Source organism: Dendronephthya gigantea, unplaced genomic scaffold (assembly GCF_004324835.1).
Source record: "Dendronephthya gigantea isolate DGI-Jeju-01 unplaced genomic scaffold, DenGig_1.0 000014F, whole genome shotgun sequence".
Taxonomy (NCBI): domain Eukaryota; kingdom Metazoa; phylum Cnidaria; class Anthozoa; order Malacalcyonacea; family Nephtheidae; genus Dendronephthya; species Dendronephthya gigantea.
The window spans coordinates 1,523,996-1,640,784 of NW_021163024.1; the positions used below are offsets into that span (position 1 = coordinate 1,523,996).

Below are 116,789 nucleotides of genomic sequence, written 5' to 3' on the forward strand. Positions count from 1 at the left end.
GCGGCTGGCTTCGGTGTTGGAATAGTTGTGTAGTGCGGCTTTGAATTCAGTCAGTGTTTTTACTTTGTCTAACTGTGTGTGTACCACAACAAATGACGTGTATGCTTCGGGTAAACCTTTCAAAAGCATGGCGATAATAAGATTGTCACTAATTGTCTCACCTGCTGATTTTAATCCTGTAGCTGCTTTTTCAGCTCTGATAATGTAATCAGTGATGTCTTCATGTACAGACATACGGAGTGTTGTCAACTCTTCATATAGCGTGAGTACTCGTGGTTTTCGGCGCTGGCGTAGTGGCTGCGTAGGATTTTCAACGCTTCTCGTCCATTATTAGTAGCATCGTGCATTATTAGTTGTAGCGAACGTTCATCCAGTGTTTGTACCAACTCGGCATAGGCTCGTCTATTCTTTTCGTCGAAATCTCGGTCGTTTTCTTCCTCCTCAACTTGGGGTAAAATGGCTTTGTGTACGCCTTTGTCTAGTGTATATAAATAGTTGATGAATCGTGTCTCCCAAATTGTATAGTTGTTTGGATCTCCATTAAAGTAAAGCCTCCTGGGCCCATAACCTGTTGAGTGTATTGAAGGAGAGACATCGTTTCTCTTTTCACATTTATTACACCAAGAATAATATCAATATATTGGTAACAACAACGAGTAAAAAAAAATATGTATCTGTGTAAAAACGTTCAACATGCGTTTATGACGTAATAGTTCAAGTATCTTATGATTCGCTAATTTAATGAAAGGTCATATCCGGTATTAAAGTTCACCGGATGTTATATGATTGTTCTCTCAACACTTAAAATAGCCCAGCAAGAGGCTTGGCATGGCACTGAGAACTCTGCGTGACAATTATGAATCTCAACAAGATACCACCAATCTGGCATTCTCCGCAAAAACTGACCTCTATATGATCAAGAATAATTGTTTTCGGTGAGCAATTTTAGGTGCCTTTTCTCTTTTTAAGTCAAAATGATTTTTTGTTCGTTTAATCCCGCAACCATTACGAAAAATCTAAATATAAATTACGGTTCATACATATATTTTGTCAACTCGTCAATACAACATTGAGATGTCCAGTTTAATTTTAGATCAGTGTTAGGAATACAGCGTATGATTCAGTTGAAAGCATTTTTTTGCCAGCAGGGGTAAATAACTTTCAAAACATTTTTACTAACAAACCTGTATGCTTCGTGCTGGTTATTAAAATCTCACTACATACAATATAATCAAGAAGAAGTGCTTTTCTTTGACGTTTAAGAAGCATTTTATCTTTGGTAAGTGTTAAGCGTTTTTTGTTTCAATTTTGGTGACGTAAATATATCACTAAATGATAATATGTGTATGGCTAGAAAAATACGGAAGTCAGATTCAGAATCCTAACTATGATTCGCTTGGGCGAAATGAAGTAGGAAATTTCGCTTTATTCGTCGATATTTTCGAAAAATAAAACACAATTCAATGTTGTACAATATCTAGTAGAAAATGGTATTACTCCGGGTATTTTCAAGTATATACGTATACCGTAAGAAACACGCATAGTCATAGGATTCGCGATCCCGCTCGCTTTTTGAAACAGAATAAGAAAAGGCCTCCGAAATACTTAACTGAAATTTAGACGATAGCACTTTACCCCACAAATGTGAACAGGAAAGAAACTAAAGCTCTAGGATGTTTCTCGTTCGAATATTTTCTTCAATAACAAGCTTTCAATTGCTAGGTACTCGCAGCGCTCTCAGCAGCATGATGCCATGTTTTGTGCCTAGCCTTGCATATGTAGCTATTATTAAAAAATTGTTAAATAATAGTTCGTAGGGTTCTCTACTTTAATTATATACTGTGGGAATATACTGTATAGGAACATTTATCAATTGTATTTTAGCCTTAAACAGGTTGAGTGAAATAATTTTCTTCTGGGGGGATTAAAAGCAGAAAAGGCCAGATGGTAGTTCTTATACAAACTTGCGGTTCTGTTTTGCAATTTAAAAACATTTCGCGAGGTATTTCGATCCTGTGTCGTTGGAAGTTGGTACACTTGCAGTGTTGAATAGTCACTTTGTTCGGTACTTGGGTAAGCGATACAAAATCATACAAAATCATTAAGGTCGAAACGTCGAATATTATGTAATTTCTTTTCGAATATTAATGAAGTGATAGCTGTAAAAGCTTTGAAGTTTTCTTTGTTCACGGATTAGACTCACATTAAAAAGCTCTCTTTTGAAGTTTAATCGATGTTTATTTTGTAGTTTATTCGATATTTAATTTCTAATAGCCTTTATAATAATCATAGCAAAACAACTTACCGAGCTTATATGTAATACTTTGAATTCACACCAAATGGCAATTACCACTTTATTATATATTATAACCACATCAATTATTTTCATTTGTGCTTTACACGTTTACATTATTGCGTTTTAACACGTAAATTTTGTATTTTGAGAAATTTTAGATTCGTTTTAAAAAAAACAATTTTTGTGTCTATTCACTGTTAAATTTGACTGGCTGATTGAGTGGTATACCTTAATCAGATTGGTTGTTCTTGATTGATTTGAACTTTCGCGCCAGCAATTTTGAAAATCTACCTCATATGCGGTTGATTTAGGCTGAAATCACTCTGCTAAGATCCAATAAGATTGCAGGAGGTGCCATTGATTTCAAAATGAGTATTAGAAATAAATAAACAAATAAACTACATATTTACAGCAAATACGGAATTAACAAAAAGACAGCTGCCCTTTAAATGATGACCCGTTCCTCTTTCACCGCTAGGCATTATATGTTCAAAAACAGGATTATATCGCTAATACTAAAATAATATCGTCGGGCAAAGAAATACATTTGCAACGCAATAGAATGAAACCTATTCTTAAGCACGGTACAAAAGCATCTAAACCGATTTCTTGATATCTAAGCATATCTCATCCCTTCACTATAATATATGCTTGTAGTTAGTTACACGTTCCATATGTTATTTCATGATCATTCTTCTCCTGATGTTCACTATAGCTTAGTCGAAACAGAAAATTATATTAAGTTTTCAAAATGTTTACCTTTCGTGAAGTTCTATTTTTTTAGTACTAGAAATGCATGCATGCAGCAACCCTCGCCATTTGAATTTGAAATGCATTTCGATTTGAATTACAACCGCAAAGCCAGCCAGACATGATCTTATATTTTGAAATGACTCAAATGAGTCTAAAAAACGCCGAATGTTGTTCTTCGAATATTTAATATTTATGCAGTGATCATCGAGTCTAAAAGTTTGAAGTGATATTTGCTTTATCAAAATTCAAAATTACTTAATAATTTATTCAAAAACTCTTTTTGAAGTTAAAGCGATAAAAATAAACAATTAGTGGACGAGGTTTTTGGATATGCAGAGTTATCAAGTTCGAAGTAAGCGTTATCGAGACCCTGACAACTCTGCATATCACAAAAACCGAATTCAATAATTGTTTTATTATACATTTGAAGAATAGTAAACATACTAGTATTAACGAATGAAAAACCTTATTTAATAGCAACATCCAAAAAACATTAATCATTAATTTATAAATACATTCAAATGAATACCGCTTGTAAACCACCGCAGGCTCACTTGCAGATAACTGAATTTTGCGCACTGAGCTTATTGTAATTCCTGGGACTTGTTCCTGTCCAAAAAGTGAAGCAAAAAACATGGCGGATTTTTTCGTGCTGACGCCAGATATGTTCCGAAGAGGTCGTGGCAATTACCACTGACAACCGCAATACAATGCTTCAGGCGAACTCCTTCGCCCTCCGGCTGTTTTCCAATTTTTTTTTACTTTTCTTGTGATTTTTTCGTATTTTTTCAACCGAATTTTGATAGTTTTCCACTACTTTTTTGACGTGAAGGAACAACTGCCTCTTTTCAGTTTGGGGATGCTGTAAGTCGCTAAATTAAAAGGGGGAATATTGACTCTGACTCGCACTTGTAAGACTTACATTTGTTTTTGAATATACTTTGGTGGCATTTCTATTTTTTACTACTACATGCACAGAAGATGTACATAAACATCAGAGTTTATTTACACCAATTTTTTCTAATACGCAATTTATAAGTGCAGTTGTTTCGAAATCGTTTTAATTTTTGTGCCAAAACGATATATTTCAACATCTAGTTGCAAAATCCTGGCACGTGCCAGGCATTTGCACCATTTCATTGAACCCTTTATCTTTCAGTATGTATGTGTAATGTGTATCAAGCTGAAATTTTTAGCTGAGGTTTAATAATTTTGGCAAAGGCCATAACAAAGTGATATGAACTAGTATACTGCATATAGGATTGTTTTGACTTGTTCAATAGTTCTGTTTTGGCTAAGATCAGACATTTTATTTTCACTTTTCAATGGAAGTATGGCTACATGGTTTATACAATGTCATTTGTGGGAAATAGAAACCAGAAATAGCGGACTTTGCCCATGCACTTTTCCCATTTGTGGTGAAACTATACACAATGCAAACTAACTTTGATCTGGTATCGTACAGTGAACATAATAAACAGTATTGATAAATAATTCAAATTTGGTGCAAACCTTACTGTAAATGCTAACAGATTAGGTAATAAAAGCAAATTTTATACCATAATAATACAAAGCCATATTAATACATCTAGGTCTGCCATACTTGAAAAACAGAAACAGTTAGTCGCAAGAATTCTCCACTGCTCCACAACCAGACAATTTAATAGAACAGAAACAAAATCTAAGTGACTAAATAATCTTGCAAACCCAGGACTCAAGGTATTAAAACACACATGATTCTAGTGATCCTTGTCCTTTGGTGGGCTAGTGTCCAACATTGACTCTGGTCAATTTTAATACAGTGATAATGTCAAATTAAATGGGCTATTTTATCTATTGGTAAAATAAAATATTTGAATGAACAGGGTAATTGTGCAAGTAAAAACCGAGCAAATTTCCTAAACAATAAGTACTATGGAATTATAAAGTTTGGTTCTTTAATTTGCTTTTACGTTTTTGTAAATACATAGTTCAAAATTGTTAAAGTTAAAATTTATGTTTTCATATTCTCAAAGAATTGGCAGTTTTCACTTATTAATCAAAGGTGGATTTCATGTTTGCTAGACTGGCAAGTTAAGAACTGGCAAAAGGCCAAAATAAATAAAAAAGATAATGGGTTACATTACATACTTCTGTTCTTCAATCACACAATCTTGAGTTCACATTTCAGTTAATTCTTCAAGTGAAAATAGATTATTCAGGATAACCTTTTTATTGAATGACACTCATACTGATATTTTTGTACAGATATAGCATAGCAAAGTCCAACTCTTAATTATACTCATATCATAAAGAGTTACTATGTAGTACTAACAAAAGCATACCCGATCCTAAATAATTCTCCGTTCAAATTACTTCGGCTTCGCGATTTTGATTTCACCAATGATTTCAAATGTTATCCTGAATTAAATACCGAAATTTTTGCGGTTTTATTAAACGTTTGTCATATTTAAAGCACAAGAACTACGTGTCAGTCGTACAGGTTTTAAAATGAAATCAACAAATGGTAGTAAAATGTCGTCAAAAATTGAAAATACCTCCAAAGGTAAAGGTTTTTTTAAAAAAAAATTATAAGCAGGGGGGAGTGAATGTTAGAGTGGGCTCAATATTGAGCCGTGTCAGTGGTAATTGCCATGACCTCTTCGGACCATATCTGGCGTCAGCACGAAAATCCACCATGTTTCTTGCTTCACTTTTTAGTCCAAAACATTACGAGCAAGTCCTCCAGGAATTATAATATAGCTCAGTGATTTAGCGTGATTGCGCGATTTATCTGTCAACTATTAGCCAATCAAATTGCTTTTAATACTACAATGTATAATAATAATAGCCTTTAATAATAGGTTAAGACTTAGAAAAACGACATACCAATCTCATCAACATCCAAACAAGAAATACAAATAAACAACATCCAAACAAGAAATACGGAACAAACCAAATATACACCTACCTGTTTAAACACTTCAAAGCTTGTAATTGATGATTCGTTCCTATTATCTTTTTTCACATTTTATTTCGTGATTAAAGTTTACAAAACATTTTTACAAAATAATTCGCAAAATGTCGTTAAATAGTTGACGTTAATGAAAATACAAACTTTTTATCTTAGCCAATCAGAATGTTTCTGATTACCAGTCTTTACTCGTTCAAAATTTCGCGCATGTGCATAACTGACAAAACCACTCAACGTCGACCGTCCATGATATGGAATTTGGGCAACTTTGGATTCCGCACATCAGTGATTCCGCCATGTCACAATACCGGGTGAATCCACCAGCAGAATTAGTACCCTCGCACGGCGCCGGCTCGGGGATAAATTTCGAGGTAACTATTGATTTTTCTGCATTCTGATTGGTCAAAATTCACCGTCTCTGATATTCAGGATCGATTACGGAAACATTTATGTTTGCAACCCCTGGAAATTTTACCTTAAGGTGGTCTTATACAATTTTTTTATTTTGAAAAATATAAAAATCTTTTCATGTCATTTTGCAAGCCAAGTTGCTCTGAGTGAAAAAGACTTTTAAGAGTCTTCAATCACTATAGTTACCCATGCCCCGATACACCCAATGGTGGAAAATTGACGATTTTTGTAAAAACGATAAGAAACTAGGTTTTAAGGCGGGGCATGGCGGAATCCAAATTTCCCGAAATGTCATGGAACTTGGACGTTCAAAGCTCATGGTATTTGTACGCTCGCGCGAGATTTGAACGACTAAAGAACGTTAACCCACAGCTTGCTGATTGGCTTAAACAAATAGTTTGTATTTCAATGAGAACGTCGGCATTTTAATTTTGTACACTTTCATTTTGCAAACTATGTTCTTTAATATAAATAAAATATGGAATGAAATGAAATTTATAAACACTGGGAAATTGTTAAAAGATTATCAGAACACATGGTGAAACAGTTGGTGAAATAGGAACGACTAGTGGCGAAATAGGAACAACTCGCAGTTTATAATCCTTGAAATGGTAGGTGTCTATTTGGTTTATTTCGTGTTTGCTGTAATAATGCATTTTATTTTCGTAAGTATGAGTTTGGTATGTCGTTTTGCGAGGAACTACCCAACTACTTAAGGCTTTACATCATCGCTAAAACTTTAAAAAGAGTCCTTGAAAGTGTAATTCGGAGTTTTAAAAAAAATCACTTTAAAGTTTCTTATAGAGTCTACTGCAATCATTGCAAAAATTCAATAATCCAAAAACAACATTCGACGTTTAGTGCTTGGGGATTTAATTTATGCTGTTTTGATGTTTCGAAGATTTAGTTATAGTTAAGTATTAACTCTCACATAAACTGTGACTAAATGCAGCAGGAAACTGGTGATTTTACTTCACCTTTAAGATTGTGTTTGTTTCCGAAAAGTTTGCTATCATAGGCTATCATAGGCTTATATTTAAGTCATTTATAATAATTATAAACTTATAGAGGGTTAGGTTTGCATGGCTAGCTCAGGAAATAATATGCTTCGTTTAAAATGGCGAGGGGATGCTGCATGCATGTATATTTTCTACTATTCGTATAACCCTTTCCAATCTCTTCACTGTAGCCTTTTAAGCTAAAGTTCTCATTTGAACCAGGTAACAATATAGATTTCGTCCATCTTCGTACAACGATAAATATACTTCTTCAGGCTGGTAAAGATTGCTGTTAAATTCTGCCATTTGGTTTATGCTTCTTTCAATAAAGGCCAGTAATGAGATTGTTATGAAACTCTAAGAGGAAGTCGTTGCTCCTTCTCAATCCACTGCATACAACCAATATTACATCACAAGCGTCACTTCCGGTGAAATGAAGCTCAGTGATTGTACCGGCGTTACCAGCGATCCATTACGAGATGAAAAACAGAGAACTTCTGAATAAATAATTCAATATTTTGTTTTTGTTCTTATCAAATGCGTACCAGGCTACTGATACGAATTCACTGATGCATTTCTTGTTTGTTTCAAATGCAAATACATGCCTTATGCCATATAATAAACTTTTTATTAACCTCGCTTGCTGTGTCTTTACCGAGAAATATTGGATCTCGACCTTTTTGTGCGAGCCTCGCTCTTCGAGCTCGGTCTGTTCAAAAATACCTCGGTCCGATATTTATCGCGGTGAAGACCGCGCGCTCGCTTAATAAAAAAGTATTACTAAGTAATCACGACATCTTTCTCCTCTCTTTTTTTAGCGGTTGAAGTTTCATCTTTAGTGACACGCTTTTTCCATTCCTTGCCTTTCAATTTTCGAAATTCTTTAAAAGATTTAATGCCACTCCTACTTTTTGCATTTTTTATCTCTAAACCAGAAAATCATAAAAAGGTCTCAAGACAGCTCATAGGAATCTCAAACAAAAATATCCTGCTCATAATTCAACCTAAGCTAACACAAAAGCAAATAAAACTTAACTGAGACAAATACACGGCAAATACATGCTGATGCATACTAAATAAGGTGCCATATATTTCATATTTTTAATCCTAAAATAAAATACAAGCGTAATTTGATTAATCAAACAATGGACGACTTGCGCTTCAGACTAATTTCTTATCTCAGCGGTAAAAAGAGAATTTTCTTAAAGAGCTTACTAAAATCAGTAAAACTGCCAAGTTTGGCTGCGAATTGGTGAAATTACGGAAAATATAATATAGCTATGCGAAGTTATCAATTTTTGTATACTTTCGTATTACGACCAGAAGTTTGTAACTAAATTAGTTACACATTTCCGCGCGTAATACAAAAGTATACAAAATATGCCAACTTCGCATGGCTATATTTTCCGTATTTTACCAAATTTCGCAGCCAAACTTTGCCTTTGCACTAATTTAAGTACGCTCTTTCTAGCTGTGGTGATTTTTTTCCTATTATTACTTCGATCAAAAGTTAGTCTATAGCGCAAGTCGTCCATTAACTCACCAATTCCACAGTTCGAAAAAAATTTATCACCTTGCGAAATCGCCTTTCCGCAGCAAGAACAAAACCTTAAACATCGTTACTTTCTATTGCAACCAGCAGCAACGTTACGAACCCTAGCTGACCGGCCTAACGTGAGTTCATTTTATTTTGCTGCGAGTTAATTTTTATTTTGCCGTTCAGTTAATTTCATATTGCCGCGAGTTTTATTTTTGCCGTGACACTTTTTGGCCTCAGTAGAAATACGTTATTTTAACGAAAATACCGCACCATAAAGCACAAAAGAAGTGAAATATAAAAAATCAGACCTAATATTTTTTAGGTATAAAACAATTTTGTAGAACGCTTTTCCCCTTATTTTGCGAAAACACTGTTTTATACTTTATTCGCCGTAAAACTGTCAATATATTGGTTTACGTTTGTAAAACATGTATTTTCTTCAACAGGTTCGTTTTTTCAAAAAGTTACCTTTGTAATCATACTATCTCTGTTTTGATTAAGCGATATTCACCTCGCCTTCGCCCAATAATTGTTAAATAAAATTATGTTCGCTTCTATTCAATAACAAAGGATCCTAGGCCTGGAAATAATTTTTTTATATACCCTATATACGGTCATTTTGTTCCCTTAAAAAATAAATTGTTTATGTTCTATAGAATTCGAGGGATCAGAATGGATCAGGAGAGCAATGAAGGAAAAGATCACACAGGAAAGAAAACTGGTCTTTGGGATTTGTTCAAAAGTTGGTCGAGTGTCGATTTGGATCTTGTAAAGAAGTTGGTAGAAAATGGAGCTGATGTAAACTGTACTAATGGATTCGGGGAAACTGTGCTCTTCGTTGCCGTAAGATATGGTCTTCTGGAAGTCACAAAATATTTAGTTGATCACGGCGCTGATGTTAATTGGAAAAGTGATTTTAGCTCAACCCCTCTCAGCCATACTCAGCAATCCCATTCACTGGGAATTGTCAAGCTCAGGGAAGATTACATTGACAAGACACCTCTCTACTATGCTGTAAAATCTCGCTCATTAGACATTGTCAAATATTTAGTGGAACATGGTGCTGATGTCAATTGGAAAGATAAAAATGACCAGCCACTTCTCTACTATGCTGTAAAATCTCGCTCATTAGACATTGTCAAATATTTAGTAGAACGTGGTGCTGATGTCAGTTGGAAAGATAAAAATGATAAGCCACTTCTCTATTATGCTGTACAATCTCAGTCATTAGACATTGTCAAATATTTAGTACAACGTGGTGCTGATGTCAGTTGGAAAGATAAAAATGACAAGCCACTTCTCTACTATGCTGTACAATCTCAGTCATTAGACATTGTCAAATATTTAGTACAACGTGGTGCTGATGTCAGTTGGAAAGATAAAAATGACAAGCCACTTCTGTATTATGCTGTACAATCTCGCTCATCTGACATTGTCAAATATTTAGTGGAACATGGTGCTGATGCCAATTGGAAAGATCACTTTGAGAAGCCACTTCTCTACTGGGCTGTACAGTATAATGGCTCATCAGACATTGTCAAATACTTAGTGGAGCATAGTGCTGATGTCAATTGGAAAGATAAAAAAGACCAGCCACTTCTCTACTATGCTGTAGAAAATTGCTCATTAGGCATTGTCAAACATTTAGTAAAAGGTGGTGCTGATGTCAAATGGAAAGATAAAAATGACAAGCCACTTCTTTACCATGCCGTACGGCATCGCTCATTAGACATTGTCAAATATTTAGTGGAAAAAGGTGCTGATGTCAGGTGGAAAGAAAAAAATGACAAGCCACTTCTCTACTATGCTGTAGAATATCGCTCATTAGACATTGTCAAATATTTAGTTGAGAAAGGTGCTGATGTCAGTTGGAAAGATAAAAATGACAAGCCACATCTCTACTATGCTGTACAATCCCGCTCATCTGACATTGTCAAATATTTAGTTAACCAAGGTGCTGATGTTAATTGGAAAGATAACATGAATCGGCCTCTTCTCTACTATGCTGTACGATATGGCTCATCAGACATTATCAAATCTTTAGTGGAACATGGTGCTGATGTCAATTGGACAGATGAAATTAACCGGCCACTTCTCTACTATGCTGTACAAGATCACTCATTAGACATTGTCGAATATTTAGTAGCACAAGGTGCTAATGTCAATTGGAAAGATGAAAATGACCAGCCACTTCTCTACTGGGCTGCACAATCTGGCTCATCAGACATTGTCAAATATTTACTGGAACGTGGTGCTGCTAAAGACCTTTCCCTATCCGCCAAATTGAAATATTTGAATGCAATTCGAAAATCCGAAAAGGGTAATTTCTTCGGTTCTGTGCAAAACTATTTCATAAAGAATGATAGGGAGACCAAGGCCGTCGCTAGAAGATTAATTGAGGGGGGGGGAGGATATTGGGATATAAGCTTGTAGCGACGGCCCTGGAGACGAGACAATATGAGATTATCACGAACAGCACTATCTTCCCTCTTATTACATACGGTCAATCGGGATTTTCAGCAGTAAGCAAATGAATCAATCATTTGCCGATAACGAAGGCAAATGCAAATAATTTATTAAGAGACATGATCATCTATGTATTTACACAACCTATCTGCCCACAAACATATAAAGTATTACCCTAAATTCTTGGAAAATTTAGCTGCTTCCATATCTATATTCATATCTGTTTTGAATTTGAAATCAAGTTCTTTTTTTTCAGTAAAATCTGGTGCGCAACATAATTTGTCGGTGGACTCATTTCCCTCGAAGCAGCAACTTCATGAACAACGCTCAGGGATACGAAAAGAACCGACAACAAACAGAACAGGTAATTACTGTAATCTTATAATTATTTGAATATTAACTTTTAGAACTTTTTTGAGACCATCAAAATGACTACCGTTTATTCCTGCTTCCTTGCACACGAGAACAGTTGGGATATAAGACAAAATATTTAGATACATTTTACTAGAGTATCCAGAGGTATACCTCATCAAAGATCTTGAAACTATTCATAAGATGGTTTTAATTAGAACAAACTGAAATTTAATGTTAATAATCTGTCGCATAAAAACATCACCTCCTTATTTCGTTGTTACAATAAAATTTGTAGCAATCACACGCTCGTGAGCACTTATTTCAAATGATAATACCATTCTATCTTTTCAGAATCTTCGAAACGAACTTTGCCCATTTCAGTTTCTACTATTTATCTATTTCAGATTTTTATCATGCGTTTGCACATGTTCCTCATGTATTTTCATTTGTTAACACTCTTCTATCTTTTTAGTTTTTTCGATACGGGATTTGCCTTTTTCAGGTATTAATATTTTTATAAAATGACCTCCACAAAAATGTATTGCCGCTTTGTGACTTTGTTTGCATTCGATTTTGTGGGTGGTGTGGAGCCATATAGCTTATTAAACAAGCGTTCTGTTTATATTTTTAACTAGATTCCAGGGAAACCCGAACATGAAAAACTTAAGCAACTTTTCAAATAACTTTTTATCACAAGCCGATGTGCAGACCCGACAGGACATTAGCTAATTTAATTCTTGTCTATTCTTTTAGGTTCTGTTATTAAGTTATTTCCGGTATTATTATAAAACAAAATATTTTTAGCCATCACATGTTCTTGACCTATTTCAACTGCTTTTTTCAGGTTATAACATTACTCCGCCCAGGGCAACAGGAAGCTCCTTACAAGGTAACTGAACCTGTTCGAACTTACAAAGGGTCAATCGTGGGGAGAGATGACGGGATGCGCCTCCCATTTGTTAGTTAAGTGGGGACGACGAATAAAATTATCTCATTTTATATATGTTAGAGGGGATTTGTTGAACAGAATGAATGGAATCTAATTTTCCAGTAACAACCAGGCTCCTAACTTGTATACCATATAACCTCAACACCTCACAAACGACTAGATAAATTGGCGAATTCTTTGAACATTGCGAAAAACTCGTTGTTTAGAAATAATTTGACCAAAGGCTTAGTTAAAGTTTTATTGTTAGACTACTTGCAGTCCATAAAATAATAAGCGCTAATGATAACATAATAAGCGAAGGATAATAGATGGACTGCGAGCAGTCAATTTTATTATTTTTACAAAGCTTCGGAGATCACCTCCATCTTCAGGTGTTAGAAACAGAGTAAGTGAAAGATACACAGCTGGAACTAGGTGGCGTATAGTAATTAAGTACGGTGTTTTTTTGTACCCGTTTTTTTAGTGCGCCCTTTTTAGTCCCTGAGATTTGAAGTATAAACCATTTTTTGCAATTACCCATTTCCCAATCGAGCAGGGTACTTGGTCTAGTCGCGAACCGCAAAGCATATATGGACTGCTTGGAGGGACAAATGAGTCAGATTTATATTCCCTGTCCCTCCAAATAATAGATGCTCATCCTGTCCCAGGGCCTATGTGTTGAGAGCAACGGAGCTAGGCCCTCGGGACGAGGATGATAGATGCCGTTTGCGGTTCACGACTAGACCCAGTACGCCGCTTGATTGGGAAATGGCTAATTTATCTTAAGTGCGTAAAATGCTATATCATGCAATATTGTAAAGCTTCAAGCATCGAATATGTGTGTACATATAATGAAGAAAAAGGATATACTTGCTCCAAATATAAAGTGCGTAAGCGTTGCTTGCTATACCGGCACTTTATATAACAAAATTAGTATTTTTTTATTCGTGAGTATTAATGATGTTTGTGTTACCTTTTAAAAAAAAATAGAAAGTAAAATTGCAATATCGGTTTTCTAGAAGCTGAAAAGCGAAAAGACGAAATTGAAAATCGTGAGAAGAGAAAAAACTTCGAAGAAACTTTCCTTGATTCTGAATACAAGATTAAAAAAGACGTTAGTGAAAAGCTTCAAAGGATATAATGTATATTATAATTCTTAAAACAGATATTTTTATGCACGTTGTTTTTTGTCAATGGGTGACTCTATTGTCAGTCCTTAATGTTACATATTTTTCGAAAATTATACTCGTATGTGCAGTATCTCAGTGAGGTGTATGTTGCGATTTCATTTAATCCGAGATTATGTGCTGGTAATTTATTCCGAGAAATCATGTGCTAGTATTGAAAGATGTTTCTTTCCTTCCACAACTGAATCATTCATTGCCTGTATGTAATATGCGCTCACATATTACTTGTTTATTTAATTCAACAGATTTTCGTGTTACAAGGAGCGTATGGTGTAATTGGCCCTAACAAGAGATTTCCGCATCCTCGTCTTTATTTAACAGTGAAGAGAGGAAAAAAGAAGTCTGAAGTTTTGAACGAAATAAACCATGAGTTTGAATGTGACCTGAAGAAATACGTTAAACTTTATCGCGACCTGAAGAAAAACCGAAGTTAAATATGTATCAAAACCAACAACTGGTGGTGTAGTATTGTTGCTGTCGATAAATTGAAAACAAAAATCCACTACGACTACGAGTAGAACGTAAAGATGAAGACGAAATTGAAACCGCAATCCAAGAATCAGAGACAAGAAAAGCCTCAGGAACCTTAACTATGTTTGTGCCAAGAGTGGTGGCAAACATTACGCGCTTACCTGTTTTCATGTCTGTTTTCTTACAGATCAACATAGTCTTAACGAAACCTTTAATTTGGAGAAGTTTCTAGAACTTCACCGCAATTTTAAGACGAATAAGAATATGCCAAGAAACAACTTAAGTTCTTTTATAGGAGAAAAAGTAGTTCATTCTTCGGATGAAAATGAAAACGCTGTTGAACCTGAGGACTATATCAAGCTTGGAAAGATGTCCGAATGTAAATTTCAAAGTGACTCGGATATTATGTCTATAGAAGTAGGTAAGGTGTTGAGGTTGACTGCCAAATGGTGGATATAGGATATCCAAATTGGAAGAGAATTTGGCGAGAGCTTAACAGGAGAGCAATGTATGACACAGTCAGAGTGGAGAAAGTTGGCTCGGAACAGAGTGAGAACAAAGGCTGTATCTATCAATGCAATTTTTGCTACAGATACCAAAACAGTAATTTTCGAGGATGCATTGTTGTCCGTGGAGATTCTGGCACATTTCTGAAGGATGGTGATTCGGGGGCGCTTGTATGTTTTGTGGATGAGGAAAACAAGAGCAAGCGTTCGCTTATGGTGTTGCGAGGTAGATCAAACTAAATGTGGAAGAAATGAGCTCTGATGAAGAAAGCGATGATTGCAATGAGCCAAGCACTCATAAAGGGCATGCGAGCGAGGTGGATGAAAGCGATTCCGATGGTGACTTTGTCATATTTAGTGAAAATGGACCATTCTCCATTTGTTTAAAACTTAATACAGCTTTAGAAAACCTAGGCCTTTTAGACGTTGCATGTTATGAGGAATGTGGTGCTCCAAATTAGTGATATACATAATTTATGTAAATAATCAGTACTCGGTAATTATGGAGCAGGGCCTGTTGTTCGGAAGAAATCATATTTTCCATAGATCGTGTTGTCAGGTCAAAGGTTATTTAAACTGTCGGTAAAATAGACAAACGATTTTGAAACGCTCGAAAACGACGCTCATGGGCACATAGCCTAATTGTAGTTCTTTGATGTTTGAGTTAAACGTCTGCTGTCGAGCAGTAAAATGATTCACTGAAAACCAATGACTCAATATAATTAACTAGCTAGGTCACTTTATATAATTATACTTTCATTTTGTTACAGCATGAAAGGAATCGCCTATAATAACGAGTTTATAACTCATGTAATAATTAACGAATTTATAACTCATGTAGTAACGAATTTATAACTCATGTAATAATGAATTTATAACTCATGTAATAACGAATTTATAATTCATGTAATAACGAATTTATAACTCATGTAATACGAATTTACAACTCATGTAATAACGAATTTATAACTCATGTAATAACGAATTTATAATTCATGTAATAACGAATTTATAACTCATGTAATAACGAATTTATAACTCATGTAATAACGAATTTATAACTCTACAAATAATAAAACGCAACAAGCACTAAGTGTTTTTGCGCGCCCGCGATACCATAATGTTTTAAATACTTTATGCAATTATGTAATAAAAACATGGAAGTTCTGCCTACGAAACTTTTTTCATGTAAAATTTTATACTGTCATACAGTGATTGGGCAGTTCTTGTCCTCCCCCAGCTTGTTTCAATACTTAGCAATCTTCGGATAAGACAAGCATATTCGGATGAAATAAAATACTTTAATCAGTTTAATAAGAAGTTCGGTTTTTTGTCGGCCAACTATTCGCAGTTTTAATTTTCCATTCATGCTCGTAGGCAAATGAACGACAATCATGGAAATTAATTCGTAGACTTCTCTACTACATAATAAAATACCCCCCTTCCCCCTTGAACAATGTTGGTAGGTGCGTGATATCACATTGGGATGTCTTTTCAATCAACATTGTGTGTTAGGGGGAAGGGGGGAACAGCTATTGACTGTTAAATCAACATCTTTAACAATTACTGTGGTCATGTAGCGTGTCCAACGCAAAGTCTACCTATATTATTTCCATAATTGTACCGACAGAATATAGGACTTAGTAAAATTTTCGCTTTAAAGGGATGTTGCCATTTGCTATGCCTTACTCCATTCTCGACTTGTTATGTATTTTACTTGTTTGCTGGTAAAACATTGCATGTTTTAGATCATTTCACGTGGGGGGGGGGGGTGTAAATTTTTGAACAGGGGGGTGGTGATATGAGAGACAAATCAGTGTGTAATTACTATACATTCCAGTCTTAGGCAAGCACAAGTTTTAAAATATTCAGATTGTTTTATGTTAAAATGTCACTATAAAGCATCATGCAGAGTATAGTTTGATGGCTTATGAATCTAAATTTCAGGCAAATCTCTTATTTATTGTGCTTTTTCATTGATAATTTTACCTGGCAATATGAGTGCCTTGGTTGAGCAGACTGATTTACTATTTTTTAAGATGGCGAATAGAATTTCCCATGAGCATTCTGCACAGATCAGAGCTGCATATCAGCTATCGAATATCCGAGGAAAGTTGTTGTTGCATATGTTCCCACAATACTCAAAGGCGGCAATATATAAGCATGCAAAAAAGCCACTTAATGGTGAACCTGTTTTTGATAAGAGAAAAATGAACAAAGGTAGACCAAAGAAATTATCTACTCAAGATGAGAGAAGCATTATCCGAACCATTCCAAAACTGCGAGAAGAATTAGGAAATTTTACCTCAAAACGTGTACAATTAGAAAGTGGTGTCAGTCATGTTAGCAATAGGACGATTAGAAACGTTTTGAGTAAAGCAGGTTACCACTATCTCAGATCAAGGAAAAAGGGTTTGCTGCATGCAGGGGATTTAAAATCCAGAAAAAAGTTCTGCCAAAAAGTTAGACGGAAAAAATTAAGCCAGGAGTTCTGGAATAAGGGTATCTCTTTATATTTGGATGGCAAGGGGTTTGAGTATAAGAGTAATCCCCATGATCATGCAAGCTCGTGCACCAGGCGCTCGACAGTGGAGAAAACGCGGGGAGGGATTAACGTTCAGATGTACAGCAAAAGGGAAAAAGGAAGGCTCTACGAATGTTAACTTTATGGTAGCGATAGCTTATGGCAAGGGAGTGGTTCTTTGTGAGCAGTGGGAAGGCACAATCACAGGCGCAAAATTTGCAGCAATTGTGAAGCGTTCTTTCAAGCGAGCTTTTCGAAACTCGGCAAATCCAAAGGGCAAGCTTTTCTTAATGGACGGATGTCCGCGGCAAAACTTGAAGATAGCAATGCGCGCGATAAAGAAAGTGGGTGCAAAAGTGTTCAGGATACCTGCTCGAAGCCCAGATCTCAACCCCATCGAGAATTTTTTCACCTAGTCTGTAAAAATTGAACAATGAAGCGATAGAGAAAAAAAATTACGAAGGAGAGTATTGAAGAGTTTTCTTTGCCATTTAGCGAAACTATGCAGAACTTTAGTTCGGATGAGATAGACAAAATAATCGACAGTATGGACAAACGAATAACTACGGTTGCTCAAGGTCATGGTCAAAGAATCAAATACTAAAATCAGCATGCAGATATATATATATATATATATATATATATATATATATATATATATATATATATATATATATATATATAAAATTAATTTTTAGATAAACACCACGGAATAATGTGTTATGTAGTTTGAACACGGTCCAAATGCGATATATATAATCAAATATAGAACTTAAAATAACGGACGATAGAACAGGAACGTATTACTTGCTTATTGCACAAGTTACCACATGTTACTGCACATGTGACCGTACATGTTACCGTAAATGTAGTATATTTTACTTCATTTATCAACATGTTACTACATGTTACTGCTAATTTTAATAAAGTCATACGTATTTATTTTTAGAAAAGTAGCAGTAACATGTAGTAACATGTTGGAATTTATAGTAAATCATACTAAATTTACAGTAACATGTGCAGTAACATGTGCAGTAACATGAGGTAACTTTTTCTGGAATTGAAAACCATTAGATAATAATTATGATACACAACTCTAATAATTTATCCAGTTCGAGGTCTTAAAATTACCATTCTGTCTGGGTATTATATTTTCAGTTCAGTTCGTGTAAATTTGCTCAATTGATTTCTCCCTGAAGAACAAGCTTAGCAAAACAATGGGGGCACGGAATGATTTTCTTTTGTTCGCTTTCTGGGATACTGCGTGTGAAACGAAAGACTTTCCATCGTGATGCCATCATATCATCTTCACTCTTATCTTCGGCATTGTGCGAGCCTCGGTATTTGATAACATCTTTGGACGTTGCAAATATCGGGACGTCACTATCGACGCAGACATCTGTCGCAAAGTGATTCTTAGGGGCAGGTAGATTTACACGATCTCCTTCCAGCAATAGAAGCAAGCTCTTCCACTCTATCAGTTCTCTCGTCCAGCGAAAGTCGTTCAGCCAAATGATCTCTGCTTTCTCTGCTCCAACCCAAGCATATTTGTCCGCGGCAGGGTTGGAAAAGGTGTTGAATATCAGCTCGAGAGGTCTGAACAAGAATGTTTTACCACAGTCTGTCGCGCCGATGATCATCACATTGCGGTATTTTCCTCTACCGAGCGTTAGCAAATCTCGTATAGCAGCTGCGAACAAGATTGGATGCACCTTGTTGTTAACCAAGACTTCTTCAGCACACCTTAGCCACAACCCATCACATTTATCGACACAATTACCAGAAGCTGCCTCGCGTATCAACTGCATCCGGGACGCTTTCCGGCGAGTCAAAACAGCAGTTGCCTCTTGCATTCTCCAGGTTTGTTTGATCAACTCGTCGAGGTTTTTGGAAGAACGCGATAAAACAAAACATGCCAAATCTTTCTTGCCATCCTTTCTCTGGTCATTTGCAATTGCGAGTAAAGATGTTTGATCACGAATATCATGTTTCTGGATGAATTCAGACACGTCTATATTCGAGAGTTTTCTCTTTTTTTGCTTAGGTTGGTCACTTAGATGCTCTTTGTCGCTTTCACTCGTCGTGGCTACTTGTCTGTCCGTGCGCTTTTTACGATACGCACTCAGGCAGTTCTTCGTCTTGGGTGATCCGACCTCGTCTAGGTTGGGATGATTTGGGCTGTGGTAAACATTCGCATCATTCTTGCGAATATATTTGTACGCGGTATAGTACCCATCGTGATCCGAAAAGTTCACTACCACTCCATTCTTCCTTTGCAGCGATCGCTTGCACTCAAGCCATTTCTTCGGACCTGTAAGCTTTAATGCCAGGTGATAATGAAAACCGTTATCTGAATGTTGCTCCAGACAACATGCCCAGTATTCTGGTTTAACTTTACTTCGCTCTGAGGTGAAAGCACTCACAACAGCGAGCGCAAATGATTCACTCGTCGGAAATTTAAGCAAATCCGCTTGGCTGTAAGTTATAAGGTAGCTTCTTCTTGGCTTAACGCAATTTATTTGATCTTTACTAGTAGGTAACCCCCCCCCCATACAATAACGGAAGTAATTAGTATTCAAAGTATAGAAAGGGTAATTAGTATTCAAAGGGTAGAACTGAAGGGTAATTAGTATTCAGAGGCTGATTTTCCCGAAGTTATGCGTGGTCTCCACGCAGGGTGAGAGTGTGACGTTATTAAACCGTAATTAAGTACACAGTAAGGATTTGCGAGAAAAATATTTTATTTGTCAGGTTATACACATTTAGTATGTCAACATTGTAATAGTATGTTTCTTTCCATAGCATTAGGACTGTTTATTTTACTACGTGATATTATGAGAATGTTTCTTTCAATCCTACTAGGACTGTTCGTTCATTTTAAGAGTTCATTTCTTAAATAATCTGAAGGGAACAGGTTTTTTATTTTGCTTGTGATTACATTTGTCTCTCCAGCCATAATCCGTACGCTTCTACTTCAACTTTAGGACAATGTTGATATGCGTCGCTGCCAAATGCTTTCCGCAGGTCTCCAGCCATACTAGATTTTTTATCAGTATTTGCGCTTTCGGGCATCCAAAACACACCAAATTGATGGAGGGAATGTTCAGGTTTGCGAGGAGATCCTTCTCGTATCAAAAATATTGTTTACAAAAGGTACTTTGTGAGCGCTACGGTGTGCGCTACTCACACTCCAAATTGATGGAGGGAATGTTCAGGTTTGCGAGGAGATCCTTCTCGTATCAAACATATTGTTTACAAAAGGTAATTTGTGAGCGCTACGGTGTGCGCTACTCCCACGCGTAGTTATGAGTCAGTTGATGACTTTGTCCAAACGCGTTTATGCATACATTACTGGTAATAGGTTTTAATGACAGGACGAACCTGAACATGTTCGCCTCCAAACAAAGAGTAGCTTGCACATAAATATCGCATATCGAACAGAAATTGCCCGAGAAAACACAGCAATGGAGTGCTTACATGGAGTGCCTGCGACCGCAATCTCTACCAAGAGAGGAAAGTTTTGGGTTTGTAACAAGAACAACCCTAAATGTTGCGAATTCTTTTGCCCTGAACAAGTTCATTCGCTATTTGATACGGCTATGATGATGCGGAGGGCGAATGGCGCGATTCATCCGCTGTGTGACACACACCAAAGACCGACCAAGATGAAAGTCGTGAAGGATTTAAGTTAAAGTAAGTGTCAGCACGGGGTAAACTGCTGTGTGGGGGTTGAACGCCGGAAATAGTTGTATTAAAACAGATATAGATTTGCGTTTTTAACATTTATTCATCTAACGATTAATTACAGCAATAAATTGTAATACATCAAAATCTAATTTCGTATCCCTTTTTGTTCGTTTGCCATGGATTCTTCAACAAACGCTCTATTAGTAAACCTTTTAAATCGCTTTCTTTATTTTACTTTTCATCTTCAAACTTGTATTCGTTCAAAAGTCTTTTGATAAGAAACTTTCTCTTATCAATAGCAGCTTCTATTGCTTCTTCTGGATCAAAATCATCGTTTTCAACAAATGCATCTTTTGTGTTCATTATTTTCTTATGTATCGGGTCTTTCTTTAGTTGTCTCATCCACAAAAGGCGCTCCATATAAATATTTTCTAATTCTTTCTGAAGGTTAGGCATGATGTTCGAGAAAGCTTTCCCTTTGGCAGAGTGCTCATCAAAACCACTGTTTACAAGGCTTTCTTGCATTTCTTCGAAAGCTCTATTACTTCTTTGCATTGCTTCTTCTATAAGCGGCATCCATGGGTCCATTTTTTCTTCAGATTCTGAGTCAGTCGTCGTCGCCGAACTTTCAGACTGCTGACTGGAAGTGGTCGAGACATCCTCTTGGAAATCTCCACCTTCGCTGTCATAGTCTGTTTGAGACATGTTTCTTTCTTGCTCTCGTAGTGGACAATACTCCTGTTCGTGTCTGCGCTGATTGTAACTGCGGCTGAAGTATCTTCCGCAAAATTGGCAGCTCATCCCCTTAGCACTAGCAGTGTGGAAATGCCTTGTTATCGAGCAGCAATGCAGTTTTATGAACAGATGAGCAACTGCTCATGAGCAGTTATGAGCATGTGCTCATAGGCCCGTTTGGGCCCTATATGGCCTTATATGGCACTATTAGGCCCGATGGCCCGATTGCTGACTGGGCGTCCCAACCCGCGAATATGGACAAATATTCCATTAAACATCTACGCGGTACTTTAATTTCGTAGTCCAGTGCATGCACACAAACTAAAATGTTAACCATCCCTTATGTACTTTCTTCGTTTCCCCCGAGGTAGAGGTTCTTCGTTTACGACTAGGCTGCACATGCTTTAATTTTGCAGTGCTTAAGTAAACATTAAAGTTTCTCTCCATCTCTTCTTGGCGCTCTAATAAATTTTCCAGACACTCCTCCATATTGAATTCCTTTGGTTCTTTACTCTGTCGAGGTACACATATTCCTATCTTACTCCACTTTAACCATTTCTTGCGTTCCTCTGTGTCCATACCGTGTACTTGGTCGAGATGATTTGCTAACCTTGCTAAATTTGTACTACCACAGCCAAACACAGGGCAGTTCCTACGCGTGCGACCCATATTTAGATGATTGCTCAACAAATTCCTAATAATAATTGGCTCATTTTTTCGTGGGTCAGGTATTTTATTAGACCCGTTTGGGCCATATATGGCCTTATATGGCACTATTAGGCCCGATGGCCCGATTGCTGCATGACTGGGCGTCCTAACCCGGACAAGTCCGGGCTTATCAACGCAACTCTTACTTACGGAAACAAATTCAAACGATCTAAATAAGAAAACAGTGTAGTGCCCGGACAATATGTTTAGAATATTTGTAAAATTGTTCTACCTAATTATTTTGTTACAAGCGTTAATCCGTGTCTTAATTTATGCTCCAAGCAACGCGTTGTCCATAACACCAATATATATCTAAAAATGTATACATTTTCGCATTCACCATACCCCCTTTTGTTCTTCCAAATTATCCCCAGCCTGGTAGATTGTGCCGTAGTCTAACTTGACAACAATTTTCCCTTGCCCATAATGCTTGTAGGGGACCATTTCCTCTCGTGTTAGTATTGGTAGAGCTTGCGAAGACGTTGGGAATTTTGTCATGTTGGCTTGTTCTTCCTGCATTTCCTGTTTTACTTGCTCCCGTAGATGTTTAATGTAACATTTGTCCATATTCGCGGGTTGGGACGCCCAGTCATGCAGCAATCGGGCCATCGGGCCTAATAGTGCCATATAAGGCCATATATGGCCCAAACGGGTCTAATAAAATACCTGACCCACGAAAAAATGAGCCAATTATTATTAGGAATTTGTTGAGCAATCATCTAAATATGGGTCGCACGCGTAGGAACTGCCTGTGTTTGGCTGTGGTAGTACAAATTTAGCAAGGTTAGCAAATCATCTCGACCAAGTACACGGTATGGACACAGAGGAACGCAAGAAATGGTTAAAGTGGAGTAAGATAGGAATATGTGTACCTCGACAGAGTAAAGAACCAAAGGAATTCAATATGGAGGAGTGTCTGGAAAATTTATTAGAGCGCCAAGAAGAGATGGAGAGAAACTTTAATGTTTACTTAAGCACTGCAAAATTAAAGCATGTGCAGCCTAGTCGTAAACGAAAGAACCTCTACCTCGGGGGAAACGAAGAAAGTACATAAGGGATGGTTAACATTTTAGTTTGTGTGCATGCACTGGACTAAATTAAAGTACCGCGTAGATGTTTAATGGAATATTTGTCCATATTCGCGGGTTGGGACGCCCAGTCAGCAATCGGGCCATCGGGCCTAATAGTGCCATATAAGGCCATATAGGGCCCAAACGGGCCTATGAGCACATGCTCATAACTGCTCATGAGCAGTTGCTCATCTGTTCATAAAACTGCTGCTCGATAACAAGGCATTTCCACACTGCTAGTGCTAAGGGGATGAGCTGCCAATTTTGCGGAAGATACTTCAGCCGCAGTTACAATCAGCGCAGACACGAACAGGAGTATTGTCCACTACGAGAGCAAGAAAGAAACATGTCTCAAACAGACTATGACAGCGAAGGTGGAGATTTCCAAGAGGATGTCTCGACCACTTCCAGTCAGCAGTCTGAAAGTTCGGCGACGACGACTGACTCAGAATCTGAAGAAAAAATGGACCCATGGATGCCGCTTATAGAAGAAGCAATGCAAAGAAGTAATAGAGCTTTAAATGAAAGCCTTGTAAACAGTGGTTTTGATGAGCACTCTGCCAAAGGGAAAGCTTTCTCGAACATCATGCCTAACCTTCAGAAAGAATTAGAAAATATTTATATGGAGCGCCTTTTGTGGATGAGACAACTAAAGAAAGACCCGATACATAAGAAAATAATGAACACAAAAGATGCATTTGTTGAAAACGATGATTTTGATCCAGAAGAAGCAATAGAAGCTGCTATTGATAAGAGAAAGTTTCTTATCAAAAGACTTTTGAACGAATACAAGTTTGAAGATGAAAGTAAAATAAAGAAAGCGATTTAAAAGGTTTACTAATAGAGCGTTTGTTGAAGAATCCATGGCAAACGAACAAAAAGGGATACGAAATTAGATTTTGATGTATTACAATTTATTGCTGTAATTAATCGTTAGATGAATAAATGTTAAAAACGCAAATCTATATCTGTTTTAATACAACTATTTCCGGCGTTCAACCCCCACACAGCAGTTTACCCCGTGCTGACACTTACTTTAACTTAAATCCTTCACGACTTTCATCTTGGTCGGTCTTTGGTGTGTGTCACACAGCGGATGAATCGCGCCATTCGCCCTCCGCATCATCATAGCCGTATCAAATAGCGAATGAACTTGTTCAGGGCAAAAGAATTCGCAACATTTAGGGTTGTTCTTGTTACAAACCCAAAACTTCCTCTCTTGGTAGAGATTGCGGTCGCAGGCACTCCATGTAAGCACTCCATTGCTGTGTTTTCTCGGGCAATTTCTGTTCGATATGCGATATTTATGTGCAAGCTACTCTTTGTTTGGAGGCGAACATGTTCAGGTTCGTCCTGTCATTAAAACCTATTACCAGTAATGTATGCATAAACGCGTTTGGACAAAGTCATCAACTGACTCATAACTACGCGTGGGAGTAGCGCACACCGTAGCGCTCACAAATTACCTTTTGTAAACAATATGTTTGATACGAGAAGGATCTCCTCGCAAACCTGAACATTCCCTCCATCAATTTGGAGTGTGAGTAGCGCACACCGTAGCGCTCACAAAGTACCTTTTGTAAACAATATTTTTGATACGAGAAGGATCTCCTCGCAAACCTGAACATTCCCTCCATCAATTTGGTGTGTTTTGGATGCCCGAAAGCGCAAATACTGATAAAAAATCTAGTATGGCTGGAGACCTGCGGAAAGCATTTGGCAGCGACGCATATCAACATTGTCCTAAAGTTGAAGTAGAAGCGTACGGATTATGGCTGGAGAGACAAATGTAATCACAAGCAAAATAAAAAACCTGTTCCCTTCAGATTATTTAAGAAATGAACTCTTAAAATGAACGAACAGTCCTAGTAGGATTGAAAGAAACATTCTCATAATATCATGTAATAAAATAAACAGTCCTAATGCTATGGAAAGAAACATACTATTACAATGTTGACATACTAAATGTGTATAACCTGACAAATAAAATATTTTTCTCGCAAATCCTTACTGTGTACTTAATTACGGTTTAATAACGTCACACTCTCACCCTGCGTGGAGACCACGCATAACTTCGGGAAAATCAGCCTCTGAATACTAATTACCCTTCAGTTCTACCCTTTGAATACTAATTACCCTTTCTATACTTTGAATACTAATTACTTCCGTTATTGTATGGGGGGGGGTTACCTACTTTTACTCTCAGCCATCATGTGCAATGGTCTTTTATAACGGTAAGAAATTTAAAATTTCCTCGGAATCCCTCCCTCCAATTAATGTATTGTTCTGTTAAATATTAACTCCTAAACTTGTCGCAAGTGCATATTTACGTACAAGTCGCGTTATTGTAAACAAGCAAAAGGAAAGGCAGAATACCAAATCGCTAACTACATAAACGCTTTTACTGTAGAAACTCTTCCTGTGAAGAAACGTCCGCACCCGAATACGATGTAAGTTTTTTTAGTAAATTATTCGATATATACTGTATATTGCCTGAAATTTACCATATAACAACCGTAAGGCTTATATTCATGAACAGCGCTCATGCTACTATACTAAATATTTGGGTTTATTCACTCAAACAATAATAAAGAGGGCCAACATCCCTGCTCAATTTTTTTACGAAATTTAGACAATCATGGAAATTAATTCGTAGACTTCTCTACTACATAATAAAATACCCCCCTTCCCCCTTGAACAATGTTGGTAGGTGCGTGATATCACATTGGGATGTCTTTTCAATCAACATTGTGTGTTAGGGGGGAGGGGGGAACAGCTATTGACTGTTAAATCAACATCTTTAACAATTACTGTGGTCATGTAGCGTGTCCAACGCAAAGTCTACCTAAATTATTTCCATGATTGGACCTTTATGTTTACTTTACAATTTATTCGTATCTCTGAATTACTCATTTTACCTGTGCATTTAGTCCGGTTGCAAAACGTCTTCAACCTTATGCCTAATTGTAATTAATTGCTGCCGAGCCTCAGCAAGGCAGCACACTATCCTTGACGTTACATGACGTTTTCACTTTCTCGTGCCCAGTCCCCGGGCGGGTTATGTATTGTCGACATAAATTTCGATCTGCTTTCTGCTTTGGGAGATGTCTGTCCATTTCAAGGGAGCTCATTAAGAATTCAAGTTTGTAAAATGAGGGGGGCGTTCAGACTTTCTATTGCAGCCTGGGAAGCAGTCTTTAACAACCATATCGCTAAGTATTCAACAGCAATACAAAGGCATATTCAACAGACATACGAAGGCAGATTAAACAACCGTGTGAAGGCATATAAATAAATTCATTTGTTTGGTGATGTTACGCAAAATATTCAGCAGCCGTATCCCTAAGTATTCAAGTAATTCAAAAGCCATTAACCATACGAAGGCATATTCAACAGCCTTAAGGCCAAATATTCAAGACTGCGTAACTAACTTCAAAATTCTGCGATTCAACTTGTCAAACCTTTGAGAAGAAATAGGTAAAATTAAAATAGTTAAGCCATGCTTCGCCGCAGTTCCCGTTGTTGCTTTCCAGTGCCTTGAGGCTAGACACTATTTAGGCTATAAAAATATGTCCTTACCTAACCTTTACTATGTCTATGGTGATTAGCTTGCCGTACCTATTCTTGCCTGATCCTTCTGCAAGGTCAAGAAGAAGTTCCAGCAAATAGCTCAAAGCTTTCGGCTTACGCCATCCAGCGTACCTCAGATTCGCTTGATCACAATCACATGAATCAAATTTTCCAACAACGTTATTTTCTGGCTCGCCTTTGATTGAACTTTGGATTAAATGTAGGATTTATTCCTACGTATGTTTAGTTCATTCTGGTCGCCAAAATAACATCTGATGGACAGATTGAACTTAGGATTGACACAGATTGACCAGTGTTGCCAGATCACCGGCAATGGACCTTTTGCATTATAGACATTTTTTTTATCTATGCAAGATAATCCAATAAAATCACCACAGCTGAAAAGAGCGTACTGAAATTAGTAGAAATGCAAAGTTTGGTTGCGAAATGTCATGAGATGCCGAAAATATCGCTTTGCAAAGTTTGCAAATTTGTATACTTTAGTTTAACGCACGGAAATTGCTACCACATTCGGGCCAAAAATGGTAGCAATTTCCGTGCGTTAGACTAAAGTATACAAATTTGCAAACTTTGCAAGACTATATTTCCCGTATTTTACGACATTTCGCAACCAAACTTTGCATTTTTACTAATTTTGGTACGCTCTTTTCAGCTATGGTGATTTTATTGGATTATCTCGCGAAGATCAAAAAGTTGCCTATAATGCAAAAGGTCCATTACCTAGGGACTAGCTAGGTTAAACGTCGCATTTTGGTCGCGTCGAATGCAATTTAAACAATAGATAATGAGATGATAGTGAAGCTTAATGAGATTTATCATCTCATTATCGACCAAAATGCGACGTATAACCTAGGACTAAGACAGTGGCATGGCTTTATGAAATCAGACACACGACGAACGTCTATCAAATTTTTAAAATAACAAGACACCTGTTCTGGCGTTAACTCCGGAGCTTCTGAAAATAAACAATACAGTTCATATTCATTTAGATACCTTGCGAACCTAAATGTTGTTCGATCGCAAAATTCAGAAGCACATCGTACTTAAAAAGTATAGAAGTTCAATTGTTCGAAAATGCAAATAAACCGCATGATACATTCGCTTTGTCTTGCACTTTGCCTTTGCATGAATTCGTGTTTATAATAATTTATAGTTATGTTAAATTTTCAAATTGTTGTGTAACATGTATGGTTTTGCTCCTAATAATATAACAAAGCAGTTGATGTACACCCCTCGAAGCTTCGTCTCGGGAAACATTCAGACTCTTGGGAAAACAAAACTCACTATTTCCCTCGGAAGCATACATTAAGTGTATATTATTTTCAGAATTTTCTAAATTTTTGCACACGTGATGCGTGATCCAGTTTAGTTTTTTAGATCAGTGTTTGGAATGCAGCGGATGATACAGTTGAAAGCCTATTTTCACAGCAGGAGGTGAATAACTTTCAAAACGTTTTTAATGATGCCTAACATGTTTGCTTCGTGCTGGTTATATAAATCTCATTACAAACATCATAATCAAGAAGAAGTGATTTTTCTTTGACATTTAAGAAGCATTTTACCTTTGGTAAGTATTATGCGTTTGTTTGAATTTTGGTGACGTAAATATATCACTAAACGATGATATGATCATAGCTAAAAAAATACCGAAGTCAGATTCAGAATCCTAAGTATGATTCGCCTGGGCAAATGCAGTAGGAATTTTCGCTTTATTGGTCAATATTTTTGACGAATAAAACACAATTCAATGTTGTACAATAAAGTTAGCCAAAAATAGTGTTAGTCGGGGCATTTTCAGTTATGTACGTACGCCGTAAGACACACACATAATCATACGATTATGCATACGTGTGTATACTAATATCACCGCTCTGTTTTTGAAATAGGATTAGGAAAGGCCTTAGAAATACTTAACTGAATTTCACACGATAGAACTTTGCCCTACAAATGTAAACAAGAAAGAAACTAAAGCTCTAGGATGTTTTTCGTTAGAATATTTTCTTCAATAACTAGCTTTCTCAAGAGAGCTACGTACTCTCAGCACTCAGCCGTATGATGATGCCATGTTTTGTGCCTAGCCATGCATATGAAGCTATTATTAAAATATTTGCTAAATAACAGTTCGTATCTCTACATACTTTAATTAATCATGGGAATATACATATACTTATATATATATAGGATCATAATATCAATCGTATTTTAGCCTTAAACAGGTTGAGTGAAATGATTTTCTCCTTGGGGGTTTTCAAAAAAGAAAGGGCCAAATGTTTCCTTTTACAAACTTGCGCTTCTGTGTTGCAATTTAAAAACTTTTCGCGAGTTATTTCGAGCCAGTGATGGTGGAAGTTCGTTATACTTGTAGTGTTGAATAAATGTCTTTTGAACGAAGTGAACTTATTAGTTGAAATGTTGAGAAGTGCATGCTCTTGTATAGTTTTATTTGACGAGATTATTTGTTTTATTTAAGTTATTTGTTTTGATCCTCACCGCCGCTATAATATTACAAAACATATATTAACATTGAACATCGTAAACATCCTTGAAACTTAAAGTTTCGACTCTATTATCTATAAGAGATGGAATTGGTAGCTGGCAACCATCCAAAGACCTCTTCCAAATATAGCTCCAACCAGCATGTGGGAGGTGTTTGAGAGGCGTACCATTGGTAACTATTGCCCAAAACCAGACCAACCCCTCACAATCCAGCCGCCACAAGAGCGAGAGTGATGACATGCACAAACATGACGGAAACAACAAATGAAATTGGATTCAATGATAAAGCACATAATTGTATACAAAAGATCAAATGCAAAAATCACCAGTCACTTGCTAATTCGATTATGAAAACTCTAGATCTACCTGACCTAGTTTTTTGTATCTCAGCGATAGTTACCCGACTGGATGAGAAATCTCTGACAACGAAAGCCAGGCAAGTTAATGCCCTCCGTGTGTTCAAAAAAATTGCTACTTCATTGGAAATGAAAATATTACTGAAAATGAAATTAAGTCAAGAAAGATTCACCTCAATAAAAGAAGAACAATTATGCTAGCCAGAAACCTCTCAACTTCTCAATGACCTATCTAATATTAGTCATTGTAATGAAAACAAAATACCACACCACCGTCGTATGGTTTTGGCTTCATTAACATAAATAGTTTAACAGCCTTGGTATAAAGAGGTTTATCAGCGATGAGTTAAAATTAGACGGAACTTGGGAGCAAACCGGAATTGATAAGAAAACTTTCAAGACGTATAGCATTTCGATTTCGTGGTGAAAGATCAAAAATCTGCTGCATTTTGAAGGTTCTGAAGCAGGTACAATTATCCAACAACTGCTTGTCAGTATTCCCACACAATAACTCTGTATTGATGAATGGAGATTTTGAAATTGGCAGTTCGAGTATTATTAAGAAAATCAGAGTATTAATAACGAAGCTGTTTTAGCACTATCAAATTCAATCAACCTTATTGCTGATACTATAAAACAATTTCGAGAAGACTTTTTTAAAAGTGGAGAAAGAAATCGCTCCATAGTTATACAAAACTCGGCTGCGGTACAAACGATAGTAGCTAATAGTGAAAATTGTGATGAAGCAAATGACTTTGACGCCCTCGAAGTCAGTGTTATCGAAATTCCTAATTGAAATAACCAAAGCAATATTGACTTTATGATGAATTTCGATAATGCTGCAATTAGCAATGCTCCTGACTCTAAAGTTGTAGGCGAGAATGAATCACTAAATCGAAATAATAATGTAAATCTCCTACCAATCATCGAGGAAATAAACCATCCAACTGATGATCAAGTAAACGTTGATTAACTATAAGCTGGGGATAAGATTGATAGCCAACTGCAAGATCACCGCAATAAAAAAACTACATATCTATTTTACAATTGTGAAAGTACGACGTCTAGTCATACACCTAGAGCCCCAAATACGACGTTATGGAAAACCAATTAAAGACCCAGAATCAACCCAGACCGAATAGCCATTCTAAGCAACTTCGTAAACCACCTTACAGATCGCACCAAAGCCTGAACCGAAAATTGAAACCTAATCACGGACATAACCAAGCTAGCAGCCTTAATCCATTTTCAAAACCCCCTTTCAGACGAAACGAAGTGCACCTAAGACACCATCAAAAAATTTTTCGGAAGAAAGCATTGTCAGAACGGAAATGAACTTGGATAAAACATCTAAACTTTGTTTCAACCCAAATCGGACGCTCAACTCCCCATGGTCAAAATAATAACATTAGTGTAGCTTGCAAAAGCCCTCTAACCTACCCTACCCAGGAAACGATACCTGTTGGAATATCTCAACCGTTAAGACAGCGCAGTTATCGAAATTTTAATAGCCATTACAGTACCTTACCAACGTATAGTATTCCTGTGCGCATTACAAATCGTCGCCATCATTCTTGTTCCCCAACACGTGTTCTGCAACAACCTAGTCGTAATTTTTGACATCATCGAAACCAACGTAGACTTCGGAAAATAGATACAACCAGCCACGTCCCTAATTCCTCTCTGCCCTCCCTCTTCGTATCGAACTTGAGGTCTTTGAATGACAAAATTGATGAACTGTCTGGGACAGTTTCCAATTTTCCTACAGATAATAAAGTTATCAAGGAAACTTGGCTTTCCTCTAATGTTAGCGATTGAGTTATCAATCTTAATGGCTACACGACATTCAGGCGTGACCGTCTCGATGGTAGAAGAGGTGGTGACGCTTGTGGCTACATTAACAACAGCCTTCCGGTAATCCACCTCAAGGCCTTGTCAAGTTCAAATTGGTCACCCTTATATGGCTTAGATACTTGTAGTGACAAGTTCCGCTAACTATACCTCAATCCTCAATAACATTGTTAATCAGTATCTTCCACTGAAACTCATAAAATCCGACAACAGCGACAAGCCTTAGGTCACACCTGAGATCAAAAAGCTAATATCCAAGCGCCAAGCAGCTTGGAACAATGGAAACAATACCTTGTTTCGCTATTACAGAAACAAGGTAAACACAGTTTGTAAGAGTGCTTGTTCAAGATTTTACAAAAGCAATGTTGATGACTGCTTCGAATCCAACCCGCATAAGTGGTGGTCAAAAAATAAAAAAATTAGCTGGTCTTGGAAAAACGAAAAACGTCTCCACAATCTTATTCAACGGCCAAACTTACTGCCCTTGCAAATTTATTTAACGACAAGTTCGTCTCTGTTGGAAACTCACTTCCTTCGTTTTCATGGTCACCTATTACTGTCGACAACGTCCCTTCGGATGTTTACATCTCTGTTGAAGAAGTTGAAAGAGCAGTAATATCATTAAAACCACACTCACCTGCTGGCCCTGATGATATTCCTTCTTGGTTCCTGCGTGAGAATTATTCCTCCCTATCCAGGCCATTGGCATCCATCTTCAATGCTTCCATTCGCGAGGAACGTATCCCACTGTTGTGAAAATCCGCCAACGTGACCCCAGTGCCTAAATCGCCACCCGCTTACGACATTGATTCCGACTTTAAACCGATCTCACTCACACCCTTTGTAAGTAAAGTCCTGGAGTCATTCCCTTATAACTGGCTCAGTTTACGGTCAGTTAGTGGTCTAATTGATGAGCTTCAATTTGGTCGGCTCAAAGGATCCAACTCCACGATAGCGTTAGTATATATGCTTCACAAGTGGCACGAAGCCATGGATACACCTCCATTAATAGGCCTCCAGCTGGAATTGTTAGATCCATTTTTGGTGTGTTTTCTTCTCTCTTTAAGGAAGTTGTCGATCCAGTTAATATGGACGGGATGAATGTCCATATTTCGTAACTTTTGTAAAAGGATGTTGAAATCAATACGATCGAATGCTTTTGAAAAGTCTAATGTGCAAATACGAAGGCAAGTGCCAGGTGTCCCACAGGGAACCAAGCTTGGCCGTTTGCTCTTCTTAATTATGGTGAACGATCTGAAAGTCTCATCATACTGTCAAATTCGTTGACGAGGGACAAACAACCTGCCTCCACGTTACCTTCACGAATTAAAGAATGTTGCGGATAGGTGACTAAGAATAATATGAAATTAAATCCACTAAAACCAAGGAAGTTCGCATATGCTTTTCATCAAACGATCCTCCAACCGTCACTCCGATTACTATTGATGGTTGCCATATCTCCATTGTTCCACAGGACTGGTCAAATTACTCGAAGTGAGCTTCTCATGTCAACTACATCTATAAGAAGACTGCAAAACGTTTGTATACCCTGCGTTTATTAAAAAGATCTAAAATTCCGTGGAACAAGTTGGTGCAAGTATTTAACTCGTGCATTAGACCGATATTGGAGTATTCGTGCGAAGTATGGCATTATAGTTTGCCCCAATGCCAAAACGACTAAACTGAAAATATCCATCGTCGAGCGTTCCGAATAATCTTCCCAGATTGCCCCTATGATAAAACAATGGCTCCCATACTATACAATTGACAAAAATAGTCCCGCTTAAAATAAAATGATTAATAAAGCATCTGATTACAGAGATTGATATCAAGTTTTGCTCTCACAAGCTATGTGGAAAGATGCAAAGCATCGTTATTAAACACATGCATGAAAAATATGTTTTTTCATTTTGACCAGTAAATGCGGAAATAAGCTCGAAAATTATACTAATGTTTCTAGTATAAATTTCGAGGTATTAAGTTTCCTGCATTCTAATTGGTCAAAATTCACTCTGTCTGAAGCTATAGTCACTGGTCAGTTACCATAGCTTTTTGATGCTTTTTCTTAAATAAGAAAATTGAAGTAATAATAATTTTTATGAGATTGGGTTGATTCTTATTTGTAAACACCTCGAAATTTATACTAAATCAATTAATCGCCTCAGGCTCCGTGATTACAAGGTTATAAAGGCTTGTATGATCACCTCGCCTCGACTAAATATTAAATATTCTTGAAGATTAAATTTCTTCATATCGATTATACTAATATTTATTCTAAGGACATAAATGACCATTATAGTTTAGTCAAAACGTGGCAAGTGAATTTCCAACATGTTTGCATTTCACCTTTTCTATCTTAAATATACAATCATTTCCTTAATTTCTGTAATTTACATTACATTAATTCATATTGCGCCATTTTTTCTCACACAAATTTCTATTGTTTATGTTTTATAGAGTTGAAGAGATCAGAATGAATCAAGAGAGCAAAAAAAGAAAATATGACCCAGGAAAGAAAACTGGTCTTTGGGATGTGTTCAAAAGTTCGTCGAGTGTCGACTTAAATGTTGTACGGAAGTTGGTAGAATATGGAGCTGATGTAAACTGTACTGATAAATCAGGTGAAACTGTGCTCTTTGTTGCTGTAAGATCTAGTCTTGTGGAAGTCACAAAATATTTAATTGATCACGGCGCTGATGTTAATTGGAAAAGTGATTTTGGCTCAATACCTCTCAGCGATGCTGTACAATCCAATTCATTGGACATTGTCAAATATTTAGTGGAACATGGTGCTGATGTCAATTGGAAAGATAAAAATGACCGGTCACTTCTCTACTATGCTGTACAATATCGCTCACCAGACATTGTCAAATATTTAGTGGAACATGGTGCTGATGTCAATTGGAAAGAAAAAAATGACCGGTCACTTCTCTACTATGCTGTACAATATCGCTCACCAGACATTGTCAAATATTTAGTGGAACATGGTGCTGATGTTAATTGGAAAGAAAAAAATGACCATTCACTTCTCTACTATGCTGTACAATATCGCTCACAAGACATTGTCAAATATTTAGTGGAACATGGTGCTGATGTCAATTGGAAAAAAAAAAATACCCATTCACTTCTCTACTATGCTGTACAAAATCGCTCACCAGACATTGTCAAATCTTTAGTGGAACATGGTGCTGATGTCAATTGGAAAGATCAAAATGACCATTCACTTCTCTACTATGCTGTACAATATCGCTCATTAGACATTGTCAAATCTTTAGTGGAACATGGTGTTGATGTCAATTGGAAAGATCAAAATGACCATTCACTTCTCTACTATGCTGTACAACATCGCTCATTAGACATTGTCAAATCTTTAGTGGAACGTGGTGCTGATGTTAATTGGAAAGATGAAAATGACCGGTCACTTCTCTCCTATTCTGTGCAATATCGCTCATTAGCCATTATCGAATATTTAGTGGAACGTGGTGCTGCTAAGGACCTTACCGAAACCGCAAAATTTAACTGTTTTCACGCTATTCGAAAACTTAAAGATGATGGTAAATTCTTTTTTTCTTGTTAAGCTATTTATAGAAAGAGATAAAGAGATGATACGATATGCGATGATTTACCCTGATCAACGCTTTTTAAAAAAATTCTAAATAGTATAATTAACTCCAATATTAATCATCGCAAATGGTCAATCGTGATTTTTCTTGTGGCGAGCAAATCAATCATTTGTCGATGCCGAAGGCAAATAGAAATAATTATATTTCAATTGCGAGACATTGTTATCTATCTAGTATTCATTTACAAAACCGAGAGAAATGTTATGTTACTGTATGTTGAGCTTCTCTAACATTTCACATGCATTTTACTCCGCTAGTCCACTACAGGTTCGGGTGTTGCCGTCCTTTTATAGAAACGGTTGAAGGAAACTTGTGCACGTCATCAACCAGAGTGGGCTGATCCTTATCCAACCAATCAGCGTTGTAAGTTAGAAATGTGGGCTGGCATTAGAAGCTCGTTCCAGCTCTCATATCTTGTTTGTTTTAGGCGTTGTCGCACTAGTCGAGTTGGTCTTCTGCTCAATCGATCAATACTTAAAAATGTTCAGAACTTAAAATATTTATCATCAATAACTAGTAAAATTTCCAAATAATACCTTATTTTATAACGTAACTATTTATTCTTCTATTTTAATCGAATTAGGCTTTCTCCGACATACTGCTTAAAATGCTCGACCGTGCATTATAAAAAACACACTTGATTGACATAAGAGCTTTGCAGCTGCCTAAAGCATGCATATTTTTAAATTTGACAGTTAAACTTGGCAACGACATACGACTGTTGATCCAGATGCGCACGTTCTGACAGGATGATTGATATTTTCACCTTACTACTTTTCGATCCCACGAAATGTCATGCACAATAGCGTAGCCAGAGCGATAATTGGGGGGGGGGGCATATTCATATATTCGTGCTACGCAGGTTTAATTTCTTTTCAAATCAATTGTCTTTACAGTCTGTTAACATGAATATATGAATATGTGCCCCCCAAATTATCGATGCTGGCTACGCCACAGGTCATGCTTAAAAGGAAACGTGATTAAATTAATGCGAATGGGCAAGAAATTATATTTACTCAGGCGTCTTGTGGCAAAACTTAATCACTAATCCCTGTCATGCAACTGATATTCCTATTTTTTACAGCTATTTTTATATGCATATATATCTAAACACAATAAAGCCGTGCGTAACAGAAAGAACTGCCCTTAAACCTATCTAAGCTCACTCTAAAATCTTGGAAAAATCAAACGTTTCATATTTATCTTTTATACGTAGGAATTCGTATTTTTTGAATTTGAAATCAAGTTTCGTTTTTTAGTAAAATCTCAGCAGCTGCAACCTCTTGGACAACGTCCAGGGTTACTGAAAAAAAAGACAACAAACAGAAGAGGTAATTACTGTCATCTTAATTTCATGAATATTAACTTTTAGAACTTACTTTATTTCAGGGGCCGGTTGTATCAAGCCCGTTTAGCAAATAAATGACTAGGTAATGAGAATAAGGCGGGAAGCTGAGAACAACATAGACACGCATGTGAATAACGTAAGACGATATTTAGTATTAAAGATACAACTTTACATTGGCGACGAGGATAAAATAACTTACTCTGATGGCTACTTTTTGAACTTTTTTTATCCGGTCTCGGACGCTTTCGGATCAATATAAGCCAGACGGCGCACGCGCGGATTATCTTTCGCTCCGATCCGATCTGTTGCTCGTTTTTTCGGAGTGGAAATTAGCCTTAACTCTGACGAAGCAAAAGACTACAAGAATACTTTGAAACTTAATTCTCAGTGACCATTTTTCGCCGAAGAAAAATACGACATTTGAAATACACAAATCTCGTCAAGCTCAACAACTCGATGACGAAAGCGTTGATCAGTTCTATACTCGTCTCCGACTATTAGCATCTATACCTGTGAATTTAACGACCGATTGACAGTGAAATTCGGGCTTAGAACATTCAACGATGTCAATCGAAAAAACTTCGAGAGGCTGCATTACGAGATGACACAATAACACTCGCGAAACTTCTTCAACACGCGCGTGCTCTTGAAAATTCAATGAAACAAGCTGTAGACATGGAAAAAACCCTGGCAAATGCAACATCAGAATTAGCTGCTCTTAGTATGGTGGCCCATCGTTATCATTCCCATTTTTGGGTTTATTTGATTGTTTATTCATTATGATTTTAATGAGAATATAAAAAAAGTTTAAATATTATTTCATAAATAAATTTTGTTTATATTGAAAGTGTATTTAGACCTAATATCGCAAAAATTATTTTATTTCAACTGTGTTTTTAGTTCAAAAGTTTAAAAAAAAAAAAAATGATGTTGTTGCTCAGCTAAACTGTCCAAAAAAATGCGAATAATTTTTTTTTTTTACCTCTGAACGGCCCAACGTTATCATTGTATAAGTCCAGTTTATATACTTAGTCCAGTGGCTGTACATTTCCATTTCCCGCGAATGCTGTCGTGACGGGCCGACGGCCATTGTAAATACGCGGAAGAAAACTTCACCATTCTATATCGTGCATATGACATCATGATGAAAAGAAGAAAAGTAAAGGAGAGCTGGGAAGACTTTGAAAAACGAGTCGGATTAAAACGAAGCGGGCAAGATCGAGAATTGTCATCTAAGAAGAGGGATCTTGGCAAGGTTCCGAATGATATTTTGGTTCAGAAGATGTCAACTAATCCTAGTGGAAGATTGAAAAAGTTTGAACCATTGGATACGAGAGATTTTGTACCATTCGGAGAAGAATACGACGAATTGTCCGTTGAGAATATCAAAGAAGCATTTGAACAGTTTTATAACGCGCCATCAGGATCATGTGATATTCTAGCCTCGGACAGGGGGCCGTCATGTATTAAAATGGAGCAGATAAAGGGGAAAAAAGTATATTTTATCCGATTTCTTCCACCCAGCGAGTGCAAATCGACCAAGAAAAAACCTGAAGTCAGCCGAGCAAGTTTAACGTCATCAGTCCCAATTTCGCCTTCAAAGATTGAAAAAGTCGATGGTACCAATACTGCAGCCCCTAAAACTAAATCCTAAGTTAGTGTCAATAGGCGATCTCCTTCGTGCTGGCAAGCTTGTTCGACCACCACAAATGACATCCCTGGGTTTAGAGATGTTTGATGTAGAAAACTGCAAATGGGTTAAATCTTCAGTTTGTCGGTTGAAGTAGAAAAAACCAAGTTCAGAGATGCATTTCGAGCCAAGTGTGCTGACAAATCATCTAGCCTTTCAGGAGAGTGGGTGATAAAGAAGTATAGGAATGAAGCTATAAATACCATACAACAACAGTTTCAAATTACAGTAGAAGACCATTCAAGAAAGCAGTTACAAATGCATGGGTTGAAGCTATATGACCCAGAAATTGTCACTACAGATTTAATGGGGGAAGGTGAAGTATACTTTGGTGCAGGGAACCTTTCAACTATAGGTATTACAAACTTTGCTGAGAACCATAAGTGTAACAAGTTTTGCAAGATGATGGCACTTAAAGAGCTTGCATGATTTGAAACATTCTAAATGTTCAAAATTTAGCAAATCCTGTATATTGATAATTGATAACTTTATTGCTATTAACTTTTGTTATAGTTTGTTTTATTGATTATAACAATTACTGTTTAACTTAAGATAACTTTTGTAACATTTGTAACAATATATTTGTTTAAAATGGATATGAAGTTCAAACCATTCTAAGCATTTAACATGGAATGTTCTGCTTTACAAATCTGTCTGCCTCAATTGCATTTTTTGCTTCAATCTTTTCAGGATTAGGTATTAATTCTGCACATTGTTGCCTGGCATGCTCTTCAATGTATGTGTAAGAGCATTGAGCATTCATCACTCCTGAAACCTCAGCTACTTCACGAATGTCCTCTTCGGACAAATGAATCCCTTCATTTGTAGCTCCATAATTCTCAGGAAAAGAAAATATGTGGTTAGGGATACCAATAGGAATTTCCAAGTTACCAGAATACCAATTTAGGTTTTTCTTGGGCACGTATTCGATGAGAGTTCCAGTAATGAATGAACTTATTACACTCCCTTTGAACTATGGGTACATAAACATATGCAATCAATTGTCGATCATGATTAAAGTTTGGATCATACTCGTGTTTCTGTAACAACTCCCTTAATTGTGCTTTGAAGTACCTTTCAAGACGTTCATGCAAATCACGCCACCACCGCTCTATTTTATTGCTAGTTGAAGGGCCATAAATAATTGAGTCAGTGGCATCATCCATAATTTCAAATTTGTTTACCAGGTATGCGTGAATGGTGGCCATTTTTCCAGTTTCTGTTCCACGATCAATTCTTAGATACCTTGATAAAAGCTTAGTTTGAAGAAGATGCTCAATATACATTTTTCCCACACGGTAAAAGGTTGGAGTTAGAGACACAAACAAATAGGAATAAAATCTTTCGAGAAAACGTGTCAATGCAGCCATAAATACCAAGAGGAAATGTCCAGTTCTGGTAGCCATAAAGTTTATCATGACCATCTAGTGCGACTACCCATAAGGGCCCTTCAGAAGTAAAATGCCCCTTTGTTTTTTTCCTCTTTTTTTGAAGATTCCCAGCTTCAAGGCCATTTGGATCCAAAAAACGTTGTAAGTAAGATGTCTAGGAACCTTCACATCAAGTTCTGTCCTTAACTTCTGATTCATGGCCCTATAGCCCAAAAGTCTACCTGGCCCATCCAACTCTTTATGCACCGCATTTTTCACAACCTCGATAGGAGTCTCGTAATTAATGTATCGAATATTAAAAAGACGTAAACGTCGATCTAGAGTGGAAAGGCTCCAAGCATATTGTGGATAATCACGTCGCATGAAATCCAGTACTTCACGCCTGCGTAAATTTTGAGCAACATTTATTGCGTGAGTTTACAAACATAATTGCTTATATCACGTTCGAGGTCGGCGTTGTCTTCCCAGTTATCTGCCATAGAATGAACACTTTCTTCGTTGATTCACGGGAAATGGAAATGTACAGCCACTGGACTAAGTATATAAACTGGACTTATACAATGATAACGTTGGGCCGTTCAGAGGTAAAAAAAAAATTATTCGCATTTTTTTGCACAGTTTAGCTGAGCAACAATATCATTTTATTTCTTTTTAACTTTTGAACTAAAAATACAGTTGAAATAAAATAATTTTTGGGATATTAAGTCTAAATACGCTTTCAATATAAACAAAATTTATTTATGAAATAATATTTAAACTTCTTTATATGCTCATTAAAATCATAATGGATAAACAATCAAATAAACCCAAAAATGGGAATGATAACGATGGGCCACCATAGTATAACCGAAAATGAAACAACCCCACACCGTGGCCGAAATGAATCACATTCGTACAACACAGCATGTCGCCATGCACGCCCTTCGAATTCTTTGCCTGACATGCAATATTAAACCGTCTGACAATTCGCGTGCATTTCAACAACAAAATAACCCTGATCGTCGATCTAACACAAAACGAGCAACGTCGAAGTGCTATAACTGTGGCAACTCGTGGCCTCATCTAGATACTCCATGTCCAGCAAAAGGAAAACAATTGTCGTCGTCTTGGACACTTTGCTAAGGTTTGCCGCTCGACGAGAGTCCCGTCACATCCCCGTCGTCGTATAGTAGCGGAAAACACATTCGAAACATTGATTATCGCCGTAGCCTGTCAGCGTCAATTGGAAAGATAAGAATGACCAACCACTTCTCTATTGGGCTGTACAATCTCGCTCATTAGACATTGTCAAATATTTAGTGGAACATGGCGCTGATGTCAGTTGGAGAGATAACATTCACCGGCCACTTCTCTACTACGCTGTACAATATCGCTCATCAGACATCGTCAAATATTTAGTCGAAGGTGCTGCTGCGAAGGACCTTCCCGAATCCGAAAAATGTATTTATTTGGACGCTATTCGAAAACTAAAAGATGGTAATTTTTTGTGTCTTTCAAAACAATTTACAGAAAGATTTATAGTCCCAGGCTTGGAATTCAGATATGTCAAATATTATATTTGTCTGATTGTTTTTAATGTTTTTATTAAAATCTGAATTGAACATTGGAAGATATGGCATTGAGAATTGCGTGTAGATTACTTAGCCTTCTTTACGATTTTATTGCAGGAAAGTAAACAAAAGCTGCATTTTCCTTATATTGTTATTATTCTGTGGCATTAAAAATTCTATAAGTTAAATTTGTGTTCTAGACAATTTTCGAAATATGCCTTGGGCATGTCGCCCGAGTAAGTGTTTATAAAATATTGCTCAAGTCTAGAAATCTTGTGATTCCTTTACAAGAGGAATATTTGGATTGTACTCATCTTGATATTCACTTTTAAAAATCGGTTGGCTGCAAAACAATTATGAGAAATTTAGCTTACAGCTTATACAGTTATGCTTAAAAACGAACACAATTTTTTTTATTTAATGCCACAGAATCATATTATAAGAAGAATGCAGTTTTTGTTTACTTTCGGCAGTGAAATCGTAGCTAGAGGCTAGATTTAACTCGTAAAAATACGCGATGTTCGATCCCTGTATCTTCCAATAATCAATTCAGATTTTATTAAAAACGTTAAAAAGTAATCAGATAAATATAATCTTTGACATACCTGAATTCTAAGCCTGGGGCTAGCGGACAACATACGCAATTCCTGCAATAAAAAAGTCACCAATGAACAAGTTATTATTCAAAATAATATTATTTTCTTTATAATACAACTTCATGTCTCAAACTAGCCTGCAAGCGCAAACAAGCGTTCAAACAATAAAATAGTTAGGGCCGCTTTCCACTGTTGCATTTAGGAAAGCAGCCCTAAGTAATTTGACAGAACATTGTTTGATGTGGCCTCTTTGTTTACCAACATCCCTGTTGATGAAACTATTAGTATAATTTGCAATAACCTTTTCTCCCAGTACCAGTTCTTTCAAGGCCTTGACCGTGCTTAATTTGAAAAACTCTTGTCCCTATCTGTTAAGAACTGCCATTTAATATTCAATGGTCGTCTATACCAACAAGTGGATGGCGTGGCAATGGGCAGCCCCTTAGGTCCACTTTTCGCGAACATTTTCATGTCTTTTCATGAGCAAATGTGGCTCCAAAACTGTCCTTCCTTATTTAAACCAGTACTCTATCGACGCTATGTAGATGATTGCTTCCTTCTCTTCCGATCTCTGGATCACGTACTTCTCTTCCTTGATTATCTCAACCGACAACATCCCAATATATCCTTCACATTTGACAAGGAAGACAATGGCAAGCTCCCTTTTCTTGATGTTGAGACATTACGCTCTAACGGGAAGTTTACAACTTCGGTGTATCGTAAACCTACGTTTACTGGTCTCTTCACGAATTTCCATAGCTTTATACCACTCAGTTATAAACGCTGCTTAATATCATGTTTACTCCATGGCATTTTCAATCTCTGCTCGAGTTATGAAAACTTTCACGTCCAACTCAAAATTGTTAGGAAGTTATACCAAGTCAACGGGTTTCCTTCGCATTTATTCGACCGTCTGGTCCGAAAATTTTTCGATAATACGTTCGTTCCAAAACCGCCTATCCTAACAGCACCTAAGAAAATCATCTATTTTTGACTCCCTTTTACTGGGTTACACTCTATTCAGATTCGCACCCAAATCAACCGACTTTGTAGCGCCGCTTTTCCGCATTTGGATGTTAGATTTGTCTTCCGTTCCACTAGAAGGCTTTCTTCACTTTTTCCGTTCAAAGATAAAGTCCCTAAGTACCTGAGATCTGGTGTAGTTTATTTATTTAAGTGTCAATGCTGTTCCGCGTCGTACGTGGGTCAAACCACGCGTCATTTACCAGAATATCAGAGCACTTGGGAATATCACCCATCACTGGTAAACAGACCTCAAGCCCTGTTATGTCCAGTATACATTCGCACCTAAAGGCTTGCGGACACCCGGCTAGCTTTGACGAATTTAGAATCCTCTCTTCCTCATCTGACTCTTATGAGCTAATGATACATGAGAGTCTCCTCATCACCAAACTTAAGCCTTCTCCCAATGTTCAAGGCAACTCTATCCCTCTCAATTTATTTTAGTCCTTACTTCGTATTGTCATCGTGTCGTGACGTCTCTGTCCCTTGTCCTCTCATGTACCGCTTGTCCTTACGTTGTCCTTGTTATCACTTTTTGTAAATTGATACCTTGTAAATATATTACTAGTCTACATATATTCAAATTGATACTAGACGAGGTCGAGGTTAAGGCTGTGTTTACAACTTTTCGATAAATTCAGCTCGTATTACTTGGCTTAGCGCGCCGGGTGATATTAAACATAATGTATAGGACTTCGACAATAATATGTAAAACAGAAAACACAACATTGTTTGCTCGCTTTTTTGTAGTGGTGAGTTAGGCATTGCTTTGGTAGGGGATGTCTGCCTTACCAGCGTGTAAATCAATCTTTGCCGCACAAATTAACACGTAAAAGAATACAATTTATGAAGCAAATAAACGTTCTGTCCCATACAATACTGAATTTTTTTTATTATATAAACAATGAGTTTTGTATAGAGTTTTACGCTACCGTGGAAAATCGTGTTTAAATACACGTAGAAATACGATATTTTTTCGTGTAAAAATATCATTTTCGCAAGCCAATCAAAAACCGCGTAGGAAATATGTTTGACCAGTCAAAAAATGTGTTGTAAAACGTTCCAGTTTTTTCAGTACTCGTTCGCTGCGATCACTCGATCGTGAGCAATATTCACGTCAACACTCGAAGTAAATTCAATATTTCCGCGCAACCATATATACTAATTAAAGAATTTGGGTTAAAATTTGACATCACACTGACCTTCTTTGATAATTATCTCACCCTATATTTATTTCAAAAGATGGACCTCGTAAGAAATTTAACTTATCCTAAAATTGTGTGCTAATTAGATGATTGAGTAATGACGGCTAATAATTCCAGTTAGTTATAAGAGGTACGCAGTAGCGTAGCCAGCGTGACGATTTGTCCCGCTATGCCAATATTTTGGTGTTCATTGACTGTGAAAACAATGACTTTCTAAAGAAATAAATAATTATAAAAACTTGAAATTTACATAGCGGGAAAAAAATAATCGTCAGGCTGGCTACGCCACTAGAATTACATTAATCTGTGCTTACAAATACATTGCATTCAGGAAAATACTATAATAATTTACTACCTCTACTATTTACGTTCCTGCTTATTTTGCTCTTCCCACTATTTACTTATATATTTACTTATTTATTTACTATTTATTTATTTATTTTTTGGTCTTCCTACTAGGCTTCGTGGCGTCTTCACGAGTCAGTCGAGTGTCAACTTGGAAATGGTGAAAGACAATACACAAGATTTAGCTCATAATCTAGGTATAGAAAAAGTTAATAATACTGCATGGTCAGTGGTAACAATAAACTCATGGCTTCATTTAAAATTCATGAAAAGCAATATACGGTTGATATAATGAAGAAAAAGGATATACCATCACGGATATAAATGCGTAAGCACTGTTTGCTACCGGCAACTATTCATGTACGTAAGCGTTGCTCACCATTTCACAAGATTAGTACTTTTTTATTCGTGAATATTATTGATGTTTGGCGGGTTAATTTTTAAAAAAAAACTAGAAAGTATAATTGCAGCTATTGGTTTTTCTAGAAGATGAAGAGCGAAAAGACGAAACTGAAAATCGTGAGCCGGAGAAAAAATTCTTCGAAGAAACTTTCCTTGATTCTGAATACAAGATTAAAAAACACGTTCATGAAAAGCTTCAAAGGTATACTATGTATTATAATTCTTTAAAACAGGTATTTTTATGTACGTTGTTTTTTTGTAAATGGGTAACTCTTTTGTCAATCCTTGTTTCATATTTTTGAAAAAATTGTACTCCTATGTGCAGTGTCTAGTGAGGTGTATTGTTACGATTTTATCTAATCCGAAAATATGTGCTAGTAATTTAATCCGAGAATATGCATGTGCTAGTATCGAAAGATTTTCTATCTTGCCACAACTGAGTCATTCATTGCACTATATGTATATATGCGCTCACATATTTATTTGTTTAATTAATTCAACAGATTTTCGTGGCTACAAGGAGCGTATGGTGTAATTGGCCCTAACAAGAGATTTCCGCATCCTCGTCTTTATTTAACAGTGAAAAGAGGAAAAAAGAAGTCCGAAGTTTTGAACGAAATAAACAATGAGTTTGAATGTGACCTGAAGAAATACGTTAAACTTTATCGCGAACCTGAAGCAAAACCAAAGTTTAAATATGTATCAAAACCCACATCTGGTGGAAGCATTGTTGCTGTCAATAAATCCGAAACAAAAAATCCACTACGAGTAGACGATATTGTATCCGAAACCCAAGAAGCAGAAGCAAGAAAAGCCTCGGGAACCTTGACTATGTTTTGTGCCAAGAGTAGTGACAAACATTACGCGCTTACCTGTTTTCATGTCTGTTTTCTTACAGATCAACATAGTCTTAACGAAACCTTTAATTTGGAGAAGTTTCTAGAACTTCGCCGCAATTTTAAGACGAATAAGAAATATGCAAAGAAACAACTCGAGTTCTTTTATAAGGAGAAAAAAGTAGTTCATTCTTCAGATGAAAATGAAAACGCTGTTGAACCTGAGGACTATATCAAGCTTGGAAAGTTGTCCGAATGTAAATTTCAAAGTGACTCTGATATTATGTCTATAGAAGTAAGTAAAGGTGTTGAGGTTGACTGCCAAATGGTGGATATAGGAAATCCAAATTGGAATAGAATTTGCCGAGAACTTAACAGGAGAGCAATTTCTGACAAAATCAGAGTGGAGAAAGTTGGCTGCAAACAGAGTGAGAACAAAGGCTGTATCTATCAATGCAATTTTTGCTACAGATACCAAGACAGTAATTTTTTCCAGGATGCAGTTGTTGTCCGTGGAGATTCTGGCACATTTCTGAAGGATGGTGATTCAGGAGCGCTTGTATGTTTTGTGGATGGGGAAAACAAGAAACAAGCGTTCGCTTATGGTGTTTGCGAGGTAGATCAACTAAATGTTGAAGAAATGAGCTCTGATGAAGAAAGCGATGATTGCAATGAGCCAAGCACTCTTAAAGGGCATGCGAGCGAGATGTATGAAAGCGATTCCGATGTTGACGTCGTCGAATTTAGCGAAAATGGACCATTCTCCATTTGTTTAAAACTGAATACAGCTTTGGAAAACCTAGGCCTTTTAGATGTTGGATGTTATGATAAATGCGGTGCTCCAAATTAGTATGTACATATGTAAATAAACAGTACTCGGTAATTGTGGACCTGGGTCTGTTGTTCGAAAGAAATCATATTTAGCATATCTTTCTTTAGATCGCGTGGACAGGCCACAGGGCGTCTAAACAATAAAATAGACAAACGATTTTAGAAACGCTCGAAAACGACGCTCGTGTGCACATAGCCTAATTGTAGTTCTTTGATTTTTGATGTTTGAGTCAAACGTCCGCTGTCGAGCAATAAAATAATTCACTGAAAACCAGTGACTCTATATAATTAACTAGGTTTCTTGATATAATTATACTTAATCGCCTGTAATAACGAATTTATAACTCATGTAATAACGAATTTATAACTCATGTAATAACGAATTTACAACTCATGTAGTAACGAATTTATAACTCTACGATTAATACAACAAGCTAGCACTAAGAGTTTTTGCGCGCCCGCGATACCATAATAATTAGTATATACTTCATGCAATTATGTAATAAAAACATAGAAGTTCTGAACATCGCCTACGAAACTTTTTTCTGTAAAATTTCATACCGTCATATTGAGGTTGGGCAGTCCTCGTCCTCCCCCAGCTTGTTTCAATATTTAACAATCTTCGGATAAGGCGAGCATGTTCGAATGAAATAAAATACTTTAATTAGATTAAAAAGAAGTTCGGTTTTTTGTCGGCCAACTATTCGGAGTTTAATTTGCCATTTATCCTCGTAGGCAAATGAACGGCTTTTATGTTTACTTTACAATTTATTCGTATCTATGAATTACTCATTTCACCTGTGTATTTAGTCCGGTTGCAAAACGTTTTCAACCTTATTCCTAATCGTAATTATTATTATTTCTATTTATTTATTCATTTCGTAAGCAAATTATTTACCAACATACGCTAAATTTAACTATTTGTGACAATATGATTCCTATCAAATTTCAGTCAAATTTACCACCATTTCATCATAGGTAAAGGTGTGTTCACACGATCCAATTTTTGTTGGATCCAATTCTATTTTGACGTATGGAATATAGTCGGTTATTGATAAAGCCGAAATGCATTGGCTTCAGTGGATTCGCTGCTTATAAAATTATGCAATACAAGACAACTGACTATACAAAACATCCATCAGAAGTGAATCGGATCCAACAAAATTGGATCGTGTGAACATGCGGACCTTAAGATAGCATGACGTAACTGCAGTGACCGGACTGCCTATGATGGCATTACCGCATTAGCATAATATGTTCTTCCTGTGCGTCGTGTGCGATCTAACCAATCACAATACAACAGGCAACTCAGGCAACCGGATATTAATCTAGAATGCATGAATAATGATTTAAACTATTTTGATGCGTCATTGCGTGGGAAGATAATAACAACATTTCTGTTCAGAAGTGGGGTTTAGATATATAATATCGAACGGTAAAATGTTTGCTTCGTGCTGGTTATTCGCGACTCTACACATGCCGTATGCTGAAGTTATGTAACAATTTAGATGAATTTTACCGCTGGTAAGTTGTGAACGCTTTACATTAACCCATTGCATTACAAAGATATACACACTAGCTATATATGATATATTTTGACTCAGTGAAGGCTAAGTTTAAATTTAAGTCTAAATTACTATCCATATTTAATCTCAACGATTATCTGTTGTGGCAGAATGGAGCTCGAAACGTCGTGAAACCCGCGACATTCTTTGACAAAAAGATCCAACTTTATATTGCTGCTGCTCAGCCATTCAGCCTTTAGATCGGGATTCATTCTGTAGACGTTTTGACGGTATTCAGTGGGCGACAGGCTTACATCATGCGATCGATACACAAAATAATATATCAGGCAAAGAAAAATGAATTTTCTGCTTTATGTTTGCTGCAGAAATCAACATATACCGGGGTCTAATATAAACATGCTAGAGAAGGCGACACTAAAATATCTACTGTATTGAATTTCTCACTGCATTCCATGGGTGAAAATCGGAGAGAAACCGATCATTTTGAATGCTTTCTAGTTTGAAATATTTACGACATCTCGACTGCTATTCTATGTAGTCAACTTTCCTGACGGAAATTGTCGACAGTGGTTGTTTTTATAGCTCTATATAGTCACAATTATCGGCACGGCACGGCGAAACTGGGCTAAACTCCATGGGTTCCCGCGCCCGGCATATTGGTAGCCTGAGCACTAATAAGTAATAATTAAAGATTATTAGTAAGATAATGGAAATAAGTAAGATAATGGAAAGAATAATGTATGATCAGATATACCAATATCTTACTGATAACTCTCTATACTCTCTGAACACCAGTTTGGATTTCGAAAATATCACTCTACTGCCTCGACATAACTAGATAGTAGGAACAGTTGGTATGTCAATATGGACCGCAAAATGTTCAACTTGGTTGTTTTGATAGATCTTAAGGAGGCATTCGATACTATTGATCACGGTATTCTATTGAGAAAGTTAGAACTTTACGGTGTAACGGGAAGTGCCTTGGCTATGATACGTTCATACTTATCTGACCGTAACCAAAAGTGTCAGTTGGGTGACGTGATGTCAACTGCAAGGCGCGTTACATGTGGTATTCCCCAAGGGTCAATTTTGGGGCCCTTCTTTTTCTTTATATGTATAAATGATCTCCCCAAATGTTTAAACCATGCTACTCCCCGGCTGTTTGCCGACGATACAAACCTTACAATAGCCGGTGAGCATATCCAGGAAATTGAGTCAAGAATGAACAGTGATCTCATATGTATAAATGAATGGCTACTAGCCAATAAACTGAGCCTTAATGTCACAAAAACAGAATTTATACTTATTGGCTCAGCTCTCAAACTAAATAGTATTATTACACAGCCGGATCTCAAAATAAATCAAGCAAAAATTAAACAAGTCTATAAAGCTACCGTACTTGGGGTAGAGCTTGATGATAAATTATCTTGGAATGAACATATTGACAAAGTGGCTAACAAAGTTACTTCGGGAATAGGAGCTATTACGAAAATTCGTGATTTTGTAACCGAGACACTTTAATTTCAATTTATAATGCCTTAATCAATCCCCATTTTGACTATTGTAGCGAGGTGTGGGATACCATGGGTATCGGTCTTTCAAACAGGTTGCAAAAACTTCAGAATAGAGCTGCAAGGGTGATCATGAACTTTAGTAACGATATTTCTGGACCAGAAGCAATAAAAGCACTAGGATGGGAAAATCTGGAGACTCGTCGAGCCAAGTCTAAAGCTAAAACAATGTATAAGGTTCTAAATAATTTGGCTCCGAGCTCGCTTACGAAACTGTTTGAACATAAGAGAAACATTACCAGATACAACCTCAGAGGTTCCTCCACCTTGCTGCAATTGCCTCAGCCAAAGACTGAGAAACTAAAGAAAAGTTTTTCATACGATGGCGCTAAAGTCTGGAACTCTCTACCTATATGGATATGCGTAGTTCGGATACATTGACAATGTTTAAAGAAAGAATTCGTACTCATACAAATTAAACACTTCTAGGCATAAATTTTAACTTCCTTATTTTTCTTTATAACTCTCCATATTCCATACTTTTATTAATACATGTAAGTTGTTTACGTAGTGTATTGTAGCGTGGCGTGTTGTATGTAGTGGTTAATTGTCTTGTATAATAGTATTTAGTTAATTGTGTATATGTTTTTAAATGTAAATCACACGCCCCTCGTGGATATCAGCTTAAAGTTGACGGGGCTAGCGTGTGACTTTTAAATAAAGTTTACTACTTACTACTACTATTATTAGATTAGTATATTACGCAGGAAAAAGGTACGCGCGAAGTATCAGGCGTAATATAGGAACTTTTATTATTACACCAGTATATAGATTTGCAGTTATTACGCGCGAAAATTAAAAAAAACACTTTTAGGAAGAGTTTACATTTGTACATTACATTTAAAGAGTTTCTAAGCGGTGGAGGTGCATGTGACATCATAATTTCACTGTTCAATATTTATTTTCTATTCTGGAACTTTCATGACTTTTTGGCGATCTTAAAAATATTAGAACACTAAATATTCCGATTTTTTTCCCTAGATGTCGAAAAAGAAAAAGAGGAGAAAAATGATGAGAGAGATTTCTTTGAAAAAACTTTCCTCGACTTTGAATACAACATCCGAAAAGATGTTCATGAAAAACTTCAAAGGTACATTTATATGTATACAGAACCTTAAAGACGGGCGCAATTTAAATTATAACAAACATTATGATCATGGGCATGTAAATAATTTAGGTATTCTAAAGAGGACTCGAAGTACCGAGTCAAAAGCTTAATAAGGAGAAAATCGCTACGCAGAACTTTACTTAGACTGAATGAGCTTACGTATCTATATTTGTGTAATTTTTAACAGCTTTTCTTGGCTGCGAGGAGCGTATGGTGTAATGGGCCCAAATAAGAAATTTCCACATCCTCGTATTTATCTAACAGTCGCAAGAGGAATAAAGAAGTCGAAAGTGTTGGAGAAAATCAAACAGGAGTTTAATTGTGATCCAAAGAAATACTTTGGACTTTTTCGCGAGCCTGAGGCAAAACCAAAGTTTAAATATGTATCAAAACAAACATCTGGAGGTGGCAAAACTCTTTACGGGCGGAACATGATGACGGAGACGAAAACGAAGGCGGATTTTTAGGAATCAGAAGCAAGAAACGCCTCATGCAGGAACTTTGATCATCTTCCGTGCCAAGACTCATGACAGCCATTACGCGCCCACCAGTTTCCATGCTGTTTGTGTCACAGGTCAACATTTATTTCATAAAACCTTTAACCTAGAAGGGTTTTGGTCTCTTCCCAATTTATCAGAAAGCAGTTATAATTTTGAAACGACTTAAAAATCATCGGATTAAGAAGACGGAGGAGGGCAAGTTTATGCAGCCTGGATGGGGAGATGACTATATCAATTTTATTATAGTATCTGACTATCTGTTACGAGTTCTAGTACTCTAGACAAATCAATACTGAAATAACAGACAAATCGTATCACTGCTATGCTTTTCCAAGAGTGCATCGCAATAGAATGAAACCAAAATGAGCCTACTCTTATAATTATATATACTTGCACATGTAGCTACTATTTTATCATAGACATAGTTTATCTGATAGTAACAATAGTTCAAAGTGAAAACGTAACATTTCTTATTTTCCGGAGTTTCTATTGTTATAAATTTTATCAAAACGTAACTCCATATTCCAAGAAAACGTCGTTCAGTTAGACACGCCATGCTGAAGGGAATTCAACTGAAGTATTTTGATTAATATATTAACTATAAATTACTTACTATTACTTACGCATAAATTACTATGAACGAGAAGAAAAACAAGCAACATTATATTGCGTAACTAAGTTCAATATTACGTCCCTTACGAAAAAAACACATGCAAACCACATGTGTTTCACATGTGCTTCACATGTGATCACATGTGTTTCACATGTGATCACATGTGCTTCACATGTGATCACATGTGATTATATGTGGTTCACATGTGGTTTTATGGAGGGTACATGTGAACCACATGTGCTTCACATGTGATCACATGTGTTTCACATGTGATCACATGTGCTTCACATGTGATCACATGTGATCACATGTGATTATATGTAGTTCACATGTGGTTATATGGAGGGTACATGTGAACCACATGTGATGCACATGTGGTTATATTGGATACACATGAGGTTCACATGTGAAAACATGTGGTTCTATGGAGGGCACATGTGAACCACATGTGATGCAGATGTGGTTATGTGAGATACACATGTGGTTCACATGAGAAATGTCTCTACAAACAAGTGGTTCATATGTGATCACATGTGGTTTATATGCGATCACACAAGGCTTACATGTGAAAATGTATAAACCTATGTGAACGAAATGTGGTTGACATGAAAATGTATTTCAAACTTATAATGAATCAGCAAACTTCTGTAATGTGAATGGATACATATACCACATACCTATTCCCCAAATACACGTGCATAATCGTCTAAATAATAGTTACTGAAAAAAAAACAAATCGCAGAAAAAGGGTTTAATCTCAGCAGATCATAGCAACAAGGCTACTCTCTACTGCCTACGTTACCCTGTTCTTTATTTAAACACTGTATATTTAAGTTGTCTTCTTATTTACAATTTATCTCTATCTAACATATTTGGTAATCTACATATAAAGTTATTTACATCAAAACACTGCTGATTAAGACAATCCTGAAGATGTCTTGTGGATATTCATTGGATTGTCTATATATGCCGGGTTATTTACATTATATAAAAATTCTGCTGCTTATTAAATGCTATAGTTTACAATAAAACAATAAGATAACTCAGCCTCGTTGGCTATGAGCGAATAGTAAACTCAGCCTCGTTGTAATAATACATTCGTCCTAATATTTATAAATCTGAGGCCAATCTCCGACCGGTGTAATAACCCAACGACCGCAAGTATGACGCCACATTAGGCGAAAACCCTGGGAACGAGGTTGCGCATTCGTTTCAAAATTCAAATTTTTTACAACGACATTCTTGGCTGTTCTACGAGGAGATTGCAATTTTATTTGATAAAAGACATAAAAGGATAATCTTTGTCACTCTCCTAATACGATTGGAAATGAAATAGGTGCTGGTTCACTGGATTGAGTCAAATAAGACAGGCATCTTAAAGAAAGAATATATTATTTAAAGACAAAAGTGTGCATGCTAAAACATCCCGAGAAGGATCGCATGGTTTTGTTTGGATACTCAAAGATGAATTCCCCAAAGACGGCATGGAAATCGTATTTTGAAACGTTTTGGCAGAAAGTGGTAAGCATCTCAGTGACACTTAAATAATAATATAAATAATAATTTAAGCTCGGTCCGCATCGAATTGTATTATTGTAATCAGAAGATTGTTTATTCAACTTTATCAATCATCATTCATCTTCGTATAAATACTTCGCTCATACACACTAGTGATAGCCGGGAAATATCCTCAATAGCGGTGTAATAATGTTTTAGCAAAGAAAGAAGCAGAACATAGTGACATTATATGCGCTAGAAATATATTGTTTATAGTTTTTTCTAGATCAACATGTCCTTCCAACTGAGACTGGGATATATAGTCATGTGGAATGTTGTCTTCCAAACATGTGCACATCTCGCTCGCTCATACTTAGTTGTGTATAGCAATAAAATATTTGTGTATATATAAATTTTCTAAAGCGAGTATTTGTGTTTTTTCACAGATAGCAAGAATGAGTTACTAATGAAAACTTAGCTTGAATTGAGCAGTTGGAGGATAACAGTGATAATAACAGTGATGATAATATAAAAGCCAAGAAGAGGCGATTAGATGTGACCAGTGCTGACAATAAGAAACCAAAGAAGAATATAAAGGTTTGAAACATATTACCATTTGATATATACCGGTATATAATATGGTCTAAATTAGGGAATACCCCTTGCACCTTAACTTAATTCAATAACCTTTGGATTCTTATAAACAGTAGCAATATTCTGTATACAGTATAGCAGTATTTTGTTTTTCTAAACACCTAATTTAGAAGAAATTAATGTATTTTTACATATGATATTTCAAATATTTTGTATTTTGGCTGGGTCTAAAAGCCTCACAGTATCAGATTGGTACTACCAACTGAGCAACATGGCCAGATGGATTTAAGACTTTAGAGAGGCAGTTTTAGCAGCAGCACTTGCTGCAACCAAGAAAAATGTACACCATCAAAGTTCCACCATCTTTTCCTAAGATTCAAGCCCCTTCCTTGCCTCAGCCATTCCTTCCCTTAGCCATTCCCTAGGTCTGCACAACCTTATTTCACTGTTGACCATGAACAACAGCAGTTTCTCAGAAGAATGGATTGTTATTTTGTTAATGTTTTTGTGTACAGTAGATAACATTCTCACTTTCCATTTAATGTTTTATTTTGTAGGCATTGAAATTATATTTGACTTTAAATTATTTATTGCGATGAACTGCAATTGCTATTAATTAACAATCCTGTTTATATTTTTTCCAGCTTTTGTCATCATGAAATTTCCTCAAGCAAATTATACAATTTTAAAAGCTGTTATGACACAAGAGTGCAAAGAATTTAGGCTGTCAATGGAAAACCGAAGAAAGAATCAGGAAGATCTTAGCAACAATTAAGGACAGTAAGATGACTAAATAAATTATAGTATTATAATTCATTTTATTTTATATTTACAGATGTATCTTTTATTCTTTAACATAGTCAAATGTTTCACTTCATTTTGTAATATGGTTTTTAATATATGTGCATTAATTTACTTCACCTTGTAATACTGTGTCTAAGTGATTTAATGATAATTAAAGGTGTCATGCAGTAGTTTGTGTGGATCACATGTGAACCACATGTGAACGTCAAAACAGACTAACATGTGAACCACATGTGGTTGTTCCAGATCCACATGTACTGAACCACATGTGACTCACATGTGAACCACATGTGATACCACCACATGTGAACCACATGTGATATAATGGTTCCAATTTCACATGTGAGTCACATGTGATTCCACATGTGGTTTTCGCATGTGTTTTTTTCGTAAGGGGTGATTCAGCTTCTCAAACGTCCGAGAGGAAATAGGTTGAATTAAAATAGAAGAAGAAAGGGTGTTAAGGCATGCATCGCTGCCGTTCCTGTCGTTGTATTCCAGTGCCTGGAGGCTGGACAGTGTTTAGTCCGTAGAAATATGTCCTTATACCTAACCTTTACTATGTCTATGGTGCTTAGCTTGCCGTACCTTATATTCTCGTCAGATCCTTCTACAAGGTCAAGGAGAAGTTCCAGCAAATAGCTCAAAGCTTTTAAACCATCCGGCGTACCTCAGGTTCACTTGATCACAATCACACGAATCAAATTTCCCAAGAACGTTATTTTCTGGCTCGCCTTTGATTGAGCTTTGGATTGAAGGTAGTATTTATTCCTGCGTATGCTTAGTTCATTCTTGTCGCCAAAATAACGCCCGATGGCCAGATTGAACTAAGGATGGACACAGATTAAACTACAGATTTAAATTCGTGAACAACTCTGTTTACTTCGCCATTTTAGTCATCCTCTTCCCGCCCACACAGTACACAGTGTGACCAGATCAGCGGCCATTACCAAAGACAATGTCGTAGGTGTTCATAGGCGCTATATACGATGCTATATTTTTTTCTGGAAAGGTGAATCTGCTCAGAGGGACAAGGGAGGGGCATGTTATCGTTATAAATATATAGTTGTAACTGAAAATACGTTCTCTTGCGGATCTGTGAGAAATCTGTGTGTATTAACTGAGCTTCCTCTCCGTGGGGTGGTCTGTGGAAACATGAATTTACCTCTTTCTACATAAAACACGTCGCACTTTAGTGCAAACCGAATACAATTCAAACAATAGTTAATGCGGTGGTACCTTGTTTGATATGCATTCGACTACCAAAATGCGACGTATAAACCAGGCCTAATGGAGCTGCTGCCCCAGTTCCCCCTGGTTCTGGCGTCCCTGTATCAAGCTACAATAAATTAAGATATGTAAGGGAAAATTTAAATAATTACAACGTGTTTGGCCCTCATGCAAAAATTGTTTTGAAATGATTACTTTTAAACCACGAAGAATAATCAACAAAGTGATTATATGGAACATATTATTAACATACTGCAGAAATACAATGAATACGTTATGCTGTTTACAATCAATTGTTCCATAATTTTTACAGAACCAAAATAAATTAAAACATTTGGTTAGTTCATATGTTCATGTTGCGTAGAAGATGTTGATCATATTGTTTCCAGCATCGACCACCTCAGACAGAAAATTACTCTTCCGTGTCTTCAATATCCCTGTAATATTGTGAGCTGAGACCTTGCAAATAAGCTCGTAGTCCATTTTCATCAAGACGCGAGTTCTTTGCAGCTTGAGTAAGTTTGTTTCCTAGACGAAAGATTGCCCTTTCTTTCCTCGCTTCGATTGAAGAATCTGACTGAGACTAAAGTATATGATAATGAAAAATACAATTATGTGGTTGCTTACGAGAACAAAGGATAAGAATAGCATAAAACTGTGTTTTTACTATAAATAACATTTACAAAATTTATTTTCTTGGCCGGTTGAATCGCGTATTAAAATTTTTACAGTGTACAAATTATTACAATTATTAATTTTCTCAAAAATTGGAAACCTTGCCCTAAAAACTTGATCATTAACCTTTGTTTTGACAGGATTCTCACCTTCTTTTGTTCTGTAAGAGTTTTTGATAATTCTTCAGCTTCGTGCAACAAATCGCCAGGCAGTGCGGAGAGTTTGGCTAGTTCTAATCCTGGAGGAATATTCGACAAGCTATTACGCTCAGCTTAATGTTATGCAAGGCATTATGTAAGTTAGGAGTCACAAAGCTTTGGTTTTAACTTAATTTAGTAAATCTCGTCACCGTATATTCAAAAAACAAAGTCATCGCCAGGAATTTGCGATGTGAGATGGGAGGTTTACATAATTGTTTTCAACTTTTACCCATAAAATACAAAGAGTAAAAAGTCCTTTGCCGTTGTCCCGAGCCTTCCCCAATAATCAAGAGGTCAAAAAACAGCGCCCAAAGTCCACAGTCTCGACGATTTCACGATACTTATTTTCCTTCAATGTATTTTATGGTAAAACTCGAAGTGACAGCCATGCATTTTGTCACTAATTTCTACATTAATGATTCCTATTTTGACCAGTGATGTGATTCAACATAAAGGCCAGTGTATATACCATAATGTTTTTCACTTGTACTTCCTTTGCTCAGCGTGTGAGTATACGATATCTTTTCACCCTGTGCATCCTCGTTGAAAACTCTCTAAGAAGGAAAAAAATAGATAGTTCTAATATAAAAAATATTGGTGATACGAAATGCAAGGATTTATTACCTTCCTACTTTATGTACCTCAAAAGCCCGTATTCTAATTAAAAGCTCACTCACACTCAAATTCATTGAGTGGGATATCTCAATCTTCTTATAACTTTTCCATGGCTGTATTTTCAGTCAAAAATGGGTTGATTTACCTTAAATCTTTTCATTAACAAAAAAAGAACGTTCTCATTGATCAGTAATAACAACATTTCTATTTCACACTCAAATAGTGTGAGAGAGCTTTTTGAATACAGGCGTAAGAGTTTGTCCTCAATTATTGTTTATTCTTTTATTTCATATTTCTATTTTTGACCCACGCGTTTCACGGTTTTGGCAAAAACTTTATTTCTTGTCGGTTACTCTAATGTAAAATTTTATGTTTGATCAAAGCAATTCTTGATATCCGTACCGTGATTCCATTAGCGTATATTACCATACCTTAATTTTTTTAAATTCAGCCCTCACGAAACATGTTTTGTAGCCCCAGAACGAAAGTTAACCTATGGTATGTGTAATGTTCTCATATTTTATTCATGAGATATTTTAATGTACAAACTACAGTTCCTTGCAACAACGAGTCTAGATATACAGCCATCTTAATAGACCCCGCTTGTTGTCCTCGTGTCGCTCTATATATGGTCATAATGTCCAAATTGGTAAAGTATCTAAATAACCTATACTACATAAAGTACTAAGTCACTATAGTATGCATCAATGTCTGCACATATATAATTCACCAAAACATATTATAACACTTTACCTGAATTTCCATGTGATAGCTGAAAGAAAGTGTTGCGTCAAATTATTTGGGAATTGCAATAAAGAATGTACTACTTTAGTCAAGTAAATCACCCAGACTTTAAAATTATATTTTTACTTTTCAATATTCGGGTACAAGCCATCCATTGTAGTCAGCTGCAGAAAATGCGTTGCAAAGAAAGTGAATGCCTAGAAAATAAAGCATCTAGAAAATAGCTCTATGAAAAACTGTAACATCTTGAAAATTGTTTTTCTTTGGATTAAGCAACGCTACGAAATTTCACAATATGTAAATCTGGAAGAACCCTAGGAAATAATTATGCTAACTACATTATGAATAGGTAAATCCTAGTTAACCATCGTTAACCATTCTAATCCCCGAACAAGGAATATGATTAAAAATAATCTCTTCATGTCAATGCCCCAAGGAAAGATATCCATCCTTTTAAAATCAAAATGCGTATAATTTAAAATAGTCTTTTCGCTTATAGTTTTGGATTTCCTTACTCTGGTTTAGCTCAGAAAACTGGTTACCAAAATCAGAAAACTACCATTTTGTTGCCATGCTGCCTTAATTCAGTACAACGTTTCTACCTTATTCGCAAGCAAGTGCTCGCATATTGAGTAGCAAATAGCAAGTCCCTCTTCGCTGCTGGTTCCTATAACAATTGACAAATATAATCAGTTTTACTAAGACAATCTGAATTTTACAGCAGATCAGTTCCAAAGAAAACTTTAAATCCAGAAGGGAAGAGCTTGTTAATATTGAGTCGTTCAGACGGACAGACTCAGTTCAAATGAAAATATGTAAAAGGCCGACTACAATGCCTGATGAAAAAAATAAGCGCTGAGATGTGTTTTATTGAATATATGCTTAGTTCGTAGTTAGGGAATTGCTAATTGATGATATTTCAGATTTTGAGGCTCAGAAATGATGGTGAAGGTTATTTCCTTTCTTGGTGATGCATGAATCTTGGAAAAAGGAACACCCCTTATGTTTTGTATGTATTCGTGGAGTGCTTCAAATTCCATACCTCTTCCTAGTTCATCGATGATAATCAGAGAATCGTTGGTGACATTCTGTAAGAAAATATTCCGCAAAGTCCTCATGGAATTTTTTAATATAAATAGAATACGAAACATGCACATGCGTGACAAACGTCCTCTTCCAAATACTTTGTTGAAACAGGCGCCACTATTGACTACCACTAAACAGGTGTGACTAGAGGTGCCAGTCAAGTTGACCTGAATTGACAACAGCAAGTAAATGGTATTAGACTGGTACAGCTTACTAACTGTTTTGAATTATTTTTATACCTGTAGGATGTAGTTTATTTCCTTCATCTAAAATGTAAACCGAACGAAACTGATATAGTGGTACAGATATAGTAGTGCTACGAATGTAGCAGTAAAGTTTAAAAAGTAGTAAAATTGTAGCAATGAAGTTTAAAAAGTTGTATAATTGTAGGAAGAAAGTTTAAAAGGCAGTTTATAATGTTTAGCAGCACGAACTTATCGAGTGAAAAATTTTGTAAAATATATAAAGCTATGAACAGACCTCTAACATGAAAGTAGATGAATTGGTTTCAATATCATCGTCACTACCAATTCTAGTGAAGAGTTGTCGCGCTATTCTAAAGGATGCATATTCTGCTGGAACAAATGATCCAATCTGAGCCATGATTTGAAGTAAAGCTATCTGCTTCAGATATGTAGATTTTCCACTCTATAAAAAGATCAAAACGTTTTCTCCACGGAATGAGGAAGCACTGGGGCCGGGTGCCCCCTCCCCTACTTTTCTAAAACAGATCAGGATATGCCACTATATTCAGCTGAGATGCCCTTCATTGAATCATTACATGTTCCCTTCTTAGAAAAAGTAATTCATTGTGCCTAATAATCATTTTAAACCGAAAAAATACGAAAGAGGAGTACATAATATCATCAAAGATTTGCAAGTAATAAAATAAGTACCTAAATAAAACTACTTTCCTGTCACTGTCTTCACGTGTGTATGGTAGTATTACTATACGAGACAGTGCCCTGTTTATTAGTACCTTCCTCCCTCCTACCCCCGTTCTAGATGGCTCCTCGGCCCTTGCTTATACTTTGTATGGTTTGGGGTGGTTTAGTGCACTGTGTTGTAAGACTCTGTGTTGGGTGTAATGTATGTAGGATTTGGGTAGATGAAAAATCAATTTAGTTCATTTCGTTATATTTACCATATTTGGTCCTGTGATGATCACAAAATTGCTTCCATCAGCTGCGTACTATTTAATTTAAATAACATGAAGTGTTTAAGTTTCTGCAGGTTTGTTACCTTTTGAGATGGAAAGACGGGGGTTTTCAATTTAGTTGATAGAGAGTCTTATTATTGCTCTGCCAGGAGATGGTAAAAGTTCTTACCGTATTGTTAGGAACAGGTGGTTCTGATAAAATTTTATCTAAGATTGGATGTCTTCCTTGTTGAATAGCCAATGTATCAGTGAACTCTGGCCGAACTGAAGGAAGAAAAAGTGCATTAAAATTTCCTCACACGTAATCAATATCACTTCTCATATAAATTAGAGCACTTTAGGCTACCCTAGTTTAGAAAAAAAAACAACTAAAGCCCATTTTTCATTCGGCTCGACTTGCTTTGACAATGACATATTGTAAGATATGCATTAGAGAAGAATTATATAACTATTATATACAAGCATACGACTAGAAGTCAGAGTATTCAACTATTTTTTGGCTTGTCGTTGGGGCAAAAAGCATTGTCCTAATGAAAACGAGACCGTTTTCGTTTAAATAGTGGCTGTGATCAAGGTATTTTTGATAGATTGATGCTTCTAAGAAACCTGAAAGAATTGAAAGAATAACGTTTGTTTGATTAAATTTCTAATAATAATTCGTATATCCTCACCGTATTCAGCCAGAGTACATGAATGAGCGAACGAAACTAGGAGATCCAACGTGGCCACACAATCACTTAATTTGTAAAGGCAGCCTATTTGATCACGTATTCCTGCCAACAGTTCCGATACAACACTATAGTGAACGAAAGTTCGTTAGTTCGTTATACATGCATCAATTGGACACAACGGGTTTCGTACAAGCGGCCCCTGAACCGTATAATAAATTTATACACATACAGTACAAGTTTCGTCCAATTAGTTTATCTCTTCTGGCCATGGGTAAACACGAAAGAATTATCGTGAAATATGCATCAAAATCAAACTGTTTCGCCGCTTTATCATGTCAAAAGCGTCGGACCAGCAAAAATAACGGGAAAATGCGATCAGAACAGAGGATATTGCGCTGTTAGAGGTCGAGATTAAAACTTGGGAAGGAGGTTTAATCAGGCTGCAAGCCCGTTGGGGTTTCGAACGGCAACGAGGTGTCTTGTTCTGTGTCCAACTAATTTCGTTTAAAAAACTATTGTTTTGACGGCAAGTAAGCAAGTTAGTGCGTCTAGTTTCGGTCCTGCTCTCCCCCACCACGCCCTTGCCTCTAATTAGAATATTATGGAATCTTCAATATTTAGGAAGCTTTATACAATTATAATGTAGTACACAATTAGAGATCGAGTTAAAGACGTTCAAATATAAAATTGGATGAAAAAATGTACATACATGTTCGTCATCAGATAGATTTCATTCATTGATTCCCGTATGCGATCTGCAAATCGTTCAACAAATTTTCAGTGATATTTGCTTTAAGTAACAATAACTGACAGTTAGGACCGATAGTTTTTAGTATTCAATAAATCATTTAATAGCTACTTATCTTAAATCCATGAAGGTCACTAACCATTTAGTTTGATCTAAAAATCAATAACTCATTTTACTGAACTGCAGGAAAAATACAGTAAGATTTAGGACGACTGAACAAATTTAAACCGTTACATGTTATGTGATAAGCTTCGTAACTCGACAGTTTTTTATCCTCAATACTAAGGTTGTTTTCAGTAAAGGCAATTGCTCGGTCAGCCGGATCGGAAAAGATCATTACTTTGTGTTTAAAGGCTGTTTTCCACTGCCGCGTTTTTTTCACGTACGTACACGCACGTAAAAGTTTAAAACCTTCTAAGTTGTTGCATAATTAATTCTATGCCAGAAAAAAGCAACACCAAATCATCAACAGAATCCTATGCATCTATTCAATCGTTGATTTCATCATTTAGAGTATCATTTATTATTATTATTATTATTGTCGACTTTATTAGGATCACTCATTAATACATACGGTAGAATACAAAATTAATACTAAACAGATAATGATCCTAAATGGCAAAGTATAAACGGAACTAGTGCAAGAACCATGCAAGATACCCGCCAAGAATTAAACATTAAAAACAATATCACAAACATAATAGAAATGATACAGTAAGTCACTATTTAGGATTTATGACACGAGCAACTACGAACAAGAGACCACGAACAGGGACTATCGACATCATATGTGTCCATTAATAAAGAGTACTTTCTTTTCAGAAAAGTTTTAAAAGAGTTAGGATCTGTGATGAGATCAAAGTTAATGTCCTTACAAAGGCAGTTCCAGGTTTTGATAATACGGTTATAAAAGGATGATTGAAAAGTACTGGTTTTGCACGATTGAGATTGGAGTATGTATGGGGATTTACGGCTTAACCGGGTGCGACCATGGTTGACAAACGTAACGTAGTTTTCAGTATCTACGTTTAGATTATTTTAAACTTTAACGTGCGTATACGTACGTAAAAAAAACGTGACAGTAGAAAACAGCCATAAATCAATTAATGTTGTTGTGAATCAATTAATGTGGTATTTTCAGGTTGATCCATCCAGATCCGCCGCGTGTTATGTTTTATTTAAATTGCGATTGCGTGATTCTTAGTTCCGTCGCTTCGCGCGTGTTCTTCCGCGCGAGACACGAATTACGCAATTATATCAAAGCAAAAACACGCGCTGGAGACGAGGCTGCATAATAATATGTCCGGTGTTGTGAAACGAAGCCGTAAAGCGCTTGCTAACAGACCTACCAAATCAGCTGTGGTAAATGCCACCACATTTTTCGTTTTGACAACTTTAATAAACTGGCTGGGTAATTCTTCAATTGATATATTATTGTTAAGGTTCATTTGTGCGTGAAAACCTCTGGTGGTATTGTAAGCAGATTTTATAGGTAAATCATGTCGTTCACCAAGCTGCTTCACAAGAGCTATACATAAGGTAACAAGATGTTTGGTGAGAAATGTACTTTTGGAGGATGGCAAATAATATATCCTACTATTATGACGTTTCATGTCATGAATTAGGCATTAAAGTAAAACCATGATGCTTTGTCAGAATATTGGCTAAATAAACAGTGGATAACCATTACAAAGTAATCTGTTCTTAGTACTTACATAGATTTTTTTAAATTACCGAAAAAACTTACCTAAAGAATCGTCAACAATCTCTGTGTATGTTCTTCTTGCAACATCCAGTAAACCTAAACATTACGAATACTTTAAACTGGTATTGCTAGGAACTGCAGAAATGTTTTTAAATCCCATGCATGAGTTAAATGCCTTAGGGAGGCTTCAATTTTGTAGTAATCGGAGATACAAGGAGATAAAAAAAACTACACACACGTTTCTCCCAGATAAAAAGATGAGATGATATAAATCATATAACAGCGTAATCGCTGTCGCTAAAGATAAACTATTGAAGATGTAATTCTTGTATGATGGAACTTTCACGTCATTCTGGTTTCATAGACTTTTGTTTTCTTAATTCTCTGGCTCTGACACTATCCAAACAGCAATACTAAACTCGAAGTGGCTGGCACGAACGGCAGAAACGCTGCTGTAGTTTGAAAAAACATTGTTGACTGGAACACATACCGTTAATGTGTGGCTGAAAAATAAAATGATGGTAGATACTCTTAGTATCATTAGCATCCGCGCCCGGCCAGAGCACTAATGAAATTGGGCACTGGTACCAATTTAACCGTGCTGTGCAAATAAATTAAGTGCAGTGTAAACGGGGCTATAGTCAATACAATTTATTAGAAAGGAATTCAATATAAAAATATTGGCAAATTGTGCCTAGTGCAACATGGTACGAAGATGATGAAATAGAATTATCTGTAGATAAATCGGTTTATGAAACACGTACACACAAGAGTATAATATTGTTTTCTTACGTAGTCAGGTGAAGTAGTCGGGACAATTATAACGAAGGAATTGAATTGCCTAAATAAACAACTTAATAGCAACAATAATTCCCCCTTTTGTATACGATTATAGGAATTTTTTCCTAGCTTCACTGTCGAGTTAGGTCATGTGTTTTATTCACTCACTTTAATTGCAAAGCATTTCTGTGTCCTCATATTCATAGTTCCCTTTTGATAGCGCGTATCATCATGAATCACTTTCTGTATTTCTGCCATAATTTTCTTAAATCTAGGCTCACTCAAAGTCTATAAAGGAAGTAAAACAACGAGAGGTAAAGGGTGTCCCAAAAAACTCGCAATATTTGCAGTTCAAACTTTGGGTTTTGAAGTAGCTCTCAACAAGGAACAGTTAACAGCAGCATGACTGCATGCATGATGTTATATACTGTATATGATTGAAGTTTATCCAAACAGTTTGGTGGTATTAAGGACAAACATGAATTTGTAGTAGGTTTTTGAATACTCATGGGACATAAAAATTATAAAATATTCTTTTACGGTGCATTTAGCAATTATACCGATGAAAGATGAGCAGGCTTTAAAATAAGGTATAATTATCCATTAATTTCATCACGTTTTTATAAAAATTTTAGGAATTAGGCTTGAAAGGCTAATTGCGTTTTTTGGGACATCCTGAGGCCGGTTGTATAAAACCCTTTAACTACATTTTGCATAGTTAAATCCTAATTAACTCAGAAATACACAATTCTGATTCGCCAATTCAATCCTTAACTACAGTTAAAAGGCAACTATATCTTTTATACAACTGGCCTCTGTACTTATATTTTTGTTGAAATATTGACAGCCAACCAGGCAGTTTGGGCAGAATTAGTTATTCATCGGGAAAATTGTATTTGAGAGTATGGCAATATTCATGGTGAACCGCGGTGCTCAGATCCACGCGTGGCAGTATTGCGGAACATGCGGAACTGATATTTTAATGCCTCAAATCGTAAGTTCAATTATTTGCTGACATCGCAGAACTCTTATTTGCCAGATCATGTTAAAGCAATCATGCTATAATACTTTTGGAGGGACTAGGGAGTATCCTGGGGAACACTGTAATTGGGAGGGGGTATATATTCATATTCATATATTTATGTTGTGCGTCACCAATATATTACGACCATTATATTAGTGATGTTTACCTGGTAATATGCAGTGAAGAGTGTATTCTCGAAATTCTTGAGCGCTTCTCGTAGAGGATCAACAAGTTCCAAAGTGTGTTTGAGGTAAATTACGTTGGTTATTTTTGATTCAGCAGTTTTTACTGTTTCCGTCTTTGGAACTTGTATGCACATTGTTGTAATGTGGTCCACGTCTAAAAATCTTGCAAGAACTGCAGAGAAGCAAAAAAACATGCGTAGGCTATTTGATGTGCATTGTTGAAGGTAATCCCGACAATTTTTTATGGAACACGAGATTTAAAGAAATCTACATTGATGGTTTAAGATCTAGTTACTATAATTTAGTTTAATTTAGATTCTAGTTACTAAGTGAAATAGTGTACTTTAGACAAAGTGCGAAAGGATGCAAAGTCAAGACTATAGAAACTTTACGTTAACACAGCGTTGAATGTGAGCTCCTCAAAAATATCGAGTTGGTGAAAAAATATACCCTATACGAGCAGATTTACTTAAAGCACACATAGGCCTGTATTCAAAAAGCTCATTCACACTCACACTCATTGAGTGTGACATAAATTTAATGCTGGGCAATGAGAAAGTTCTTTCTGAAGAGGTGGAAAGATTTAAGGTTAAACACTGAAAATCAAGCCCCTATTTGGCTGGAGATATCGCCATTGAAACGTTATGAGAAGATTAAGAGCTCCCACTCAATGAGTTTAAGTGTGAGTGAGCTTTTAGAATACAGGCGTTAGTTCTAGAAATTTTTTATTTCTATCACAAGTAATTGTCATCCTCCCTTTTCCTACACTCCTCTTAACAACTTTTCTCTCCCTCCCTTTCCTAAAAGCCATACATGGATTTACGATGTTATGTATTCTTACATGACATGTCTATGGACAAACCACAGATATACCTGATTGCAGCGTGTAAAACTCTTCCTATTATCAAAAAGAATAAAATCGAATGATTAGCTTTTGGAGAGCTGTACTGCATAACCGCAGTGTAGTATTATCATAATGTGAATGTGCACAGTCAAATAAGGTATTTTACCTCTTTTTCAAGAAGTTCAGTAACGCAGTCAAGTCTCGTGTTTATTGTTCCAACATCTATCAAAATGACATTTTAAATATAATTTTATACATGTGCGATCTTTTGTCCATATTCTTTCATTCTAGTATCCTGCTTGCTATGCATGGAGAAATAATTTTTCAAGCCACTCCCCGGCTTCATTAGGACGAAACACTCCTGTACTAAAATGATATTCGAAACACTACTTATACTCAAGTGATATATTTTAACCTCAGTCATATTATTTATTATTTCTCCCCCCCCGGCTAAATCATCCCTGTATGATATATTGCTGGATGAATTTGTACAAGAGAACAGTAAGGAAAGGCCCGGAGCTTTAGGAAATAATTAAGTAGACCTGGGTCAATGCAATCATGAAATGCAATCAATTCAAAATAAACGCGAGTTAGAAGGTACGTACACCTACCTGATGGTGGTTGCAGTATATTAGATCTCAACATACGAGCTGAAAATCAATGATGTGATTGATTTACCACGTATATAAACATTGCTAAAACTTGGGATGGACCGGCCTGGCGATATCGGGAAACGTCTCTGTGTGCTGCCATTTGGAAAAATTTATACTATGCGATGTGAAAGCAATATTTATAGTCAGTCAATGCGTCAAGTTTCCGGTATATTTTGCAGCAAGTTTATCTGACATGCAGAGCACAATTTTTTTGAAGGAACCACTAACGCGAACAAAATCATGTGTATTGGTAAAACAGCGTATTCATCATTGATATTGACATCCCGTAATCCCGTGAATAAGTTTTGCAGTCACTGTAGTACGGCGAGAGTGAGCAAAATAACTGTTAAATATCGTACCTCCAGCAGCAGTCTTTGTATGGTTCATTACACCGTAAAGACAATGATCACTTCCTAAATTTCGAGCATTCAGTACCAGCTCTAAATTTCTTGCTGTTGATGCATCTATAGTAAAATGTCAAAACTTTATGTCGTAAAGCGTAATGTTAAGCCTGTTCTTAGCAATTCCCTGAAACTGTAGTGAGCCGTCTTAATTGAGCTAGGTTATCAGAAAGTCAAGCATATCTCTTTCATCTGCATGGTGTAATTGTATGTCCGCGACTAGCCTCGTTTCGGTCTGCAAAGTGTTTACTATAATAGTTATACCTCCCCACCCAGGCTCAAAAACTCGCAACGTCAGCATTTTTTATGGTTTGCGTGGGGTCCACGCGTTGGGGATTTGTTTTGTTTCGGAATGGTTCAGAAAATTTTTCGGGCAAACATTGGCAAGTAGAAAAACATGTAAACAAAGTTAAATTTAAAAAAAGATATTTTTGCGATCGTTAGGATTTTTTAAAAATAATATATTATAACAATGTGAATGCAAAGATTTTTTGAACACGATGAAAAGAGTGACTATATGAAATATGAAAGTGTTCATAAAAGATATTGAAGTAAGCAAAACGTTTGTAAATCATTTTTAATGTGTTTGTAACCACATGCCATATGCTTCTGTTTCAACTTTAGGGCAATGTTTAGAATGTCTTTGGATGCCAAATGATTCCCACAAGTAATTCCATGAACGAGTACGTACACAAAGTACGATGCGTACGTACGCAAAGTAAAGATGGAGAGTAAAGAGATTTTGGTGGATAATATTTTGGTACATTTAAAAAGAATAATTTTAAAACGAGAGGAAGAAAAGAAAGCGGCAAAAGAGTTGCTGTGTATGAGATATTTAGCAATGAGACGATTACAATTTCGATGTGTCGGAAACGCAAAGTTCAGTGAAAGAGATAAAAGGGAACAATAATATTATTTACATTTTTTAACAAGTTTATAAATATTACAAAAGTCGTTATTAAAGTTGAACATTATTATTTAACAATTTCAATACATTATATTTTTACATGTTAAAAAAGGAAAAAATACATTTTAAATTCAATTTTGTCTATGTTTTAAATATCAATGTCTTTGCATGAGAACCTCTTGAATTAGGCTAAAGTCCTCAATTCAGCGCGGAAGGAAGGACCCGTCCGTCTTGGCTCATCTTAAAATAAGGGATCGTCGAGCAAACGGCCGACCATGACACCCACTATTAAGTACGCGGTTAAAACGACACAGGAACAGTTCACAAATCATGTGTTTACAAAAAAAAACATTAAAATGATTTACAAAAAAAATTTAAAATAATTTAGCTTACTTTAATATCTTTTATGAACACTTAAATATTTCATATAGTCACTCATTATTTCGTTTAGTGATTCACTTTTCTTAATCGTGTTCAAAAAATATTTGTATTCACGCTGTTATAATAGCCTATATTTTTTCAAAGAAAAATCCCTCAACAACTCGTAATGGTTCCTTTTACATTTGTGATCAAAAACCGAGCTGCAACTTCATCTGCTCGTTGAGGCAAACTAACAGACATTTATACGGTCTTGAACATACGTTTTTTAATTGCTACTTACTATAACTACTTGCTATAGTCCAAACTACTTACTACAATCCAAACTTTGGTACAACGGACGTCGGATGTAAAAATATACAATTGAGGGAACACTTTCTCCTTTTAGCATTAGCCATCTTCCCAATCGAACAGGGTATTGGGTCTAGTCGCGAACCGCAAAATATCTATGGACTGCTTAGAGGCAGGACAAATGATTACAAATGATTATTTCCTGTCCCCTCCAAACAGTCCATAGATGCTTTGCAGTTCGCGACTAGACCCAGTACCCAGCTCGATTGGGAAATGGCTAATTCCAGTGGTTTCTGATTTTTGAAATCTACCAACAGCATGCAATACAAAATTTTTCAACTCGTACCAATCATAGTCGTTTGTTCGCTTCCTTTGAACACAATCCTCAATGATCCAGGTGCGTAAACAAGGTTTTGAATGAATTCAACATACTTGAGAAGTGCCTGAAACGATTGTACGCGATAATCTTAACGATTTTCACTAAAAGTAGTATTACGCACTCTATTTCATTTAGCTAGGCCAAATATGTATGGTACGGTGGCCGGTTGTACGAAAGCTGGATAGTGGTCTTGTCAATTCGTTCTAGGGTTTACTCCTAAGCTAGTATAGTAAGTTTTGTATTTTCCTTTTAATATCACTTTTCAAGTGTTTCTATAATGATTGAAAAAAACTGGTTGATAGCGTTATCCAGCCTTCGTAGAATCGGCGCCTGGTGCAAAATAATTGGTCACACTTACTGATGCAGTTGCAAGACAGTAGTATCTATGAAAAGCATTAAAAAAAACATTAAAAATTAACATCATAATGCAATTAAGAGAGAAAATAAATCGAAGACACTCACTTGGAGGAAACCTCCATTTCTACGGCATTGAATTCGGGGACACACAGTTGCTTTATATACTGTAAACCTAGAAATCATCATCACTCGTATGCATTTACTTAAACAGAAAATATTACCTCTGATCCTGATAAGGTTTTATGGTGAAAAGATGCCGTTAACAACAATAATTCCCCAATATCGGACAAAATATTACATCTGTTAACTTACTGACTGAGTTTCCCCATTAAAATTTAAGGTGTGAATTACTATTTATTATTTTTTTCTTGCGGTCCGAATTCATATTTTAGCGTTTCCTGCAATCTGATTGGATACGCGAGCGGTCCGTATGAGGCCGTAGAGAGGTCCGTATGAGATTTTTATGAATTTTATCTATCTATTATTTATTCTATTATTTACCAGTTTAGTCGGTTCGTATAGAGAAATATTTCCCTCGGGCCGTTTTTGAGACGTCGGGAAATATTTCCCTATACGGACCTCCAATCTGGTAAATAACATATATTTACTTCCAGACTTGTTGGTTCAGGACGCTACTCAAACCATATTCAATTTTTATTTAGCCTTATTTAAAGCAACTATCGCAGACCCTTCCTCTCTCACGCCATAATATGATATGTGGTAAGTCATACGAAACTTTCAGATAGATAATATATTTGAAACAAGATATGTTGCATGACTTCACCTTGGGATTCGTTAAAATATTTTCGTTGCACAGTTGAGAGACTGACGTTGGAAAACTGATCTGTGATGATTTCACAAAGCTTTGTCATCTTACCAGCTTCACAAGCCGTGTTTGGTATGATAACCTACAACAGAGAACCGCTCCACAGTATATTCTAGAGACGAACATTGATTTAGTGATTTATTCGTTATAATATTGAGTTTGAGCTTTGCGTTTTCGGGTAAAATTTCTGTTCAACTTCTTTCAACTTCTTCGTTTCATTTTTTATTTCTTGTGTGAGAATTCCGAATATCTCCAGAGTCTTCGAGAAAATCAATTCCATTTCTATTTATTAATTTTTAACAAGTAAAACTTCGTTCTTACAAAAAATTTTTTCTTCTTTATTTCTTTAACCAAACAATCAACTGAAGATGACAATGACATAGAACTAATAGGAGCGCTTTTTTATTCATAAGGGATACTCACCTCGAGAGGCTGCAAAACTTGAAGTTTTGTTAGCACTTTCACATACGTTTGGCTGTCTGAAAACTTAAGTTTAGTACATAGAGAATGAGACATGTAACACGACACGACGCGATGCGACAAAACATGACACGACATAATAATTTTCATTTCATCAAAGCACACCTGCGATAAAAGAAGTTCTGGTCTTTTCAAGTCGAGGCTTGCCATGCCAATTTCACCTTTTGCCAATCCCCGACCTTCAACAAGTGCTGTAAGTGAAAAATTTAGGCGATATGATCGATTTCATACACTGTTTGCATCATAATTAGGGAACAGCATAAGATTTTTTGTAAGCTCTATATAGGATAAGGCCTACAAGAACTCTTAATGTAAAAGTGAATTGACTAAATTTTGAACAAGGACACTTCATCGAAGGAACTGGAAATTGAGTGGACAAGCTTGAAGGTTTAACTGCAAAATATTATCAAATGCAACGTAATAGTTGTCAATTTTGTATAAAAATTTTGTAGTTCACGTGAAGACAGCTCATAAAAAATTCAACAACTTGACATGGCCCTGTTACATGGTGCAATTTTTTTGCAACTTGCAATGCAATCCTACTTTTAAGAGATCTATGTAAATTGGTGCAGAGTTTTCAAAATGTAAGTGTTTGAAACGTACGTGGAGTGTAATAAACATAAAAGTTTTGTAGTTGCCAAATTTACATCTGTCAAAAGTGCAGAATTGCATCGCTAGTTGGAAAACGAATTGGACCGTGTAACAGGGCCTTTAGGCTTAGCTATTTTTTTACATTTCAGGACAACATATTCCGCAAATAGCGCAGTAGAGATTACTTTTACTAGTTTAGTTTACCAGTAGAAATCATGTATTACAAGGTTGCCTTACCAACAAGGACTGAAGGTCCCGAGGCTGCTGATGTTACACTGCTGGAATGATGAGGATTCTTACGAGATCCAGGAGGATTGATTGGTGTTCGTGTGAAGGCTTTGTAAGGAGTAGAGCCCCGTAATGAAGTACCTGGTGTTACACTTGAGCTGGAGGAGCTAAAAAAATGATGATCACAAGATGATAAGCTATTGCCAGATCTTAGTTACAGGTCTAATCCCAAGTCAACTGACAGAAAAGTTGCATATTTCACATATTTCGCCATCAGAAATCATTGTAATTCCTTTAAAAATGCCATAAAATTGTCAGTATATGTAATTTTTGAAAGTTCAGTATGAAATACCGGAATTTTTTAAGGGACTGTGGCCAGTGCCCTGGCCTTCATTAGAAAATCCCGGCTTTATATTTATTTTCCAGGAAAATAGGCGCAAATAAAGGGGGTTGGAATAGGCTTTTATTCGGGTGATTTAAAATCAGCAGAGAACAAATTCTTGCTGTTCCATGCAGGAAACGTATAGGGGTATACAACCCTCATGTTTCTTATTCCTCCACATTATGTAAAGAAAACATGGCTACACATAATTCACTCCAAATGCCCCGAGAACTTGGCATTTTAGAATTCAGAACCACAGCGTCACCCAGAAATGAAATATTGTCTGTTGAGTCGTTAATTTACATCAAATTTTAGTTCTAGGAAAGACGCTATATACCTCAGTTTAATACTTACCTTAGTTTACCGAAGAATTGCGAGGCAGAACTAGATGATTTTTGTTTCCATGAAGGTAGATTTGATTTTCCCATGCTAAGAAATGAACTTGTTGTACTTGTGTATGGATCAACGTTTGTTGGAGTCTTGAAATCAAACTCTATTATAAAATTAATTTTATACAATCAGTAAAATTAGTTTTTTTTATTTGTTAGAAAAGGCCTAAAAGGGATAGTTTGAAAGCATATTAATACAGCTATTATTTGGATGAGAGTAGGTCTATACTGTATACCAAGAATACAATAGTAAACTAAGTAAAGTAGTACACGTATAACATGTTGCATCTATTACAACAGATTTAATAGGTTTAGTCGACGTTTATGAATAGTTTTTGAGTACGTTTTATGCCGTACGCGTTTTACTCCTCCAAGCAACTCTTTAAAAGCGTGTAACAACCGTATTTGGGGCCTTCTACACTTACTGTATCGAGGTTGCCTTTGACCTGCCATTTTCGTTTTTGTCAAGAATGTTTTGGTTTCTGCTGAAACACTTCCAGCGACGCTTAAGCTACTATTTGACAATTCTCACTTATATATTTCCATTCAATATAAGTCTTTTGCTTTATTCAGAGCTCAAATTCTTTTAAATATAACAATATTTAAAACAAACAAACTTGTATTTTTAATAAAAAAAAAACAATCATTTTGGCGGGAAAACACAAACTCGGCCCAGGTCTCTTGAACAATAACAAAGCGACAGCCTAGTCCCAGGCGCTGTTAGTTGGAAGAAAAGTCGATTTATAAAATGGCTTTGTTATCTTAAAGATCTATGTTTCTAAATGTAACTTTGCGAACGGAAGCCTGCAGGAATGTATGATAGAAATACTTTTTAATGCCTTGCTTAATTTTAGATTTACTCCCTTTACAGTCGCACCAAATATCAATTTTATGTTGAAATGTCGCTGATCAATTTCGCTGATCTAAATTGGTCTAAATGACTAAAAATTTCAAAGCCCTTCAAACCAAAATGTGTCAGCACAAAACGCAATTAATTAGTTATCATGTTTTCAAAGTCTTAATGACATAAACTAGATGAGATACAACAATGTTTATACCTAATTGATGAATTATAGTTACGTTTTGTACACAAACGAAAATGATTAAATTCACGGCAGAAATAATGAGAGAAAGGAACGCTTAGTTTTATAACACAGCAGCCATACTTTACCATGATGGTTCAGAGAGTGTACGAGAAATCTAGTTTCCACTTAGTGGTTAGGCATTTACTCAGTGTCATTATGATTTTCAAATGAACACCTATACCGTTGCCGGCATGCCCAGAATACCGCCCTTCGGGGTCCACTAGCCTAGGATATACATATCCACCATTTGCACCATGACTTTAGTCGAGACAACAGGGATGAAATGAAAGCTATGATAAAAATGCGCAATGTTATGTAAAGTTATTATATTGAGAAACAAAGTTAGGTTCATATCTAAGAAGCAGTCTCAGTTTCCATCGAATCAACTGGAGTTGGTTCTTGCGATGTCGTTGTTTCTTCGCTGAACATGAATTCTTGTTGATATTCTTTAAGAAACTGGGATGAACGACATTCATCAAGGAATAACGAATACACACGTTTAATATCGTCAATCTCCACTTCTGTACCCTGGAATAATACAGCAAATATTGATGTGATTAATGACGGGTTATTTGAAACTTGACTAACCAAACAGTTATGTTGGAATGAAGTCTGGAACGAGTACTAGGTTATTGTACCGTTCCGTGCTAAAAGCTAGTGTGTTTTAAAATACAGGTGTAATACGACACTCCTCTTGAATGGCGATGCTGAGTGGTCATAGTGGAGGGCAAAGTTGTGAATGGCGGTGGAAGTGGTGCATGGTGGAGAGGGAGTGGTGTAGATAGGGAAAAGCCAATTGGTCAAAATGAAGGATAGGAGTGATAAAATGATATAAAAGGGTCTACCTTTCTTTTTCTACAGACCAAACTAGCAGCGGTAATTAGTTGTATAGCATATCTCAAAGATGTTTCCTGTCCAATCTTAGTTAAGACTCCCATGGCTTCTTCTCCAATCTCAACATCCTCTTCTTCACATCTTCAGAATGAAATTATGAAATCGTTAATGAAATCTTTCTAAGGTTTCTAACGTTGTCGTTGTTACGTGTTTTTCGTATTAAAAAACACGCGTGAATTAGTTCAATAGAGTAATGTTATAATTTATATAGATATTGGGTTACCTTATGGCTAAGATCTGTTTCAATTCGTTCGCTTCATAAGGTGTGGTTGTTATAATAAGTAGACGATCAAGAAGATCAAGTGGAATGCCGTGAGGACTGGTGTAGTTTGTACCTCGGATTCTGAAGAGGAATAAGAATGGTATTCATGCGAGAGTTAATAGCTAGTAGCTGGCGCAGAAACCAACCACACATGCAGCTAAAAATGCTTAGGTTGATGAAAACTGAAGAACAATGTTGTACTGCAACCCACGAATACCGTTGTTTTTAAGTCGCAGCGACCAGTTCTGCTACGCATAACATGCACTTTGCTGCAAATTGATAATAACCATGCATGCTCTTGAGATGCTGCACAGCATTGCTTATAGTCTTAACTTATGATTTTATTTGTGAAAGGTACACAGTAGTATAAATAGTTTTGCAAGAGCTTTCGGTCCGTAAGCCCGTCCGGGAACCACTAATGATTTTAAGTCTTAAATTACTACCATTATTGCCACGCAAAATTAAAAAAACTTATTCCTTAGTCTTTATCAACCAGGAACAACTTTTTTAGTCGCGTATAGCGTGGCCTGTGTGTAAATTGATAAGCGAAATGAAATCACTATCATGGTACTTGACGTTAGTGTAATAAAATTATAGTGAAATATATGTTTATCATTACTTTGTTATTCCTCTGTTAGTGGCCATTATAAGAATAGGAGACATATCACTTTCCAAAGCACGGTTTAGAAATGAAAAACATTCTATATCCAACATATGCACTTCGTCAACGAATAAAACCTAGTGAAATATAGTAAAAACAATCAATAAACTCCAAGCAACAACGCCTGGGGCCGGTTGTTCAAAAGCAGGTTAAATTTAACCCTGGGTTAGTGCTAAACCTGGGTTAAAATCCTTAACCCTAGGTTAGCTAAACCTGGGTTAAAACTGTGTTGTTCAAAGCAGGGTTAGCGGTAAGGTTAGTTAACCCAGGGTTAAAATATTTAACCTAAGATTAAATGTATTTTAAGGACTAAATTGGATATAAGAACGTTTTCGATTGGTCAATAAACGAGCGTCAAAACTTTACCCGACGAGGATATATTGTTAGTCGAAAGATTATATGCCGTGAGGGCAGGGTCGAAGGGACGTTGTTTTGAACAGCAATTTCCGTGCATGGAATTTTGGAAAGATTCGAAATGAAAGGCCATTTTGTATGATAAACAATGTCGCGACTCGCGATGTGAAACAAAATTAAGCAATGCATATTATAAACAATCTATTTTAAAATTTCAGGCATTCTTTGATTATTCAAAATTCAGGAACAAGCGTAGCCTTACCACTTGCTGCTAATCAAAAGAATCGAATTTTGGCATCCAAAACAAATATTTCGATTACGATTTTTCAATTTGTACGGTTGTATTTATTTATCGTGTATTGCATTGAAGCGAAGATAAATAAATCAATACATCAGCTGAAATCGAACGAAGTCAAACTTAAATAATTCTTTGCTGTCGAAATTATTCGTTAAACCTCTCAAAATTGTTTAATTCATGACGAATTATACGTGTTTACGTGTTTCAGCTCCTTATTCATCCATTTTGAATCGAAGTTAACCCAGGATTAAAAAGTTAACCCTCCTCGCTAGCAGGGTTAATTTTTTTATCAATTTTAACCCAAGGTTAATGCTAACCGAGCTTTGTGCAACGCAAATCAACCAAGGTTTAAAATTTAACCCTGGGTTAGGCATTTTTAACCCTGGGTTAGCGTTAACTGGCTTTTGAACAACCGGCCCCTGGTTTTCACCTTCTGATCCTGTGAAGCACCCTGGTTTCAAGATTGCAGTCCGGACACGACAATTGATCGGCAATCTGGTTGACAATTTCCAAAAAAAAGGCCCGAGTATGATACAATAAATAAAGAAACCTACCCCAGGAACTATCTCAGCTTTTCCTTCTTCTCTCCATTCAGCGACCTTCGCATTGATTTGTTCTCGAACTTCACCTTTTATCTCACCAGTGTCACCTTAATACACGGAAAGAAACTTATTAATGGTTGTGCTATCCGCAGATCAGTGATTTCTTTAACCCGTTGTCAAATTGATACAGCTACAAAAATTGTAACTCTAAAATGCCAGTAATCTGTCTGTACCGAAATACAAAAGCTCCCTAGGACCGCTTTAACAATACAGTATAATTGCGAGGAAGAGTTTAATTTACACCACTGTCCCGTTAGTGACGATTATCCAGCTAAAATGCTTTTTACCAAACACAGTGATGTGCCATTAATAGTCTCATGCGCGGAGCATTTAGTTGTCTAGAATATTAATTATAAAATTGGTAGAATAGTGGGCTGTAATTTGCACAACAATCCTCAAGTCACGGCTGTTTGTCCCAACTCCATTGAATATCTCAAACGCCGTGCATTTGAATGTTCTGGATTATTTTATTCCTCATTACACGATACCTGAAAAGAGCGCTAGAAATCCCTGGGTCCTACTATTGATGACATCAATCTCATGAAGTGTCACGGTGTGGACAACCTCTTTTCTCTTTTGTAGTTCACCTTCAGGACACTGAATAAACTTTGTCTGAAATATTATTGAAAGAAAATATAAATCTCCAGCGTAATTTTTAACAGAAAGATGGACGATATATACCGATTTTATGTTTATGGTGTGGGTTTTCATATACCCATAAGCCGAAATTTTTGGGAATAGAATTTGAATTGCATTGAATAATTATTGTAAAATTTAGGGCAACGCAGGGCAAGGCTACCTCGAAATTCCTTGGAAATCTATTTTGTTCACAAAAGCTGATAAACCGCATTAGATAACAAGAAATTATCACCAAGCAATGTTATTACACTATTCTTGTCAAGAATAGTGTAATAACATTGCTTGGTGATATCACAAGATAAGTAAATCAGCTTGTAGGTACACCACGTAAGTGTTTAATACTGTAAAGCTTTCGGTCCGTTAACCCGGGCCTTCATCAGTGTAATATATAAAGTTGCACTGATGAAGGCCCGGGTTAACGGACCGAAAGCTTTGCAGTACTAAATACTCACGCCGTGTACAAGCTGAATTACTTATATTAAGAATGTAGTAGCTACTTATAATAATAGGAATACCTCAGCTCCCATGGCATCGTAATCTCGCGCTCTTGTGAAAGATCTTCCTAGTTTTGAAATCTTTCCTGTTGCTTTATCAATTGTGATGACGTCTCTATAAATGCGACATGAGTATTTTAGTTAGTAAATTGCGAGCCAAGTGATAGCATCACGCTCTCCACTTGTAGAGAAATATTTCCGCAAGCGAAACATTCGCATGTTTTCATGGAATTCTTACCCAGCTTGTACTTTCTCCTTCGTAATCGACTCAATCATTTTTGTTCCCAGATCATAAATAGTCTCCATTTCTGTTGTTTTTAAAGTTAGTTTGCCCAGTTTTGAACCCTGCAAGAAATGAAATAGCAATGTAGAGCAATGGTTGTGAAACGGTTTATAGTATGAAGATGCTTTTATAATTGAGATATTTTTAAAAAAAGGTTTCATATACCAGGCAGGTCACTATAAACCAAATGAACTATATTATAAAAGGTTTTCTGGTGTTCCTTACCGTTCCAGTGGCTGGTCTGTCAATTTGTATCTCAACAACTTCACCTTCGATTATTTCTGTTTCTTCCCTGGTACGTCAAACAAAACATGAAATGATGAGGTTGTGTGTTAAAATCATTGCATTAATGCAATAAAAAACATTTTTCATGTACCCACAGGGGTCTTGCATGCATAAACACGCAATTAAACTATAATAAAACTACAACATGAGATAGAACAGAACGTCCATGTCAAGCTCATTACACACGATTCAATCAAGTCATGCAGAAATGTAAATGAGTAAAAATGTTCTTCACTTAGGTACATGTATATCTATGTATTAGTCGAATAATGTACATGTTTCTGTATTGCAAAATTTGGAAAAGTAGCTAATTCCAAAAAGTAATTCGGATCGAAGGGAAGGATTAGTTAAAATGTACACCGTCCCACCGGGCAATGCTACAAATAATTGTTTCTGCGGATACGGAGGAAAAGAAAATCATGTTTACAAAATGCATGTTCTGGTAAGATCTGCGTTCAACATACTTGATTCTAACACCAATTGAACGTCTAAAAGCTTGAGTGAGGGCTTCAGTTTTACTCATCTCCAAAGAAAAGATCTCACTACCAGCGATACTGGTGAATGGTGTGTCTGGACCCAACGACTGAGCCATACCTAAAAAATACAGGCGTTAATCTCCGGTACGAGATCCGACTTGGTAAGACCGATGTAACTATGTCTCTAATCAGGGGCTTAGGAAGCATTCAGAGATTGGGGGGCACCAGATTCCAGGGGCACTTTTGGTTAAGAAAAAGGGCAGCTGAAAATATGTATAGGGACGGTTGATTGCCAAAGCTGCAAAGACACCACTATTGTGGCTTATACGCGTGCTCTGCAAAAAGATTTAGGCACGTGTAAGTGGGCATATGTAGGAAACAAAAAGAGCAACTAAAATTTTAAAATTCCTTTACAGCCCTGTCTCTAATCATTTTCACCCTCTGATATACTGAATGACTAGGGAGAGGAGCCAAACGTGAAGAAACAATTCATTATTCTTAGGGACATACTGCATACAGGTAATTTTCAAATTTAGAAATACAAGTATGTAGCTACTCACCCATTGCCAGCGCCGTCTTTCCAGTGCCTGGTTGTCCAGCGATGAGAACTGCTCTTCCTGCAATTTTTCCTTCCTAAAACAACACCAGATTGCTTTTATAAGAAGTGAAAATCTTAAATATCTGCTTTGATTGTAAAGTAATTTGTTCTGTTATGAAGTAGAGAGCAGAAATTTGGAGTCGTTGGTTGACGCAAATCAAAAGAAGAACCACGGAGAACCTACAGTAGTAGGGAGATTTAGCACGAGGACGTGAACGTCAAAGACGACGTTAAATTGCGAATAAATGGTGTGGCATGTCCATAGACGCAGCACGCCATTTTTTTTGCCATTTTCACGTCGTTTTTGACGTTCACGTCTTCATGCTAAAACGGGCTCTAAACAGTAGTTTTTCAGGTACGCTCTAAAATTTCCCCTATTTTCAGTGCAACTTAGATTCAACGTAAATGCGCTGTTACACTATGGAACCTTTCTTGCAACTTGCAATTCTATATACTCCTGAGACATCCAAAGTTGTAAAATACGAACATTAATTTCTTACGAACTGCTCACGTTTTCTCAGTATTTCGAACACTTCGTTAATTCAAGCATTTTTTTCAATAGTCTACAGATAGCACATGTAACTGCCCGCTAAAGTTTAAACAAGGATGCCGATGCCTGTGTGGGGCTTTTCTCCACTCAAGCACTAACCTTAATCATTTCTAGGATAATCCCAGCTGCTCTTCTGGCTGATATTTGACCAACCATTCCTTGAGAAACCTTTGAACAACAAAACTATCCTTAGAGGATGCCATGCATCCATGGAAGTTCACTAAATACTATCTATTAAGGTGGCTCCATCAAATATACAATTTTTAAAAGTATTTAAATTGCAGTTTACTTTAATGTATACAATTTTGATTGGGCAATTTGGTTGTTAACTTAGGCTATGTGCCCAGGGTAACCTTGTTGAATGTTTCACATTCGTTTTTGTGCCAAAATGGTTTCAAAAACAGTCAATTTACAATAGAAGTTTAAGCTAATTTAACAATAATATATTAAGCATATTTTTGTTGGATCGTGTGGAGAGGGCATCTAAACAATAAAACAAGTAAAAGGTTTTTGAAAACGCTCGAAAACGATGCTCTTGTGCACATACTGTAACCTTAGTCAAAAGACAACTATGTTATATATACTATACTCTTTCCCATATTTCTATAATGGCATACAGCAATATTTATGAATACAGTGTCTTTTTATTGCATAATTACCTGTCTTGCCTCCAAAGCATCATCTAATCCCAGACCTCTGATGTGTGAATGAGCACCTAAATAATAAATAATCCATATTGGTGGTAATCTTTGGTTCCAGTTTCCAGGTTCGGTTCGGTTTTCAAAAATTTTTTAAATTGAACTGCCTATAAACCTTCAACCATCAGGTAATTTACTTTAATTTGAATGAATTAAAGAATCATCCTACCAATTCTTTCAATTCTTGTGATGTCTCTAACTTCTTGGACTTTTGCTGCTGCTGCCTAAACAACCAGATAAATTGATGTTATTGTCAGGAATTCTTATAGTATCATGGAAAATCTGCCTGTATGAAAACAATACTACTAGAATTTTATGCCATCACATGGAGAGATTGATTTCATAAAAAGACTACAATTTTATAAATTTGGCATTAAAATTGAAGTCATGTCTAATTTAATTACTTGAAATAATATAGCTTGAGAAATTTATACGTATTGTACATGTAAGCATGGTATGTTTGCAAAGTCTTTCTAAATAACACATATCACACAACTTATCCATATGGGGCAAGAAAGCAGGATATCGCATAATTACAAGAACACTTGATGAAAATTAACTGGCAGAATTGATGTACATGTATCTACGATCTATCTTTAATTCTTTATAGTTTCAAAGACAGATAGCACCATACCCTTATGAGCATGGTTCACATTATACGACTATTACATATTACATGATATGACTCATAATCTCGCGTTTTACTTCCATTTCGTTTGAACTGTTCGTATCAAATGTCAACAATTTATACAAAGTACATGCAGTTGCCAAGCAGAATGCTATATAATATTTGCCAATTTTTGGAATATTAAAAGAATGAAAACAACCCCTAATGCAATTCGACACACTTGACTACAAAACTGCTATAAAAACACGCAGATTGTGTGAAAACTAAGCTATATAATAACTACAAAAAGCACATGGTTTAAAATTCACTTACCGCCGCCATTTTAAAATATTCCCGGGAACGCTAGTCCACCCGACTCGCACTACGCGTAAAAAACGTCGTTTTCAGAAGCGGAAGAGGCCGAAGACACAGACGAAGACCAATCATTGAGAAAGTCTTGGTAAGAGATGGTGGTTCTGGGTCAGCTGAATTTCCCTCCTTTAAATGTTCTTTTAAAGGTGAGTTGATGAAAATCACATTTTATTTATTAAAAAGAGGAAACCTTAGTAAAAATAAAGCTAAATTATGAAAGTATCATTATACTATTTTCTGTGACTATAACAATTAAGGTGGCTCAGGCAGGAAGCAAGTTTAACATGTTCTGACAGGAGCCTGCATGGTCGTTCTCTGATGCAGAATGGGGGTATTTTAGGCAAATTCTATATTGTATAGTGAAAAGTCAATTTCATCAATGACTGCAATCATTCGGCTGTCATTTTAAATACCATGTTCTGAAAATTTTCTAAAAGTGTATGATTACAATACCTCAATCTGTCAAGTCAATGGTCAAGTCAAGTAAACCCATTCTGTGTATACTGCACCAAAGATATTTGGCATGAGCTTACTTTGTATGTTGGCATGTGCAACCATTAACATTTTATCTCCTTAGCAGCAAATTAAGTAGAGAATTAAGTTCAGCTGCTTCAGCATATGGTTTCTTAGAACACATTTAGACATGCAGCCATTGATCGGATGTTATATCTTTGTCATTTGCATGGCCCTTAATACACTAATGAGTGGTCTGTGCCCAATGCTCTTACGTTTTACTTGAACATTTCTATCTATTTTGTAATTCTTTTATATAATTATTTTGGTATTCTTGATTTTCTAAAAGTATAGACCCTTAAGGATGGTGAAAACCTCCATAAAAACTCTAATTCGTTAATGAGTGTCAGCCATGCTTGCAGCTTGTTTATATATGTTATTATAATAAAATGTACAAAAATCATCATGAACACATGAACTGGTACCAATTCATATACAATGTGATTATTCAAACAATGTAAAGTAAAATCATATATCGGTATAAGTACTGTTAAAATTTGAAATTTTGTTTCATAATTGAATGGGGCTGAAAAAGAGTCAATTCTTATGATAAGAATTAATACATTGCGTTTATTCTCTGGGGGTAGCAATTGAATGAATGCTGTTTTTAACTTTGAACATGTAACACTTCAGGCTAAATCCAAGGATGTTGTTGGAAAGTTAATCAATGATGCCTACAAATATAGGAATGAAGAAGGTATAATTATGGCATCAATTGTTAGTTTTACTGGTTAGGTGCTTGCTGAAGATAGTATTTGAATATACATAAATTATCTAACTTAGGGCCAGTTCATAGCTAGGAGACGGGCCAGCCAGTTTTAGCCAGGCTACATAGTTAGGCTACATTTATTGAAAGGCCTTCTTTCATGTACAGATAAATGAGTACATCTGAATATGGCTTTTTTCAATGTGCTGTATGTTGGGTGATTTGTCATGTTAATTTGTGAAGATTTATCATGTTCAAATTATCACTGGCCAAATTTGGGCTCCCTATGGGTTTCTCTGCATACCCTTGGCCCAATTAAGACCTGAATTTTACTTCTTTCATTACTTGTAGCTCCTGCAGTAGTCTATGGTTCAATCACTGAGAATTTGGGTTGTGAAAAGACAGAGGCTGTACAACTATTTTGCAGTTTACAGCAATTGGTAAAACATTGCTTGTACGAAGGCTTAATTGACAGACCGTCTATTACCACATCATTTCCAGGTATCATGTAGCTCCACTTGTTGCCATTTTTTCATTGAAGCATAAGAATGAGGACCTAGTCTGGCTAGTCACTTCATAATTTGGGAAATATCATGAATGTGCTAAATTCAACATCTACCAAATCTTTTGCATTCCTATAAAATTTATTTATCCCAAACTGCCGGCCATGAAGGCACCTTTATAATGTCTGGAGTGCCCCCCTATAAACTGCTTCAGCATTGTTCCCCTTATCTTAAAGGAGTCAAGAGCTTTCGCCTTTCAGTGCTTTTGTTTTAAGGTCTTTTCACATGATCCAATTTTGTTGGATCCAATTGACTTCTGATGGATGTTTTACTGTCTGTTGTCTTGCAATGTGTGTATGATAGGCCAAGAGCAACTAAAACCAATGCAATACTGCTTTGTTGGTAACCGCGACTTTACTCCCTAGGTCAGAAGTGAGTTGGATCCGACAAAATTAGACCTTGTAAACACCAACTTGTAGACCATCAAATTTTCTTTGGCAAATGCATTTCATTTTATGCAGCGTTATTGTGCTGTGTTTGAAAACACTCAATCACATGCTGCAGGATAGGAAATCGTTAAAACAAAATTTGATCGTGTAAAAGCGCTTCATTGGCATATTGCGTACATTTAATATTTCCCAGCCGAAGTATATGCTTGCTGCCGCTACTAAGAAAATCCCCGACGTTGGGGGGTTATAAATTTCAAAATCAGCATTAGGATGATTAAATTGAAATAGCTATCACTAAACTTTTCTCAGACAAGAAAGTTTTGACCTATATTTTAGTTTCAAGATGTTAATTTTCGGATTATATGCTTGCTGCAGTTAAACATAACATGTATGTTCTCCCAAACGTGTCATGAAACTGATTCTAACCATCATTCTGTATCTGTTTTTTTCAGGGGATTTTCATAAAAACTTGAAAGATTTGCTTGCGAAGATTATTGCAGAAAACATGTAAGTTTGTTGTCGTATTTTTTTAGTATTTAAAACGTAACTAAAGTTTATTTCAAGAGATATTAGCTATGTTGTTCAACTGAGAACGTAGCTAGTACTGATTTGCCAAGGTTTTGATGTCAAATCTACAGGAACACTGCGCCTTCCAAACTTCTTTTATAGTACATAGTGGTAGTGCATATGACTCAGGTGTATTGATATTGTTATGGTGCTACATGAGTTACCAACAGGGCTAGCTGAAAATGAGCTTGACCACCGTAGCTCAGTTGCATCAAAGGTCGCGGGTTCGATTCCCACCGTCATCAAGTTAACTTTTTAGCTCGCCCGCCTAGCAACTGAGAGTAGCATCATCACATTAATTTGGTTGTGTCGATATTTTCATTGCTGTTTCAATTCTACATAATGTAATATAATTAGCAAAGACTGAGGATAAGGAATTAGTCACAAACAGACACAGTATCAATCCAATGAATTTTGTAGTTTTGCGAACTATAACTAATTTAACTACGTATTTCTTTCTCTAGGCCAGAATGGAGGTCACTATCCATGGCTAACCAAGGTAAATAGTCAACCGTATATTTCTTGGTATAACTCCGTAAATTGAGAAGTTCTGAAGATAGAATGTTACAATGTACATATTGCAAAAAACTAAAAGTATCATACGGTTTCGGTGAACAACTTTTGACTTTTTTGTAGTTTCTTTGCCAAAACTGGTGGATTTTGACTGGAGAGTCGATGTTAAGACATCATCTGACGCCATTCAAAGGATGTCCATGCCAACATGTCTAATCCAACTTAAGGTAAGAATTATAATCATATCTGGCGATTACTCTAATCATAGCCACAATTATTAGACCAACTCTGGAATTAGGAGCTTAAGATTTACGACGGAGACGCGACGACGACGGCTAAAATTAACTCCAAATTAATCGAAAAGAAAACCTGTCCTAATCTGCATATATTAGGAACCTTAAGATGCACCAAATCTACGATGCGGACGTGACATGAAAACAGCCACTAGTAGCTATTAGGAACCCAGTTTTAATCTGTTTTACACGCTGCTTTCAATACGCCTCTGACTTTGTCTATAATTTTTACTCCTGTTGTGAAACTATGGAAGTAACAAAAGTAGTACTTCACGTCCGCGTCGTAGATTTGGTGCATTTTAAGGTCCCTTTCATCAATCCTATCATTCCTATGAAGTCAGTACAATATTAAAAGTCATGCAAGGACACCGTAGGGCGGGACACGTTTATAGTAAAACGGACTTGAATAGGGGCAAAAACCCTGCTATAGGGCCAGGTATGCTACTCGGAAGATGCTCGAGTGATACTTTGGCTAAAAAGTTATACCGTCCCCCTTTTTTGATCGCTCTGTGTTGAACTGTGGTATTTACAAGGTTTGAGAAACTGTTAAAAGACCCTCGCGATATGTACGAGACGCGACAGAAAAAAAATGCTAGACGCGCCATACTCATTGCCGAAATTTCTCCTCAGTCCTTGGGTTGGTCTCACTGGCCTTGGCTATTTGTTGAATCATATTCTTGTATATTTCTTGCAGATCCAGGAGAATCCTTGTGACGAGAACAGGTTACCCGAATTGAAAAGTTTAAATGTAGAACTAAGTAAAAAGACATTAGATACAATGCTAGATGGTTTGGGGAAGATACGAGATCAACTCTCGTCTGTTGCACAAAGTTCATCATCGTGAGAGCAGTAAACCGTTATTTTATATTCATAAACAATTTACATACCTCCGAGAGAGGATCAGTCGATCAGGTTTTCTATGTCAAGTATTTTTAGGTCCATATTTTCCTCGCGACGATTTATCTCGCCTAGCCGGGATAACTCGCTCCATGTCAACAGGAAGGAAGGCATAATCTTCCCAGAACATCGCCAGTTAAACTTCTTCCACCGTTTGAAATATCTGTTAGATAATTTCGGTATCTGAAGTTTCACTGACGGCTGTGCTATTTTGAAGCTTGTTGCCTGCATTTCTAGTGTTTTCTGAGGCGTATTTTTTAAAGTGTAGTCCGTTAAATTGAAAGAACATCTTTTTCCTACCAGCACCTGACTACCTTTCTCCCCAAGTTCTGGTGTCCTGGTTTTTGAATTTAGCCAGCTTAATGTGGCTTGGGTCATTCGTCGTCATTTGTGATTGATAATAACACACAACAAATCGTTAAGAATAGATTTTAGAATGGTTTTTTTTCGTGAGTGCGTTGAGATAATAATTGAATTGGTTCGTTTTGGTGTGAAAGAAAAAATTGTTCTGATTGTGCTGATTTAAAAATGCAGAAGATTATGAACTTTTTCTTGTCGCATTTCTCTGGTAGTTTTTAATAACAATGTCAATGCCTCAATGGGTTGCAATATACTAAGAATTTTGTTACATGTATCTTGCCCACCGGTAGAAGAACCTTTATACACGAAGGCCAGTTTGATTTCACTAAAAAGATATATAAATATATCATATTTCGTATTTTCGTGCAGCAAAAAAAAAACGATAAAAAGATGACGTCAACGAAGATCGCGGAGGAAGGGGAAAATGCGTGTATATTAGTTCTTTCCTGCGTCAGGTTTGTTTAGCAATTTGCTGGCATTTAAAAAAGTTGCTACAAAGTTGCCATTTACATGCAGTATGATAATTTACAACGTCCATCCTAATGGAATAATTTGTACAGGTGTTGTGTTAGAAACCTTTTAGCAACAATTATAGCAACTTGAAAGTATCCTGGGGAGAAATCGTTTTTCCGTTCTCCCTCAGTACCAGTTTTTCACAAGTTCGTCTCATTTTAAAACAAGGAATCCAGCAGCGAGACTGGCTTCGGTCGGTGGTCGAATAATTAATGTGAACATCCGGCGGTTGGTTTGTACGAAGGCCGGATAGCGTTATCCATCGGATAGTGACTTTTTCAACCTTTCTAAAAATGTTAGAAAATTGATAAGATTTCACTTAGGAGATTTCACTTTAACCAACGAGATTTTTAATACTAGGATTTAATAAACTTTTAGCCAAAAGCGATTAAGAGCGATTGCAAAAATCATCGGTGCCTGTGGATACTGGATAGCGCTATCCGGCTTTCATACAAGCTTCCCGGATAAGTTGTAAAAGCTAGCCTTGTTTTTGACCATTTTGTACGACTGCGTTTCTCCCCTGACCTCTATACAAACAAGTGATTATTTACAAATGGATAAGTGCCTTATTTTGTACGTCCGGGTGGTATATTCACTCGACCACAACTAAGAAGCAATTTGCACCTGAAATTGCAAGGATAGACTCATTGAACTGGCATAGGCGAGGTAATTCTCAGCCTGTTATTTTTCCACCCAGAGCTTATTCTATTATATATTCTGTTACGATAGATGATTCGAGATGTCTTCCTGCAACTTATCTTCACAATAATTAGGAACAGACGTATTAATTAATTATATTTGATTTCATTATTAATGAGATTATCTGCAAGCTACTCACTAAAATCCTTTCCAGCAAACAATTTGATAAAATTTAAAATGGATCATAACTTTGAAAAGTGTTGCAAAATCAAGCCTTTAAGTAACACAACGCGGTTCTAATGTTAATTTCGAATTCTCACTGAATGCTAGCTAACGCAATATTACGTTCGCTTTTCTAAATTTAGGTAATTCTTTGGCAATTAATTATTTAAATGCGTGTTTATATCTTTCAAGTTGGAAAAAGGGAAAGTTTTAACGCTATAGTTTTGAGGCATTAAGCATTTTTTCCAGATTTGAAGGCGTTTTTTTTTTAACCATTGGTTGGTTTTCGCTTTTACTATAGCTATATGCAGGAAATGTAAAAAAGGTATATTCATTATGACGGTTTATAGTTTGGAGCTGTATGATAAATTAATTTCTCAGAGGGTGTTAATATAACTAAACGAATTTGAAATTTAAGATTTCAATAAATCGATCGAAATCTCTAAATCCATAATGTCTAGGGATTTCTTATCTGACAAGATATATTTATGATAACTTGCCCTTGAGACAAATTTTAATTTGGCTTTTTTGAGTTAAGAGGTTTATGTCTGGTGTTGTATTAAATTGCTGTAAACGATTCAGTGAAGCAATTTTCCTAATTCTGGCCGCAAATGTTCATTTCTTAACAATTCCCATAGAAATTTCGGTAATTTGCATTTGTAATCAAAAGTTGTGTAATGTTAATTATGCATGCACAAGGCTGATTCGCGTGAAATTTGAGAATTTGGTTATGAACGTACATAGCTGAATTTTTTATGTGAATTGTGAAATGAAATAAAAATATCATGACTGTTGAGTATTATACGAGGTCTAGGTCTGTGTTCAGCAATGGAACGCGTAATAGTCATGCACACAGCACACATATACTATTTCAGGGACTGCAGTGTACCCCCCCCCTTACATATTCTTATACAAATTTATTTTTAAGAATAGTTCTCACCCGCAACTTGCGAATTTAATTGCCTTTTCGGCGCTCTAACGAACTTAAGAATCCAAAATCGTCTTTTAAAAACTACAATCCTTTATAGCTCCACTTACCCCCCCCCCCTTAAATATAAATATTAAAGCCTCCCTTGTACGCCTGTTCCTGCCATTTGTGAAAGTTCCATATGTGTGTACATAACAATATCCTTCAATTTTATCATAATTAGATGTCCATGAATGATAGAACGCAGGATTTAAGGAGCAACGTTGTAGTAAATATAAAGACCTAAAGTGCAAAACCACCACTAGGTGATAGGAATATAGAAAACCAGGAATCAAATATAAGTGGCGCCATCTAGAAAATCTGTCAAACGTGAAAATACACTACATTCAATGACATCAAACTGAAATAATTGCAGACGCCAGCCGTAAATTCAAGGTGAGAGGAAGAAATATTATTTTCACAATAGCGTCTTTTAAGACTATCAACATAAATACACATATTAATTCCTGTACAGTACAGCTTCGTCATACCGTACCCTCCCCTATTTTCAACGGATTTATGATAAATCTCAAAAGTAGTTTTGCGGATAACTGGAGGACATATTCACGTTCTCTGGCCCTGGCGGTTTGGCAACGCCTGACAAAAAAAAACTTCTGTTACAAGCGTGAACCTAAACGAACTTTTGAAAAAGTTATATAAGTGCGAAGAAACCGCAACAATTCCTAAGTTTTTTAGCTTAAATCAAATCGAAACTACGCCATTGAAGTTTTTTAACTGTTTTTAGTCCTCATCATGACGGATGAGGACATATTTTTCATGTTTGATTTTATAAAGCGATTTGTCATCACACTTTGTGCAACAATTTTTGCAGAATTTGTTTGATATGGCAGCAATTTTTGCACAATTTGGTTGATATGGCAACAATAAAGGTAATACTACCTGAATGCATTTCGACGTGTCATATTTGTCATAATGAAACTAAATTCCTTGTATTAGTATCAAATTAAAACCACTTTAGGTTTAGGCGGGGTCGCAGAGAGCAGTGTCCGTATCCCCAAAATAGAGTTAATTGTTTCCTTAACCAGCTTACATAAAGACTCTGAAAGGCCGTTTCCGACGAATATAGGCTTCAAATATCAAAAATGTTCTCACTCGGCGGCGTCGGCGCCAACCATGTCGGCACTCGTGGGAATGCATGACTTACTTTCTGTTACTTCTGCTAAACTCTAGTCCTGCAGTCAAGTCATTTCAAAGTGTAGTTTGTAGAGGAAAACACATCAATTTGAAGACGGAAATACATTGCGACGGCTTCCAACTGCCACCCCAGCAGATACAAAGCAGATACATGTCTTTTATACATTTTGCACTGTGATTTTTGAAAGAATCATTGTAAACAAGTCAAGAAACGTTAAAGTGACAATCAAAATGACAAATTATAATCCGTAACCCCCCTGTAGAGCGCAAGGACGCAGACAACATACATAAATTTAGAAGTCTGTTATTGTTACCTTTCAAGTTTCAATAACGTTAAATTGTTGTTTCTTTTCATTGATAAGCTAGAAAACGTTTAATTGCGAAGAGAAGGGGCTAAATTTCAACGAAGCGATGCCGTTTTGTCGAACGACAAGTACATGGGCGACAAATATAGCAACTGAAGACGAAGGTCGCAGACAGTATGTGGTTCAACTGAAACGCGACGTTAACTGTTGCGAGGACAAATACAAACTATTTGTTGACAATGAAGAAAAGGAAAACGACTTAACAGATAATCCCTGTAGTCCACTTTGTTGTAAAGGCGGTAGTTACCAGTGGCAGGATCATGGGCACGAATTCAATTTAGTCTACAATGCTCTGTCCCTGACTGGAGTTGTTGGCAAACACCGTCTGTTCATTGATGATGTTGATTGCAACACGGGCCGTGAATTTGGAGAGTTTTTCCGCCGTCGTGGATATCAGTTCATTGTATTTGGTTTCCTCATTTTACTTGCTGGTGTTATTTGGGCTTCAATATTTCGCTTTATTATTCACTCGTCTTCAGTCTCGGTAGTTGGTTACGCTTTCATTATAGCGGGTTTAATTTGGATGATAACTGGTATTATTCCTGTACTACGATACAGAAATTCTCGGCCTGCTTACTCACGACCAGTTCATTTCGATGCAGAAGGGCCAAAAGATGAAGGCGTACTTGATCTGTAATTTGTGGATAAACGACATTGATATATACACACATGTAGTAGCAAGGCAAATAGGTAATGGACCACCTTTGAGATAATAAATTCTGAGTATTAAACTGTTGAGTTTACATTTGTTAGCATCGACTGTGCGGTAGCCTGCATGTATTTTGAATACCATATAAAGTATTGGATTTTAAAATGACATGATTTTAAAATGATTTATTTACATTTAATTAATATAACCTATATAGTATTAGTATTAAATTTTCTCAACTATCTGTTCATGTCAAGTCACATGCAAACTCTACAGTACTTTATTCTCTATATATCTAAATTCGCTGAATTATAACACAAGGGTATGTCTGTTTCTGTAAAATAATTGCCTTTTCTTCAGCAAATTTAAAATAGCATAGGCCAATGATCCACGGATAGGATCCAGGGTAGGTCAGAATAAATTATAACAGCTCCAACTTAGTCACAATGGTACATTATGTAAAATTATCTTTTGGAAGCAAATCACCAATGGTGTTTTTTTTATCAAAGTATCTTGAATTGAAATTAGGCTGTGTAATTTATTATGACTTACCCTGAATCTGCCACTGGTGTAGCCACTAAACACACCAAACTTGTTCTGGTTGTAAATGTCCAATCCAGTAGATTAATACATATTGAGATCATGAACATATTAGTCTTAACAAAACCAGAAATTGTGTTACATAAAACTATGTAATTGACAGTAGGCATATTTATGCCCAACAATACTTTTGGATTAATGGCATTCAGTAGACAGTTCTGCATTTCCACCTTTTGGCATCTCCTTTTCAAGGGTGTTAAATTAATTCTGGGTGGTTGGGATTTGTCCATCCAAGAGGATCATTATGTAATTGTGTCATTTCTCCCAATTGTGTATTTGGACAAATGAGAATCTGGATGTAGTTATAGGAATTTTTAGGAAATTAACAATAAACTATATTAACATGACAAACTATCCAATAAACAATTTCTTGTATCTGGTTTACTGGTTTTTTAAAACTTCCATCTGAGAACATACCGGGATGCAGTTTGCATACCTTAGCAGTAAAAAAGACTGCATAAAATAATTTCCTTTTAACAACAGACCCTGCTTGCCCATCATTATACACTTTCTTGATGGTCTCATCTACATGAAAGTATGTATAGAGGGCTCTAAAAACCGTTATGTTCCCCTACCAGATTTGGTAGATATGCAAACATTTATGGCCAAATTATCATTAGTGCTGTCAAGAAAACAAAACGCCAACTCGCCAAGGCAAAGAACTAGTGTGATGTTGTTTGGCCTCACATATGCAGCTATCTACCAACTCTGTCCCCAACCTCTCAAATAAGATTCTGTACACTGGGGGGGTAGGGGGTAGGTTAGACTGTAGAGGTGCGGTGGAAGTGCGTGAAAATGGTAAAGGTTAAAGGATCTTTATTGCCTATAAGTAAGCCAAGCATAACTGCATAAGCTCACAACTCCCCCAAAATTCGCCACAATTTCAAAACAGAACGAGCACGTCCTCCATGAATTATATTATGCGAGGATCTACTAATGAGCAGGTTTTTTTTTCTGCCTGTACATGGCGTTGAAAAGCGGTCCCGAACACTTCACTGGTTCCGAACGTTTTTGAAGGCTCAAAATGGTGGTAAAAAAGAGTAACTTTATTCTCAGCGGTTTGTTCAAAGCAAGATTTCGAGCAGATGAATAAACATTCTATTCCCTAAACGAAGAATAAAAACAGCCATTCTTAACAAAACATTGTTTCAGATGGTGTGACTCAGCTGACAAGAAACGCATTTCAAATGCCAATTTTAAATCTGCTGAGAAAACAAAGACCAGGACTACAGAGAAGGGTTGGCATGGCGATCAAGAACGACAACGAGGAGAAGGGAGATCGAAGAAAAGACATATGCCAGTGGTGAATACTGAAGCAATGTAACATTTCTCAGACCAAACTTTGCGATGTGAAAGCGCTTCTCTGGCGAAAATTGCGTCCAGCGTAATGCGTCACTTGCTCCAGTCCTGCTAATATACGGCAGCACTTCACTTGCGATAGTAACGTCTAGTATGTCTTAAAATGAGCTAGATTTATATTAAACGGTCCAAATTATTTGCTAATACATAACGTAGAAGAAGTGTATCAAAGAGAGGAGAGAAGCATACTGATTACTGAAGCCAATCGAATTTACTGATACACGTGTAGCTACCTCCTCCGCAGTCCCTTTTCGGGCAAATATGGCAGGCGGTGATATTTTGCAGGTAGCAGCCAGCAGGTGTAGCAAAATGTTGCAAAATTTTCATATTTAGCAGCATCACAGTTATTTTTTGCAACTACTAAAGACGGAAGTATTCTCATCCTGCCCAGGCCTCTACGGGTTGGATTCAATATGGCGCAACCAGCAACAATCCGGGACAATCATAATGAACCATCCGTCATACATTCTACTGTACATTCTGCTGTCCAATATGTAGGGAATTAAAGGATAAAGAAATGGAGCAAAATGAAACAGCAGACAATGAGAGAAAGTCAAATGATACACTTGCAAAGAAAGCGCATGAAGGTTATTATATCAATTTTGTTGAACATTAATTAACCGTGTACATACCCAACCTTGGCAACCCACCCACCTGCGTCCTGCGACACTTGCAAACTGCACAAGCAATCTGCACGTTTTATAATCTGCACGCCTATACAGTTGTTTGTCAACTCGTGTTTAACGTCTCTAAATAAATAAATCCTGTTGTTTGAGTGAGCATTAAAAAGGTCTTGATAAAAGGCCAAGGGACCATCTTTGGTGAAGTAACTACGAAAGCTATATAATTATGGTGGACAACACCTAGGATTATATTTTATATCCTGCTCCTGAATATATCCTTATCCCTGTTCATTGCTTACTATCTCACAAGCGTTATAGAACTTTATATTTTTCGGTTTTGGCTCAGGTCTTGGCCCACTTACCATCCTAATAGCTGGAGACGAAAAAGTTTTTTTGGCTGATATATAAACCATTTGACGTCCTAGCTTGCAAGACATTACAATTTTGCCTGATATTTTTCAGAGAAATCTATACATTTGTTATTATGTCTGTGTTCACAACATTAATTGTGAACAAATGACATATATCAGATTAAATTATTGAAGCAAGTTAATATGGCCCTATCAAATCCCTTCAAAATTTAGAAAGGGAAGCAATTATATAATACCTTGCCAACCCAACTCGTATTTTATGTAGCCTTCACAAACTCTGTGTTTTAGTTATTAATTAAACTTTGTTAATTCAGTTCAACATAGATGAGAATGGAACACAAAACCATTCTATTAATTTGGTAACAGATCCATTAATATCTACCAACTTGTGATTTCTGCAAGATGACATCCACATACTTTGATATTACACTAGTACCTAATGCACAAATTTATTAGCTGCAGCAGACAAAACAAAAACAAGAAGAGGGGCTGAATCGATCTTCAATCAAATATATCAAAATATTATTTCTGAAAATGAAACATTATGCAATAAGTTCAATTTATCAAGCAGTGCCATCAGCAACAACATGGCTGGTTCAATGACCCTTATTAGTCCCTTCAATTCACACAAGTTTTACATTCAAGACAAATGCAATTCCAATTTATTTAAATATTTGCATTATCCGTGCTTTTCAAATATTCCTAATCTCACTCAAGGAATCAGAGAATCAGTCAGAAAATTTCAGTTTGATCATGGGGGATCCAAATATTTGGCTCCCCAGAAAAGCTAAGACATAATTTACATTTTTTCAATTCGTACGTTATGAGGTTTGTGGTATTTTGAAATGATATTATGCCAGAGCATTGGATACAGATAATTCAGAGGCTACAATTTTTTTATTTGTCCTTGTTTGGCAGCCCAATCTAATATGGAAAAAGCATCCCTCTAATATAAAGAACACCTCTTGTCAAATATAGCTGCAGTCACTTCCAAGGAATTCATATATGATTGAGAATGATTTGAAACACCCCACGTGTGTCCTCTGAGATGAATATTCCGCGTACATTCGTCTGTTGTTAAAAACTGAACGGGCATTGTGCAAAATATCGCCCCTGTAATTGCCAAGACGATTCTGGGGACGGGGTTGCCCCATTGAACTGTATAGGTAAACGGGTTGCCCTGACGCTTCTGATTCCACGCGTACCAAGTTTAAAATGTCAAAACAAAACCCTGATCTAAACTATAAAGAGAAACAAATTCCGAGGAATAAAAATTGAAATTCGAGATGATTAAATGAAAACAAGAAAGGCAAATTAAAGTGTAAATTTTCGACTTTCAAAACATCGTAATCAAAACATGGTAAACTTCAATAAAAGCATGCAGTCTTTACAAATTATTCGCTATATTTATTGCTTTTGTTTGCCTAGCGGAGTCAAAGAGGTAAAGTGCATTTTTCCACCTTTCTGAAATTTAACAAGCTCGCATTTTTCAATTTTTTCTCCAAGTAATGTTCAACATTTCTCAACCAAACTTTGCTTTTTCACTTATTTTCTAATTCACTTTCTACCTGCGTTGTTGTATTTCAGTCTTCTCGTCTACATAACGATGATCTAGAAACAGTTGTTTAAAGTTGCGAAACTTCAGCATGTCACTACGGTAGTTTATCGAGCTGTTACATATGTGGCCTTGAAGCCTTATTGAGTGTGGAGGGTTGGTGCATACTCATATTATACTCGACTGACTTGCATATGTCGCACTGATCGCACCGACTGCCATATGAACATACTGTAGCTAAATCTATGATCACATCCTCCAAATATACACACCCTCCAAATATACACATGGATCCTCCAAGATCTTTACATTAGCGTTCAGTTACAGCCGTGTAAATAAAGCTGTCTCGTGTATGATGAAAGCAAATAAATTCTAATTCTATTGGTCTTTCCAAATGACTGCATACTAGAGTCACATTGAATGATTTATCAAAATTTTGTACGTTCTTGCAGATAATCATGACGGGCTTGCACGCATATAATAAACAATTATTGCATGAGGGTGAGCATGATATCAAGAATTATTCTGACCAAGAATTATTCTGTTCATTAATGCTTTTATTTTATTAATGTTTATTTTATTTTCGCGCTCTTTTGGATTCAAGTCGCTGGCGCGCCCAGGTCTGGGCATGAGAGAGTTTAATAATTGTTTTTTGGATGCAAGTTCGATCCAAAAAAATAATTATTGGACGCTGAGCACGTCAGCAGCTGAATATATGTATTAAATACAGAATATTGAGAATTAGCCATTGCTTCCTGACCAATCAGGAACGACAATACACAAAAAATGTATAATAACATGATTTCTTGTGATATAAATTAGTTACTGCGATTTTTTCTGAAGGTTATTCAGATTTGGAGAAAGAAGTATCATCATTGAAAGAAGAACTGGAGACTTTGAAAAAGAAGTTTGAAAGAACGGAGAAACTTCTTGAGAAAACTGAGTTTGAAAGAGAAAGCTCATCAAAATATGTCGAGTCATTTCGTGAGCAAGTTAGTCAACTTCATGAGAAACTTGCTGCTGAAAAGAAAAAGAATGAACATCTTGAAGCACTTTTGAAACAGAAAGAAGAAAATAACAAAGAAGGTTCGTTTTATAAAATGATCAGCTTTAATTTTTTCACTTGCTGTCACAACCACTTTAAGGTTGATTTTCGTCCTAATTCGTCGTAATTCACATATCGTAGTTTGTTCTTTGAGAGTTTGCGTGGCGTTAATAGTAATTTTGAGCGTTTGTTCCTGGAAACACCGCGTGAATTTAGTTTTGCAGAGCTTTTGGTCCGCATAAGCCTGCACCATTATATCAGTGCATATCTACGTATTTGAATTTGAATTATTGAAATAGCTTGCACTGATGATGGCACGGTTTATTTATGGATTGAATGTTAAATTCACGTGGTGTTTCCACAGACAAGCTCCAAAGTTAATATCGTAATTTGTTGTAATTCTGTTTTCATATGTCAGATATCGGATAAACAACGAATTATACGACTACACGCGTGAATTACGACGAATTATGACGAATTAGGTTAATGAAAACCAGCCTTATGGAAATTGCACAGTCACTAAAAAAATATCAGTTGTATGAGTTACTGTCGTTGCGATGGTTAAAAAGGCCGTTATATGTTTGACTCAGGTAAGTGAGACTATGTTTATATCAGAGCATTTTTCTAATCCATATTACTGCTAATTTTAGGAGGGAATTCAGCAGCAGCACATGGAAATCCCGAAACTGGAAAGGTAAGTTTTTGCCAGTGACTTTTTCTAATATTTGACGGCTCAACTTGAATTGATAATTGGTGATGCTATAGAACTTTTGATATATGGAAAAAATGAAACTGATATAATAATATATTGAATTATATATAGCCAGCCCTATTTTAATTCAAGTACGATTGCAGTTTATAGTATAAACGAAGTGAACGCTTTGAGAGTGTTGTATCTTCTCCTAACGTTATAACTTTTGTTGTCTATTTTTCAGGATATTGCGTCTTCAATAAGGGAAGCAGCGAAGGTAAGAATAAAAGAAACAAACTGATAATGCATGGTCTTTCAATACGTCCACATGAAGTCCACCTTTTTCATTTTGCAGTTTTAAGCCCAACAATAGCAGTGTCTTACTAAGTTTGCTCTTTCATCAGCGTAATTAATGTGGATAGGCCTATATTTTGGTTGTTACTTAGCAAGTCGTACATCGTACAAAACTTATGATGTACTTTTTTTGTATATCGCAAGAAAATTCCGGGGTATTCCGGGAATATTTTTTCATATTCACCGTTGTTTGCCTCTCTGCGTGCGCATGAATTTCAAGTGCATGATCTGAAATAGCAGGCGGAAAAGAACTCGTAGGACTTCGCTAGTGGTCAAATAGAAATCTTTTTCGTTTGACATAACTTTATCTCTTGCAATATTCTTTATTTCGGTTTCAAATTTATGTCAGAACTATAGTTCTTATAACTAAATATAATCACACAATCTCGACTAGTTTCGGCCATTATAAGTCATGCAGAATGGATTTGAATTTCGACAAACTTTGAGCGTTGATTGGTTAAAATCTGTATGAGCGTGGGTTCACCTGGTTGTAAGGGGTTGTAAGGGGTTGTAAGGGGTTGTAAGGGGTTGTAAGGGGTTGTAAGGGGTTGTAAGGGGTTGTAAGGGGTTGTAAGGGTCTACGTACAGCCTTCTGGCGATGTTTATCGCATAACAAAAAAATTTCCAGGGAAGACGTCAACTTTTTACCAATTCATTTAGCGCTAAGCATGCTCCTGTTTTGCTGAAGATGGATAAAAATTTGCTTCATGATAGATGTAGTCAGTGATAATCAAAATAGTTTGAAGTACGTCATAGTTTCAACGTGATCTGAATTGTACGTATATATCAAAAACTATTTTACGCTGTGCTTTGTTTTTCAAATACAAGAGAATAAATCTTTCTCTTTGCTAGGAGATTGCCTCCTCAGTGAGACAAGAGATTTCATCGTCTATAAATCAAGCGTCTAAAGTAAGATCTTTGTTGATTGTAAATTTAGACCCTATTTAAATTACGTACCATAACTAAAGCAAAAGTTCTAGAAGTGCACAATTTGTTGTATACAAAGAAATCTTTTGTTGTCTCAATTAGCGTGTCTTAGAACACGCTAATTTTGTAAACAAGAAACACGCTTTAAAATATAGAAATATTGCAGCAATACAGTGGGAAATCTTGTTGTATATAAACATTTTGGTTCGTTTTTCGCTAAAACGACGTTGTCAAGTTTTTCGTCGTTCAAGTGTTCTCCAATGTACGTCACTTCCGGTGAAAAAGGGCAACTAGTTCCCACTCACAGCACCTCACGGTCAAACACGAAATAAAATATTATAGTAATATTATAGTAATGTTGAACACGACAAGATCTATTTTAACGCGTTAATGCAATACTACTTCAACATTGTAAAGTGATCTTACTACAACTTTTAATAACTTAATATTTCCCATGTTAGCGTTAGAAAATTTGAAACTAGGGACCTATTGAAGAGCTTCACACTTTTATCAACCATTTTAAGTAGCTTTGGGTTCGGTTTTAAATGTTTGATCATATTTCGACACCTATGCTGCACAGGAGTAAAAAACTGATATGATATTGCACATATTTGCTGAAAGAAATAAGCCCAACTCGTGCAGAGAGTGACTTACTCACAGAAATCACTGTGACTCGATTTCAAACTCAAAAGTCCTGTAAACTATATGAGGTAATATTAAATCAACGAATTTGGGTTTGTTAGGAGTTAAAAGAAAACCACTAAAAAACATTGTGTTAAAAATATTAAACGACGGTAAATTTTCTTGGCTTGTCTGTAAAAGCAACTTTAACAATCGTGATGGCCGATCAAAAATTGTTTCAATCGGCAAAAAGAGACTAACTTATGATGTGAAAACTTGTTGCAGGACATCGCGACGTCAATACGAGAAGCTGCACAACAGGCGACTACAAGTCATGGATTTGTATTTGACGAGAAGACAGGATTGTATTATGACTATAATACTGGATATTATTACAACCCTGTAAGTCTAAAATTGATTTTAGAATATATTGACGAGACTAACAGCTAGATCAGGTTAGAACAGGAAGGGCCAATTGTCAACACAATAACCAGCGGTATTACTCATCAACATGGAGCAAAAGTCAAAATTGACCGTTTTTCAAACCAATTTTCGCTCTTCGTAAATTCATTTGATCTTGTCGTCATGCGGTCGTATAACCTCGTAAAATTGTTTGTTTAAATATCATCATAACGTCCCTTTCGACAAGTCTGATAATGTGCATACTCACCTTATAATTAAGGTGTTTATCTTAATCCCTGGTCAAACGAGAATGAGAATTGATGATAGTTGTTGAAAAGCGAGAGTTTGCACGAGAGTTTCCCAAGCTCAATATATAGTATGTTTTATAATAAGAAGCCATTTCACTGTTTTTCCTAGAATACGAGATTGTACTACGATTATCGTACTGGTATCTACTATACCTTCAACCAAGAAAGAGGTGCATATGAATTCTACTCGCAAGTTTCTGCAAGTAACGCAAGCACGCAAGACCAGCAGAATACGACGGAAGACACAAAAAATCAGACTGCAGCTGAACTAGTCTCAAAGAAAATAAGTAAAAACAGACGATCTTCGGCCGGGAAAGATACTGTGGTTAAGAAAAATCAAACAAATAGGATGGATTTAGTTGAATCTGGGAGTGAGGATGGCGAAATAGTTGAGGTGGAAGATGTTGAAGAAGGTAAAATGGAGTCATTTTGCTTGGCTTTTTTAGGGAGAAAACCACTTTGTTTGCAGACATGAGATTCTGATGTCATATAGTCCTGATACAAATTCAATATTCTCGATGCAAAGAAAGTCAACAAAAATCGAGACAAATAACAAAAAATAGAAAATAAGACACGCAATTTTTACATCACAGGGCCCTTAGTTACATTCTAATGTGAACCAACTTGTAGAATGGAATTAAATTCCACATTATGGGATCCGAATATGCGAAATTTTCTCCGTGTGATACCGCAAACCTGAAACCTATTTGACACATATTCTCTCACTCTTCTTTTAAAAATGTTTTTGTAGTTGATGATAACGTTATAGATGATAATAATGGTGACGATAATGATGATAATGATGCTGATAATAATGATGATAATAATGATGATAATAATAATGATGATAATAATAATGATGATAATAATGATGACGATAATTATGATAATAATGATGATGATAATAATAATGATAACATTATAGATGATAATAATGATGACGATAATGATGATAATGATGCTGAGGACGATGATGAGGAGGAGGTCAAGGAAAAGAAATATCCTCCGTGTATTCGAGCCATTGTGATGCAATCTGATAAATTACCTGTTGGAAATTTAAATATTATAACCTGTATGGGACTCACATTTGGACGGTATGCCGAATATGAGTCAGCTGTGAGTGGTTATAAACCATTTAAGATGCAATCAAGGCGATATGATCGTTTTATGTTTTCTAGTATGGATGGAGGAAGCAATGTCTTACAACTGTCTGATATTGAAGTCAGTAAGGTACGTTGTATTTGTAATGCAGCGTGCAGCCCAAGTCAGAAAACGACTTCGCAAACATATCAACTGCCTAATTAGACAAGACATTTTTTCGACGTTTCCACGTAATGGCCCTCGTTGGGAGAGATTACACTTTCATACTACCTCTCCTCACGAAGGTCCTTTGGTCGAAAGGTCGAGAACTTTTTTGTCTATTTTTAGCAGTTGTTATACCACGGCATTTGATGCGAAGTTGTTTGAAGACGCTGCCACGCTGCTCCCTGGTTATATTGAGAGCTGACGCAATAAATAAGTAACGCGTTGTGCATACGCTGTTCATCGATTATGCTTTAACCTTTTATACTTTAAGAGGAATAAAAGGGATTTAAATTATATATTATATCAAAACAGAATCTTTACAGAGAGATTAGCCTTATTTTGCATCGCTGTCAAGCCTGTGCTATCCACCCGGGGCATCCATGCATATAGGAACGCGATTGTAAATACAAAACCGGGGTATTCGACTTTACACGTTGATGTGAAGAAAAGACTGGCGTTATATGACTGATCAAATAATGGATATTGTGATGATGCTACTCTGAGTCCCAACTGGGTAAGCTGAAAAATTAGCTTGACCATGGGGGGAATCGAACTAGCGACCTTTGGTTTGCCAGTCTATGCAATGCTCTTCCAAGCATCTAGTCCCTTCTATATCACTTTCAGAAGCACAGATATAGAAAGGACTAGATTCGGTTCCAAAATATCAATTACTGGGACCGTCTTGACTTTGTAGCTCAATGCTTGAAAGGTCATTGGACTAGCAAACCAAAGGTCGCTGGTTAGATTCCCACCGTGATCAAGCTAATTTTTCAGCTTGCCCGGTTTGTGATTCAGAGTAGCATCATCACAATATTAATTTCATATACACCTGAGTCTTATGCACTATTATGATCACGTAATATCTGTATAATATTATCAATCAATCATGCACAATCAAGTATAATCATTTTGGAATTTCAGCAAGAATTGTTTTTTTTTTTCACTAATAGGAACATGCTAAAGTATATTTTGACAAAGAAAGCAACGAGTATTTTGTTAAAGATCTTGGAAGTCAAAATGGAACGTTCATTAATGGAACTAGAATCAGTGAAGTATGTATGGTACTTTAGTTCCTGATTATTTATTGCAACGGCCATTGTCTCTATTATCCTCCCTGTATTTCACATTTAACAAATATACAAAGGTATACTTGGGTTGTATGAGAGATGATGAAGATATGACGAGAGCGAATGGTATAATTTTTTCCAATAATATATTATATAAAAATAAGCAAACTTCATCACAAATTGTCACTGTATCATCACTCTAGGCAGCCGGGTCAATGCGGTTACGTCATGGTATTCTATCTATAGTATCACTGACTGACTTACCCAATATGAGCTATATAAGTCAGTAGTTCACCCAATCAAATTTCATAACTGCTCATATTCAATGATATATTTTAAGTAGCTATATTAAAAGACCTGATATACGATGGATTCGCTCAAATACATACAGAGACGAGATGGAAACATTATGTCATTAACATCCCCACGATCAACAACTACACAAGTTGAATGAGATTCGACAGCGATTCTAACATTATGCCACAATGATCAGCAATTTATTAAACACTCTTTTCTTTGCATTTCCTCACATAAGTCAAGTTTTAATTTTACTGCGTAAAGAACACGATTTGTTGATAAAAAATTGCGTTGTGACGTATTTATCATTCTGATTAGCCAATGCGCCTCCAGTTGACCAATCAGAAACCTACGCAAACCACGTCCCAATAAAGACCCTTGTTCAAAGGTTTCAAAAACGTTTCGTTTGAATATTTATCTGTAATCGGTACTTATTGTATTTTTAGAGTAAACAAGAAAGCGAAGGACATAAATTAAGTCATGGAGAACAATTAAAGATTGGTTCAACAACATTTTTATTACATATTCATCCTGGTAGTGAAACATGTGACGAATGTGAACCCGGTCAAGTACAAGCACAGTTGAAGGCAAAAGAGTCTGAGGACGAAGGTGAGACCTATAGAATATATATATATAGGGATGTATATCTCGGTAAAATAAGAGCATTGAAGAGGAATATGGTGTCAGCGAAATGTGTTTTAATTAACGTGATTTGAACATGGCCTGAAATGTCCAGCAACATGAAAACCAGGAATCAAATATTCACATAACCAGTCATATGCTGAAATTTTTTGTTTTGGTACTGTGCTTCTTGGGATTTTAGGACTATCGGTGATGTCAAATCACAATGTGTGAGAGGGGTTGATTCAGTTGAATTGATAGCCAATTACATGTCCGTTCTAGTTTGTACTCAAGATCACAAAGGAACTATGTTTGCAATAATCATTTTGCGGCGTAGTGTTCTACACATATCAAAGCTATTCTATACAAGGGTGGATCCAGCGCTAGTACACTAATTTACATTTCAAAACAAAGTGGTTATTTTTAGCAGTTTTCTTGTCCAATGCTATTTTGTGGGCTATATAGTTCTGGACCATCCCTGATTCTATGTTATTATACCGTAATGTTGATAGGAATAATTGATAGGAATTAATGTGTGCGTTGACTGGAAAGAAATTGCAATTAATAAACAGTTATTTTCAGTGTACTGTATTTATCACGTTTGTGCAGTTCAGATAACGCGCGTTGTGACCTCAAGAAGTGATGGAAAATCAGAGGCTTCAAGAAAGAAAGAATTGAAGAGATTAAAGAAACGATACATGCTTGAGGTGAAGAAACGACAGCTTTCCTTTCGTTTCATACAAAATTGCCTTTTATGTATTGCCCAAACACAGGAAATATCTGGTGTTAAGTTTTCGTATTATCATCCATCAGTCTATAATCTACGGAATGCTTGTCGCGTTTTTTTTAGAATAGCGAGCACGAAGTAAACTCTGAGATTGCCTCAAACAATGCTGGGAAATACAAAGACAGAGCTCAAACCAGGCGAGTTGATTTTTACTCCAAATACAGTTAATTCAATAATTAAAGTATAGTCTTTATTATATCTCCGGAACATTGAACCGTCCTCAGCGCAGGAGGGATGATGAGTACCTGACCGCCGGGTTGGTTGTTCGAAAGGCGCTTAGCGTAAACGGTGGATAAGCCAACTAAAGAAGCCTCTCAAACATCTTGTAAATGACTGAACGTAACTACATCGATCTTACATATGCATTAAATAATTATGTACTTCCAGTGAAAATAAAACTATTACATGGAAAAGTTCTTCAATAAATATCGATAATTTTGTTTTCCATTTTGAACTTATCCGCCGTTGAAAGCTGAAGGCCTTTCGAATTACCGGCCCCTTTAAAATAAATATTTATAAATAAGGTTAAAGTGCACAGAAATACAGCAATATTGACCCTGCATGTAACCAAAAGAGAACCTACCTCGGCTTGTTGCAGCCGCCATGTTTAAATAGTCCATGCAAGTTCCAATCAAAGTGTTTTGACATACTATGAAAACGTCCAACCACGAGCTAAGACCCTGGGTACGAGATTGACTACAAACGTCAATCAGGTTGTCCAAAATAGTATTGTTCTCCCAATTATAGTATGTCATTGTACAAAAATACCAATGTTGTTTTCACATGTCAAGTTGTGTTGATGTGCTGACAGTGTTTGTTATGCGTTTAGGCGAAAGAAAGTCGGCAGTGAAACTCCCGGGAACCAGGCCACGGAATCTCCCTCCTCGGTATTCAAGTAAGAATACTATTTGTTCTTACCTAATAGCTACAATTTATATAGGAAAATATTTTAGTCGTGATGGTTTGGAAGGTAACATAAATAGAAGTGAATTTCTTGATGTGAAATTAATATCTTAAAATCACTAAAACTAGCATAATCAGGGAGCAACCTGGCAGCGTCTTCAAACAACTGCCTGAAATAGACAAAAACACTTCGAAACAGATCGAAACTTCGAGAAGTGTTTTGTCTATTTTATGCAGTTGTTATACCACATTTGATGCTAAGTCACTGAAACTAGCACTAAGAATAGACAGCACAATTAAAACGTAAGATGAGTAAATTTAAAGTCACCTTTGAGCATTCCAAATACAACTTCTTGTTGTAGTATGTTTGATTTTATCTGGAATATACAAATGAACATCTTGATTTTTACATTGTTCTGTAAGCCTAAAGGCCAATTATCATTCTGACGGATGCAAAAGAGGGCCAATGCCACAATCTTCATGCAGATTGTGCAGGGTGGAATTTAAATCGTCATGTTTGTACCTGTGTTCATACGTTCACATACTCTAGGGTACGAATCGTATACGACAAATCGCGTAGTGTAAATGGGCCTTAAGAGACAGTCCATTAAATTATCAGGCTCTTTGCACGTTTATTATCCCAATATGCACCTTCAAAGCTGTTGTTATTTATTTGCTAAGTTTTTTCCTGGGAACCTGACATTGTTATTGATGATTATTGATTTATCACAGACCAATCCAAGTTGAAAATAAAGGACGGATGATGCTGGAAAAAATGGGTTGGACAGATGGAGAAGGACTGGGGAAAGCTAAAAGTGGAATTACTGAACCGGTTAGTTACTTAATGTTTTAGAAACAATAATAATGATTTACTATATCGACCATGTAGAGATGTCTGCCTTCACCATGGTTCATTGATGTAAAAATATAAAAGGGAACTGAGATTTTCGAACTCGTTTAGGGAAAGGGTAATCAATTACGATTTTGTGGCACTTCACTCGATGTAGGTAAATTCTAAAGGTTTTTAAAGGGTCTTAACTTTCGAATGGAAACATGCACAACTCAATTCAAGCCAGGAACAGTTGAGAAAAATTGGAGCCATAAGCGTAGATTCGATTCCTGCCGGAATACCGATAGTAAACTATTTTTTTTTTCATTTAGGGAAAACTAAACTTTGCAATCAAACTAAATTCGATATGCTTTTTAAATTTAATCCTGAATCAAAATTATTCAACTGTAGTAAGTTAAGTTTTTACACATTGACAGCGAGGTAAAATTCAGTTACCCTTTAATTTCTGCAGTTAACAGTCCGTTTTCAACCTTTTGTATTTGTTCTAGTCATTTTTTCTATTCATTGAAAAGCATAGAGAACCTAAAATTATTCGCCTTAGAATCATTGTAATCAAACAGTTCGTTGTATATTTAAAAGTGCAGGGGTTGGTTGTTCGAAAGGCGTTCAGCTTAAACAGTGGATAAGCCAAAGTTTAAAAATAATCTCGTAGATTTTGTGAATGACTGAACCTGTATCTTATGCATTTAATATGTACTTCCATTGGCAATTAAACTATTTACATCGAAATATTTCAGCTCATTTGTCCAATAGATAGATAATTTTGTTTTCCATTTTTAAAACGTCTTTCGAACAACCGGCCCCAGATTGAAGTTCAAAATTTAAACAAATCGTTTACGCACGCGGTTGAATTCCACTTCAAGATTATTAATCCATGTTGTAATTTCGTTCAAGGTGATGGCAACTAAACGTGAAACAGGACGTGGTTTAGGTTATGGTGCAGTAAGTTCTATAGACATGTCTCATAAAACTTCAAAATCGTTTACGTGGAAGAAAACTCAAGATAGATACAATGCAATAGGGAGAGGTCGAGCAGCGACGTCATCTCAAGGGCCAGTCAGTATGAACTGGGTAAAGAAAGCCTCAAAACATGAAACTTTTGACATATTTGCCGATGACACGTGACCTCTAAAATGAGGTCGTGTCGTGTTCGATTATGATTCGTGACATGATTGATCATTACACGTGACCAAAATTTGCCATGACATAGTTGGTGGTTAGCATCGGGGTTTTGAGTGTCATAGCCAGTAAACTCTATGATGGAGGGTCGGTCATAACCAGTAAACTCTATGATGAAGGGTCATAGCCAGTAAACTCTATGATGGAGGGTCATAGCCAGTAAACTCTATGATGGAGGGTCATAACCAGTAAACTCTATGATGAAGGGTCATAACCAGTAAACTTTATGATGGAGGGTCATAACCAGTAAACTTTATGATGGAGAGTCATAACCAGTAAACTTTATGATGGAGGGTCATAACCAGTAAACTTTATGATGGAGGGTCATAACCAGTAAACTTTATGATGGAGGGTCATAACCAGTTAACTTTATAATGGAGGGTCATAACCAGTAAACTTTATGATGGAGGGTCATAACCAGTAAACTCTATGATGGAGGGTCATAGCCAGTAAACTTTATGATGGAGGGTCATAACCAGTAAACTTTATGATGGAGGGTCATAACCAGTAAACTTTATGATGGAGGGTCATAACCAGTAAATTTTATAATGGAGGGTCATAACCAGTAAACTTTATGATGGAGGGTCATAACCAGTAAACTCTATGATGGAGGGTCATAGCCAGTAAACTTTATGATGGAGGGTCATAACCAGTAAACTCTATGATGGAGGGTCATAGCCAGTAAACTCTATGATGGAGGGTCATAACCAGTAAACTCTATGATGGAGGGTCATAACCAGTAAACTCTATGATGAAGGGTCATAACCAGTAAACTTTATGATGGAGGGTCATAACCAGTAAACTTTATGATGGAGGGTCATAATCAGTAAACTCTATGATGGAGGTTCATAACCAGTAAACTTTATGATGGTGGGTCATAACCAGTAAACTTTATGATGGAGGGTCATAACCAGTAAACTTTATGATGAAGGTCGCCGACGAAATTTTTCTCCTTGTAAACGGTCTTTGCCATCTCATACGGTTCTTGTTATTCCTTACGGCCTTTACCCTCCCATGCGGTCTTTGAAATCCTAAATAGTTCTTGCCATTCCATACGGTCTTTACCCTGCCATACGGTCTTTACCCTCCCATACCGTCTTTACATCCCGTAGGGTCTTTGACATCCTACACAGTTCTTGCCATTCCATACGGTCTTTACCCTCCCATATGGTCTTTGCCCTCACATACGATCTTTGCTGTGCCCGCTCGTGCTACATCTCGCAGTTTTTGCCACGGGCTTCCACGCGCTTGAGATCGCACAAGGAAATAGTAGGAAATATTTATAGTAAATGTATAGAGTGGGGCTAAATTAAACCTAGAGTTTGAAGATTTTCTAGAGAACACGTTGGAAGTAGATTCTCCCTTTGATTGTTAGAAACAGAAAAAAAAGGAGCAGAAATTGCGGGGTTAGATCTGCTTGTAACGTTCCCTATTATCCCTTTTACTGCCTCCTTCTCAAATCCAGCAAAAAGATAAGTACTCAACCTCATTTCCAAGCTAATTGCTACAGCACTGGCTACGTTATCTCTGCATGGCACCTGGACTGATCACATTTCTCTCACACAACTTCTCAAGAGTTTCAAAAGATCCTTTTCCTCCGACTTATTAATTGTATTTTTTTTTGTTTTTTTTAATTATAAATCTCCAAGGAGTTTTTCAATGGGGCCCTACATATATAGATATCATAATATGTTTTTTATAAAGGTAAAATAACCCTAAAAAATCTACTGTACAAACAAGTAAACAATTACATGCAATAAATTAAATAAGCTTTGAAATTACGTGCCAATATAGCCAGGGAGCAGCGTGGCAGCTTCTTCAAACAACTTAGCATCAAATGTGATATAACAACTGCCCAAAATAGACAAAAAAAACTTCTGGACGTTTCTACCTGAGGGCTCAGGGCCTTCGTGTATTCTAACTCTTATGACGAAGGCCCTCAGGTCGAAACGTCAAGAAGTGTTTTGTCTATTTTAGGCAGTTGTTATACCACATTTGATGCTAAGTTGATAAAATAATTAGTTAATGTTTTCAAGTTTCGCAATTCTAACGATAAATAATTCCAAACATTTAAGGAATGATAGTAGAGGCGTTGTTCTCCCCAATTCCTCTTAAGGTGGCTCCCTACAGTTTTAAGAATATTGAAAACTAATGATTTAGATTGAAATTTTTGGCAGGAAATTTCTTGCTAAACGAAATGAAATTTTCCAGATATATTAACCAACATTCTAAAAGTCAGAAATTGCACATAAGCATGATGTCATTGCCGTTGCTATGGTAACAATGGCGCTTCAATATGGCCGATATTTTACCTATTCACGCATTTTACTCGAAAACAAGTTCGGTTACCCCAATTTTTTATTTTATAAAAAGTTTTCTTGCAAAAAAATGGGAAATTTGAGCAAGTTTAAAAAAATTCTATAGAGCCAAAAAATTTCTATAACGAAAAATCACGTTTTTTAATTTTTAACAATTTTGGCTCTATAGAATTTTTTTTAACTGGTCCAAATTTTCCATTTTTTTGTAAGAGAACGTTTTATAAAATAAAAAATTGGGGTAACCGAGCTTGTTTTCGAGTAAAATGCGTGAGTAGGTAAAATGTCGGCCATATTGAAGCGCCATTGTTACCATAACAATGGTAATGACGTCATGCTTATGGGCAATTTCTGACTGTTAGAATGTTGGTTAATATATCTGGGAAATTTCTTTTCCTTAGCAAGAAATCTCGTGCTAAAATTTTAAATAAAACCATAAGTTTTCAATATTTTAAAAAATTGTAGCGAGCCACCTTAACTTTGTCTAAACGTACACATCAGATTTACGTCTATGAACGTATTGTATTTATACTGATAACAATAGATGTATGGTTAAGAAGAGGGCGCTATAAACTACTTGGTAAACTATACTTGCAATTGATGTGTATCTAAGTCTAAAAGCGAGCTTTGAAAATAATCGACCTCGACTAATATTAGGGCTAATTGAGCAGAGTTGGTCTGCACATATTGACAAAAGATGAGAAAATATCTGTACGAAATTTGTCAGACAAAAAACTAGCCGGTTCCCTGAAGGAACTTTTAAATTAATAATAATAGTAATAACTACTAATAGCGAATATAATTTGCGGCGAATACGTGAATCGAATTATTTAAATTCCGTAAACAATGATATATTATTTAACTGATACTTTATAATTAATAAATTTTAATTATTTTATGCTAGTAAAAATCATATGTAGTGTTATTTGTAGTACTACATTTGTATATATACAATAGTTTTTCTAACTTGTAATTCAGTCTATGCTGCAAAAAGTTTTAAAACGTTTGCTTTTAAGAAATCCGAAGAATAAGGTCACAGTTTAATGATATACAGTTATGGAACTCGCGGCGGAACCCTTTGATGTTGCTGTCCCCCTGCCCACGCCATTCCACGCGCCACGCAAATTGCTCTGGCAAGTGTATTTTGACTCTGAAGTAAAGGAAAAAGGTGTTCGAAAGACGAAAAATGTTAATATTTTAAAGCTGGCTCTATCGATCTCCATTTTTGCGCCTAAATTTTAAAAACAAACGGTAAATGGTTGTTTTTTTGTAAAAAATATATGCGTTAGGTTAAAGAAGTAAGAAATACAAGCCCGAATGATTTTCTTTATAAATATCAAGTTGATTGCCAACATCGTCGGCGATTATAAATTAGGCAGTTATTTTTCCATCCAGAAAACATCTGAGCTGATCTTAAAACAAGCATGATTGATGTGTCATTTCTACAATTCAAAACACACGAAAAAATTTCTTTGAAAATAATTTATTTTGCCATATAAAACTAGCAAAAACTACATGTTTTTTATTCGAATCATGAACTTGAATTCAAAGGATTTACAATAAACAAATGCAACTTTTACCTATATAATTATACAATACTTTTTACACGAATATAAATCCAACTTTACACACAAATGGTAAATGCTAACAGATATTAATTTCAGTTCATACATGATTGTAATATTCATGAAGGACATGCAAATCAATTTCCAATCTAATCTAAAATTAATTATGCAATTCTGTGTGGTTTCTATGAGAAGATTGAAAGGTATTTTCCAATTTCTGGATGTGAATATTTAATGAAAAATATAAATATTTTGTGCTCTGAAACTATAATATGATGATGAATGTGTCCTAACCTTCCCTTTTACATGGAGTTTTAATGTTGCAGAATGTGCATTGCATGGATAGATTCAAGAACAAGGCTTTTTGTTGAGATTAATTACATGAATGAATTTAGACCAAGCCTAAATAATTTGAGCAGTTAATGCATAAGGGTAATATAAAAGCTTACCTATATATGAATAACATAAATTTCTTATACTGATATGCAAGCTATAATTCTAGAACCATTGTCTAACCTTGCTGCTGCTGCTAGATAATTCAGTTCTAGAATTTCCATTTGTACCGGCCCAAAGAGGGTCCGAAGAGTCCAAAGTGAAATAATAATACGCATAGGAGACAACATAGGGTTCACAAATATCAGTAAACTGCGTATACGTTGTAAAACATTTTTTAATAGCCATCTAACTTGCTATCTTGAACTGTTGAACAGTAGAACTCAATGTCTTGATATGTCATCTGCTCAAAGTTAACTTTGAGAGATTGTTTTGCCATCTAGAAAAAAATATGACTGTACGTTGGCGAAATATAGTCATATAGACCTACATTTATTACATGAAATACCAAACTTTCAATTTTTACCTGGCAGTTCTAGAAGCTTCGTGTGAAAATCGCACTCCTCGTAGTTGTATTTCCCGTTTTTTTTCTGTTTTAATTCGTATTATCGCAGTCATTTTTAATCCAAAAGAAGCAATGTCGGATGGATAAATAAAATTTGTCAAAAAAACGAAGAGCAAAAGACCCATGGCTTTAAAATTGCATTTTTTCTGCTAAAAAATCGAATTTTCCTTATTAAAAAGTGCAAAAACACTTGCCAGAGCCTAGCGCATGCGCATTAAAAACAGGGGGACAAGATTTGCCGCGAGTTCCACCTCTGTGTAGTACTCTGTGATAAGGTGAAGCACGGCTGACGTGATGGTGCCGTCATCCAAATGTGATCTGACGTGTTAGCAGTTATCGTTGCAGAAAATAATGGTAATTGCCCTAAGTGGAGTGCAATTTGGTGTGAAATCAAACGCGTGATTAAAAAAATCACGCGACCGCGAAGCAGGAGTGCGATTTGTAATCACAAGTTTGATTTCACACCAAAATTGCACGACACGAAGTGCAATTTCCACTTTATTATATTCATTTTCAGATCATACAAAAAGTTAAACAAATTCAAAACGATTTATTGGCTGAAAGAACCGTAAACAGTGTAAAATGTGAGTAATTTTCATCTATTTTTGTCAAGAAATTTTGCGGGGCATTTAAAAATTCAAAATAATAAAATGTTGTGCAGGGCCGAAACTAGAACGATAATTGGGGGGGGGGTGTTTATTCATATATTCAGTTCTGCCCTGCGGATTTCTTTTGTAAGTGCAAAAGCTCACAATGGAAATCCGTCGGGCAGAACTGAATATATGAATAAACACCCCCCCAATTATCGTTCTAGTTTCGGCCCTGATGTTGTGCCATTCTCCCTTGTAATTTGATTAATTAAAGACTGGATGGAAAACTGGATGAAGCGTCGACGTAGTTGAAATTTAAATTTTAAGGACTCGAAATCTACCGTTGTTCACATTTTCCCCCTAATAGACCACTTGTATATTGTATAATAGACCAACAGTTATGATCTAAGTTACAAGAAGGAAATAAATCGCCACAGCTAAAAAGAGCATACTATAATATTGCTCAGATTGGCCGGAAAATGTGAAGTAGTGCGAAAAATACAGCCAAGCAAAGGAGGCAATTTTACAGCCAAGCAAAGGAGGCAACTTTCGTAAACTTCTGTGTGGGCGGAGATCTGTAACTAATTTAGTTACAAATTCCCGCACGTAATACAAAAGTAAAAAAAAATTTGCCAACCTCACATAATTATATTTTCCGTACTTTACAATATTTCGCAGTCAAACTTGGCTATTTTACGACGTTTTTTGTCCCATTTTGGAAATTCCCTTTTGTCGTCAAAATCAAAAGTTTGTCTATTGTGTAAATTAAGGTTCAATTATCTAGATTGGTTCCTTGTTCATAAGTATTACATCCGCTACATTTAATTGCAACTTGATGTTGTTTCTTCAATAGTTGTACATTCTTTCAACGCCAGTTTCACAGCCACGTTATCTGGTTCAATCTCCAACACCGTCTTTAATATTTCCATGCATTGCCTTTCTTTCGTTTCCAGTCTCTTTGTATGTATACGCAAGTAAGGAACGACTAATGAGGTAATATGGTGTAGACGATAAATTCTCGACATATTCCTCCATTTGCCGCGCAGATTCTTGTGCTTTCTCAATCTTACCACATTGAAAATACGCCAGGGTAATAAGATAATAAATATCGACCTTCAATGGTAAACTAAGTTGGCCTCTTGCTTTAATTTCTCTCGCTATGTGAAAACCAAACAAAGGTATGTCAACATGATTGTAACAGATCACAGAGTTTGTTTCACAAGCAAGCACCTGCTCGAAGTGAGAAATTGCTTCGGCAAATTGTTTATTTCGGAGAAGAAATGAGGCAAAGGTGGCCTGAACGAATGACGTCATTTTTATGTTTTTGCTGATCAGTTTCTGGAAACACTCTTGAGCTTTGTCCATCCACTTCTGGTAGATCGTCTGATCTTCCTTACCATTTGTCAAAGCTTTGGTTTGATAAAGATCCGCCAGAGGTGCCACTGAGTCGGTGTCGTTACTAGGATCCAGGCCTACGCAATGTTCGTGGCATGCTATTGCATCATCAATCTTATCTTGGTGTTCCAGCATCACCGACCCCAGTGCCCGGTAAACGTATCTTGATTCCGGAAATGAGAGCTGAGAAATAATAGCATGTTGTTCATCAAATGATTTATCAAGAATCCCTTCATACCGATCTAGCATCAGAAGAAACGCATGGTAATACGAAATAGATTCAGCACCTCTCCCCATCATAACCAATGCATCTGCTGTAAGACGCAAACTCGAAAACATGTTCAAATATTCTGTTTCGTTAGTTGGTTGTAATGCGGCAAAGCTCTCCTCACACAAATTAAGCGTCAGTTCGTATTCACCCAACTCGTAGTACAATTTCGCCAAATTTCCAGGTGACAGTGGAAATTCTGAATCGTGGAATGACAACTTCGATGGATCTTTAATAAGCGACAGTAAATATTTCTGGCAGAAGGCAATAAGATGTGAAAGACAGGATGTTGTGTAGATTGCACTGCGAGGCAAATCTTCGCCATTTGTTAACAGTGTGTCTAGCGCTTTGCATGCCTCTCTTCCGTTTCCAAGTTGTACATACGCGCGAACTAGTGATGTGTACGCCAAGTTTCCCATCTTTGTGAGCAGTTCACCGTCAGATTCAATGTACTTTTTAACATCTGATCCATAAAGGACACGTTGTGAATATGAACAAATGACGGTTGTTGACCATAGCTTGTCGTCTTCTTCAATTGCTTGATTTAGAACGATAATGGCTTCTTCAAAGCGTCCTTCGTCACAGAGAAAGTTAGCATACATAATGGTTTTATGAATACTGCTCTTGTCTGTCCCATTGCCATTTTCAAACTTGTAGTATTTTTCTGCCAAGCGACTTTCTTCCACTTCGCCTTTTCCTGTGTTTTCTAAAGCTTGAAGTCTGTGCACATTTGCTAGGTGCAGCATCATTTCACCCCGAGCGTTCACTTGGTCTGTAGCGTCTGAGATCAGGTGATCGACGACTGCTAATGCGGCTTCATAGGCACGAGTGGCGTTCGCAGTCCTTCCTCCGTCAACATAGTGATTACCCAGATTTCGGAAAAAATTTAGGAGTGGAAATAGATTGTCGTTTAGCTTCAGGTATTCATCCCAACATAACACCAGGGTTTGTTGGAACGGGGACTGTGATTGTTGTGCGGATGATGAAGCTGCATTGGTTGCTGCAATTGCATCCAACAATGGATTGATCTCGTCTAATGGCAAAATATCACCGTTTGAAGCTGAAATAAAGTAGGTTGCTAAAGATTTTGTTAATGCAATCGCCGCGTCTTTGGTTTCTCCTACGATTACCAACGTTTGTCCCAAAAAGGAGTAGACACGACGATATAACAATGGCTTTTTAACGTGTTCTGCCGTACACAAGTCGGTGACTTTTTGAAATAGTTGTTTTACCTTATGTCGTTCGTGCATTCGTTCTTCTTCTGTTACCTCTAAACGGAAGATGATCGATGTTCGAATAACAGACATTTCCCAACGGACCAATAATATATCATATTCAAAATTAGATATCATATCAGATTCCGTATGAATTAGGTCGCATCTCTCCAAGAGTTGTTTAAAGGTTTCTAGGGAAATTGAACCCAGCTGAAGCGTCCATTGTACAGCCAAAAAAAGCAACTTGACTCTGTTCACCAACAATGGAGACGCCGCTAGTTGAGTTTCAACCCTCAAACCTTCCTCGCATGCGCATAATGCATTTTCCATATCATTACAAAGCATTCGACTCTTGGCCAGACCAATCAAACTCTCCATGTAAACGACTTTATGGTCGATTTCAGATGATGAATCTATTGATCGAGAAATGTCTGCTGCTTTTCTAAAGCTGATCTCTGCCATTCTGTAACTTTGCAAGTATAGTTGACAATCTCCAACCAATTTATAAAATTTTGCCTTACTTTCAGGAACCGACGTCTGGCTGGAGGCTAGTTCCAGGAAAACAATCATCTGGTGAATGTCCTTCTTGATTTTAGCATTCTCTGCTTCTTTTATAAAGAAATTGACACAGGAGCGCGTTCCTGACAACGATTCCACCAATGAAAGAAAAGAGTTCTCCTTCGTTTCTAAGTAACTGTGATTACTGTTACGCAGAATAGATCTTGCCAACAAGCAGACGTTGTGATATTCTGATTCAAGAGACGGTTTCATTCGCCGCGCGTTTGTATCTAAATGTTCCTTCTGGGCAGGCTCCTCGCGTGAAAATCTTGGACATTCAAATTTCGCGCCCTGTTGATCTTCCTGCGGTACTTGAGACTCTCTTACATCTGATAACAAGGCGCAATTCTCGATTTCAAACTCAGAATTATCGAAGCCGTTGCAATGATTGGAAACTATTTACTTGTCAAGTGTTGTTCCGTCACGCGAAATTAGTGGAATAACTGCTACGGCGAAGTCTAATAGGTCATCTGTAGTAACAGGTTTGTTTTGCGTTTGCCTTTGCTTCGCGTAATCCAATGTCAAATGCGTCAAATGGCATATTTTTAGTGGATCATAATTTCTTCCTTTAGCATTGACCAAAATGTTAATGGCAATCTGATTTAATTCTTCGGCTTTTTCGTAATCGTGTAAATAGACACAAACGCGTGCCATGTGCATCAAGCATTTGGCTTTTTCCAGACTCGTGCTTGGCATTTCTTTCTTCTGTTCATGTTGTTCCCAGCACTCGAGAACATGCTGTTTCATAGTTTCCAGCTTCTCCCTGTGGGGGTCGTGCTTGGTGTAAATT

General features: G+C 36.4%; 6 protein-coding genes and 1 pseudogene across 8 annotated transcripts; 4 read left to right on the forward strand and 3 right to left on the reverse strand.

Annotated features, from left to right (window-relative positions):
- Nucleotides 1–23,933: 23,933 nt before the first annotated feature.
- On the forward strand, nt 23,934–35,458 carry LOC114519731 (putative ankyrin repeat protein RF_0381). The gene is made up of 4 exons (XM_028539899.1): nt 23,934–24,093; nt 25,193–25,376; nt 34,339–34,592; nt 35,040–35,458. The coding sequence occupies exons 1-4, from the start codon at nt 23,934–23,936 to the stop codon at nt 35,456–35,458; spliced, it is 1,017 nt and encodes a 338-aa protein (XP_028395700.1).
- A 3,706-nt stretch (nt 35,459–39,164) lies between these two features.
- Nucleotides 39,165–39,828, reverse strand: LOC114519732 (annotated as a pseudogene).
- A 16,748-nt stretch (nt 39,829–56,576) lies between these two features.
- LOC114519733 (mutS protein homolog 4-like) lies at nt 56,577–73,315 on the reverse strand. Its single transcript, XM_028539900.1, has 32 exons — nt 73,288–73,315; nt 72,828–72,966; nt 72,101–72,258; nt 71,378–71,463; nt 71,216–71,278; nt 70,751–70,874; nt 70,072–70,138; nt 69,968–69,992; nt 69,577–69,673; nt 67,613–67,717; nt 67,212–67,250; nt 66,767–66,822; nt 66,630–66,654; nt 65,738–65,928; nt 64,716–64,835; nt 64,258–64,270; nt 63,810–63,863; nt 63,412–63,590; nt 62,202–62,214; nt 62,024–62,069; nt 61,315–61,439; nt 60,813–60,907; nt 60,629–60,676; nt 59,965–60,132; nt 59,724–59,750; nt 59,441–59,486; nt 59,001–59,065; nt 58,525–58,595; nt 58,408–58,426; nt 57,509–57,593; nt 56,989–57,077; nt 56,577–56,747 (listed from the first exon to the last, which is right to left on the reverse strand). Exons 1-32 carry the CDS (start codon nt 73,313–73,315, stop codon nt 56,577–56,579), a joined length of 2,637 nt encoding a protein of 878 aa, XP_028395701.1.
- Nucleotides 73,316–74,164: 849 nt separating this feature from the next.
- LOC114519782 (ruvB-like 2) lies at nt 74,165–82,029 on the reverse strand. The gene is made up of 15 exons (XM_028539954.1): nt 81,982–82,029; nt 81,211–81,265; nt 81,003–81,058; nt 80,443–80,511; nt 79,756–79,828; nt 79,184–79,313; nt 78,660–78,726; nt 78,390–78,496; nt 78,173–78,266; nt 77,507–77,630; nt 76,971–77,065; nt 75,723–75,841; nt 75,065–75,184; nt 74,793–74,922; nt 74,165–74,475 (listed from the first exon to the last, which is right to left on the reverse strand). Exons 1-15 carry the CDS (start codon nt 81,988–81,990, stop codon nt 74,302–74,304), a joined length of 1,422 nt encoding a protein of 473 aa, XP_028395755.1. The 5' UTR covers nt 81,991–82,029; the 3' UTR covers nt 74,165–74,301.
- A 59-nt stretch (nt 82,030–82,088) lies between these two features.
- On the forward strand, nt 82,089–86,472 carry LOC114519790 (COMM domain-containing protein 9-like). The gene is made up of 7 exons (XM_028539967.1): nt 82,089–82,166; nt 83,167–83,230; nt 83,591–83,740; nt 84,644–84,698; nt 85,223–85,257; nt 85,395–85,498; nt 86,259–86,472. Exons 1-7 carry the CDS (start codon nt 82,116–82,118, stop codon nt 86,406–86,408), a joined length of 609 nt encoding a protein of 202 aa, XP_028395768.1. The 5' UTR covers nt 82,089–82,115; the 3' UTR covers nt 86,409–86,472.
- A 3,909-nt stretch (nt 86,473–90,381) lies between these two features.
- LOC114519791 lies at nt 90,382–92,273 on the forward strand. Its single transcript, XM_028539968.1, has one exon. It carries the CDS (start codon nt 90,729–90,731, stop codon nt 91,317–91,319), a length of 591 nt encoding a protein of 196 aa, XP_028395769.1. The 5' UTR covers nt 90,382–90,728; the 3' UTR covers nt 91,320–92,273.
- A 1,425-nt stretch (nt 92,274–93,698) lies between these two features.
- On the forward strand, nt 93,699–109,315 carry LOC114519820 (angiogenic factor with G patch and FHA domains 1-like). 3 transcript variants are annotated; one of them, XM_028540000.1, is made up of 16 exons: nt 93,699–93,877; nt 96,683–96,925; nt 97,535–97,578; nt 97,820–97,852; nt 98,782–98,838; nt 99,763–99,879; nt 100,297–100,600; nt 101,113–101,281; nt 101,366–101,417; nt 102,443–102,544; nt 103,303–103,465; nt 104,087–104,184; nt 104,328–104,401; nt 105,094–105,159; nt 105,900–105,999; nt 106,912–109,315. In XM_028540000.1, the coding sequence occupies exons 1-16, from the start codon at nt 93,808–93,810 to the stop codon at nt 107,140–107,142; spliced, it is 1,923 nt and encodes a 640-aa protein (XP_028395801.1). In that variant the 5' UTR covers nt 93,699–93,807; the 3' UTR covers nt 107,143–109,315. The 3 variants fall into 3 exon arrangements, with proteins under 3 accessions (XP_028395801.1, XP_028395799.1, XP_028395800.1); XM_028539998.1 differs by having other exon boundaries at nt 101,113–101,417; XM_028539999.1 differs by lacking the exon at nt 98,782–98,838 and having other exon boundaries at nt 101,113–101,417.
- Nucleotides 109,316–116,789: the final 7,474 nt, after the last annotated feature.

Bases quoted from the DNA above. Each gene is read 5' to 3' on its own strand.
- LOC114519731 (XM_028539899.1), top strand. From the start codon at position 23,934: ATGTCTCAAACAGACTATGACAGCGAAGGTGGAGATTTCCAAGAGGAT. The intron at 24,094-25,192 runs GTAATAGAGCTT...TGATACGAGAAG, and splicing joins AGAAGAAGCAATGCAAAGAA to GATCTCCTCGCAAACCTGAA. The intron at 25,377-34,338 runs GTAATCACAAGC...TATGTTTTATAG, and splicing joins TTATGGCTGGAGAGACAAAT to AGTTGAAGAGATCAGAATGA.
- LOC114519733 (XM_028539900.1), bottom strand. From the start codon at position 73,315: ATGGCAGGTCAAAGGCAACCTCGATACA. The intron at 70,139-70,750 runs GTGAAGTCATGC...GATGATTTCTAG, and splicing joins ATATTTTAACGAATCCCAAG to GTTTACAGTATATAAAGCAA. The intron at 63,591-63,809 runs GTAAGTTTTTTC...CCTTATGTATAG, and splicing joins GATTGTTGACGATTCTTTAG to CTCTTGTGAAGCAGCTTGGT.
- LOC114519782 (XM_028539954.1), bottom strand. The intron at 81,059-81,210 runs GTAGGATGATTC...TTTATTATTTAG, and splicing joins CACAAGAATTGAAAGAATTG to GTGCTCATTCACACATCAGA. The intron at 78,267-78,389 runs GTAAGAATTCCA...TCGCATTTATAG, and splicing joins AAGGAGAAAGTACAAGCTGG to AGACGTCATCACAATTGATA.
- LOC114519790 (XM_028539967.1), top strand. From the start codon at position 82,116: ATGGTGGTTCTGGGTCAGCTGAATTTCCCTCCTTTAAATGTTCTTTTA. The intron at 83,741-84,643 runs GTATCATGTAGC...TGTTTTTTTCAG, and splicing joins TATTACCACATCATTTCCAG to GGGATTTTCATAAAAACTTG. The intron at 85,499-86,258 runs GTAAGAATTATA...TATTTCTTGCAG, and splicing joins CATGTCTAATCCAACTTAAG to ATCCAGGAGAATCCTTGTGA.
- LOC114519791 (XM_028539968.1), top strand. From the start codon at position 90,729: ATGCCGTTTTGTCGAACGACAAGTACATGGGCGACAAATATAGCAACT.
- LOC114519820 (XM_028539998.1), top strand. From the start codon at position 93,808: ATGGAGCAAAATGAAACAGCAGACAATGAGAGAAAGTCAAATGATACA. The intron at 97,853-98,781 runs GTAAGAATAAAA...TCTCTTTGCTAG, and splicing joins CAATAAGGGAAGCAGCGAAG to GAGATTGCCTCCTCAGTGAG. The intron at 99,880-100,296 runs GTAAGTCTAAAA...TGTTTTTCCTAG, and splicing joins CTGGATATTATTACAACCCT to AATACGAGATTGTACTACGA.